Raw genomic sequence first — 132,365 nt, forward strand, 5'->3', positions numbered from 1 at the left:
TGATCAACTGGACTAATAGCCTGGTGAGCTCGGCGAATAATACAGTCAAAGGTGTGGATGCTAGTAAAATTGTTCATCAGTTTGATTATCATACCTCACAGCCGATAGTTTTTCAACATCAAACATCGGCTCAGACAAGCGGTTATCAATATTATGCATCGGCTCCACAGCCGATGGCTTGTCAGCAGCCATGGTTAACAGTTCAACAGCCATAGCCTGTGGTTCAGCAACCGCAGCCGATGGTTTATCGGTTACAACAGCTAGCAAGTTATCTGCCACAGACGTCGGTTTGTCATACGACTTGTCAGTTTCAACAATTAAGTGTGCAACAGCTGATTGCAGAGTCGCCAATTGTACAACATCCGATTGTGCAACAACTTCAACCAGATAGTTGGCAGCTGATTATGCAACGATCGGAGCCAATAATTCATCAGCAGTATATTGCAAACAGGGAGTTTGAATCTGAGGTATTGGCTTCTGGAGTGTCCAGAAAATTAGAAGATGACAATATTGAAGATAAAATCTCAGCCAATATCAAAGATGAAGAGGCTCCCTCTGAATTATTAATCTCTAAAAAGTCTAAAGAGTTGAAATCTATTGATTTTGGGGTGTAATTGTTGGCTAAAGAACCAGGAAGACAGGACCGGCATAAAGAAAGACTAGATTTTGAAAGGTCCTCTGCAGAAGAATTGGCCATTAAACAAAGATTGGTTAGAGTTGAGAATATTGAGAAACCAATGCAGATTGGCGAACACTTATTTCCAACAGACATGACCAACGTCAATGGCCATGATGGAAAATTCAACTCTATAATATTGATCTTTCAAAGGGCAGAAAAGTCTGAAACCATTCTCCCCGAAGTACAGATATCGGCTGCTGGGCTAAATAGTAATAGCTGATATAATAAAGAATGCAAGTGGCATGGGAGTATATATCGGCTGGTTGGAGAAAACTTGGGTAAATATATTATTTCGACTGGGATGGCCAATATAGTGATCCTTACAAGAGTATTGGCTGTCATATTCACTGAGTATAACCGGGAATTCTGCTTAAGTTTATGGGATCTAGGTGGACGGAGCTACGAATGTAGCAGTGATCATCAGCCGATAACTTTGTTTTTATTTCAGTCCATTGACTATCGGCTTGTTACGTATGCTTATTGACTACCTCGCAGTGAGGTCAATGGATTAGCCGCCGGGTCACTGTCGTTGTGTGGATACGTTCTTTTCCTGATGCCTTGCTCGTGGACCTCGCCCGCGATTGCATCACGTTGATCCTCGTCCTCTTCGCTGCCATGCAGGCGAAGTGATCGCAGGATGCAGAATCTTGACCCTGGAAATAAAAGAAAGAGGGGAATCAACAGTTAAAGAAAGGAGGCCAATCGGCTGAGAGCCAATGCATGCCCGTATCGTGCTAACTGTAAAAAGGTGCTCATAGGCACTGACATCTGAGCCATTTGGAATCAGTCGATTGGACATCTGGCTTGGCATTTGGGACTTGCTCACACATCGGTGGACACATTCAGATTCTTGGAATATAGAAAGGGAAATACATCTGTCGAGGATAGTGGTTGACCAGATTTTGGGTGTCATCGGTTTGATTGGTCCGGCTTAGCATGTTCCACCTAGCTGACGTGTTATGTTCAGCATCGGCAACGATCCATCCATCCTGTTTGCACTCATGATTGCCGAAGCGTCGGGAGATCATGACATCAAGCTGTGGTCAGCGTCACCGGAGGCATTGATGGTGAAAGCCGATGTAACATGTCCATCGGCTACATGTTATTTAAGGGGGGACCAGCATGGATCAAAGATGAGCTGAAAGGTAGCAGTCGTATCGAAGATTAGTTGCTGTTAAAATATTTAAGAAATTTGTATGTGAAAACAGCTAGAGAGATGATTTATGGGCCATCCTGTTTGACCATCGGCTGGACTTCATCATCTTGGGCTTTAATGTCGCCAATCAGTGGCTGTTCCGTTCTGGTCTTCTTAACCTGCGATTTGTGGCCAAAGGAATATAACACTCTTCCGACTGGGTTTAACAGCCGATGAATGGGTATGAAAATAACTAGTGAGGGAAATATAGCTGACACGAATTGGAGGCTGACGCCATAGTGAACCCCACGCCCGATGACTCTTTGTTTTTCGGTCCATTGACTATCGGCTCGTTATATGTACCTATCGGCTCCTGCTCTTGGACTGCCGATATAGTTCAATAAGCTATTACAAAGCCGATGGCTCTTGCCGTGATGAAGGAATATTCTAAAAGATGAGATTATACCTGAGGGCAAGACAACAGCGTACCTCCACTGTTAATGCTGGGGAAGCCAATCGGCTCTGGAAAGACAATTGATCTTATCGGCTGATCGCGACCCGATGGGTTCCTAGCCGATAGGGATATGGCACACTAATACGACTTGGTGTACATTGTCAGCCGATAGATGTGTTCATCGGTTACATATATTATTCAGATCGGCAACGTGCGCTTCAATTGTTGGCATATCGGCTGCCACAGAAAACACGGCAAGCCAGTTGTTTGAGTTTGTGCTGCCGATAGCAAGAAAAGCCAATGAAGTTGTTGGACTAATTCATCGGCTGCCCTATTTTCAGCTGTAGGGGATTGGTCGGCAACAAGAGGCATATAATGCTATTCCATGGTCGATGATACGTAGTCGACGGGCATTAGCCAACGCAATCTCTGTAGAGGTTTCACTATGGTCCAGATATTCAGGAAAAAGTGTACCAGTGATTATTACGAGATAGTCGATATATTTGTCGGCTCTATGGTGAGACTGATCGTCAGAAACCAGAAGCCATTACAAGCGGCCGGGTCGTCAGAATCAACGACGTCATCGATACTCGTCGTTACCTTAGTCAGGCGGCCGGCGGGAGCAAAGAAAGACATCCGTCAAAGCATTCACTGTATACAGACGGGATTCTCGTCTCAGTTTATTTCAACAAAAGATGGATGATGAGCAGAAGCTACGTGCATACATACAGTTTGTCTCCGTCGGCTAACAACGAGATATGTACAAGGGCAGAGGGTTTGTACCATGCGGATTTATTTGAGCTGCATGAAGAAATTTGGAAGAACAAATCGGCTACCTGTTGTTCAGGAACCAGCTGACAGAAGGAAATATACAACCGATATACTTCAAGGTTGTTTGTTAAAGCCGGCCAAAATTGTAGGTATATCTCATGTAAAAGACGGAGAACAAAAAAGTTAAAATATAAAAGAAACAAGTGACGCATTGAACGTCTGCACCAATGAACCTTATCTCTTTGGCCTCTTAAACCTTATCTCTCCGATTTACTTCCTGTGCTCGTCCTCGTCTCTCTCTGTGGCTCGTTTCTCTCCACGGTGGGCAGCAGGAAGCGGCGTGCGGCGGCCGGCGCGGCACAAGGCGGAGATGGCGAGCGGCGGTCAGCGGTCGGCGCGGCGCGTGGCGGGAGACGGCGTGCGGCCGGCGCGGCGCGTGGCCGGAGACGGAGTGCGGCGGCCGGCGCGGCGCGGCGCGGTACGGTACGGGAGGCGGAGCGCAGCTTGGCTGGGGATGCTGAGCGCGGTGGCCGGCGATGCCACGCGCGGTCTGGCGGCCGGCGGCCGACGCGTGAGGCGAGTGTGGCGCGAAAGGGAGGATTTGGCGCCAAAGCCTCGCGGGCGCACTGCATCCGTCGACTCCGTCGGTGACTCAAAGCCATCGCATACAACGCATGACGAGCTGTCTGCATCGCGTCGGAGCACGAGCCGATGCCGTCGTCTCGTGAGACGACGGCACCATGCGGTTCGATCCGAAATCACCTCGTTGATCGCAAAAAACCGAATAAAGACGACCTATTAATGACCGTTGTACATGCCCTCAGAGGGCCAGGAGCATCCACACGAAGCAAGCACGATCATGCCGCTGGTGGCCGCCGCCGGGGGCTGTTATATATAACCCGCGCGACTGCGATAGGAGGTGTCGCAGGCAGAAGCTTTTCCTTATACTGTACGTAATCCGATCTTTTTATTTGGGCCGCGCATACGTTTGTTGCAGTAGGCCCACAAGTCTGGTTCCAGCTCTTTCGCGAGCCGTGGGCGCTTTCCCTTTGCCATTTGCGTTCATCTTTCTTTTTTTTTTGCGAAAGTGTTCATCTTATTTCTTTTTTAGACAACTACACACGAGTGCACGTCGATCGCATAAGATGTTCTGGCCGTGGCTATGTGAATATTAAATTACAATAGTATGTGTCATTTACGTTAATTTTTTAAAAAAACTAGACCACACTTAGTATGTTTGGATGATATTTTCCGTGGAACAATTTATTAGTGAAGCTAGAACAATTATTCCACTTTGACTAAATTGTAAATCTGGAACAATTGTTCCACTTTTACAATAAATTTTTTCTACCTTTACAATTTAATTGTTCCAGCAAGAAATGATCTATGTTTATAAAATTTATAACTTTATAAAGAAAAGAAACAAAAGAAAAGGAACATTTTTTTGAGTAATTAACAAGAAAAGGAACATGAGAAGGAGAAAAGGGGCAAACCAGAAACATACAAGAACTAGCATGGATGTCATCACGAAGCTGGAGCCACCGAGGCACGCATGTGCAGCTGATGGCTGATGGCTGATGGCTGATGGCTGATGGCGTTACTGCCATGTGAATCATTGCAGATCGGTTGACGCCGAAGAAAATTTAATCATGGGGCGATATTTGCTTTCTTTTTTCTCAGGCCGCCGCCCACCCGCTCCCCGCCGATCCTACCCTTCTGTCTGTTTCTCTCTCTTTTTCTAATTGTGACACCAAACCAAAATAAATAGATCAACCAAAAACTCATATATTCTCCTAAATGAATTAGTACATGGTAAACAGTCACGACACCAAACCAAAACGTACAGTCTAACCAAACAGAGAGCCTAAAAAAGTATTATTACTCTGGAACAAAAAATATAATTGGAACTGGAACTTTTTGTTTCATCGCATATGAGAAGAAAAGTTTTCCATTGGAACAAATTGTAGAATTTGATATATCCAACTGGACCATTGAAACAAAATGTTTCATTGGAACAAATATTAGAATTTGTTCAATTGGATCCAATTTCACCATTGGAACAAAATGGAACAAATGTTCCATCGGAACAAATATTAGAATTTGTTCAATTATTACCATTGGAACTAAAAATTGTTCCACTGGAACAAATTGTTTTATTGGAACAATATGTGGCCGCTAGATCTGAGAAAACACATGATGTCATCACATTAAGATTTATTAGTGGATTCATAACCACATAGTGACATTAATAAAAAGAACCATTGCATCCACACTGAAAAAAGAGTGACAGAGAGAACAGAGAACGAAATATGGTAACAGAGTGAAACGGGTGAGACTATGGATCGCAAGAGGCGATGACAACGGGAACCATCGCCTAAAGATTAATAAATTAGCGCGGTATTCAATGGGCCGACAACCCATAAATCTATACAGACTGTTTACACGTGCATGATTTGTGGGCCCCCAGGCGTACAAATACCCAGGTTCCGTTGTGCCTTACTGCCTTACTGTACTTGTCCCATGATCAGTCCGCAAGTACGCACAACAACACCGGTATCACAACTGCACTCAAAAATATGTTAGTGATATTATAATTTAATCAGAGCCAATAATTTGCAGCAGAAGCAACAGAAATATAGGACTTCCATCCTATAGTAGTGTGCATCACCATTCCCACAGGCAACTGACTGGACCCGCATCCTTCGGCAATGAACTGAACTGAGACGGCTTTTCTTCGAACTCTGGATTTTAAAATTTTAGCAACAAGGATGAGTACAATTTTGTACTCGCAAGACTTCGAGTGTATCTCAAAAAATCCTATAATATATGCATGGTTAATCAAGGAAGGCTGACAGGTTCACTAGCACTAGGCTGCATTTTATTTGGGTGTATCTTTATACGCATAATTTTGAAAATATTTTATTTTATATAAAATAGACTGACATCACCAATCATGACTCCCCATTTTCCATTTCGCAGTTCTTTGATCCTCTTAATAGGTCCATCATCCTTTGAACCGGTGCAAGTGTTGTCAAACAATTCACATACCAAGTTTTTCAAACCAAAACTTCTAAAACCGGCGACTAGCTCAAGCGCTCTTGACCGTGAGCACGGCTATTCGAATAGTTTTACACTCTGCAGAGGTTGTACACTTTACCCATACGACATGTTTCGCTTTGATGCCAGCGCAGGATCAGCACGCACATACACAATTCCTTAGATGTGTCGGCAAGCTAACATGACAGAGCCATTACATCAGTCGGACCCAAAATATGCTACACGACAGACTGCCCGAGTATCGCGGCTCCGTACATCTGACCGGGTTAGCTACCCCGACACCGACGAGCTCCTCGAGCACTCAGGCGGTAGCATCCTCTTGGGCCGACTGACTTAATAAGCTAAGGCCAATGCCCATTAGCCGTATGGTTGCACTGTAATACTTGACTAGAATAATGCCAATTACCGGTCCTTAATTTGGCACGGGTGATAAATCCCTAAAATGCGCCGGAAACGCATACAGAACCAAGCCATATCCATCATCCATTTTTTCCATCCATTTTACCATCCATATTCTTTTTCTTCATCCTCATACCATCAAAATCGCTAGACCATATATTCACCCGCGTCTACCATAAAGTTTTTATCCTTTAAAAATAACTCTATAAATATATTTTTTCTTTAAAAGACACCAACCCATGTGATGCTAGTTAACTACTGCACAAAATACTAAGCCAACTAAGCATGTGACTCTGAACTACGCGAATAACCCATAACCTTAGGGTAACAAGGTATAAAAAGGGTATAAAATAACAAGGAAGGTAAATGCATTAAAATAGGACGTGTCTACCCGACATAAAATGATATTTGGACTCATAAAATCATCATCGCATGCATATATTTATAGGCTTAGGAATTTAAATAGGAGCAAAAATGATCAAGGGGGTGCTTGCCTTGTTACCGATCGTTCATATTCTCAACTCTCAAGTAACAGCTCAGTGTCTCGCTCGGCGTCTGGCGCAGTCACGAACGTCTCGTCGTCTACGCGAATCGGACGAACGACAATACATGCAAAACAACCAAATAAACAGCAATGAACAACCAAATAAACACCATGAGATGATAGAGCATGATTTTAGAAAATTTCTAAAAAAATAAGTATTTAACTTAAAGTTTATTTGGACAAATTATGCAGGTTTGAAACTTAAAATAGTTTAAAAGGTGTGTGTGTGTATTTTTCCTTTTTATTAATATTTTTTGTGAAGGAAAACGGCAAGAGTGCAAATCACGTGTTGATGTGAGCTCTTAAGGTTAAGTGTAATCCAAACGTATTCTCTCTTTTATTTTTCTAAAGGAAAACGGCCACTTGCATCCTTAATTAGAGCTCTTTGCCTCGGGTGTATGGGCATGTGTAGCCTTGCGCTCTCGGTGTCCAACATCACCTGGTTTGCGGCGACTTGGATTGTGCCCCGGGGTGTGCAAGAACAGCGGCAAGCGCGACGTCCTCTGGCATCGTACACGCACACGGTGCTCGGCATGGCCGGGTCGTGTCGCGTGTCCGCCCGTGACAAGGTCGGGAGGTAGCGGCCGTGATTTCCAGGTGCAGGCTTTTGGTAGCTGGGTGAATTTTACGCGTGCGCGAGTCCCATGGCGTTCCATGGCCACGGCACGGCTGTGTCACGCGCGAAGTTCCGGTAGTCCGGGCTCGCGGCGGTGACACGACTGCTGCATTCTACGACGTATTTGATGTTTGGCTTCGGCGTTGTTCCCCGGTTCGCGGTGTCGGCCTCAATCTCCGGCTCGGCTTCCTCGTGCTCGTGGCCGTCGACGTCATCATTGCTCCCGGTAGCAGCTTCAGCTCAGCGTCGTCGTCTTAACGTCGCGGCAGAACAGCTCGGTTATGTTAGAGCGGCACAGAGGCAGGGCCTTTGGTCGTGGCATAGCGTGCGCAGGCGCGCGATCACCCATCTCCCCTGGGGTCGCGGCGGCCGACAAGGGCAAGGGTGGTGAACGGTTCGTGGCCTGGTTTCAACAAGCAAGACCGTGGCGTGTGGACGTGCTGCATCAGGAACATTGCAGGACCAAAGAAACTAACAAAGGCATCAGGCCAAAGATGAGTCTCGTGGCTTGCTAGTTGCACCACACGTGCTTGACGATTTGTCCAAACGGACTGCGCCATCGGCGGTCCGGAACATCGTGGCGTGCTCCCGTGCATCCTCACGATGCTAGCAGGACTGAATGCAAGGCGGCGGCTTGGCAAGGTGAGGCGACGATGTGGCCGCGCGGGGCATCGGCAACCGTAGCTCACGCCGGCAGCACTAGGACATCGGGAGTGGGACATCGACGCTCACCGTGGGTCGACGGTGAAGGCGTGGCCGGCGTGGTGACGCGGACAGGCTCGCCGATCGCTTGCGGTTCAACGGGTCGGCGCCGGCGGCTTGGGCATCCTCGAGCTCGCGGTGGTCGTCGTCGTCGTGGTTGGCGCAGCGGCGTTGCAGCTTCCGACCCGGCAGCTCCTCCGACTTGTGGCTGGCGTCGGCGTCGGCGGTGCTGTTGGTGCTGCTCGTGGCTTCGGACTGGACGGAGGAGAGCCGAAGAAGCCGGTCCGCGATGCACGACGGCGGAGGTCGGCGGCACGGAAAGGCGTGGCGGCTTCTTGCTGCTGCTAGCAGAGAGCAGGGAGCTCTGCTTTGCTTCCTGCATGGTCTGCCGGAGAGAGAAAGGGCAGCGAAATGGCGACTGGAGTTACAGCTGCTAGTGTTTGCTTGTTGGCCGAGAGAAGCGACTTGTTCTTGCGATCGATGGATGAAGAAAGAACAGAAGAAGATCAGGGAGAGAGAGGATCCATGAGAGCTGCTAGAGAAGAAAGGCAGGAGGGAAAGATCGAGCGAAGAGGGCGGGGAGGCATGCTCCTCGTTGTTGTGCTGCTTTGGTGGAATAGAAGAGCGACTAGAAGAGAACTGAGATGCCGACAGAGAGAGGGAAGCTGAGAGAGAGGAGGTGAGCGGCGTGCTCGGCGTGCGGAGGAAGAGCAGGAGAGAAGTGCATGCATACATGTGCAGGGATCAGGGAGTGAAAGAGACGTGAGAGAGAGAGAGAGAGAGAGAGAGAGAGAGAGAGAGGAGGGAGTTAAAACTACTCTTACGTGTAAGAGCTCGTGTAAAAGCTAAAGCATACATGTGTGTGCTTGCTGTGTGTTTGCTGTGTCCACCGACGGAGAGAGAAAGAGTTAAATGTGTGCATGCATGTGTACTAGTGTGGAGTGAGTGAGTGAGTGAGAGAAGAGAGCAGATGCAGCGCTCGCTGCCGGCTGCTCCACTTGTTGACTAGCTTGCTTGTTCAGTGCATGTCAATGGGAGATGGGAAGAGCAGGCAAACTTAAATTTTTGTGGCTGTGCTTGAGCGAAGGAGGAGAGACGGATGTGCAGGCAACTGCTGCTAGCTTGCCTACCGACAGAGAGAGAGAGAAAGGGATGGTGCAGCTTGCAGCCTTGAATGCTCTCATGTCCAGCGTGCGTCCTTGGTCCAGGCGGCGCTGCTGGACGGGAGGGAATCGGGCGCGTCCCGCCGCGCACAGGAAGGGAGAGGTCCGAGACGGTGCCGCGGTGGAGGTGCTGTGCTGCGCTGTGCCCGGGGTGACGAGCCGTGGAGGAACAGCTCCGGGCGCTGGCGCACGCGGGCGGCGCGGAGAGGAGGAAGACGACGCCGCTGACGTGCGGGGCCGGTGCGTCAGCGACTCGGGGGAGGAGGAGGCGGCCGGGCTGCTGGGCTGAGGTGGGCCGCGGCGGCTGTCGGGCCGGCCCAGCGCGGGGAAAAGAAAAGAGGGAGGCGGAAGGGGGAAGCCGGGCCGGCTGGGCTGACCTCGGCCCAAGCTGAGGTGAGCTCTTTTGTTTCTTTTCACTTTCAAACCAAGAGTTCAAACTCAAATTTAAATTATTCCCAAAAACCTTGAGGAGCTCACCAAAAATTAGTTTAGTGCTTTAAGATATTATGTAAAAGTTTGAGAATTTATTTTATCACTCATCTTTTAGCAACATTTTTAAACATGTTCAAGGAGGGTTATTAATGCATAAAGTATGAGAAGAGCCAAATAAAAACCAAATCAAACATTGATTTATTTATTTATCTTAATTTTATTTATATTTGAAATTTGGGCTGTTACATGATTGCCAGTAAAAGGAGAAGATAGATTCTACATATACATGCATGTAAAAAAGATAGCAATGATGATGTCGTCACCCATATGCACACTACAAATTTGAAACTAAAAAAGTGATATCTATCAAACCGAGCATCCAAATCAAATTTGGATTGCACCATTATCTTTCTTATAATAAGGTCTTCAAAACAAGACCACACTTGTCTATGTTTATACGATATTTTTTATAATCATATTTTTTAATACTAAATAATTACTTTCAGCTCATACGAACAAATATTTTAACTACACGAACAAAGAATTATTTTCTACATATAAAAAAATAAACATAATGAACAAATAATAAAAACTATTTTGACAACACAAACAACTGATTATTTTACACGAACATTTGTTTGTATAGAATAAATAATAAAAATTGAATATCACAAACAAATGAGTCAGCATCACGGAACAATTTAATCCACTAAGCAAACATATAATTTGACCTTGCGAACAAATTAGTTATACATAGATAAATAATTTTACATGACAACAAATGCATCTACATTGTAAAAAATATTTTTATAAACACATATACACATGCTAAACAAGTTAGCGTATAATAAATAAATTATTTCACACACCAAATTTTCAGTAAATTTTTGTTGCTTGAATTTTTATGTACCGAAAAGAAATATCCTCAAAATATAAGGATAAGAATAAGGAAAGGAAGAGATATAAGAAAAAGAATAGAGAGAAAAATAAACCAAGATGAGTAGATAATGGAAGATTTATCTACGTTTAGATTAGAAATAAAGTAATATAAAGAGGGAAAAAAGAAATAAGAAAGAGAAAACATAGAAAAAAAGAAAAAATGTAAAGAGAAAAAAACTAAACCAGCATGCATGCAGCATGCGTAGTGCAGTGGGGCTACAGCTACCTACGAGCATGTAAATGTAAAGAGAAAAAAACTAAAGCAGCATGCATGCAGCATGCGTAGTGCAGCGGTGCTATAGCTACCTCTACGAGCATGTATAGCGCAGGATCCAAAGCTGGGCGGTTCCAAATTTATGTTTTGCTATGGTGGCCTATCTAATCTCTTCAGCCGATGGCTGCTAATTTTGCAGCGCGCGCGACATATAGTCGCAGCGGAGTGAAACGGTGATCTTATATGTGAACAAAATGTGTCTGCTGCATCCATCATTTTTCCTTTACAAATAGCACCAACCACAGTAGCTCGTAGGTCTTAAACCATATGTATTAGGAAGAAGATAAGGACGCATTTTTGCAATAATAGAATAAGTCCGTATTAATAAGCATACTTGTAAAATATTAGAAAAGAAGAATTTTAGAGTGCATGACTATGGTAAATCTTAATATAAAAGCAACCAGGAGTGAAAAGAAAAAAATAAGCAAGAATAATTTTTAACTTTAGAAAAAAGAAACAAAAGAAAAGGAAAATTAGAAAGAGCGAAAAAACAAATCAGCATGCACTGCAGTTAGGCAGGTAGCGCCCACCGAGTCTCACGAGTCAAGAAGCCCGAGCGGCCAGAACACGCACATGCAGGCGGTGTAGCTGACAGTAAATTGTTAAGAAATCAGCTTGCAGTACTCACAAAAACACAGAATGAACACACGATAGCACAGTGAGGAGAGGAGTTGCTATCTGTATTCCACTTTTCACATCACATTACAAAGGGTGAGAGTGACCTCCTATTTATAGGAGAGGAGATCAAGTTACAGCAATGTGAATTCAAAGACTTTCTCCTCCTCTTCATAAATTGGCCATCTTCAAAGTTCAGTTTTCACATACTGTTCTTTGACTTTGATTTACAACACTCCCCTTTGGCCAATTTTATGCCATGTGTATGGCTCGTTAACCCCCCCCCCCCCCCCCAAAATCCAGTGGAAAGAAAAGTGGGAGAAAAGAGTACATCACAGGCTCTGCTTATGTTGCACCTGTTGCCTCGTTAAAAACCTTGCATGAGAAAACCCGGTGGGAAAAACTCATCAAGGGAAAAAGAGTACAACAGTTGATGTTGCGTCGGTTCTTCGGGACTGACCCGTGATCTTCAGAATCACGATTATGGGCTGTAATTTCAAGGTTTGTCTCCCCCTGAATCCTGCAACTCTCTAAGTCGTCTCATGCCAATTCCACGAAAACACTTATGGAAACTAGAAGCAGGCAGAGACTTTGTGAACAAGTCTGCCAGATTGTCACATGACTTAGCTTGCAGGACCTTTATCTCCCCGCTCATCTGGAGCTCATGGGGATAGAAAAATTTAGGAGCAATATGCTTCGTGAGGTTGCTCTTAACATAGCCCATGTACATCTGCGCAACACAAGCCGCATTATCTTCGTAGATAAGTGTCAACAGCATTCATACCACATGACTTCTGGATGTGGTCAATCATTCGACGGAGCCAAACACACTCACGTGCGGCCTCATACAGGGCAATTATCTCTGAGTGATTGGTTGATGTGGCAACCAGGGTCTGCTTCACAGACCGCCAGGAGATGGCTGCACCACCACAGAGAAACACAAAACCAGTCTGTGATCTGGCATTATGCGGGTCAGACATATAGCCAGCATCAATGTAACCCACCATAGAGAAAACACCCTTTCTTGAATACCATAATCCAAGGTCTTGAGTACCTTGTAGGTACCTAAGGACGGTTTTCACGCCAACCCAATGTCTTCTAGTGGGAGCGGCACTGTACCTTGCCAACAAGTTCACTACGAATGCAATGTCTGGCCTTGTGCAATTTGCAAGGTACATTAGTGCACCGATGGCACTTAGGTATGGGACTTCGGGTCCCAAAATCTCCTCATCCTCTTCCTTGGGTCGGAATGGATCTTTATCCGCTTCCAAGGATCGAACGACTATAGGGGTTTTCAGAGGGTGGCACTTATCTATATTAAACTTTTCAAGTACCCTCTTTGTATAGGTGGACTGGTGTACAAACACTCCTTCAGGGAGGTGTTCGAGCTACAGGCCCAAACAGAACTTGGTTTTACCCAAGTCTTTCATCTCAAACTCCGTCTTGAGGTAAGCCGACGCTTCCTCAATGTCCCTTGTGGTCTCGATGATATTCAAATCATAGACATAAGCTGAGATGATGCAAAATCCATCAGCGGATTTCTTGATGAACACACAGGGACAATCATCATTGTTTGTGTAACCTCTCTTCAGGAGAAAGTTACTCAAACGGTTGAACCACATCCTTCCGGACTATTTCAACCCATACAACGACCGCTGCAGGCGGACGCTGAACATGTTGCGGTTTTGATTCGGTCCAGGGATCTTTAGTCCTTCAAGGACTCATATAAATTTCCGAATCAAGTGACCCATACAAATATGCGGTCACCACATCCATCAATTGCATTTTTAAATTCAAATTGGTTGTCATAGATATGAGATATCGGAACGTTATGCCACTCATAACAGGAGAGTAAGTCTCATCATAATCGATGCCGGGTCTCTGCGTGAACCCTTGTGCCACAAGTCTCACTTTGTATCTTACCACCACACCATGTTCATTCCTCTTCCGGAGGAAGACCCATTTGCATCCTACAGGGATGACTTTTGGAGGTGTTCGGACTGCAGGTCCAAAAAACTCTCTTTGGCAAAGCGAGCGCAATTCTGCCTCAATTGCTGCTTTCCATTTGTCCCAATCAGAGCGCTTCCGGCACTCTATTATGGACTTTAGTTCTGGATCCGGATCCATTGAGTCAGCAATTTTTAAGGCGATATTTATGTCGCCAACAGTGGTCTTTCTATCAAATGACTCTCTTGATTCCACATAATTAGTGGCGATCTCCTCATGATCATCCTCTCGCTCATCATGATTTCCCATAACGATTGAGCTGGGATGTTCTGATCCACCAATGCGATATTGAGCGTGCGACGCATGGTGGTTTCCATCTTCAGGATGGGGTCCTTCAGGGACCAACTCGACTCCAGGTCGAGCCGCCGCTTTAGGGGCGTTCTCAACTTCAGGTTGAGCTTCTTCCACTGATTCCTTAAGTGATGCAAGTGGCTCAGATACTCATCTCTGCGGACATCTCCGCGGGACCCTATCCTGAGCGCCTGGAGGTCTCCCCCTCTTCCTAGGATTAGGGGTAGAGACTGTAGAGTTGGTAGCCTTCAGGGGTACCTGAACTCTCTCCGGCGCATTTACTGCAGGTATAGGCGACCTTGTCACCTTTTTGTGATCAGTGAAGGCATCTGCCAGCTCATTTGCAAGATTTTGCAAATGTATGATCCTCTGAACTTCCAGTTCAGACTCACTGGTGCGTGGATCTAAGGATTGCAACCCCGTTGCATTCCATTCAATTTCCCGGCATTCTTCTGGATGCTTTTCTCCCCCTAATGATGGGAAATGGTCTTCGTCGTAGACACAATCAGCGTGCCGAGCCGTATGAAGATCCCCAGTCACAGGCTCTAAATATTTGATTATGGACGGAGTCTCATAAACAACATAGATCCCCAGCTTCCGGTGGGGTCCCATTGATGTACGCTGAGGTGGTGGTATTAGCACGTACAGAACCGGCAGCTCGGTCTATATGAACCGGCCTGAAATAAATATTTTTAAGCGTGGCCTGAAGTCCACCGAAATAATCAAATATCCGGCCTAAAGTCCGTAAAACTCCAGTGGCCTGAAGTCCACTGCATTTCCTTTATTGCATATTATTATTTACTGCAATTTATTCTCACACTTATTTAAATACTATAAATTTATTTTATTACAATTTATATATTTACTTAATTGCAAAGCAATCCTGAATATTGCAACTAGGAAATCTTTGTATAGTCCTGAACACTATACTTAGTCGTAATTGTTGACACTCCTTAGAGCCCCAATTTACGTACCGCAAGCGCACGGATCGTGGTAGCTTTTCCCTTATAGTACTCCCCAATGTTTATCAAAACGTGGATCGGAAGCGAACCGACTAGAGTTTACCATCTAATCTATTGAACCTATCCTAAACATGAAGCGAAGATTGAATATAAACTGAACACTTGATAGATATGAATGAAACATAAGTGTTCATCACACCCACAACCGTAGATGAGATAACACAACCAAGGAGCTAGGGCCTATCGTCTCTAGGTACAGTTCTAGTAAAAAAGGTGATCAAAACATAGATTGCATCTCAACTAAAGGTACACGAAATCATCTCTCAGAAAGACGGCTCGCAAGCGGCCTACTTTCTCAAGGTCGCCGGTGCGAGGTGCGTGTCGACTCCCAAGGTTTCCCAAAGCTTTACCCCAAACGCCCACCAAGTGCCCTTACTCGAAGCTCCTCCTCTTGGTGGCTGCGCCACGACTCCCATGATACTCGCCATCGATCCTATTCCACATCATGTCGTCGCTAGAATTTTTCCCTCCGCCATGCTGTCACCACACCGGGGTAATCAACCAACTAGCTAAAACACGCTACCTCAATGTATCCGCAAGATATAGACTAATCACCACGAATAGATCTAATCTTACTATGAACATATGGATGCATCACATATGAGAAAGAAAGCATGCATTGAAGTAGACCAAAGTCGAGACAACAAGAATAAAGAGTAGATTGATATCACCATCGTGTGTGTACATACCCCGACGAATGTTGGGGATGACTCCCGAACTCCACCATGGCACAACCTCGTAGGGAGGCCATGGCGGCTAGGGGTGGCCTAAGCCATCTCCTAGGTACCCTCGAAGACTTGCGGCGGCCGTTCGCCTCCCTCTGGTCTTGGCCCTAGGTTTTCGTCGAGTTCTGGGTGGATTGATTCCCCGAGTTGAATAAGGTGCGAGCTATTTATAAGCCGAGGAAGCCACCGGTCAAAGGAGAGGCTGAACCGCCTCGGAAACGGGCTAGGCCGGCCGGCCTACCCTCTTTCGGGACCGCCTCGGTCTCCTCTTTCGCGTGTAGACTCCTCGCATCTTCTAGAGTTATGTCCTTCACGATTGCACCCCTTTGGACGTCGTTATCTTGGAGATATCTTCGAGGAAAGGATAGGATAGAGAATCCTTCCTTAAATCTTTATTTGCTTTACTTAATCCCGAAGTATCTTGATCTCATCTTCGTGGGCTTGGTCCTTTGGGCTCTCTTGGAGGATGGATGTGCATGAATGGGCTTCGAATCAACATGGGCTTTGGTCCTTCCTTTGGGCTTTGGCCTTCGTCTTTCTCCGTGTTAGCGCTCGATCATAGGCCTCGTCATTTCATGTTCCAAAATAGGCCAAAAATCTGCAAAAACGAAGTTCCTCCAAAATATATGTGCAAATGTAAAAATGACCAATAATTAGGCCGGGTTAGGACGGTTAGTAATTTTGATATTAAATTCATGCCATTATCAAGGATAAACAAGAGATAAAATGGGTACTTAAGGAGCGCCAACCTTCCCCCCATGCTTAAATCTTGCTCGCCGTCGAGTAAGTCCAGGAGCTTTGCTTATAAAGAAATCAGCGTGCCCCTCAATGTCCTCTCTGCACTTAGTCATACATAACAAGACATATTGCTCTCTCAAGTATTTAGCATTTAAGTTCATGTTGTGACCGGCTACTTTTTTCATTATGGAAGATAGACTAGCAATTAAAGAACAAGCCACAATAATAAATAAATGCAATACTCTCAAACTTAAGCGAACTTTAAACCTTTGCCTTATTTCATCGTGAAGAGTTTTCAAAAGAATGCATATCAAACATAAGTGAGGTTCTCTTCCAAATGATCATGGAAATACTCATCTCATCAAGTCGCTCAAGCCTACATTAGATTGTCTTCAACCTATTCTACTCATATATAAAAGTGGAAGGCTTATGTGGAGCTTGGTAGGTAAAAACAATCCTAGCAAAACATTATATTTGAAATATTATCAAACTAAGAGAGAGATCTAATGGAATTACCGAGACTAGTCAAAAAGGCCATTGGAAAATAATATTGGAGAGGGAGAAAGATGAAACACACACATTTAGATAGGTGGACATGTGCAAGTGGCAAATGGATGATCCCAAGACACAAATGAAGTTCTTATTATCGGATTGCACATGGTTGGAAGATTTGAGTATGGAATAGTTCTTCAAAGTAACTTGGAAAATTAATGAAGCCAAAAAGAACTAAGGAGCATTTTATTCTTCTCTTTTTTTCTTTCATTTTTCTTTTCTCCTCTTTGTTTCTTTTTTTCTTTCTTTTTGCTCCTTAGAACATTTGATAACATAGAATACTTACCCAGCCATCCCCCCATGCTTGAACGAATGCTCGTCCTCGAGTATGAATAGTGGGAGAACCAACTAGCTAGGGTAAGTATCTCAAATTCACCTTCTTCTTCGTAGAACCTCTGGAATCTCTGGGGATCCTTGTCTCTCAAAACTTTTCTTTTATATGGTGCCCTTGATTCTTTTGATTATGTCGAAATAATAATCCATACTCAAATTGGGTTGTGGTCAAGGAGGTAATCACAAAAAGATTTTTTTTTTGGTTTAGGGTGGATATCCAGCGAGGTTTGTAAAATTCCCGAAGTAGAAACTCACAATGCATAGATAACTAGGCTTGCAAAAGGAAGGTTACACAAAAAAACGGAATGACCAGCTTCTTAGTCTCATACCAAAGAAATCAATCTTAATCCAACTCATCAAAATATAAGTTTGCAATCTAAAGGTTTCATCATGAAAGAATATGTATGTATAGGCTTTGGTAGGTAGAACTTTACAAGAGATTCACAAATGTAGATAGCATAGGAATTAAGTTTTCAAATTAAACAACACAAGGTGTAAGGTCATCGGTAGACTTAAACAAAGAGCAACATAGAATATGTGGGTCTAGAATTTAGTCATTTAACCTCCACAAATAAAAGAGCCAGTATTTAATCATTTAAATTCCATTTAATTGAGAGCAAATGGTCAAGTCATATACAACATAGCGTAGGTAAAACAAAGCAGCAACTTTTATCACTTTTCCATAAGAAAGAGCATATAAGAATATCATCGTGGTGAGCTCAAAGTGATGGTGGTTATCATTCATTGAAAACAAAAACAAATCTAGGTTGTACTCCTAGTAGCCATGTTATTATAGGGAGAGATAAACAAATGTTGCATCTATGGTTGAAGGCATATATGTACAAGCATTTAGAAAAAGAGAGAGTTGAAGAAGAATTAATGTCCTTCTCGATGCTCGTAATGAAGTGTAGCGCGGCCTCCACCATACTTAAGCATTGTGCTAAGCATGGAAAAAGAATCATGAGCACCTTGTGGCAACCGTGATTATCTTACTCCATGAGATCTTTCTTCCATGTCCACGAAATCCTCCCCCATGCTTAGCATGATGCTAGGCGTGGAAGGAGAAGATGTACCATCTTGCATTTCTTGAAGTCCTTCCCTCATGGGTATGAACATCATCTTCAATGTGTCTTCACCTTTGTTTCCTCAATTTTCTTCAACTTCTTCTTATACTACGTCATGGTCCCAATCATTGCTTCACATCGTCGTCGCCTCCTTCAATTCCTCGTTGTCCCATTGCTACCTCATCTTCACGAATTTTTTCTTTCACTTTCCAGAACAGAACATGTACTGAAACATTACTCCATTGCGAAGTGCATGAATTTTCCTTTTCAACGAGTCCTCATTCGTCCAAAATTGATTCCGAAAAAGAGAGTTATGTCCATTTCATCCCAGCGCTGCAATCTGTCCCGACGAATTTCAGAACGCGCAATGTCCAATGTTCTTGCCATATCTCCTTGTACGGGTCTTCAAATTCATTGATCTTGAATGCGTTGAACGGGAATTTCATGGAGCTTCTGAATATCAACTTTTTCTTCCTTGTACGTCTCTGTCCATGTGCAAAATTTGATGAAAATAGCGGGGCTTGCTCTCGAACTTTGGAGGTGTTGACGAATTTGATTTCTTCTTTGATCACGAATTCATGGGAATGCTTTGTCATGCCTGCAAAATAATTCAAGTACATAATCTACTCCCAAGGTGACAGTTGGGAGTAGAAACAATTGCCAACAAACCAAAAACATCCCCTAAGATACTTAACTTGTGGCATAGTTAGTCTAGTGAAAATTAAACCTAATGGGTGTATGTGAATGCAAGTGGGAGGTGTATGTATGCGAATGAGAGGAAAATGGATTGCTATCTTGGTCAAAAGAGCTTAAAGGTGGAGGTCCGCAAACAAGTTTAAACACCACGTTTACACAAAATTACAAAAGGTAAATGCTATCATGATAAGCATTACATGGATAGGAAACCATACATAAATAAGATTGAGACCAAGCTAGCAAAATGAGGGCATGAACAATGGAATGGATGCAAAGTGCAAATGTAAAGTTAGCAAAAACAAGTGTTAGCAAGGTTGAAAGGACCTTTCGATGTCGTTCCTCAACTAGCTTATTCAAAAACAATTGCTAAGAGTGACAAAAAGCCTTCGCGACACTTCATAAGAAGTGAGGCTTTTGTCAATGAAAAGGTTATTTATCGAAAAGGACCAAGCAACCGAGCTAACAAGGTTTTAGAAGTAGGTTTATGTGTTTCCTATATTTTTGGCTTAAAACAAAAATTTTGAAGAGAGAGTGTTGGGTATAGAAATTCTATCTAAGGTGGTTTTTTTAAAAAAACTAGAGAGAAACAAAAGTTAGATTTTTTTTAAAGAAAAACATAACCTATGGTTTTAGGATTGCTCTATGAGTGGTTTTCCTAAGGGTTTTAGGATCTCAAAAGTGAGGCTAGTCAATGTTTTTTTAAAAAAAGATTTTTTTAAAATACAACATGCAATGCAATGCGAGGGTGAGACGAACAATATGGTATGCAATGCAACACGAGGTGGGTGAACAAAATGATATGACATGATGAGGTGGTCTAAAACAAAACAAAAGTTAGCCTAAGTTAACTAGCCACAAGTTTAGAATCAAAGGGTGGTGCAATGCTTCATAAATCTCTCTAAAAAGACACAAAGAAAAAGACTCAAAACACTAATAGGCACACAAAAAGGTCTACAAGTTTTCCAAGATCAAATAACAAAGTGCTCCCTCAATAACATTTAGAATGAACAACATGAAGTTGTGGTTTTTGTTAGAGCAATGGTACAATGTTACTTGATATTCCGATTAAAGAGTGCAATGTAGACGGTCATATTAATATATATAAATAGATAAATAAAATGAACGGGTTGCCTCCCCCAAAGCGCTTCATTTAAAGTCATAGAGCTTGACTTTCTCACATACCTTCTCATTGATGTGAAGCCATGGTCCTTCGTGCGAGAATTCGAATTGTCCATGCAGCTTGTATTGATGTCGCCTTTCGTAATCCATCGTGGTTCGCTCTTAACATCTTCATGCGTTGAATGTTGTCACTCGTGTCTTCCTTTGCCAGTGTCCTTAAGGATCTTATTTTGTCCTGAGTTTCTGAATTCGATCATGTATGCTTGATGAAATCACAGCCCAACCTCCTCTTCATTGTTGTCATCCTTATCTCCTTCACCTTGTTCTCGTCATGTTGCTCTTCGCCTCTCCTTCGTAGATTTTCCCCTGTGTCCAGAATAGAACATATACCAAAATATAGCTCTATTGAAAAGTTTATGAAATTACCTTTCCAACAAGTGGTCATTCGCTTTAAACAGAGTCCAAACGAGAGAGTTATGACCGTTTTACTTTAGCGCTGCGTGCTGTCCAGAAAATTTCAGAGTGCACGACCTTCGATGTTTTAGCCATAACTTCTTGTGGGAAACTTCGATTGACTTCATTCTTGATTCGTTGGAACCAGAACTTCACGGGGCTTTTGAATATACAAAAATATACTGCAATTTTTTTTTGAGTTCGAGCAGAATATTGATGATAACAATGACTTTTTACGAATCGATCCGAATATGTCGATGATCTTCATCTTGTGGTATTCGGAGCGTCTTGTTGTGCATCTTTGGCTTCAACGTCATCACCAGCGAGTAGCATGGCTCCAATGGTCTGTCTCCATGGTTCTTGCTTTTGCCTAAGGTGTCGGGATCGAAGGAGGCTCCCGTGCTTTGTGTCGATGATCAGAGTGGTCTCTTTCTTTGATTGTACTCGACTAGAAGCTTCTTGAGCATCCCATGGAGAAGATGGGTGGCATCATGGTTCCTCTAATCTTGTTGCCTCTAGCGTTGGTCAACTTCAAATTATCAACTTTTGTGCACAAGGTCCTCCAAACATCTTGCGACATCGTCATCACACGACTAAAAAACGGGCCATCGGTCCAGGCCAAAGGTACCAGCTGCTATTGCAGCCGGTACCGATGGTACCCATTGGTACCGGCTGCAACACTAGCTGGTACCTTTGGCCTTGGACCAACCAAGTGGAGGACAATTGGCACCAAGTGGTGGTTCCAACCGGTTCCAATGCGTCAGCATAGGCACCGGTTTGAACCACCACCCGGTACCAAATGAAGGCGGCGCTATAGGCATCGATTGATGGTAATAACCGGTTCCTATGGTGATGAAACGTGGCAGCTGCCAGGAGCTCGGGCCTAAGGCACCAGTTGGTGCCTTGACCCGGTGCTATTGAACAAAATTTAGCACCGGGTCATTGAAACCAATCGGTGCCTTTGTCCCGAGCCTATAAATACCCCAGCCCCTCCCCCCCTCAAGCTACCGTGAACTCACTGTTCATGGCAGCTGAGTGAGGTGAGGGGAGGGGAAGTTTTGCTTTTTTTTTGAAAAAATAGGTTAGTTATTTTTCTTTATAACTTAGCAATTAATTTTTAGAAACAGTTATTACTTGATTTAGTTTATACATGTGATAATTATTTTTATTTGTAGCATCTTATTGTAGTTATATGCGTTATCAATTTATTTGATATTTGAATACTATCAAATTATTGTATTTATATGTTTTATCCATTTATTTGATAAGTGAATAGTATCTATTTATTATAATTATATGCATTATCAATTATATAAATGTATTGTTATAAATTTGTAGTATGAATGAACTATTTGTACAGTATAATGATGTATATAAATGTATTGTGGACCCAGATGAGTCGGCAATGGATGTACATGGCCGACCGGCGTTCAAAGGAGTTCATGGATTGCGTGCATGAATTCATAGAAGCGGCCGAGAAACACAAGTATGGCGGTTTCATTCGTTGTCCATGCAAATTCTGTAAGAATGAGAAGGATTACTCATCATTAAGAACCATCCATAGTCACTTGTTCAATAGTGGTTTCATGTCGAACTACTATGTTTGGACCAAGCATGGCGAAAGAGGAATTGTGCTGGATAATAATGTAGAAGAAGAGGACAGGATTCCTGACTTTGCAGCCAATTATAATTCCTTTTTCAATGACACTGCAATGGGTGAGCCTGAAGAAGATACTGAAGGATACATTGTAGAAGATGATCTTGGTCAGATGCTGCGCGAAGCTGAGGAAGGTTGCGAAACAGAAAAGGAATCGAGAGATCTGAAGCGTATGTTGGAGGACTACAGAACATTGTTCTACCCTGATTGCAAACAAGACCAAAAGAAGTTGGGTACCACATTGGAATTATTGCAATGGAAGGCATCAAATGGTTTGTCTGACAAGGGATTCGAGGAGTTGCTGAAACTTATAAAAAACTTACTCCCTGAGGGTAACACCTTGCCGGAGACAACATACGAGGCAAAAAAAGTTGTTTGTCCTTTAGGATTAGAGGCACAGAAGATACATGCTTGTCCTAATGACTGCATCCTATATCGAGGTGAGTATGAAAATTTGGATTCATGCCCTATATGCAACGCATGCCGGTATAAGATCCCTCGAGATGATCCAGGCGACGTTGAGGGGATGCGTGTCAAGAAGAGGGTGCCTGCCAAGGTGATGTGGTATTTTCCTCTAATACCACGTCTGAAATGTTTGTTCATGAACAAAACGAATGCTAAATTGATGCGATGGCACAAAGAAGAATGTAAGCAAGACAATATATTGAGGCACCCCGCTGATGGGTCGCAGTGGAGAAAAGTGGACAGAATATTCCCAACAGTTGCAAAGGATGTGAGGAATATAAGATTCGGCTTAAGTACGGATGGCATGAATCCTTTCGGTGAGCAGAGCAGTGGCCATAGTACCTGGCATGTGACACTTTGTATATACAACCTTCCTCCCTGGTTGTGTATGAAGCGGAAATTCATTATGATGCCGGTGCTTATCCCCGGCCCGAAGCAACCCGGTAACGATATAGATATGTATCTGAAACCACTGATTGAGGATCTTCTATTGTTGTGGAAAGAGGAGGGTGTTCGTATGTGGGATGCGCACGCAGAGGATCATTTTAACCTTCGTGCATTGCTTTTCGTAACCACCAACGATTGGCCAGCACTAAGTAACCTCTCTGGACAATCCAATAAGGGTTATAGGGCATGCACCCATTGTTTAGAAGAAACCGACAGCATGTACCTCAAGCACTGTAGGAAGATCGTGTATATGGGTCATCGTCGATTTCTTCCGATCAAGCACCCATTAAGGAGGAGGCATGCTCACTACGATGGAAAGGCAGATCATCGTACCAAGCCTAGGCACCGTTGTGGGAAAATGGTGTTTGAAATGGTCAAAGATATAAAAGTAGTATTCGGAAAAGGACCTAGCAGCAAATCTAGTAGTGTCACTTTCTCCATTGTTTGTTGCTGCCTCTTATTCGTTGAATTCCTTGATTATCCTGCACAGAACATGTACCAAAATTCTACTCCATGGAAAGCCTTATGAAATTACATTTTCAACGAGTGGTCATTGATCCCAAACGGACTCCGGATGAAGAACTTATGGTCGTTTTACTCCAGCACTACGCTCTGTCCCGAGACAATTCAAAACGCGCAGCGTTGAAAGATTTTACCATAACTCTTCACACCGATCTCCAAAATTCATGATTCTTGATGCGTTGGAAAGAAGACTTGATGGATCTTTACAATATACAATTCTCTCGTGGTACTTCTCTGATCATGGATGAAAATCTCATCACAACAGCAGCACTTTGGAGATGATGATGATCCAATCGCACGATTTTCTTCGCGGGCATGCTTCATCACCTATGGCTTGGACAAAGAAATCTCCAAGAGACATTAGCCAAAGTTGACACGGTGGCATACCTTTTTCATCTTTACTTGTTTTGAGTGTGGGCTCGATAGCAGATGCTGGGCCACTAACAAAAGTTAGCACCTACTACTAAAGAGCGGGTCTTCACATAGCCATCAACTTGCTTGAGTGAGATTGGACTTGTCAAAGTACGGACGTTGAGAACTTCTCAATCGCATTATGTCTAGGGTTTTACCTGCATTCATGGACACAAACAAGAAACACAGGATATATGCAATAATGAAATTAGGGTTAGTCCAAAAAGATAGATAGATCTCCCTAGGGTTCGAGTTGCCGATCCCTGGCAACGGCGCCAGAAAAGCTTGTTGACACTCCTTAGAGCCCCAAATTACGTACCGCAAGCGCACGGATCGTGGTAGCTTTTCCCTTAGAGTACTCCCCCAAGGTTTATCAATCCGTGGATCGGAAGCGAACCGACTAGAGTTTACCATCTAATCTATCGAACCTATCCTAAACATGAAGTGAAGATTGCATATAAACTGAACACTTGATAGATATGAATGAAGCATAAGTGTTCATCACACCCACAACCGTAAATGAGATAACACAACCAGGGAGCTAGGGCCTATCGTCTCTAGGTACAGTTCTAGTCAAAAAGGTGATCAAAACATAGATTGCATCTCAACTAAAGGTACACGAAATCATCTCTTAGAAAGGCGGCTCGCAAGCGGCCTACTTTCCCAAGGTCGCCGGTGCGAGGTGCGTGTCGATGCCTAAGGTTTCCCAAAGCTTTACCCCAAACGCCCACCAAGAGCTCTTACTCGAAGCTCCTCCTCTTGGTGGCTGCGCCACGACTCCCATGATACTCGCCATCGATCCTATTCCACATCATGTCGTCGCTAGAATCCCCCCCCCCCCCCCGCCATGCTGTCACCACACCGGGGTAATCAACCAACTAGCTAAAACACGCTACCTCAATGTATCCGCAAGATATAGACTAATCACCACGAATAGATCTAATCTTACTATGAACATATGGATGAATCACATATTAGAAATAAAGCATGCATTGAAGTAGACCAAAGTCGAAACAACAAGAATAAAGAGTAGATTGATATCACCATCGTGTGTGTACATACCCCGACGAATGTTGGGGATGACTCCCGAACTCCACCATGGCACAACCTCGCAGGGAGGACATGGTGGCTAGGGGTGGCCTAAGCCATCTCCTAGGTACCCACGAAGACTTGCGGCGGCCGTTCGCCTCCCTCCGGTCTTGGCCCTAGGTTGTTGTCGAGTTCTGGGTGGATTGATTCCCCGAGTTGAATAAGGTGCGAGCTATTTATAAGCCGAGGAAGCCACCGGTCGAAGGAGAGGCCGAACCGCCTCGGAAACGGGCTAGGCCAGCCGGCCTACCCTCTTTCGGGACCGCCTCGGTCTCCTCTTTCGCGTGTAGACTCCTCGCATCTTCTAGATTTTATGTCCTTCACGATTGCACCCCTTTGGACGTCGTTATCTTGGAGATATCTTCGAGGAAATGATAGGATAGGGAATCCTTCCTTAAATCTTCATTTGCTTTGCTTAATCCCGAAGTATCTTGATCTCATCTTCGTGGGCTTTGTCCATTGGGCTCTCTTGGAGGATGGATGTGCATGAATGGGCTTCGAATCAACATGGACTTTGGTCCTTCCTTTGGGCTTTGGCCTTCGTCTTTCTCTGTGTTAGCGCTCGATCACGGGCCTCGTCATTTCATGTTCCAAAATAGGCCAAAAACCTGCAAAAACGAAGTTCCTCCAAAATATATGTGCAAATGTGAAAATGACCAATAATTAGGCCGGGGTTAGGACGGTTAGTGATTTTAATATTAAATTCATACCATTATCAAGGATAAACAAGGGATAAAATGGGTACGTAAGGAGCGCCAACAGTAATCCTGAAGATTACGCACCGACATTAATCCTGTGCATTAACTGTGCAGGCATGTCGGACATTGCAAAGAGGGAGTTCGATGCGCTTGCCGTGGATGGCAGCAACTACCTCACTTGGACTACCGATGTCGAGATCAAACTCGACAGCATGGGTCTCGATCATACCATTGTCCAGCCTGAAGGTGGCAAGGATGAACGCACAAAACCTGATAAAGCAAAGGCGTTGCACTTTTTGCGACACCATCTCCACCCAGACCTGAAGTCTGAGTACATGACAGAGAGGGATCCACTGGTTTTATGGCAGTCCCTGAAGGAGCGCTTCAGCCAGCAGCGGTCGATTGTGCTCCTGAGGGCACAACAGGACTGGATCACCCTGCGCTTCCAGGACTTTAAGTCTGTGGCAGCGTATAACTCTGCTTTACACAGGATTGTGACAAAGATGCGTCTATGTGGCCAGAAGATCACAGACGCTGATATGATCGAGAAAACTCTATCCACCTTCCACCCCGGGAATATTGTACTGCAACAGCAATACAGGAACTCAAAGTACACTAAGTACTCTGAGCTGAGCGAGGTATTGTCTGTCGCTGAACAACAGAATGAGGTTCTTATGAACAACCATTCTGTCCGGCCCACTGGTTCCATGGCTGTGCCTGAAGCACATGCCAATGTTGCTGAGAGCTCTCGCAACAACAAAAGGGGCCGTGGAAAGGGAAAGTGGAAATGGAAAAGAGGTGCCATTTTCGAAGGCAACGGAAAGGGAAAGCCCAAGGGTAGAACCGAACCCAAGAAGGAAAAAGGTGACCATAGCAGGGAGGAGCAAGGTGAATGCTACAGATGCGGGGCAAAGGGACATTGGTTCCGTAAATGTCGCACCCCCAGGCACCTGGTTGACCTTTACCAGCAGAGCAAGAAAGGAAAAGGTCAACATGAGTCCCACTTCACCACTGAGCCAGAAGCTCAGGAGCGCGATGACATGAATGTTGATGGAAGCGGTGAAGACGTCCGAATGGACGAAAATGAGAACAACCTTCTTGATGACATCGACGTATTTGGGGACCTACAGTAATCTCCAAAGTACCATTTCACGATAAATGTGATGTCCACATGTATTAGTGTTTGGCCATGCATGCTCATAAAGAGCATTTGAAACATATGGTCCAAACCTTCGTAATGCTTTCCCAGGAACTATGTAATGTTTCTCGTATAATATATGTTTTATGTTAAATTTCTATTTTTGTTTTATGGCATTTAACAGAATTTGTGGGGGCCCTATGGCTGAAGCGGAGATCTATCTTGTAGACAGTGGCACCACTAATACGATACTAAGGGAAACCAGATATTTCCAGACTTTAACAAAGAAAAATGAAAATATTATGACCATTGCCGGAAGCAATGCTCATATCGTGGGCACCAGAAGTACCACAATGGTTCTTCCCATGGGTACGCAGATTTTTGTGAAGGATGTGTTATTGTATCCTGACTCAAAGCGCACCCTTTTGAGTTTCAAAAGATATCCGTTCGAATGGTTTCCATATAGAAACCGAGATTGAGCAAGTTACTGAATATCTGCTCATCACTAAATTCGACGGATACCGAAAGCAAATAGTGGAAAGACTCCCTTCATCGCCATCGGGTTTGTACTATACGCACTGAAGGATATGTTGCGATGAAAACCATATTCCGAAATGATGAATCATTTCGAATATGGCATGATCGATTGGGTCATCCTGGGTTGAGCATGATGAGAAGAATCATCAATAATTCTGCTGGCCATGATATTAATGGTTTCCCTAATTCTGAAGATTTTATTTGCACTGCATGTGCAAAGAGGAAACTAATCACTAGACCATCCCTCCTGAAGATTAGGGATGAGTCTCCTGTGTTTCTGCAAAGGATACAAGGTGACATTTGTGGACCTATTCAGCCCCTGTCGGGCCCGTTTAGGTATTTTATGGTACTGATTAATGCATCTACCAGATGGTGCTACGTGGACCTGTTGTCCACTAGAAACCATGCTTTCTCAAAGCTTATTGCCCAAATAATCAGGCTAAAGGCGAGTTTTCCTGATAACCGCATTCAATCCGTTCAGATGGATAATGCTGGTGAGTTCAGGTCAAAAGCCTTTGATGATTATTGTTTAGCCATGGGCATCAAGGTATAACATCCGTTGTTGCAGAATTGTAAGCTGCCAATTAGTTGTTGGGGCTATACAGTGTTGCATGCTGCGGTACTAATTTAACTCAGACCAACTACATACTATGAAATATTTCCTTACCGTTGGTGCGTGGGAAATAACCAAGTATATTTGGGAGCGCGGTATCGTCCGCAAGCATTAATGAGCTGCCCGCCTCCCAGCGCCCACACGTTCTCACACTCAGGAGAGAAACTCATTTTTTTTTTCAAAGAAAGAGAGGCCCGTCCTTATCTTCTCTCGGAAACAAGAAATGGCCATCCTCTTCCCTTTCTCTCCCCTTTATCTCCTCAGCTTCGCAGGAAGGAAACGTAGGGAGGAGGAGCTCCTGGCGTGCGTGTGGGCAGCTCCGCCTGCCCCCGGCGCACGCCGGCAGCCAGGGCGCGCAAGCCTATGCGCCGGAGGCCAGGGCCTGGGCTGCGCCTGCCCGTGGCTGGCAGCCAGAAGCCGAGCCGATGGACAGGGCAGGCGGCCGGGGGTGCCGCTCCGCGCGCCCGCTCCTGGGCCGGCGGCCGGGAGGCCAAGCCGGCGGTTGGGACCGGCGGCCGGTGACGGGCGAGGCCACAGCCAGCGACGGGGCCTGCGCCCGCGTCCGCAGCTTGCAGGCCCGGCGGTGCGGGGGGCCTGCGCAGCTCGCGGCGGCCTTCGGGGCCGGCGAGGTGGCAGTTCGAGCGCCCGGCCAGATCCGGTGGGCGGCGGCGGTGCCCGCCTGCACCTGGTGGCAGCGCCCTAGGGGCCGCGCTCTGCTTGCCTTGCGGGTCGTGGTCTGCTGGACCACCTCTCCACACGCGTCTTCGGGACGGTAGGGATTCGGCGAGCGGAGGCAGAGCCATCCTAGCATCGTCGGTACTGGGCGAGCGGAGGAAGAGCTATCCTAGCATCGCCGATACTGGTGATAGATAGCAATAGATTTATTGCAAAAAAACTGATTTCTCAGTTTCTTACCCTTAGCTCGGTAGAACTCGTGCTGATAACGTATTAAGAAATCAGCTTGCAGTACTCACAAAAACACAGAATGAACACACGAGAGCACAGTGAGGAGAGGAGTTGCTATCTGTATTCCACTTTTCACTTGACATTACAAAAGGTGAGAGTGACCTCCTATTTATAGGAGAGGAGATCAAGTTACAGCAATGTGAATTCAAAAACTTTTCCCTCCTCTTTATAAATTGGCCACCTTCAAAGTTCAATTTTCACATACTGTTCTTTAACTTTGATTTACAACATAAATAAGCCAGAAACATATCGCAGCACAAAGAAGCGAGTGGGCCGCCAGCCCAAAAACGCTTCTGCGATAGATTGGATCGCGCGAGCTACCCTTAACATTACCGCCGTCGGGCTGCCGCTACGAGTCGCCACCACTGTCGTTGGCCGTTGCTACGAGTAAGGATGGATCCGGATGCATGAACATCCGAATTATCCGTATTTGTATCCGTTTAAAATGTAAATATGGATATCCGTATCCGTATTCGAATTTAATATGGATGTCATATGGATGCATCCGAATTCGATTTTAAGAACTTTTCTATATCCGATTCCATATGCGTATTCGAAGATTATCCGATCAGATCCGTATCCGTCCGTATCCGCAAAGAAAAAATGACTAGTGAGACAATCTTAAACTTATCTTTATACCTATTACTTAATGATGTACACTATTTAAATTATTTAGAAAGCCAGATAACTAATAATACATTTATTAAAATTAGTAATGATATAAAAATTAACTTTAACTATTTAATATATTTATTTCATGATTAAAATTATTTAATACGAGTCAAATTTATTTATTTAATGATAAAATCTTTTTTATATATCTTAATTATTAAGTATTTAAATATTTATTTATTTTACATTTATAATTAGTATTATATAATTAATATAAAAGCTATGCATAGATAATTATATTTTTTTTATTAGCTATCTCCTAATCCTTTACTCCCTACTTGTATAATGATTTTGATCTACTATAAAATTGTTGACAAAATAAACTGATACTCATGATAGCTCTATGTTTCAAATCGAGAAGGTATCCGGATTCGTATCCGGATTCGAACTATTCGTTTTGTATTCGTATCCGATGATATCCGCATTCGGATATCCGGATTAAAATGTGGTAAAAGGTGACATCCGGATCCGATTTCATCCGTATCCGATTCGAATCCATCCTTAGCTACGAGTCGCCACTGCCGGCGGCCGCCGCTCCTCCGATCTCGTCGCTCCGGACGACAGCAACGCAGGCTCACACCATGTTAGGAGGATCTCAGACAACCATCAAATTTACGGTGCCCTCATCTCTTCCAATGCCGTTGTTGGTCCCTGTTTGGAACATGTACCTCATTTATATTGTTTGATGTGGATTACATCACACAATATTCTTATTGAGAGAAACAATATCATTCTTTTGTCAAAAAGATATGAGGCAATGAATTTATCTACTCCATGTGGACGTGCGCGCATTTGGCGACAATAAAATCTATAGTCACTGCTAGAAAACAGGCCAAAGATCTAGGCAAAAAATACCGGTTGCAAGTACTGATGTGACGGCTGTGCCGAACCAGCACGGGACATTCGGTACCGGCTCGTGGCATGACCCTGTTCCAATGCTGCAAATTAGGCACTGGGTCATGCCACAAACCGGTACCAAATGGACACGGGGACAAAAGCACCGGTTTGTGCCATTCACTGGTGCCCATTTTGCAAGCAAAGGCACCGGGTTATGCCGATAACCGGTGCCGACTAGTGCCCATGGAAAAGGCACCGGTTGGTGCGATGACCCGGTGTCGATGCACAATATTTAGCACCGGGTCACTGGCACCAACCGGTACCTTTGGCATGTCCCTATTAATACCCCATCCCCTCCTCCTACCTCCAAGCTGTTGTGAACTCACTGTTCATGGCAGCCGACTGAGGGGAGGGGAGGGGAGACGAATTTTTCCAATTTTTTCTCAGAAGGTTAGTATTTTTTTCTGCATGCTTGAGCAAATTAATTTTATAGATGTAGTTAGCACTTGATTTAGTTTATACATGTGATAATTATTATTAAATGTAGTTAGCACCTGATTTAGTTTAAAGTTGTTATATTAATTGTTATACATGTGATAATTATTTTTAGATGTAGTTAGCACCTAATTTAATTGATATTGTTATATAAATTATTAGGTATAAGATAATTATTTATTTTGATGTAGTTAGCATTTTGGTTAGTAAATGATAAATTACTAGCTATGATGTATGTAAATTAATTATTTACATGTGATAAATTATTATTTGACACTCAGTTATGTATTGCAATGAAATGTGAACTCAGATGAGTCGGCAATGGATGTACAATGTCGACTGGCATTCAATGGAGTTCATTAATGATGTGCATGAATTCATAGAAGCAGCCAATAAACACAATTATGGTGGTTTCGTTCGTTGCTCATGCAAATTCTGTCAAAATGAGAAGGATTACTCATCAGCAAGAACCACCTCGAGCTCAATTTTATTCGAGGGCATGGAGAAAAGACATTGGGAGACGCACTCCACGGGATCATTCTATGGCGCAAGGCCGACATCAAACTTAATGGAAACAGAGCGGCTCCCGTGGATCCCCGTTCTCTACCTGTTTGTGATAATGGTGATCGCGATTCTTCTCTGGAACCTCCCTCAGCACCGTCTCCGCCTGGGCAAAGGGCCAGGAGTACTCCAACTCCTCCGGCACAAGAAAAAGAAAAGGACATCATCCCTCCCACCGCCTTGACCCACAAACAAGAAGCAGAAAATGGTCAAAAAGAAAATAGGCCCTAAAAAGAAATTGGCTTACGAGATGACCCAGGAGGAAATGAGGGAGGCAGTACAAAAGGATGTGACAGATCATTTCAAACCTAAAGTCCCAGAGAAGAGGGTACCAGTAGATCCACAAATAGCAGCAAAGGTTTATGCATACCTGAACAACCCACCACCACAAAAAAAATACCCTCGGACTATGACCCGACGCTCATAAAGGCCCACCAGCAGAGGAATAAGAAATATGAAAAGACTGTTTCTCAGCTAGGCACACAACAAAAGGAACTCCAGCCCCTCATGGTGCCGAAGTTGCCAGACCAATACACGGTGGAATTTCTTCAAGAAACAGGACTAACACTTGAGCAGGCACAGGGGATAACGGAGGATATCCCAATGCCTGAAGTCGTTGCTGTTCCATACGAGCATGGAAAACCTTTCGTCACTTACGAGGAGGAGATCAGTCTAGGAACACAGATGTACAATTTGCATAAATAGTACATGCAGATGTGGAGGAAAGAAATGAATATATTTGGAGTCAAGTATTGCGACCAAGATTTCTTCCGCAGGAGGACGACTTCTAGGTGGACTTTGAACTTCTACATCACATATAACATCGACAAGCCCTGGACGTCTCTATCATCACCATTTTTATTCTGTAAGTATCACTTACCTCTAGATTAATACTTCTAGTTAGCCGGCGCTAAAAGTATCTTTGTGCACTATATAATTTGTATTTTATCATTTAGCATGGAGACTCAAAGATGCCGAAAAGAAGGATGGAACCATCAGGTGGGCTTCATCATGCCGTAGCTAGTCAACCAGAAAGTTTTTAATGAAAAATACAGCGAGACGTGTCAAAACATATACTATTTCCTGATGCGCCAACACTACAACCTATATAATGATACCCTACAACTTTGGGTAAGTCTTGGTCGACTCGTACCTCTTTTATATTTGTAAATAAATTCTAAGTCTAATGCATGTATATATGCTTGTGTATCTATATCTGCAGTTATCATTTGAATTTTACTCGTACTTAACATGAAGACCGGCAATCTTGTAGTGTTCGACTCTATGAGGTGCCCAAAGGAGACAATCCAACACTTCTTAGACCCATTGAACATGTAAGTTCAATTTGCACAATCAATTCCTTTTTATGTTTAAAATTATTATTCAATATCAAACTTAATTCTAAGCGCAGGGTGTGAAAAAAATTTGTGAAAAAGAACAAAGGAGCCGGTCAATGGAGGCAGGAACTGAATGTTATAATGGATTATCCGGTATGTTGGGTCGCGAACCTTTTTCTAAGTATTCTCAGTTGTTCTATATTCGCATACACAAATATTGAATAATTAGTTTATTTCTCCTAAAGTGTGCGAGACAAAGACAAGGGACTTATTGGTGCAGGTACTACTGTTGACGTCATTTTTTGACACGCGTCAAGATAAACGATGAAGTGGAGAAGGATTGCCGATTTGGGTGGAGCTAGCATTGTATGATATGGAAGCCGGCCCGTGAAGCCGTTACCGATGGGCCAGGAGGAGTTGCCGATTTGGAAAGTGCCAGCGCGTATAGTATGGGGTCGGCCGATGGAGCAGTTGCCGATGGACTAAAGGAATATTCTAGATTCGATCAGATTCCGGCGATCTGGTTTTGATTCAGTTTATCTTGTTTAGGAAATCTTTTTTTATATCAAGATATGTGTTTGCCGTAATCGGCCAAGACTTGTTAGTGGTAGGGTATAAATAGTAGTTGTACGGGACCTACAAAGGTGGATACACATCCAATAAACAAACTTTACAATTTCTCTGCAATTTACTTTATTGTCGGCGACTTCGCTATTTTCTTTTCTGCGAGTTCTTTCAAGCCGATCAAGGATGTCTCAGACTCGAGCGACTTGATTTGCTGGTAAGTGTTCGTTTTACCAAGTAAATCTGAGCTTTAGCTTCTGGGCGCATCGCTGTTGCTTCGTTTAGATCTATTCAATATTTATCGAATATTATCTAGGCTTTGATTCCTGGCGCATCGCTGTTTTCTCGTCCAGATTTATTCACAATTTGCTGAAATCTGCTAGATTTATAGGTTTTTCCTATTGTTTTAGCTTTTATCAGATCTATCTGCTTTAAAACCCGTATAATCGGCTGAAGAATTTTGTGATATCATCATAATATTATAAAGCCGATTTAAATCTGCTTCAAGTGTTGTCGAGTAGCTTTATTTAAGCTACAAAATCGTAGCTTTTATATTGTTACGTGCGTGTAATCGACTGTTCGAGCTGATTCGTCGTTTTCTGTATCGGCTAGATCTGCCGACACGCCTGCCTATCTTACATTTATACCGATAGCTTTAATTATTTCTTGTCGTTTTCTGCATCGGCAAAGCCTACCGATACGTTGTGTGAGAGTTGTTCGGAAAACCAGTCGATACGCTCTCAGATCTAACGTTTGTCGATTCCTTGTCAATTTACAGATCAAATTGACCGGCACGCTTGGTTTCGAAGGAAATTGTAGTCTGGGCTTGGCGAACGGTGCCCTCAGGCTTGGTGTGTAGATTTTGCGTCAATAACTACGTATGCGAGTTCCTGCACATTCTAACTCCATGCGGGAGGTATGATGACGAGAGGCTAAGTGTATGTACAAACTGTTCACAAGTTCGTTTTTCAAATTATACTAACGCGATGAATTAATATATCGATCTTTTTTTCCTCAAAAAATGATAGATGAGTCAAATCAGGGAAAAAGCATACAGTGTTGATCGGATTAACGCCGTGTGCGAGCAGCTCGCAGGGTTCATTTTGAGAGAGATCCTGGATCTTAGAGACGAGTTCTATCATGACAGTCACATCAATAGAGTGTCTGCTTCGACGTCATGAGGGGCCTAGTACTTGCACAATAAACATGACTTTGTATATTTATAAATATTTCTAAACGTGATGTCGTGTTGTTTGTATATTTGTAAATATATTATTATTGCTAAATAACTTAATTATATGTTTGCCTTTGACTTTTAGTTAATTTCAAATATTCTTTGACCCGCGGCGTCGGGGAAGGCCCCCAGAATGTCCTCGACAACGCGGCTGTGGCCCATCCGCGCCGCAACGTGGAGAGCCGTGAGGCCGCCCGTGTCTTCTTGTACACCGTTCCCGGTGGCCCCGCGCGCAGGATCGCGCGCACGACGCCGCGGTCGCCGTCGGACGACGCGAAATGGAGCGGGGTACCGCCGTCGCTGTCGACCTCGCCGGCAAGACTCGGCCGCCATTCCAGTAGCACGTCAACCATCTCTGCAGCCAACGGCAATTACAATTTTTGCGTGCAACGTTGCACATGAAATCACCTCCATTAAGCTAAATATATTGTAAAGAAGCAGGCGAGAACTATATAACCTGAGCTCTGGAAGACGGCCGCGTGCAGGGCATTCTGCGAGATCGAGCTCGGCCCGGCTGACGACGCGTCCCTGCACGTGGAAGTAATCGCTCTGACGGCTTGGATGGATCCGCTCATTACGGCCAAGTACAGGGCCGACACGCCGGCGTTGTTCAACTCGGTCGCCGCCGCCTCCGAGACCAGGACCTCCACCGCCGCGCCATGCCCGCACCTCGCCGCCAGGTGCAGGGCCGTGTCCCCGGCCTCGTTCTTGCATCCCAGGATGCTCTGGGCCAGCTGGACGAGGGCCGCGACGGCCCTGGCGTGCCCCGCCCTCGCCGCGCAGTGCAGCGGCGTGTCCAGCGCCGAGTTCCGGCGAAAGAGGAGGCCCTCCTCCCTGAACCTGATGTAGAGCTCTCGGATCAGCTCGTCGTGCCCTTGCTCGGCAGCCACGTGAAGAATGGTGTTCCTCTCCGCAGTCACCTCAAGTAGGTCGCACTGTCCATGCTGAATAATACCTGAAACAGATACTAGGGAATTATTATTTTGGAGTGTGTTTCAATCTGTAGTGACTTCGGATTTGCAAATCTCCAAGTGAGCATCCAGAAATTTGGGTCTAGTTCAACGATCTAGCTAGGATCACACCCTGATCCCGCCATTCTCGTTTTATGATGATCTCAATTTTGCTTTTGTCTAAGTAACATCCTATGGAGTATATATACTAATTGAGAACCATGAACAGTGACCTATGCATAACCAAAACCTAATACAATTTAAGAGAGCTGATGTTATATCGGCAACTGAAACAAGCTTTTTAATTAACAGTCGACGGCATCGATCTCAACCTGAAAACCACAGCACCGTTATCTTCCACAGTATGTAGGCGGTTATGACGAGCATATATGCGACTGGAATCATGACTAGGGAAAAGAAATCGGTTCGGAGGTTGAAGATGACAGGTGATCCATTTGATGACAATCCGACGACTCTGGGACGGTCCACCGAAAATTTAGAAAAATAAAAACAGGCATATGAATGAAGTACATGCATGATCTCCCTAATTTTATGGTCCTCATCAGCAGACAGCAGGTGATGTCGTCATGTCTGTTTGTTACTTAATTACTTTGCCTGGTTATCATCCTATAACGACTTACTAGTACAGATGTTCCAATAAAATGTCCCGTCGAGACAGTGCAGGGACGATACACAGAGTCCCCATGAAGTTACACATTGCTGTCACTTTGTACAGCTGTTAATTTTGTTTGGAGGACTCAGGATTGTGTGCACCTCTCAAACAGTTAATGTCATAGTCCCGTATTGGAAAATGTATCTGTATCTAGGAATATTCATACTGAAAGGAGAAAGATCAAAATATCCTTGGCACGCGTGTATGGTGCACAACTGCATGTTCATCAGCTACATATCTTTGAGTTATATATAAGAAAATATAACCAAGGTAATCTGAAGATGATCGAAGCAGATATTTCGGAAGCAAAAGAAAAAGGCTTGGAGATGACGCAAGTTAACAGTTACCAGTGGCTTGATAGCGTCCTGCCGTCCCAGCGCCATGCTGCTGTAGAAGCAGCGCCATGACCTCCTCCAGCCGCCCTCTGTAGGTGGCGAGGTAGAGCGAAGGGCACATCTGGACCGAGCGCGCGCCATCATTCAGCGGGCCACGCGGAGGGCACGCGAGCTGGATGTGCTGCTGCTGCTGACGATCCATCCGATCGAGATCAAGTTGTGGCACCGATAAGTGATGGTGCGTGCATGCGTGTGCGCGGCTCCTATAATAAATAAAGAAAAGAAAAATGTGACTTGCTTTGTGCGAAGACTACGGGATTGTGACATATTTGAGGGGGGCAACGTAAACTTTAACCATACTTGAGGGAAGTAATTTAGACTTCGATTTTTTTTTTTTGAGATTACACAGTACAACTCAGATACTCACAGCATGCACATTCACCTCTAAGAATACACACACAAATTCTACCCCTATGAGCATCTTCAAAGACTGAGCCGGTAAATTCTCGAGATTGACGAAGTCACTATAGACGCCTTGCTGTCGACAGGAACATCGCCTACCACTGAAAACACAACGCCGTTAAATCCTAGAAAATTCACCTCCACGGTCAAACCCAGGACCTAAGGTGCTACCGAGGCTGTTGTAACCACTAGGCTACCAAATTACCATATTTAACGGGAGCAATTTGAAATCTAAACATATTTAAAGGGAGTAATTTGAACCTTTTTCCTATTTTTTATGCTACAAATCTTTTTATATAAAATCTGATAGCTAACGTATGAAATTGTCACACCTCTTACTTCCATTGCCAATATAGAAAATATTAATTTGAAGTATACATGTATGATGTATATGCCACCATATAGTAGACCGTGTATGCATATATGGAAGAAACGATGAGAGCACTGATTTTGTTAAACATATAGCTTAAACTAATGGTATAATTCAACACATATCTAATACATATATAGATGTGATGAAAAGTTGAAAGAAAAGCTCTTTGAACGGGAATGAGCTAGAAAGCGTACTCTGTATCTATCGCTACAAGTAGATAAAGATAAGAGTATTATGTTTGAATATTCAATAAATGATAGGGAGAGATGGAGGGCGCAGGGTAAGAAAAAATGACTATTAATTATGGACCATATTAGGGCAGTCTAAGTGGGACTGTGGGAGTGTTATTGCACACTTATCAAGACTGGGAGCTTGGTAATTTTGTCGGAAGAATATTATGGTAATGACACTCCTCATCCCTTGAAACTCATCTCTCCTCATAAATGATTCGGTCATATCGGCAAATTTGCTGATATAGCATTACATTTAATGCTTATGACACTTCTATTTACATTCCAAGCTTTAAAAATTTCTAATATTTATGTTTCTCAAACATACTCTATTGGCCAGTCCAGAAGCATTGGTAGACTGATGCGCGCAATTAAGTCAACCGACACGCTAATACAAAGCTCTCGCTCGCCCACCGCGCGCTTTGCGTGCAGGATGCAACATTATTATATTCCATTCCATGCTCACGTGCTTGCAATGACGGTTCTGTTCTTTTAAAAAAACGATGGTTCTGTTCCTTGCTTTGATTTATTTTCTCTGGTGATTAAAGGCAGTTATTCCCACTCCCGGTCCCGACGACTCTTGTTCCCCAATCTTCACAGCACTTTTTGCTGATGTCACGAAATCACAGTCATTGGATCCATGCTAACAGAGCGCAACAGGCCTGCTGGCCACATAGAACATCACTTATGAGGAGAGAGGATACATGCAGTAAAAATCAAAAGAACATCAGCGAGGGGTTTAGACCCTGTTTAGTTTCCAAAAAAATTTGCACAATACCTGTCATATGCATAAAGTATTAAATACAGTTGAAAAAATAACTAATTACACAGTCTAACTGATTAGTATAAAAAGAATCTAAGTCTAATTTGTTTATAATTAGATATTATCTGTCAAGTAATAATGAAATGGGCTACGGTACCAAAACTCAAACCTTTTTACCAACTAAACACAGCCTTACTTTATTCGTTCCCGCTCCATCATCACATGCATGAGCAGCACCACTTTGTCTTTATTTAGTGACGTGCCTTTTTCTTTCCTTCTCTTCTTGTCTCATGTTTAGCTTTTTTCTGTCCAAGATGCTAACTGATTATCGAGGTTTAGGGCAGCCACAGCGTCGTCATATGCTCTGAAAAATTGAGCCCCACCGTACGTGCAAGCATCTGATGTAGTAAGACCCACTAGCTGAGACACACGTACGTTCCTTTCCTGGGTCCCCTAGCTGGCCTAGCGCACAAGGAAGCAAAGCAGCATTGATTCATTTTTTTTTAGGACCCTAGTTTTTAAGACAGAAAAAAAAATAGTGTGCTGAGACTCAAGAAGAGTCCCGCCTGGAACGTAATGACCCTCGTCTCAGACATAAAAAAAAGCTAAGCACAATCATATAGTGTGCTGAATGATCGTTGTAATCATATAATCAATATAGATGGTTGCTTACCACGGTTACCTCGTGGTGAATCAGCTAGTATGGGGGCTTGCTTATGTCCACGTAAATCTTTTGACAGCCAAAATTGGCAAAGACCGTGGCCGACCGGTCTGGCCAGTTGTAATCCGAGTAGGTTTGATTTATAGATAGGATCTTACTCCTCATCAGATGACTTAGATATTGCATTCATATAAGTCACATATTTGACTTACAAAAACAAATATTTTAACAATATGAATAAATAGTTATTTTCTATGAACAAAAAGTTAAACATGAAAAAAAAACAAATCCTCGATCTAGAGACTTCCACGGGGAGGGAGCGGCCTGCGGAGATAGGAGAGGAGAGGATTAGAGCCGTCGCAACCACCAGGAGATTGCGAGCAGGTGCGCCTCGCGCCCGCCTATGGTGGTTTGTGGGGGCATCGCTGTAACACCCCGGATGTTCCGAAGGAGAGCCGGATCATTCGGGCCCCTGTTGGAACGCAGCCTTATATTTTCCTCGGGGCTCTTTTCTCTCTCTCACTCTCTCCCCGTTAACTCTCTCTCTCTCTCTCTCCCTCACGAGCTCTCTCTCTCCCTCATCCCTAGACTCCAAATCCTCCACCCAAACTCGATCTCAAGGCCAAGGACGCTTCGAATCGGCGTGGGGAACCTTCTTCTCCACGTGCTCCTCCCCGGGGTGCCCTCGATTTCAAGTTCTTCGTGCATGAAAAGCTCGTTCTAGGTACTTCAAACTTGTGCCGCCCCGATCTATCTTTTTAGGAGGTTCTAAGTGATTTCCTTTGATCAATCGTCTCTATAGGCATCCCTCCACCTTCCCCAAACCCCAGCCGAGATCATCCCTGGCCGAATCAACAGGAATCGACCCTCCTCCGGCCGTTCACCATTGGAGCCGCTCAAAGCTTAGGGCCCCATCGATCTGTTTCCCCCGTCCGTTTCTCCTCGCCCGGGACCACAAGAATCGATTCCCGGTGAGCCCTCAACCTCCCCCATCTTTTTTTCCATAGTTTCCTCGCCGGAGCACTGCCACACGCCACCCGCGCGCCCAGGTCCGGATCATCCGGCCTAGGGTCGAATCATCCGGCACCTTCCAGTGGCAAAAAGTACGGTTTGGCCAGATCATCCGGCCTAGGGCAGAATCATTCGGCTAAGGGGACTTAACGGCAATCCGAAGCCAAAACTTTCTGGTGATGGCCGGATCATCCGGCCTTACTTTGGATCATCCGATCAGCACAGACCTTCAGTGCTTGTAAAATGCGTAGAAAATTATAGAAAAAGGGAAAAATGCAAAATTAGTTTTGTTAACTTCTTATTTTTATGCTCTATAGGATAGAGCCATGGGTGGTATTATTTGACAACTTTTTCCATGCAATTTTGTTTATGCTAAGTAAAGGCCGTTATAGCTTGATAAATGCATAAATAGGGAGTTAGAATCATGCGTGCATTTCTCATATCATATGCATACGTGTAGCAACCGCAGCGGAGGAGGTTGTCTACGAGGTGGTTGCGGAGCCACAGGAGCCGCCAGAGCAAGCCCAGCAGGAGGAGAGGCGTGAGAACCCGGCCCAAGGCCCAGTTCACCCTAATACCGAGCAGCAGTCCGAAGGCAAGCCCCGGTGCATGTCCTATTATTTCAACTTATGAATCAATATATGTATTTTCTTACGTGTGCATTACGTTTCAGGAGTTGCTTGAAATCTTAGTTGCATGATCCCTAGGTTTTCCTGGGCCTGCTACTAGTATGGATAGGACGATAGAAATGATATGCTTAATAGTTCTCGGTACAAGTCGAGTGATTTCTTGTCGCTCACGAGATATAAGAGGTTTAGAAGTCGAGTAATTTCCGGTTACTCGCGAGATATATGATATATTATATTCCGGTACATGAGTTATTGAATTTGATATAGAATGTCTGGAAATTTGAGACCGGACGAAGAATGATGTTGGGATGTATGTATGACAGCAGGACAGGGTTCCTGGGTGCCTTAGCCCCGTCTGTGTTAGTTAAGGACCGTACCGTTGTTGGCCCTGCTGATCATGTTTGAATTGTACTAACCGGTAAACTGAGTATTGCCTCGCTTCGAGAGTACAGAACTTCTACCCACCCCTTAGGGCGAGTCGAGTGGCCGCTGAGAATTGGGATGCATGAGTTTACTTTTGGTGGTATCTTGTAGGGCTCGGCTAACTATATGCAGGTGGGGCGGTTCTGTAGTTTGAGGCGGGGAGGAGAATGGTTGGCATGTATAGTCCGACAGAGCAAATGCGTGCCGTGTTAGTTAGGTCTACCTTGCAAGGTTAAATCGGATCGATTCACCGTCAGTCACTCACGGATATGAACACCTTGATCACTGCGTCGCATCGTAGTATTATGATAGAAGGATAATTATATGTGATGGTGAATACATTGAATTATTATTTGTTGCTCCACCATGTTTGCTATAGTTAGTTTATGCAAATATTAGATTATTGTTATTTTATATAGAATCTAGGGCTAAAATAATGAAAGTAAGGAATTACTTTAGTCGCTTTTTCTGCAAAATAACCACCAACCAAATGCCGTGCATGTCTAGATATGTGGGCTAAGTATACCCAATAGTTGGGTAAGTCTTGCTGAGTATTAGTTGCTCAGGTTTTGTTACCACCAATTTTTATTACAGGACACCCAGACATTGACTTCTGTCCCTGCTGCGCCAAGTTCATCCGTCGGGACGCAGAGGGATGGGAGGTCATGGGACCGGATAGTTAGATTAGGAGGCCGCGGGGTTGTGCATGTGTGGGCTGCATGTGCAACCTGTCTGTTTTGTTAGACCGGTCTAACCGGTCCGTGGACCGGTCTGACCGCTAGTTCAAGTGGATTTCCTTGCAGGCCGGTGGTGTAGAGGCAGAACCTTAGTATAGTTCTAGGTTCTTTTTCCATTTGAAATTTGGCTACTTTATTGTAAAGTTTGTAAATTATTTAAGTTACGTAAATTATGTAAGTCTTATGTGTATTTAAACTTGGTTTGTAAAACTTCATATCTCTATCGTGTGTTACTCTTGTATTTTCAAGTAATTGTCGTGATTGTATCATCTGTGTCCACCTTCACGGGGGACTACGGTATTGTTTCGATTGGGCCATGGGTTGAGAAAGAACCGTCAAATTAAATCATTAAGTTAATGTGCCCGATGTGTTTAAATGGCAATCATTATGCTTAATTTAGAGTTTTAATTTGGCGGTTCCGTCACAATCGCGGTCTTAAAGGATTTGGAATTTCGGATGGGAGCTTCCCAGAGAAGGAGGCGCTGGGCTCGGATGAGGATGAGACCCGGGATCTAGTGCAGGGATATGCGGGAAAAAATCAGAGCGGGAGCGGGGCTGCGGGGCAGAGTCGCCGGGGTCGGAGTTCGAGCAGAGTCGCCGGAGAAGAAGGGGAAAGTGACTTGGCTTCGTGGGTAATTTGGCCTAACCTGCAGGGGCTCTCACATATACATAAAAGAGTTGCTGACTCAAGCAACTGGGAGGGTGTTAATTGCAATATGACACTCCTCAAGGTGTTTTGTGCATATGGTACATAGCTTTCCGAAGCGTTTTGTGAAATCGCCTCATAAGTGGCGTGACCTTCCTATGGTACATAGCATTCCGAAGCGTTTTGTGAAATCGCCTCATAAGTGGCGTAGCCTTCCTCCAAGTCACCTCTTATCAACTGGATTTTGAGGCATTTTTCTCGTAACGCCTCATTTTTATAGGACGGAAGGCGTTTCCATAAAACGCCGCTGCGAAAATGCCTTCTAACGGCTGCCGTGGTGTAGTGCGAGGTGCTGTGCTACCGGGCTATAGATCAGGGGGGTCGCAGGACCCGTGGTGCGGCCACGCGAGACGGTGGCGAGGCGGTGCAGTGGGGGCGCTGTCCGTCGGGGCGGTGAGAGATAGCGGCCGGATAGGATGGCGGCAGGGGAAGTCGGTTGGAATTTGAGAAGAAGTGAGCTTGCATTCACTATTACAAAAAAATAATTTGTAGGAACACTTTGATTTTTTTCAGGAACGGACCAAAATTTCACCTGTTGCTACTGTAGCATCCAATCCGCCCCTAACAAAATATTTTTAGGGGCCGGTCACCCCCCCCCCCCCACCTCGCCCCTAAAAATTAGTGTCATTTTCAGGGGCGGTTCATGGCGTCACCGCCCCTAAAAAACATTTCTAGGGGCGGGTGACGCCATGAACCGCCCCTAAAAATGGTGCTATTTATAGGGGCGGGTCATGGCCTCACCCGTTCCTACAAATGCATTTTTAGGGACAGCTGATGATATGGCCCACCCCTACAAATAGTTCCACATAAAAAAATCATAACTTTTTATATGATTTCGGATGAAGTCAAATTTTATATCAAAATTGTAGAGAATGATGAGATCTAAAACTTTGTAGTTGATAACTTTTTCATTTAAGGTCATTTAATGGTCCAAAAAAATAGAATTAGTTCTCTAATATCTATAACTATATAGTATCTCATATAACTCAAGTCATACTTTGAGGTTTCCACAATCTTAATCTTTATATACACTGAAATATACTTCACATATTTTTTTTGTTTCTATAGTTCACAATAACCATAGTGTAGAAGTTTCACATTTTTTAATTTATTTTGCTATATGTAAACAATTAAATGAATTTTCAAATAAAATAGAAAAATATTTTTAGGGGCAGGTGATGGCGTCACCCGCCCCTACAAATCAATTTCCGAGTTAATATAAAAAAATAACATACCTCATAGAGTCACATGTTTTTGTGTAGTGTAGTGGTAAGGAAGGTTCGCGCGAGGCTGGAGGTAGGCGGTTCGAATCCCAGGTGATGCAAGTGTGTATATTTCGTCAAAAAATCGTAGCTTGACACTACAGGGCTAGTGGCTGGTTGGCTAAGATAATTTTTTTCTTTTTTCTTTTGCTATTTTCAATTTGTTGAACATTTTTTATTTTATGGACAAGGATTTGTAGGGGCGGGCCATAGCATGACCCGCCCCTAGAAATCAATTTTTAGGGACGGGTCATGCCGTGACCCGCCCCTAAAAATCATTTTTAGGGGCGGGTGTGATTTTTAGGGGCGGGTGCATTATCCGCCCCTGAAAATTGCATTTTTAGCTGCGAGAACTAGGAGCGGATACCGCATCTGTCACTAAAAATATATTTTTACCCGCCCCTAAAAATCTTTTTTGCAGTAGTGGATGCTGGCAAGGGGGTGGCCGTGGAGGCGCCAGGGTGGCGCCAGAGCCTGTGGGCAACCGTGGGGTAGGGAAGCTCGGTTGGTGTTGAGAATGAGGATTGGGTTCACGGCGGCGGAGGCACCGAGCCAGGCGGAAGGTGGGGGAGCAGCTTCGGCCTAGAACGGCCCATGGTTGTGGAGCCTGTGATGCTACCATTCCCAGTTGCACCTGCGATTTGGAATAGCCCTCTAGGTTGTTTTTTGTTTTTTTAAGAGGAGGTGCCCTAGTTTGTTTGTGGTGTGCATTGAAGATATGATTAATTCATTCAAGAACAATGAACAGGAGGACAGTAAATTGGCACTCATTTGCCATTTGGTACTGAAAGTAACAAATAGCACCGATTTATGTTTACAAAAAAACAAATATCCTTTACAAACAAATTTATATGGGAGCCAAGATCATTCAGTAGATTTCACAACACGATTGCTATACAATATATCACCAAACTACAGACCAATTCATGCTCAATTCGTACTGGTTCTTGGTTTTACAGGTTGACACTACTACATAAATGGTTTGTAGGGGCAGTAAAAAGGCATTTTTAAAGGCGGATGCTACAGCCGCCCCTACTTCTCGCAGCTCCAAATAGTTGTTTGCAGGGGCGGGTAACGTACCCGCCCCTAAAAATGCATTTCCAGGGGCGGGTCACCTCTTCATCAGCCCTTGGAAACCAATCCGCAGGGGCGGACTACGGGACGACCCTCCCCTACAGATGGATCTTCAGGGCGGGCGACGGGACAACCTGCACCTACAAATCAATTAAAAATTTTTAAAAAAAATGACCCCACGCCGGTGCCGCCGTGGGCCGGCCGCTGCGGGCTCCACCGCTGCCCAGATCTGCGGGCGCTCCGGCGAGGAGGCGGCGGGGGAGGCCCAGATCCCCCATGGCCCCCGTCGCGGGCTCCGCCGCCGCCCAGATCTGCGGGCGCTCCGGAGAGGAGGCGGCGAGGGAGGCCTAGATCCACCATGCCGCACGCGCTCCCGCCGGTGCTCCCAGATCCACCATGCCGCACGCGCTCCACCATGCCCAGATCCACCATGCTCCGTGGGGTACCTGCTACACGCACTCCCGCCAGTGCCGCGCCGAGACCCCGGCCGCCACCGCGCGCCCCGGTCCTCCGGCTTCCGCACCGAGGCCCCGGCCGGCCGCCGCGTGCCCAGGTTCGCTGGTTGCACCGTGACCCGACCGGCCGCTGCGCTGAGGCCCGGCCTGCCGCCGCGCGCTGAGGCACCTGGAGAGGAGGAGGAGGGGAAGCGAAGGGGAGGGAAAGAGAGGTTGCTGCAGAGAGGGAGAGAGGAAGAGGGCGAGAGAGAGGTGGTTGCCGTGAGAGGATAGGAAGGATAGAAATAAATAGAAAATTTGTGGTCGCCCGCACCCCTGCTACCACCTCGATTTTTACCCGCTCGCTGTGTTCAAACTTTGTAGGGGCGGGTGAGGGGGTGATCCGCCCCTACAAAAGGCATTTTTAGGGGCGGATCACCCCCCCCCCCCCACACCCGCCCCTAAAAATGGGTCCATTTGTAGGGGCGGGTGAAGGGGTGATCTGCCCCTAAAAATATAATTTTTGGGGCTTGTCGGTTGCTACAGTAACTCTGCTCCATTTATAGCAACGAGTCAAATTTTGACCCGCCCCTAGAAAAAAATCGAGACGTTGCTACAAATTATTTTTGTAGTAGCGTGAGTTTGTGTGCTCTTCACCATTGGCCTCTTACATAAGGATGGATACGGATGAAATTGGATCCGGATGTCACCTTTTATCACATTTTAATCCGGATACGAATACGAATGCGGATCTCATCGGATACGAATATAAAACGGATAGTTCGAATCCGAATACGAATCCGGATACCTTCTCGATTTGAAACATAGAGCTATCATGAGTATCAGTTTATTTTGTCAATATTTTTATAGTAGATCAAAATCATTATACAAGTAGGGAGTAAAGGATTAGGAGATAGCTAATAAAAAAGAATATAATTATCTATGCATAGCTTTTATATTAAATATATAATACTAATTATAAATGTAAAATAAATAATTATTTAAATACTTAATAATTAAGATATATAAAAACAGATTTTATCATTAAATAAATAATTAATTTGACTCGTATTAAATAATTTTTATCATGAAATAAATATATTAAATAGTTAAAGTTAATTTTTATATCATTACTAATTTTAATAAATATATTATTAGTTATCTAGCTTTCTAAATAATTTAAATAGTGTACATCATTAAGTAATAGGTATAAAGATAAGTTTAAGATTGTCTCACTAGTCACTTTTTTTTTGCGGATACGGACGGATACGGATGTGATCGGATATTCTTCGAATACGAATATGGAATCGGATAGAGAAAAATTCTTAAAATCGAATTCGGATGCATCCATATGACATTCATATTAAATTCAAATATGGATACGGATATCCATATTTACATTTTAAACTGATACGAATAGGGATAATTCGGATGTTCAGGCATCCGGATCCATCCTTACTCTTACATGCATGGGGAAAAAACAAAAAAGCTTTAACCACAGCGTGTAGTGTGCCAGCAAACAGCTATAGGATTTCCAATCCAATTCTCAATCATATGATGATTGCTTACCACGGTTACCTCGTGGTGACAAGACCATCCGGGCGACAGCATATGAACATGCGAGTCCCATCTTTCAGAAGCGATATGGTATAACTTGGAAGTTTAAAATGAATGAGAGGCGAATGCACGGTCCCATTGGGCCCAATCCAATAGCAGGCCTTGTTTTGATCAGGACTAACGGTCCACGTTTCTGGGTCTCGGGGGCCTCGAAATTTTGCAACAAATTTCTGATCACAACGACACAGCACATATCCTTTTGAACGGGAATTTTTGAAATAAAATTTATGCAATTTAATGAACTGCATTCTAAAACCAATGATTATGTGATCGACTCTACATGAGTATACCTGCTTGTTTTTACATTCTTTGTCCGATAAACCATCATTATGTTTGAAAACTATCACCGAAGACAAACCAGGGAGACAACTCAATTTTGCACAAATCTAAACACCAGCAAACTTGGCAACACCCGCCGCCCGTGCCAGCTAGAATATGATGCTCAAAGTAGGTTCAGCAGCAGTAGTTTAACAGGCCATTTATCATAAACCGAAGACACCTTCTGTTTTCTATTCATAGAACTATAGAATAAACATTCTTCTCTTTTAAAAAAGGAAATTAACATTCTTTTCTACAACCACTTATCATAAACTGACTACAAACAGTTTTTTTTCTACAATCATATATGTCCAACTCTTGACCCACAGACATTAGCCCTCCTGATTCAGGCATCTTAAGAGCAACAGTACATCAACCTATGTTTCAGCTTTTCAAGCTATTCTTACAGTTACATAATACATGACACACCATATTATTCAGAGAGCGTACAGGTTACAACTTACAAACGTGGGCTACCAGACAACTAGGTCACATCTAGAATGCAGTTTTATGACTTTTTCGGGCGAAACTTCAAGACCCTAATGTAGTTTTCGCCATGGGTGGTCACGATTTTCTTCATGCCAACTGATAGGCTGGTAATCTGAGGGCGCAAGCGTGTGGAGATGTTGTCCACTTGGGCATCCGGGGCAACCTCACGAACACGCTTCTTCTCAATTTGATGCCTGGATCTCGATGCGGATTCTGCTGGGGGATTTGTATCCACGATAATGCTTCGAATGGTATCACCGGTTCTTTGGCATATCAACCGAAGCACACCGTCAATGCCACCGACTGCCAGTGTTGCTGTGTCACCTGGCAAGTGATGTACACTGTATATGACGTTTGGGCTGACTCTTGGTTCCCAAAGAGGTTTCAGAGTCCTGAAGCAACAACAGAGAATAAAAAGAACCATGATGAGATCACAATTATGATTTGCTTAACTCTGGCATTAGCAGTTCACCACAGGGATGTGTTACAAACACTCTTGTTGGTGGCAGCATTTGAACTCTCTAACTATTATCTCAAATACTTGTGAAAGTAATAAGAAATAGCAAAGCACCATGAAAATGCGGTTGATCAAATGAATCTTAGAATGAGCAGATTGCTAACATGAATTGCGGTTGTCCAATAAAAGTTCGCATCTAGATAGTAATTCACAAGACTTAATAAGTTGGGGAAAAGCTTTAGAGGTATAAACTTAGTAACACACCATGCTAAAGCAATCTGAGTTCCCAACTAGCTCATTTGATAAAATATGACATGCAAAATCCTCAAAATTTATAGGTTCAAATGAAAAAAGTTTCATAATGACTTTTCATATAACACAAAAGTACAACACAACAAATTATTTACTTTATATTAAATGCTGCAATAACAATTCACTTCGCAACTATTTATCCATCTATTCAAACATCGAAGGAAGAAGTGATTCCTAATTTCATCAGATAATGAGATAAACATATATGCAATTCCTTTCTTTCAGGATATCTGCAGAAACCATGTTAAAATTCTCATGATTTGTCAAATTGTGATTGATACAGCCTCAGATATTTAGCAAACCAGACAGCTGTGCAGTATTGTTTACTGACCTTAAGTCCCAGCAATGTGCATAACCAGCAGACGAGCCAGCGAATATCATGTGTGAATTTGTGTTGAAAGATAAGGATCTTATTGCTGAAATGGAGAAAAATATTTGAGTAATTACACCACAATGTTTCAAACGAGATTTGATTAATTACATTACCTTAAATATCCAATAAGTACAAACTTAATACAGCTCGATATAGCAACCAAGGATACATTATCCAAATTGTTGCAGGTAATTAACAATTAACAATAATATTAGTAATAGAAGAAATTGCTAACCTTGTATAAAACATCAGATAAAAAAGAACATTTATATAAGCACACATCACTTCTGGAAGTTGACCATGCTTATCATTGGCAATTAGTCGAATGCTCACCTAATGGTGCATAAGCTGATTTCAGAACACCTAACTTCTGCCCTGAGGTTTGATCCACAATAGCTATATTTCCAAATGTAGAACCACCAAGAATCAGCTGATCATCTGTTATTGTCAAGCATGTCACAGGAGAAGAATGAAGCCTGTATTGCAAATTTTAAACAGGGATCAATTCCAGAACACATTAAGTTACAATAAGAACAACAAATTAACCTCACGAAAAAATATCTTCCTATATGCATGACTATCATAATTCCTTTTGTTTTCACTACTCTTACAAATATTTTTCTACTTCAATGATGTTGCAAATAAAGTTCGCAGCTTAAAGTTGTGAAATTGATCAAGCAATTCCAGTGAACAGAGCTTGTAGCTGCAAAAGGTGCCAACATATTAAAATGAAGAAAAATCTGGTAAGGCACTTACCGATAAATACTTGAACAACTCCTACTGTACATATCATATACAAAGGCTCGCCCATCCTCACAGCCAATTACAACCTCCGGGTCAGCAAAACTGCACAAGCAAATGAACATTAGGTAAAAATTCCTAATCAAAATAAAAATAACACTTTCTAAGCAAGTCATAATGGTGGGACATTCACAAACTTATTCATGACCCCTCCACTGCAATTTCATGCTCGAACACAACTTCAAAATATTAGTAATAGGTGGCTAGCAGCTAACATTAATATTGTAATTAGCCTGAAAAAAGGCATGGAAGATCAGGAAATGAAACCCAGCCTCCTCACCTCATGCATAACCCATGATTGAACAAGGCTCCACCAGATTGAAATATGCTTTTTGGTTCACTCCGTCTCCATATGCAAATTTGGGAGCTAGTCAAACCTACAATCTTCACAGAGCACTGGAATAAATTTTCTGGTAGGAAAAAAGTCCACCTTGTGTCAAGAGACATGCTGTGGTATAAAATTGTGAAACAAAGCTATTTCAACTATAACAACTCAATTTCGGTTCAGTACATGTACATATTCCATGAATAAAACAAACTAGTTTGGATGATGACCCTGGAAACAAACTAGTTTCCTCGACGGCTTCTCATCCCGAATACAAGGCAATACAGATCCACCCCCAACAGGATGTAGGGTATTATGCTCTTTGCGGCCCAAACCTATCTAAATCGTTGTCTTTGTGTTACCACCATGTTCTTGGTTCTGCGATCTCCCTCACCTCAAATCTACCGTCTGGGCATACCTCTGGTGGACTTGCCGGAGTACAAATCCGACAGTCAGTATGTTATAATATTGATGCGCTGGAACGACAGCTTAAGTTTATGTCATATAAAGAGGTGATACATGCCCTCTACACTACAACCTGCAACAAAGAAGCATGTGCGAACAAGAAAGCATATTTTAAACTTCTGTGCGCCTTAACTCAAGTAATGTTAGCTCTATCAGTCAAGCACAAAGACCACAGCAAGTGATACCCAAATAAGAAATTGGACGTGCACCGATATTGATTACCTTATTTTCATCAAAATCAAAGTCAACCAATGTTTTAGCATTCGGCACATTGTACTCATTCATGAATTTGCAGGTTTCAGCAGACCAAAGTCGGAGAAACTGCCAAAGAAAGAAAAATAATGTCAAAACTATGAGCTATTTGTAGATGAGCATCATATTAGGGAAAATAGTCAGAAAAACAGATATCAATCACTAGAAATAACAGCATAGTCATGTTAAGTCATTCAACAATCAGGAACTATGGATGATTGATCAATGAGACAAGCAAACCATCTGAAACAACAACATAATCATGTTATGTCACGTTCTATGTCATTATGGTATTGTCTCAACAATAGTCTCTTTGTACACCATTATTTCCAAAATAAACCTGCCAGGCATACTACATGTAAGGGTTCAAAATTGAGATGGTGTTTTGCAACATCTATACCATATAGCTCAATAATACAAATAGAACAGCGACTATGGTTAATTTAACGTAACTCCAAATTAAGTTTGATATTTATGCTGATTAAACATATTAAGAACATTATACGATGCAACCCCTACCTTATCTCCAACTCCAGTTAAAATCGAACCACCCTTCATACGGCACAAAGTAGCCCTGGAAAAAAAATTAAGAAACTTAAAGGGGAAAAAATATGAATATTGATTATTCAGCTACTACTTATACAATGTACAGTAGCTCAAAAATAAGCATGATTTGTAAAAGCAGAAAATATAAAGTATACAATCTTTTGTGACTGAACAAACAAGAACCCCTGTCATTATACACAATATATAGGAGCCTAGGAGGTATAACATGAGTTCTTACCTCATTGGGTGGCCAATCCACTGATAGGCATCAGCTGGCCCACTAGACAACGAAGATGCATGCTCATCCATTGCAAGCGCCTCAAAGTAACTTTTCACTGAAATGTTAGAGCTTGAACCTCTTACTGGTGGATTCCTCTTGTAATACAGGTCCCTCATGAGATGGGCTGTTACAATTATCCTATTCCTATAAACCAAGGAGGAAATCATACTGCACATGTTAATCAACACTGGTACATAGCTCCAGAGTTTCAGATATGTCACAAGGAAAAAAGTCACCCAACGAAACAAACTGGAGTGAAAAAAAAATGTCAAACAAAAAAGCATCATCTATTGCGGGAGTTTATGGCACAACAATTCGTCTGGAACCTTTTTTTTTAGCAACAATTCGTCTGGAACCATTAATAACACTAGCTTAAAAGGGTTGTAGACGTGCACAGTCATTGTCAATACATAAAATTAATTATTAGGATCCTAAAGGTATCATGGTTCATACAAAGATCCAGATAAACGGTGAGAACAAAATGCATCTCAGATAGCCACAAGTCCATGGCTTCACCTACTCCCATCAGTGATCCAGTGCCTCAAAATCAGGCACTCCTGGTTGCCGGATCTACTTCCTAGTGAAACAGACCCAATCTAATGTTTCAGGTGTTCTCTCGCAGCCAATATGGTGCACTGTAATATAACAGAACACGCAGCAAACATCTAACCTGCAGAGGCCTAGTTCTCATAAGACGAAAATTTCCGTTTATGAGGAGCAGCCTCTATGAGTACCCAGGATCCTGATGAAATCAATACCTCCCTACCACCAAAAGCTAAGTTTTTCCCGTCTCCCAAGAAGAACGAGCTAGCACAGAAAACCACTGGACGCCGGTTCCTACTGTTCGGTCCTGAACTTATTAAACCGAACCCATCATGGGTGAACGGGAAAGCAACGCAAGATGCACAAATTGGCTGTCCGCGAAATCATGGATTGACTAGATAAGCCACGAAAGCGAAAGATGGTACCATAAAACTTAGGGAGCGGGTGCTGATTCGAGCAAGAGCAACCAGGCGGATAACTGGAAGGGGGAAGGGGAGCGGCGGCGTACCAGGAGCTGCAGACGGCGGAGCATCGAGCGAGGTCGAAGTGGTCGTCCAGGCGGGAGAAGACGGAGCGGAGGATGTCGTCGTTCAGCGACTGCGCCGTCGACCCGGAGCTGGAGCCGGCGCCGGCGCCTCTGCGGCGCTTGAGAACCGCGCTCCCGCTCCGGCCCCGGCTGCTGCTCGCCTCCATGCTGGCGTGCTGCTCCCCCACCTGACCTCCCGGCCGGTTCGAGACCGGAGCCGAGAGAGAGAGACAGGGGGGGGGGGGGGGGGGGGGGGGGGGGGGGGGCTTGTGGACGACGCGAGGCGACGGCGGTGGCCAGAGCCGCCGCTTAACTCCCCAACTGTTTTGCTCAAAAAAAAAACTCCACAACTGTTGATCTCAAAAAAAATCCACAACTGTTTATCCTGGGCCGCAACTGGGCTTACAACAAATTTCTTTTTTTGAAAAAATGGAACAAAAATAACAGAGTCCGTTTGGGATGGTTCCACTCCACGAATTCCAGGCTCCCAGCTCCGTTCCACAGCTGTCTGTCTAACTCCAACATGAAGCAGATCTACCTCGAAGCTCCAGTAAACATGTGGTGCTAACACATCTGTTTGGCTGATAACGTAGCTTCAACTTCCAGAATTATAGGATATGTCGGAAATAATCTCTTTTGCTCATGGTGGATGGATAGTTGGTGTTTGATATAGCATTTTAGGGTGTTTTTTTTTCTGATGCTTCAATACCCCGAGTAGCGCTACTATTCGCGAGCACAACAAAATCATGCTAACATATTGAGTAACTTATCAGAAATATTTTGGCAATATTATGTTGTCCAAAGCGCAGTGCCGTATGATTTTATCTTCCACCTCACAAAACTTGAACTTAAATTCACAACAGATGAGAAAAAGGATAAATTTCGTTAGGACAAATTTCAAACCGCAATTAAGTGAACAAACTGAATAGTTGGGGGTAACAACATTAAACTCCAGATTGTAAGGGCTTGATATTTTGCTTCAACTCAGTCGTCAGCTTTCGAGTGTGTATGGTTGATCCATGGCTTTTGAAAAAGTAGTTGTGGGCTGTGACTGTGAAAAAAACTATAGTGAGCTATAGACCGTGAGAAAGCCGAAAATTGTTTGGTTGTACAACTATGGCTTTTGAAAAAACTGCTAAGCAAACCCCACATGTCATCCATAACCCTCCTTACTTATCTCTCGCTGACGAATAGGCCCCGCTCGTCAGCCCCCTTCTTCTCCCTCTCAACGCGAAGGAATGGCAGCCGGGCCTCAGACCAGAGGAGCCCGCAGCCTGGGCGCGGCGCCCGCGGCCGGCCTCACACCAGAGCTCGCCCCCACAGCAGCGCCCGCCCCCTACAGCAGAGCTCGCGGCCCTCGTAGGAGGTGGAGCTCGCGCCGGAGGCGGCGGAGGACCTCGCATCGGCGGAGCTCATGGTGGATGACCTCGCGCTAGCCGCTCATGATGGCAACGGATAAAATCCACGCGGATACTAACTTCACAGACCCGCACCCACAAGCCCAAACCCGCGCCTGCAACCCGCCGTGGATATAAAATGATACCCGTACCCGCTATCCGCGGATACCCGTATACCCGCGAGCACGCCCGTGTACCCACAAGTTTAGAAAATCAAACATATAATTCAATTTTGACATCATGCAAAAATTAATAAATAGCAAACAAGTAAATTTAAACCCGGAAATAAGTAGTCTAATACATCCAAGCGAACAAATAAATAGTCTTGATACATGATACACTCATTATCTTTTGTTGTATCAGCCGCACTGCCGCAGCCACTACAGCAACTGATGCTTGGGATCCTGGAACTTGGGAGCTACTAGGAGTAGAAGTACTAGTCATTGCAACTGCAGAACAATTAACATGTTCAGATCATGCAAATACAAGTAGATCAAGCATATACAAGAGCAGATCTAGCATATACGAGTATATCAGTGAGTACATACGTGAGGAGTGAGGATGAAAAGCACCGTACCTGTGGACGTGCATAAGTTAGACGCTGGCGTCGGGGGCCTAGGCGCGTAGCCTGGCCTGTTGAGGAGGCTGGACCTACAGATGAAGAGCTGAGGAGGCTGACTCTGCAGGAGGCCGGCGGGGAGCGCCGCGCGATGAGGAGCGGCGGCCAGTCGGGGAGCACCGCCCGGCGGGGAGCGGCGGTCGGCCGAGAAGCGCGGCCCTGCAGGGGAGCAACGGCCGGTAAAATCGTAAAAGAGCGATCGAGCGGGTGGGGATGCGGCACTGCGCCGCCGCCCGCCGGTGCGGAAGAGGGGCTCAAGGTCGAGGAGGGCCGAGGAGGGTTCGAGTGCTCGGCCAGGGGGGGACGAGGGAAATGCGCTGGTGGGGGTGGCGGCCGGGAGTGAGGGGAGGGGGTTGAGAATGGGGAGAGTGAAACTGAAACCCTAGATCTTTTATATACAGGGGTGTTTGGGCCCATTTATCATCGGGTTTGCGGGTTCGGATAGCAATTTTTCAAATCCGTTACAAGATATTCGTTGGGTTTAGAGTTGTACACGCGTCCGCGCCCACGGGTACAAACCCAGACCCGAATCCGCACTCACCGGGTTTGGTATCCGCGGATTTGCGGTTTTTCTGTACCCGTTGCCATCCTTACTAGCCGCGGCTCGCCCTTAGAGTTGCAGGGAAGAGAGGCGGCGCTAACACGGGGTCGCAAACCGGCGGTGGTGGCTGGGGCCGGCGGTGGGTGGATTGCCAGAGAGGGGCGCGGACGCTTGGGTCGGGGAAGGGATCGAAAAAATGAAAAGAGAGAACGAATCGGTGCGCACATAACGAGTGGCAGTGGATAATTTTTTCAAACTTTTCACGGCCACGGCAAGGGAAAGCAGGGGGGCCTGCTTTTGGATTTGCACTAAAATAGCAGGCTTTGGAGAAAAGTAGGTATAGGTTTTGAATTCTTTGGTTGGCTTTTTGGCTTTCTTCAAAAGCCACAACCGAAAAAAGCTCAACCAAACACACCCTTCTTCGTGCCATACTTTTTCAAGCCATCCATGCGGACAATAAAGAAGGCTTCAGAGTTCAGGAACATAATGATGAGAGCCAACATATCGAGTTTGTATGCTTTTTATGTGATAACTACCTCTCTTTAATATACTAACGGCTAATGAATTCCTAAAACATATCAGAACATTGTCATCTCTAAAACACGAAAGCGCGTCCGTGCCCGGGCGATTCTCTACCACGTCGCCTAGAAAAATTTATGCTGTCGGATCATGAGATCGAAGGCCAATCTGAACGGGCAGCCTCCCGAGCGTCGCGCCGCCGCCGGAGCTCACCACCGAGCTCCTCCCTCCACCTCTCCCCCGCCCAAACCGCTCCCCTTTGCTCCCTGGTCCTCGCCGACCCAAGCCCCATCGCCTAGGTCAGTCGGAGCGTCCCCGAATCACCGCCTATCACCACAACACTTGCTGCTCCGCCGAGCTCACATCTACAGTCGTCCCCAACCCCAAATCAACCCACCGAGATGTTGCTCGCAACCCCCCCCCCCCCAACACACACACACCGGTGCTCCTCCACCCCTCCTCCGCTGCTGGCGAGCCTCCCAACGCTGAGAATTGAAGCCCCTCTGCTGCAGCCCCACCTAGGATGACATTGCAAAGATTGAGGTCTTTCTAGGGTCCTGAATAGAAAAGGCCGATGGCTTATATGTGAAAGCTAAGTTTTAGTTTTTTAGTTAAACCTGCGAACTTGTAAAATTCATATAAAATTGTAGAAACATAAAAAAATGCAAACTAAAATGTTTGGGGTTTCTTGCAACTAGATCTACATCTTTCTGTACATGACCATGTTAACTTTCTACATATTTTTAGCTCTAGGATAAAAGATAAGTTTATTAGCACTTAATTGTATCTCAAGTTCTGGGCATTCACTAATAGTGATTTTTGGACTGTGGTTTAGATTCTAGGAGTTTGGCTCGGTGAAAAAAAATGTCAGGACCAAAGGAAATCTCTAGCTATAGATTTTATTAGATCTTGTTCTATGCCATGTTTAAGTAAATCTATTCTAGGTTTTATATTGAGATTCATGAAGTGGAATTTTTACAGTGATGTTATATTTATGCCTACATGCTGTTGATAAAGTCTAGGACTTTTTATTTTAGTGGAACTTGCTCAAGTAATTTTTTCCATGTAGAAAATTTTGATATTTTTTACAAGTGGATATGTAAGCAAGTAATTTTGACATTTTACTCAAGTATTTCCTGTTTCATCACTTTATTGTAGCACTTCTACTTATTGATAGTAGTACAATTTCAAATTCAAAGCACTTCTACAATTCATCCGCATAGATATTTGCGTAGGATGCACTCTACCTACGATTCAGACACCAAAACATCTTTACGTCAAAAATTTTTGAATACAAAAGTAAAGCCTGTCTCAACTACAATCCTACAACACGAATTACGGCCTACAGGACCTATACTTCTATCCTTTTGTTGTCAAGTTTTTTGTGGTACTGTTCAACTGTGAACCCCCATGTCACAAGAACTCTTACATAGAAAATTCAAAAATATAAACTAAAAAATTAATGTGCAATAACTATTCTTCTTTTGGTAGGCAATCTTTCATATCAACATTTCATATATAAAGCTCGAGCAAGGGGCCTCCAGCGCGGCAATGCCTCGCCATCTCTCTAGTTTTTTACGATGAGGGCATACTGTGCAGGAAAATGGTCATGATCTCAGCAACCCTGGAAACTGAAGGCATGCTTGTGGTGCCTAGGAACAATTTGGACAGCTTATGAAGGATTTTTCATCTCACTCATTTTCATAAACTATTTGGCTGGCAGGCTAATTTGCTTTTTTAGAAGAAGGAACCATATCGGAATAATCAAGGTTACGGCCTATCACAAACACTCTAAACATTAGATACAGCAATGTTCCTATTGTTTTTTTACAAAACACAATACAGACTCAAATGATCACTCACCCATATACACGCACGCAACACTACCTCTACCAGCATATTTTGAAGATTAACTGTTGTAGATACAAGTTTCCTAGAACCAAATTTTTTCGAGCATAACTCGTATGAGGAATTGAAGAGCATATTTATAGCAGTGACTAACCAATCAGAGCTGCTACATTTTTTTTCTCTCTAGAGAGGAGAGGGGGCTTGCGCAGGTGAGGTGCCCGTTTTACCTTTCCATTCAAGGAAGAATCCAAAAATGATAAACGCTACGAAAGTTATAACTTGATACGCATAGAAGCTGAGCACGGAAGCGCCGGCGAGAGGAAACTGCCGCTTGACGGCACGTCTTCCCTTGGATCGCCGGAGCTGATGAACCAGGAAAAACCTCCAGACCGTGCAGGACGACGACGACGGGCCAACCCAGTTTTCGATGCACAACTGCAGGACAGATACGCCGACGTATATCACGATGAGCCCGACGCGGTAGACCGCCCTCGTGTTCGTCACGGAGCTCAGCGCCATGTAGTAGCCCAGCAGCAGGCTGATCAGCGCCACCCACATGCACAGCAGCGCCGCCGCGAAGCTCTTCCACGACCCGGTGGAGCGCGACCCCTTCCCGTAGACGAGCAGGATCACCGCGGTCACGGACGCCGCCACGGCGACGGTGTCCAGGACCAGGAAGATCTTGAAGACGGGGCTGCCCGAGAGGTTCGCCTTGCCGTTGTTGTCGCCGTACCCGCCTGGCAGGTTGAACCCGGCGGCGAACGCCGCGGTGGCGATGAGCACGGCCACCACCGAGAGGGAGTCGGACATCTTGTCTATCCACTTCCCGACGTCGCCGCCGCTCCACGGTTTCGCGTGGTCCTGCCTATGCGGCCGGAGCTTTGCCCGGAACGCGGCGAGCGTCACCACCAGGCTCACCTGATGAGCAACATCGACCACCAAGTTAATTGGAAGAGTAAAATATATGGACGGTTCTGATCTTGTCTAGCATATCAGGTGTAAACCAATCGATTCGTGCAAACCGTACAAAATTCAATCTGAACGCCACCGGATCAACATCCAAAGGGCATGGGAGATTGAATAATTTTACAATTAATCATCCTCCTCTAATCATAATTTTGCAAATCCTCCCTCCCATTCCTCACGCACACCCTCTTAGATGTTGATCCGGTGGACCAGATTGAAGTCTGCACGGTTTGCACGAAGGGGTCGATTTGTACATGATATGTTCCCTATCATCTAGGTCTATAAACTTTTAAAATGTATTTTTAGATTTTTAAACCTGTCCGAAGGTGTCAGTCGGGACCCTAACACTCAAGATGAATCTCCAGATTCCAAAATTTACCTCAATGTATCATTTTGGTCCCTAAACGCGCAAAGTGAATTTTTATATTCTTGAACATTAGCATTAATTAATTGTATTCAAAACGGATTATTAAACTATTTTATCAGCCGATTCATTTTGAAATCATACTATCAAGACTATTTTAATTCTGAAGTACTTGCTTATTAACCATACATCATGGATTAATCTAGATCATTTGATATCAATAGTGGACATTATAGTTTTCTCGTTAACATAGCAATATCAATGCTAATTCTGAATATTTCCTACTAACTATTTATATTTTGCATACACTTTGTAAAAATTTATTAAGATAATTTGTTCCCATTTCTCAATAAAAATGAAATAGCATTTTTATCAAATTTAAAGTAGCAAAAGAATTTTCCATTAGCTTAAAGTAGCAAAGCAATATTTCTATTAAATTAAAAATAGCATCTTGAGAGTTTATAGACGTGTAGGACACCGTATCGCGAGAAGTTTATGAACTTAAAAATTCATTTTGAGAGATTAGGGACCTACTAGAAAAAATGTCGCGCCGTTGGCGCCCTGAGAGGCCTGCCCTGGACATATATATCAGTGCTTATAAAGTTTTATTTGCGGGCTCGGTCAAATTTGATTTGGGTTGTGAAATGTATGTGTGTGAGGTGTGGAACGTTAAAATATGTCTATGAATCGTCCCCATGCGTTCGTAGTGAGAAAACATGTGTGTGGCAGTCATCATAGGTGTCGATGCTGTGATATATGCAACGTGTAAGTGTGGGAGGCGATTAACCCGTCAATGATACATATTAAGGGGTTGGTTTCACAAAAATTCTTGGGAGTTTCTGGGAAATTGATGCTCGTGCAGTGCAGATTGATTATACCAAAGTTCAGGGGGTTTTACATAAAAGAGACGTAGGCAGAGTGTTGATTTTACCCAGATTCAGGTATTTTTCGTAAAATTCCTATCAATAGAGTGCGTGTTGATTTCGTCAAAGTTCAGGGAGTCTTTTGTAAAATTATCATTCAGAAAGTTCGAGAGCTCTTTTGCAAAATTATCATGGATGGACTGCGAGTTGATTTCACTAAAGTTGGGGGGACTTTTTGCAAAATTTACATTCCCGACTATTCCAAGCCATTGGATCGGCCCATCCGATGGCCGAGGTAATTTGGGTGACGTGGCCGCCCTCCAATGCAAGGAAATGCACCAGAATTAGTTAGGAATTATTAGTAGGAAATTAATATTCACAAAGTTCAGGGGCTCTTTTGCAAAATTGCCATGGATGGACTGCGAGTTAATTTCACCAAAGTTGGGGTTTTTTTGCAAAATTTACATTCCCAACTGTTCGTAGCCGTTGGATTGGCCTATCTGACGGCTGAGGTGATTTAGGTGACGTGGCCCCCTCTGGTGCAAGGGAATGCACCAGAATTAGTAGGAACCAGAATTACTAGGAAAAATGTGACACCTTGGAATAAATTCAAAGATCGATAACTCAAAAAAAAAGTTTAAAGATTAAAAAATGTATTTTAAAAGTTTAGGAACCGCCGGTACTCAAATTGGAATTTGCATTAGAAAACAATCGTGCCTATGATGAAGAAGCTGCTCACCATGGTGAAGAAGCTTGTCGATCCCGTGGCGAGATCCAACGGCGGGCGCCCGTCGTTGTTGAGGACATCCGTCCGGACCTTGCCCTTCCGCAGCAGGGCCTCGACGACGGCGGGAGCGCCTGCGGCCACCGCGAGGTGGAGCGGCGTGTTCCCGTCCCGGTCCTGCGCGTCCAAGAGCCCCCGCAGCTTGGTTTTCCCGATGGCGAGGGACACCACCTTGGACCGCTTCTCCCTCGCCGCGGCGTGCATGAAGGTCCCGCCGTCGCCGCCCCGGAGCTCGGCGGCGTCGGGGTAGGCCTCCAGCATGTCCTCGACGACGCGGCGGTGGCCCATCCGCGCCGCGACGTGGAGAGCCGAGAGGCCGCCCAAGTAATCCTTCTTGTACACCATTCCCGGTGGCCCCGCGCGCAGGATCGCGCGCACGACGGCGCGGTCGCCATCTGACGACGCGAAATGGAGCGGGGTGCCGCCGTCGCTGTCGACCTCGCCGGCGAGAGCCGGCCGCCATTCCAGCAGCAGGTCAACCATCTCTGCAGGCAACGCCAATTACAAATTTTGAGAGAGATTTTGCACATGAAATTACCTCGATTGCGAAGTTGTAAGTTGTAACTAGCTAATCCTCCTCACTCCTCAGTCCTGAGCTCTGGAAGCAAGCAAGAACTAACTTGAGCTCTGGAAGACAGCAGCGTGCAGGGCATTCTGCATGCTCGGCCCCGCAGACGACGCGTCCGGCACGTGGTAGTAATCGCTCTGACGGCTTGGATGGATCCGCTCATTACGGCCAAGTAAAGCGGCGACACGCCGGCGTTGTTCAGCTGGGCCGCTACCGGCTCCGCCGCCACCGTGACCAGGACCTCCACCGCCGAGCCATGCGCATGCCTCCCCGCCAGGTGCACGGCCGTGTCCCCGGCCTCGTTCTTGCATCCCAGGATGCGCTCCCCGCAGTCCTGGGCCAGCTGGACGAGGGCCGCGACGGCCCTGGCGTGCCCCGCCCTCGCCGCGCAGTGCAGCGGCGTGTCCAGCGCCGAGTTCCGGCGAAAGAGGAGGCTGATCTCCTCCCTGAACCTGATGTAGAACTCCCGGATCAGGTCGTCGTGACCTTGCTCGGCAGCCACGTGAAGAACGGTGTTCCTCTCCGCAGTCACCTCAAGTATGTCACACTGTCCATGCTGAATAATGCCTAAAACAGATACGATGGAAGAATTGTTTTGGAGTGGGTTTCAATCTATAGCAACCGGCACGGTACCCGCTCCAACAAATACTTTTCGTAGTAGTGTTTGTTGACGCTTTTCTGGTCAACACACGAGCGCTAGAACGCATGGATCGCAAATGATCACAACACCAGCGAAGAACACCGGCGACCGGTCAGACCGGTCACGCCAACCGGTTAGACCGGTTGGACACAGAGAGCCTCGCGAAACCTAGAACCTTGAGCTCGGGAGGGATTCCGTCGGAGCTTGAAAAACTAGGGTTGTCTTGAGATCGGCAGGCCACTCGAGACGCCCTTGAACGCCGTAGAGACGAGCAAAAAACAACAAAGAGGTTGGAAAAGATTAGGGTTTGAGAAAAAGGGTAAAAGAGATTGTATTGATTCGATTGTGATTAGAAACCCTCAATCGGCCGCAGCCTTTATATTTATAGGTCGGAAAGGACGTACTCCTTCCAAATCGGATTACAATAGGACTCTACACAAAAAATCCTAACCCTACTCAGATTACAAGCCCAAACCGGTCTGACCGGTCGGCCTCGGTTATTGCCAATTCATGAGTAGATCAAACCCCGATCTTGCCATTCTCATTCTATGGCAACGTCCAGTGGTGGTGGCGGCGCGTCGATCTGGCTGGGAGGAGGCCGGATCTCGGTTCGATCTGGTTTTCTGCTGGATCAGGGGACCGGGCTCCATGGCTGCGTGCTGCAGAGGCAATATCGCCAGGCTTCACGGCACGGGCCGTCGGTCTCCTGTTTGCTAGGCGTGCCTATGATGTTGCGACTGCGACATGGTGGCTCCTTCCACTCGGCTCCTTCCACTCCACATCGTCTTGCTGATGTTGGCACCGGCGCTTGGTGGCGCAAGGTGTTATGGCAGAGTCTGGTGGTTGTCTGGTTGCATGGGTTCTCAGGCGAAAGCCATAACCGGTTTCGACTAGTATCGGCGACGACGGTACAATGTTGCATCGTGCTCCTTGTTGAAGGCGTTGCAGTGAGGATCGCGACCTCTAGAAATTCTTCAGGTGAAAACCGAAGAACCGACTTGATGTGGACATCCCTGCAATAGATACAACCACACCTAATGGACAGCAAGCTTACATAACCAGAGACCAAGCTTACATGCTTAATTCTCAGTGCAAACGGAGCTGCTCGTTCCGTTTCCGACCTTCCGTGCAGCAACAATGAAGGAGCGGCGGATGGAGCTCTTCATTCCGTTTTGGACCTTTCGCACAGCAGAAATAGAGGACAAGCGGACGGAGCTGTTCGTCCTGTTTCGGACCTCCCACACAGCAGAAGTTTCCCTCAAGTGCAACTCTTTACTCTTTACTCCGGAGAAAAGCTCTTGAAGTCTATTTTCAGATGGATCAAACCTCATCATCAGATTCATCCAGAGCTAAGATTAATCGCCAAAATTACGGTCGGACTTCCAGACATGGGCTGAGTCATTAGTACCTCGTCCAGCCCACTAGGGGCCCATTTTGAGTTAGGGTTTCGACCTCAGCACCCTCCTGGCAGCTCTCCCACCTATATAAACAAGTAGCAGCCACCAGAAAGCACTTGGGTTTTGTTTTATTGTAAGTTTAGTTGCTGCTACTTCCTTGTAAACGCGTGTGTCGGTTAGACCATCCGATTTGCTTGATTCAGAACCCCAACTTCGTGTGTATCAGATTTATCCTTTGGGCAAGGTCTGTGTGTTGTTTGCTTGTTCACTTGTTCTTACTTATTCTTCGATCTGCTTGCAGGTTCAAGGTTGTTCTTGGCACAGCAAGAACAACACAAATTGAAGGCGGTATAACTGTCGCTAAGACGCAGCGCAGCCCTTGTGGTGTTGTAGTCGGGCAGTACAACGTCGATCCTTCTCAAATTGAGTTATCCCCTACTCTTATCGAAAGATCGGGAACAAACCCCAGCGGGTTCCATCACGACTTGCAGGTTCGGGTGGCGGCGGCGTCTTTGTGTCGCTTTCCTCTTGAGGTGTCGCTTTCCTCTTGAGGTGCCGTTTTAGAGTTCTTAGAATGATGATATCAGATTTGGAGGGTTGGAGGTGCAAGGGAGCACAAAAAGCAGCTGGTAGAATGGTCCTGACCTCTAAAGTTTCTAAGAAAATGGAAGGGGTGAAGGACTAGTTGTAGCACAAGACTGATTGCAAGGTTGAAGTTAGCGTAGAAGAAGTTTGAAGCTTAGCCTTTCTAGCTTTTTTTCTTAGTCTCTTTCTTTCTTGTTTCTTAGAGGTGTGGAGTCTAAGTGCTCATGTATCTTCTTACTATGTGGTCGGATTTGTTTCGCTGTGGTCGTAGACATTTACCTATGAATGTTCAAGACCAGATAATTTGCTTAATCTAAAAAAAATTGCTTTATTTTTTTGTCTAAGTCACATGCTACGGAATATACTAATTAAGAATCCATGAACAGTGTTACTTATGCACAACCAAAACCTAACACTACAATTAAAGGAGAGCTGCTATATATTATATACTAGGCAACTAATAATATAATAGTGGACGAACTTTGGTTGTATATATATCCACCATTTCTATAAATATAGTAGGTTGGAACCATGATTCTATACTATAAGGATTCAGTCCGTCGGCCTAGCTAGGCTGTGGCTGCATACCCTCCGCAAGCTTCAGTCGTATGTAGCCATCCATACCATAACCTGAAAAAAAAGGAAAGGGTGAGATACATAAGACCATAACCTGAAAACATGGCAGCTAAAAGATCGATTACACTTAATGACAAGGAGAGCACAAGCAAGCAGAATCTCCAAACTCAAATGGCCCAAATTAACACCATACCGCCAACCCCAGCCTATATCCTCGCCGACAACTCAAATGGGAGCGTATGCTGACCCTAAAGAACTCATACACATGGTATTCGGATACTGTGTAATTCCAAGAATAACGATCAGCAATGAATTTGTTAACTGCTGCAAGAAAGCTTCCAAGAACTGCAACAAGATACAGCAAACAAGATAGTAAGGAAAGATCAATTATAAGAAAAAAAAATACAAGTGGCGTTACTTCCTTGACCTGTACAAGTTAGGCATGAGGGGACAATATTATGATATTGTAAATTGTGGTCACGACTACATGTATTTTTGGGGCAGTGTCAGTTGTTCAGTTCATAATTTGGTTCTAGCTATGCACCACAAGGGTAGCAACTCAAACAGGAAATAGCAAGAATAGTCAGCTACCCAAAACTGAGATTTCAGAGATGAGCACAGCAACCACCATCTTAGCCGCCATAGCCTGCTTGGTGAGCACCCGCTGCCGCAGCTTGGAAGAGAAGGACGACGGGATAAATAAAGAGGAAAACGCCCGAAACTTGACCAAATCAAAAGGAATCGCTCCCAAACTTTGCATAGGTGATCTCCATGGAGTTGGTAAGCTATCCCAAAAGAGTCATGTCTCAATTCGAACTCAAACTCCGGGAATTTCAGATCACGAGCAAGAATGTAGTTTTTCTCACCAAAACGAAATTGGTTCGTTTCTTCGTGCTCGTGTTGATTCAATCAAATTCACTCATGGAGTAGCATCAACACATGTCTTTGCACGAATCAAACAAACCAAAAGCTCCCTAAATGCTCGGATTTGAGAAATCGAGCCAAGAACGAGAAAAACTGCACGTGCCTTGTTGGTGGTCGTCGCCTCCTCGTCCGGGATCTGCCGTGCCAGCGGCAGCCGAGTCGCCGGCACCGGCCCAACGTCGGCGGCCCGCGGGTCCCTGGGGTCGTCGCGCGGTGTGGTTGTGGCCTCGAGCCCCTCGACGAAAGTGGCGTCGCTGGGGGCGCGGAAAGGGCCACAGCCTAGCGTCGCTCGGCGGCGACTCCACGCGGCCACGCGAAGCAGCAACGGCGGCCTTGGCCGCCTGGCTTCGCACCCCACCCGCCGTGGCCTTACCCAGCGGCGACGGCGGAACGCTGTGCGGGTTTGCCAGTTCAAGGCTGGCGCGCGGGAGTCCGGCGTCTAGAAGAGCAAGCAACACCAATTTTGGGAAGAAAATGAGTGCGGAGTGGGGGGAGATTCGAACGCGGGGCGCGGCAGAGGGACGGCCGCGCGCGGGCGATGGGGTGGCCGCTTCAACGCGTTGAAGCAGATGTTCCAGGGCCGTTGGATGGAGTTGTCGATCTGTTAGGTGTATTTTGAGCCCTCGATTTTTACAGAGTGGAGATTTGGGGTACAAATCAGTTGGTGCACTGCTTCCTGAGCGTCTCAGCAGGGGGCGCGAGAGTGGGTGGACATAGAAGAATTTAATCGTTCCCTTTAGGGATGGATGGATTGGCAATATACAGTAATAATCTTTACTTGAAACACACACAGTTATCAGGGGACTAGCAAAAACAAATAGATTCAAATGCCTGGAACAAAGCTGAAGAATTTTTTTAATTTTAATACAAATTTTTAACGTAATTACAGAATAATATTTCAGATCACAGAAATTTCAAAAATATATCACTATCGTCTATCCAGTGGACGAAATTTAAATTTCGTCTACCCATTGGACAAAATCTAGTAATTTCGTCTGTTTGGTAGACGAAATCTAATTTTCGTCTACCAGATAGACGAAATATATATTTGCATGACGAAATTTATATATTTCTGGACGAAATATAGATTTCGTCCGAGCGGACGAAATTTAGCCGACAAAGATGGGGCGTATGATTCGCTTGTTTTTGCTTCCATGCAATGATTTCACTGCTGGTCTACTAGGCACTTAGCTCGCTGCATGCCTTCTGTGGTGCTGTTCCCGGCCTCTATGACTCATCGTTAAGAGATGAGTAGCTGTGCACGTGTTCAGATAAAGGATCAGGCAGCAGCGCTTAAGGGCCGTGTTTGGTTTGGCGTGAAAATGTTTTCATGAAAAAAATTTATGCTTTGACCACTAATTAGAGGTATTAAATAAAGTCTAATTATAAAATTACCTCCACAACTATAGTATTGTAGCAGTTACTCTAACTAATGAGGCCTTTGACCGTACGATTAGGGGATGATTGAGCGTGGTCACTGTAGCATCACTGTAGCCAATCATAATGAAACTTGGCTCATTAGATTCGTCTCGAAAAGTTACACTCATTTCTGAAAAGGTTTTGCAAATAGACTTTATTTAGTACTCCATGCGAAAATTCGTCTTTTTGTGAAATTTTGATGTGACACCTAACCAAACATGGCCAAGAGATAGTAGTTGTGCACGTGTTGAGACCCCGTTTGGTTTGGCCCGTAGCACACGTAGTATAAACTTTGACCAATAATTAGGGGTACTAAATAAAAATAATTTATAAAACTAACTTCACAACTTCTACGCTATTTCGCGAGACGAATCTAATAAGGCCTTTAACCGCACGATTAGAGGTTGGTTACTATAACATTATTGTAGCCAATAATCAATTAATTACGTCATTAGATTCGTCGCGAAAAATTACACCCATCCGTGAAAAAATTTTGCAAATAAATTTCATTTAGTACTCCATGCATGTAAAAAAAATTAGCGCGAGTAGCGCAACGGAACCAAACGGGGCCACAGCCTATGAGTCATCGATGAGTAGCTGTGCACGTGTTCAGATAAAGGAACAGGCAGCCTAATCATAGATGAGTAGCTGAGTAGCTGTGCACGTGTTCAGATAAAGAGCAAGTACAGTAATGCCAACTAGGCAGGCTGGGAAGGTCACATGTCGGAAAAAAATCCTCGTTGGCAGAAAGAGAATCAAAGAGAGAATGAGATGGGCGATTCACAAATCGCCGGCTCAAAGCGGGCGTATAGCATCGTGTTGTGGTTATGTGGGGTCACCATCACTGCTTCTGTGATTTCTATTGGCTTCACATCGCTGTTCGATCAAAGTGAGCATTGAATATTGGTGTAGGCCCTACCACTACTGCTAATTTTTTACTGCCCAGCTGGATGACGTGGTGCTTGTTTACGCCGGCAGCCGGCTGATCCATTAGCCCTGCTCTAAAGGAACAGGCAGACTATGAGTCATGTTAAGAGATGAGTAGTTGTGCACGTGAGAACAGGCGCTCTACTTTGTCGGCTAAATTTCGTCTGGTCATGAGCGGACGAAATCTATATTTCGTCCAAAAATATATAGATTTCATCATATAAATATATATTTCGTCTATCTGGTAGACGAAAATTAGATTTCGTCTACCGAACAGAAGAAATTACTAGATTTTGTCCAGTGGGTAGACGAAATTTAAATTTCGTCCACTGGATAGACGATAGTGATATATTTTTGAAATTTCTGTGATTTGAAGTATTATTCTGTAATTATGTTAAAAATTTGTAATAAAATTAAAAAATTCCAAAGCTGAACAGAAACGTCTGAAAGGTATTTTGTATTTGTTTTATGTATTATCTTTTGAGGGGTTCCATTCTCATAGAGTATTTTGTCAGTATTTTCTAGACGTGTATATGGACTTTAAACTTAATACATGCTAATATAAGCAGGAATTGAGTTCAAATCGTTTGGAGGAAATTAGGAGACTGCACAAAGAGAGAATCGAAACTTTGAACAAGTCAGCTACATTTCAGGTTCACAGTATTACCCAACACATTGTGTGATTGAAGGTTAGGCCTTGTAATGTTGAATTCTACATGACGTTTTTGCTTTTTTTTTTGGTTGATTCCAGAATATACTGACGTTCACAGAATTCTACATGACGTTTTGGTCGTGCCGAGATGGTGTCAGCCGAGGATGGCGGCGACGCGGCTTGCAGTAACCTCATCTGCGTGACTGGAGGCAACGGCTTCATCGGCTCGTGGCCTGTCCGCTTCCTCGGTCGCATCATGCAGAACCTGGTGATGCTGGCGCTATACCCTGTATGTGAGTAAGGCTGTCCAACGTGTGCAAAGAAATATGGAATGGCTTCTCCAGGGAGGCACTTAAGGACCTATGCTGGTTCACTAGAATGCCTTGCCGTCTGCAATCATAATTTGGTGTGGATTGGAATACTTAAATTTCAACAATATCCCCCTTTACAGCATTATAATACATTATGAGTATTTTGCTTTTGGAGAGGTTTCACATATGTTGGTCATTCAAATCTTGATGCAACAAATCTTTGCTACTTATTAGTGACATTTTTTATAGTAGTTCTATACATTCCAATTATTTTAAAACAATTTAATTTTAAACACATGCCTGTGGCATGTACATTCCTTATAGTATAGATGTGTGGATGAAAATAATTATGGTATGGATTATGATTTAAGCTAAATTGTTGGTTAATTAATCTAAATATCCTGTTTCTTAGGTTGTTTATATAATTGTCACATATCAATCACTGTTTTAAATATAAAGTGGTTATCTTCTGAAATTTTTAAAATATGTACATACTGCATGTGGACCTATGCTAGAAATCTCTTGATTTTAAAACATGTGCGGACTACTAGTAGGGAAAAGAAATCGTTTCATAGGTTGAAGATGACAGATGATCCATTGGACGATGGTCCGACGACTCCGGGGCGGTCTACGGGGAATTTAGAAAAATAAAAACAGGCATATGAAGTACATGATCTCCCTAAATTTTTATGGTCCTCATCAACAGACAGCAGGTGCCGTCATGTCTATCTGTTACTTTGTTTGTGGTTATCATCCTATAACGACTTAGTACAGATGTTCCAACAAAATGTCCCGTTGAGACAGGGACTACACACATGTACGTACAGTCCCCTTGAAGTTACACACTGCTGTCACTTTGTACAGCTGTTAATTTTGTTTGGAGGAGTAAGAGGACTCAGGAGTGCATGCGCACCTCTCAAACAGTCAACGATGTCACAGTCCCGAATTGGAACCACATGTATCTGTATCTAGGAATATTCATGCTGAAACGAGAAAGATCAAACTATATATCCATGGCAAGTGTACGGTGCAGAAATGCAGAATTATATTTTCATCAGCAACATATCTTTGAGTTATATATATCTATAAGAAGATATAACTTATAAGGTAATCATGCATGAAGACTAAAGCAGAGATATTTCGGAAGCAAAAGAAAAGGGCTTGGAGATGACGCAAGTTAACACACAGTTATTACCAGTGGCTTGATAGCGTCCTGCCCTCCCAGCGCCGTGCTGCTGCAGAAGCAGCGCCATGACCTCCTCCGGCCGCCCTCTGCAGGCGGCGAGGTAGAGAGAAGGGCACATCTGGACCAAGCGCGCGCCATCATTCAGCGAGCCGCGCGAAGGGCACGCCAGCTCGATGTGCTGCTGCTGCTGACGATCCATCTGATTTGATCGAGATGGAGTCGTTGTTGCAGCACGGCCGAGTTACGATAGTGTGCGCGCGCGTGTGTGAGCGTCTCTTCTATGAAGTGAAAAAGAAATTCTCATTAGTTCATATGAGAGACATGGGACTATGGGGCTGCGCGCGGCGTGTATATATATATATATAGATGAAACGGCCGCTCCTGGCCATTCAGACAGATTTGGCGTGATGATCCAGCTCTGCGAAGAGTCGTTTTATCGAGAAAGGGACTCAGACTCGCTCCCATTCACCGTGTTCGGCTGCTGGTCATTGGGCTGCTCGCGGCTGCTGCTGGCTGCTCCTGCCGTTCGGCTACTGGGCTTGCTGCCGGCTGCCTCGCTGCTGCTGGCTTGCTGCCGGCTGCCTCGCTGCTGCTGGCTTGCTGCTGCAGCAGCCGCGAGCAGCCCAGCAGACAGCTGCCGAACACGGTGATTGAGGATGTGAACACAACACAGGTGAGTAGTAATGCATGCCGCGCCAAATTAAAGATCGTACGTGAACAGTCACGCACCAATAGCATCGATATATGTAGCGTATACTTCCATGTCCTGCTAGCTACAACAACGTGTATGGTGGTCATCGCCTATGGACAAGACACTCAAACTTCCTGGATGCATGATGCCCAGGTTACGATGGGTCACCAAGTCATCACACCGTGTCAGCCAAGTCACTGCGTGGTCAAGCCTTAGTCTATCTGGCTATGCAGCCAGGTTAGTGCTTGTCACCGTGCATCTCACGTTCAGACACGCCCATGCGAGCAACGCAGTGGCAAATGCGTGACTACAAGTTGCAGTTGAGCCTCAAGTCCACAATAATGCAAAACCGCAGCCCATGCGGGGGAGAGGTCATCATAGATCCGTACATGTTTTGTGAACTACGCATATGCATGTGAGATGATGTCATCAATCTTGGAGCTTCATCGTATCTCATGACGTGTGTCGAGCTGGAGCCACTAGACAGTTTTCGAAAGAGGAAATTAAAGAGGGTAGGTGCAAACCATGCAAACTTCAATCTGAACCACCGGATCAACATCCAAGTGTTGTCCAAAAATTCTTGCCCAAATTTTGGCAAAAAAAGAAAAAATTGGCACGGCAAGATAAATTTTGGAGCTGAACCAAGCAGGCTCCTCGCATTATAATCTCCATCCCGTATTTACCTCTTCATAGCAAGACAAATCAATAAAATCGCTATTTACCTCTTAGATAAATCATGGTCTGAAAAATAATGATTCTGTTGTGTATAACTCATGATGTAGAGGCTGCAATATGTACAGGTAATAGCTAGGTGTAATTCTTCCTTTAAAAAAGGGCGTAGTTATTTACATAATATATATGCATCACAGCCAAACGTTTATACAAAATGTTTTGACAAACACTTAACGAAATGAACCGACAATCTTCTAACATATGCACCAAAGACAGGTTCCAATATACCTTTGCTCACATTTCACCTCTTAATTAACTTTGGTTCAAAGTTGGAAGTTCCAGTCTTTTTTGCTTGCAGAAGCCAAAATAATCGTAGTCACTCATTTTTGAAATAGAAATCTAAAGGCAATATACACCTCGAAAATAATTGGGCCAGTTCTAAACCAGTCAAGCCCACTGGGCCGCACAACCAGTGGCGCCGAGGCGATGGTTCCCTCGGCGTAGCGTGCCACGCACGTGCTTCCCTTTCCTTCCCCGACGAGACGACCCGACCGAGTCTTCACTCCCCATCACTCTCGCCCCACCTCCTCGTCCTCCGACGCCGCCGCCGTCGCCGCCGCTGACGATGCCGCGGAAGATCTCGTCGACATCAGGTCCGTGCTTCCAGCCCTCTTTCGGAGCCTCTCAATTCCCCGTCTCCCGAACTAACCCTTGCCTACCCGCCTCCTAACCCTAACTCCCAGATTCGCGCCGCAAGCGGAAGCGCAACCCCAACGCGTCCCCGTCCAGGCCCTCCACCTCCGCCGCAGCGGCCGAACACTCCGACAAGTCCGACTCCGCCGCCGCGAACGGCGACGACGATGCCGCCGCCCACGCCGCCGCGGGGGGCGGGGCCGACGACAACGAGGGCCCCGCGGCGTCCGAGGACCCCGTGCTCGACCTCCGCGAGGCGGAGGTGCTGCCCTCGGCCGAGGCCATCTCCGCCTTCCCCGCCGCCAAGCGCCGCGTGGTCAACCGGCCGCACCCGTCCGTCCTCGCCCTGATCGCGGCGGAGCGATCTGCTTATTCCGGCGACACCTCTGCTACAGCACCGGCGCCGGCGCTAGAGAACATCTCGCACGGGCAGCTGCAGGTGCTCTCTGGGGTGCTGCCGGACCACCCTTCCCTTGCCACAGACCCCGACAAACCGTCCCTGTATGTGTGCACCCCGCCGCCCCTAATGGAGGGGCGGGGCGTGCCCAAACAGTTCCATGGTCGCCTCCATGTCGTGCCAAAGCACTCAGGTCTGCACTTTCCGTTCAAACGTAAACATGGATTGCTGAGCTGTACTAGGAAACATCTGTAAATTTAAGTACCTATGAATGGGTTTGTCGTTTGTAGATTGGTTCTCCCCCGGGGCAGTGCATAGGCTTGAAAGACAGGTGGTTCCGCACTTCTTTACAGGGAAGTCTCCAGGGCACACCCCGGAGAAGTATGTCATGCTAAGGAATAAAGTTATTGCCAAATACTTGGAGAACCCAGGCAAGAGGCTTGCTTTTGCTGAGTGCCAGGGGCTTGTTGGGAGCACAGGCGAACTGTATGATTTGAGTAGGATTGTTAGGTTCTTGGACACTTGGGGGATCATTAATTACCTTGCGGCTGGATCAGTGCACCGCGGCCTGAGGATGGCAGCGTCTCTTCTAAGGGAGGAACCATCAGGGGAATTGCAATTGGTTACAGCACCATTGAAATCAATCGATGGTCTGGTTTTGTTTGATCGGCCAAAATGTAGCATCCAAGCGGAGGACATTTCTTCGATGGCATCATCCTCTTTGAATTCGGAGGTGGTGGATTTTGATGCTGCATTTGCAGAACTGGATGGGAAGATTAGGGAGCGTTTGTCTGAAAGCTCTTGCAGTTACTGCTTACAGCCTTTGCCAAGTTTGCATTACCGATCGCAGAAGGAGGTGTGCTTCTTTTTACCTTGTGTAGAAAACCCGTATCTGTATCTTTGAAGTGCTACTTACATTTGCATTCTGCACAAATGCTAAAAAATTGTAACCTTCATAGATTCTAAATTTCTGATACGTGTCGTAGTAAGCTGAGGTAGTCAGGCTTCGTAATGTAGGATGTTATTGACTGTTTCTTTGTTCAGTGTGGAAAGAAAGACTGCGATTTGCTGCTAAATTTTAAACCTCAATTGTTTATTGTTTTGTTCTGTTCTTGTTTATTAGTGATTTCTTAACATATAGGGTTTTCAATCTTTGGATTCCCAAAATGTGCTGAAAAGCCTGTATTACTAGTCTTACCATTTGACAACTCTATTTTGGAAAGGACATTTAGGTACTGAATAACTTAAAACGTCTGATATTTGTAATGTGAGGTTATCTGCTTTAGGTTTATGGTATATTTCTTGAACTGTTTGAGTTTTGTACTGATTTGAATGTATCATTATGCTTCCTCTGTTTGTTTTACTTTGTGAGACAGAAAAGTAGGTTCATATTTGACAATAAGAGACCCATCTTATCTTCTTGGCAGAAAGGATTTACTGATGATGTTTTACTTAAAGCCCATATAGAATAAAGGAACTGACTAGATGCCAATTCCTGACATGACTTGAATCTTTCTTAATCATTTCTCTTTGTATAGCTCTCCCAACCCCTTGTTTTGGCCTTTAAACCTTTGTACAATTGGCTTAGTTTTTCTATATATATGTGTACCACAGAATGGTTCGCCCCTACTGCTTATGCTTAAAAACAATAGCAATGACATGTGCTTTTGACTGGCTGGGCAGGCAGATATTGCTCTGTGCTCTTATTGCTTCCATGATGCGAGATATATTACTGGGCATTCTAGCATAGATTTCCAGAAAGTGGATGGGGATAATGATGGATTGGAAAATGATAGTGATAAATGGACTGATGAAGAAACATTGTTGCTGTTGGAGGGCATTGAAAAGTACAATGACAACTGGGATGACATTGCAGGGCATGTTGGAACAAAATCAAAGGCGCAATGTATTTACCATTTTATTCGGCTTCCAGTAGAAGATGGTTTGCTAGAGAATGTTAAGGTACCAAATGGATCCGTACCACAAAGCAATGGTTATCAACATTCAGATTCCAATGGCAGCACTTCAGGTGTAACATCATTATCTTTATCTATCAACTAAATTCAGATTTTATTTAATCTCTAGCTTATGTGAATTTCCTCCTGTTGTAAATTATGTCTTGTTCCTTCCATTTTGTAATGTGGATGTGTTTTTCTGTCCTTAGGGATACCAGTTCAAAGTTTTCAACCTGGAAACGAGCTTCCATTCATTAATTCTTCTAATCCAGTCATGTCGCTGGTGAGTCCCCACATTTCTTTCTTTTTGGTTATAGAAATGGTGCTAGTAGCTGTATAATGTGCTCGAACATTTATGGTTGGCTGACCTTTGAAATTGTCTTTCTTCTAAGTAAACTTATCTGCATCTGTATTTTTTTTAACAACAGAAAATATTAGAAACAAAAGCCTAAATTGCTACTTGGAATATATGCTCTTTGGATTTGGAACTGTAGTGTAGGGGTTACTGTAAGACCACAATGCAGCATATCCTGATATATGAAATTCTTGAACTAGTTTCTTAGGAATCCCCACCACCAATGTTTTACAGTCGTCTAGTCGGACCTAGTTGCCATGGCACCGATAAGGTGATTAGTCGAGATTAGTCGTCGATCAGGCCGATTAGTCGAGCCTAGTCGTCTGTATAGTCGTCCTATCATGCTAGGACCGATATAATATGTATACTATACATTACATAGTGTATATCAAGCATGAACACCGCAATGATGGTCAGTTGGTCACTCACTTGTGAGATTTGGGTGACAACGGGTCTGAGGCACATGCATTTGTGCATATATATACCTTTTTCGACGCGGGCACCACCCATTTCCATTACTAGAACGGAAATACAGAGTTTAAGTTCGCAGAGAGCGGTGGGGGAAGAGGAGAAAAGAAGGGGGGGGGGGGGGGAGACAAGCATCTAGCCTGCTTCTGACTAGAGCTCGAAAGTAGCCGAATCCAGGATTCCCAGGTTACAACCCAGCAGCCCAACCACAGTTGACGCGGCCCATTACTGCAAATTTGAACGTTTTCCTACCTAGTCGAGCGACTAATCGACGACTAATCGGACGACTAGAATTCTAGTCACTCATACCTAGTCGTTGCTCCTTATCGGTGCCAAGGGAACGATAAGCCTAACTAATCGCGACTAATCGCGATTAGTCGGACGACTGTAAAACATTGCCCACCACTCTGCCCTATGTACTTCCTTCATGATAACGAGAAATAAAATCGGGCTTTTCTCTTCTTTTTTGTATCTACTCAAGTCTTACTTTTTAGAAATGTTGTGTAGGTTGCATTTTTGGCTTCTGCAATAGGACCAAGAGTTGCGGCATCATGCGCGCATGCAGCATTATCCTTTTTGACAAGAGATGATGATCCCAGGTTAGCCATCTTTACTGAATGCGTTAAGTTTAATTTTAATACATTAGTGAACACTAAAGCCATATCACTTTAGATATGCGACATTGTCCTCATGCATGAGGTAGAAACTTCTCCATCATGTATAGCCAGACCTTGAATATGTTTCTAGTTCCTTTGGCTGTGTCCTAGTTAAGTTTTGACTTATCTTTTGCTATATTGAAGGCTCAGTTCTGAAGGAATGCATGCTGATGGCAGGGGCAACGGTGCAAATCCTAATTTTCCCAACCATAGTGGTGACTGTTTTTGTATTTAATTCTTGTTACAGTCAGTGTTGCCAACAAAATTCCTCTAATCTGTTCACTCAAGTTTTAGAAAATATTTATTTTTTAAACAGGTGCAACACCAGCCGTTTCTCCTGAAAATGTGAAACATGCCGCCATGTATGGTCTATCAGCAGCAGCGATGAAGTCTAAACTCTTTGCGGACCAAGAGGAACGTGAAGTCCAAAGACTAGCTGCTACCGTAATAAATCATCAGGTTAGTTCATGCATTGTCATCTAATTTGCATGCAGAGCTTCTTCTCCATCTGTGGTGAGTCAGCGCTGTTGATTTCCACTGAACTAAAGTTCTTTGGTGCATGGCCAGGTGTTGACTTGTTGGGTTCATTTGCTGCAGTTAGGTTTAAAAGTCAGTCTAAGACCTGTTGGATCCTTTGATGTCCATATTTCTTTCTATAGAAACTTGACACAATCACACAAGTCAGAAAAGGCAATATGACGCCCCTAGGGTTAAGTTTCGTTTCCTAGCCTAATTTGATAGAAGAAACTAGAAAGTAATAGTGAGCTTTTTGCGAAGCCAAGTCAGGTTAGCATTCTAAAAGAACCCAGCCATGGTAACCCCTGGCTTATCCTAACATGGTCTTCGATGATAGTGATGTGGCAAAATGAAAGTAGCCAAAGGGTAGAATAACGTCAATGAATTGGAATGATCATTGATATTTGTCGAATCACTGTTTGCATGTACATAACAGTAGAAAGGTCGGTAAGATTGTCAGAACTTTTTGATAGGTCGGATTTACTCACAGCACGGAGGGTCTGAAAATATACTACCATAGAAGGTTTTGTTTACCGAATACAGTTATGCTCTCAATTAAAAAAAAGGATAATTTTGATTTTTTTTTATCATGGAATATAAGCTGCTTGATCATTGGGGTGTCCAAGTGTTTGTGAAGTAAGTGTTAACTTGCACTTTCAAAAAATTCAGATACCAGCATGGAGTGTTGTTTTCCACCATTGTTCACAATTTTACACTAGGAGCCGTTATCCTGAGGATGGCTTTTATTGATATTTACAATGTTACAACACTACTTGATTTGCAGTTAAAGAGGTTGGAGTTGAAATTGAAGCAGTTTGCAGAAGTTGAGACTTTGCTCTTGAAGGAATGTGAGCAAGTGGAGAGGGTGAGACAGCGGATTTCAGCTGACCGTGCCCGGATGAGGTCAGCCCTGTTAGGTTCCACTGGAATGCCTGGAAGCAGTAGTACCATGCCATCCAATCCAGCAAGCATGAGCCCCAGACCAGTGGGTGTGCCGGGCTCCATGCCTCAGACCAGCATGCCAGCTGCAGCTGCATATGCCAATAACATGCAGGGACATGGTCAAGCCCAGATGCCTCAGATGCCGTTCATGCATCAGCGGCCGCAGATGCTTTCGTTCGGTCCTCGCCTTCCACTCTCGGCAATCCAGACTCAACCATCACCACAGGCATCGAACATCATGTTCAACTCTGGGATGCCCAGTTCGGTTGCATCTAACCACCATCAGTTGCTGAGATCGTCTTCTGGAAACAATTTTAGTGCAGGATAGGGGTCTTCATAAGAATCTTACTTAGTTTTGTCAGATGTAGCATTATATGATTTATAAACACATCATTGTAATCCATTCAGACGGTGTCCTGTGTTGATCATACATGTGTTTATTTGTTAGGTCCTATGTCTCCATCTGGCTGCTCAATATATTTGACCTTCACAATGTTCATGATCTGGAGGTGTGCACAATTTAGTGACATGGTCAATACCTCGGCCTTTGGTTTGGCCCTAGAAGAGACTAAAAGATACTTTGACCATCGGAGTGTCAAATAAAGTCAGTTTACAAAACCAACTTTAGAACCCTAGTGCTAGCAACTTTGGTAAATCTAATAAAGCCTTTGAGGATGGTCACTGTAGCCAATCATCGATTAATTACTGTCATCACGAAAAGTTACACCCATCTCTGAAGAGATTTTGCAAATAGATTTTATTTAGTACTTCATGCGGAACCTAGAAGAGACCTAAAATGGTTGCTGTAGTGACCAAACAAGGCCCTGCCAAATATACCACTTCAGTGTTCTGCTAATATTTTCTATTACAATATATATTTAAAAATCAACAGTTTTATGAGATTATAAAGTATCCAAACTATACATGAAATTTTACTCTACCTATTCTGAAGGATGCAGAATGCGCTATGTGAAACGATACACTAACAGACGAACGAACACTTTTCATGCTCATTGCTCAGCTTCCTGCACAGAATCAGCAATCTTCACTGCTCTGAAGCCAGAAATTGCACAATTCAATATTCAAGATTATCATTACGCTCCCCACGTAAATGCTACGATGTTAGTCATCCATCGCACAATAACAATACAAAACTGCAAATGGAAGAACAAAAACCCAAGCTGGTAACATTTTGGTTCAGGTTTTCTCCTCCACCTTACAAAAACAGTTCCTAAAAGCTCTCTGCCTTGCCACATGTCCACTCTCTTCTTTCAAACTCTACTTGCGTCAAACAGGTGGTGTACGATTCAAAGCGGGCAGGGAGGGACGTCAAGTGTAGTGCCGGCTTGGATTGTGCCCCAGCCAATGAGACGCCAGTGCTTCTCGATGCGCCGGCTAAGGGCCAACTTCTCACCCTTGCTGGTGCACACCGGTGCGGTCAGCTGCAGCTTTGCGAGATCATTCTTGACGGCTTGAACACGGGCTCCAGTGGACATTGACCCAATGTTAAGCATCAGGATCTCACCCTTGGCGAGCTTTGAGACTCTGCTTGCCCTTTCTGTTCCACTTGTCCTCACCCCCAGCAGCCTCCTTAGGAGGAAGAAGTTTACCTGCAAATTAGAGTAAGTATCAGAAATAGCAGCATTTGCATAAACCATGGTGATTCTAATAATCAAAAAAGACACTGACCTCTAACTCGATGTAAACATCAGGAAGTGACCCAACTTCACCAAGAACTTGACCGACCAGCCTATCAGCACGAGTCAGTGTCGGATCCATGGTGGTTCCAACTCCAATAAGCCCTCCAGGAACGGCAAACTGGAGTTCATTCTGCTCAGCATACAGGGACACAATCCTCGAGTAGATGGGTGTGCATTTGATTTTGCCATTCTCATCCTTCATCACGATGCCTGGGCGAACTTCGATTTTCTGGTTCACCCTCAGGACTCCCTTCACATAGGAATTCAAAAGATCATGTAATCCCACAGAACAAGAATACTGCATCTAACATGCACAAATATGGATTTCAGAAGGATGGCAATATTTTCACATCAAGAATTGCATACCTTGAGAATACTGCCACCTGCTACTCCACCCTTGATATCGTGAACCTCCGAACCAGGTTTGTTCACATCAAAAGAACGAATAACAATCATGTTGGGTGGAGAGGTGAAGTTCCTCTCTGGGATGGGGATCTTTTTCACGATGTATTCACAGATAACATCAATATTGTACTTCAGCTGTGCAGATATTGGCACCACAGGAGCACCTTGAGCTATTGTTCCCTGAGCACAAGAATATAATTGTAACAGACAGAATTTCACAAAATACTGGCTGCTATTGATGAGAGGAGGAGCAGAACTGACCTGTATAAATTTCTGGATTGCTTCATGCTGGTTCATTGCTGCACTTTCCTGGATAAGATCTATCTTGTTCTGCAGAATGATAATATGTTGAAGACGCATAATTTCAACAGCTGCAAGATGCTCTGATGTCTGGGGTTGGGGACAGCTCTCATTGGCTGCAATCAGAAGTAGTGCTCCGTCCATGATAGCTGCTCCATTAAGCATTGTAGCCATGAGAATGTCATGCCCCTGTTCATGAGATGAATAGATAGCTGAGGAAATGTCAAAACAAAATAAGAATCAACATATACTGAAGCTGGTAAGACACTAGTCAAATGTTCAATGGAGAATGAACTTGCAATGTACTTTCATTATTTCTTCTTACTGAAATATATTGATCATCATCATGCCAGTTTGAGGGAGCAGTGGTTATCATCTACATATTGCATCACTTAATGTTGTTGCAGCATGATGGCATTAGCAACACATCAATAGAAGCAAACAGAATCCAAAATATTGTGCACAGATACAAGCATCTAACATAACATAACAAATGATCTGAATCCGTAAATCTGAACCCCATGTAGACATGTGAAAGAGAATTGATAAGAGAAAGGATTCAGCATACCGGGCAATCAACAAATGAAACATGTCTCAGGAGCTTCATCCTACAGTTTTCAAACCCTGGAACATCACAGAGAGGGCTATCTTCTTTGCCACTGCCATAAGCCCTGTTTACAACAATAGACAATATGGTTAGAAAAATCATATGAGCACGATGGCATCCTCCCGTCCCAAAAAAAAAAACAAGTCATCCTAGGAATTTTAGGACAAATTAACAAAAAGGTAAAATGACCATGTTTGGCCCCTGTTTATTACCCATATTTAGCACTAATTGACATGCACATGCACCTTCTAAATAGGGTAAGATGACTTGTTTTTGGGACAAAATTTAAACCCTAGAATGACTTGTTTTTCAGGGACGGAAGGAGTATACATGATGTGTGAATGTGGCCCCAAGAGATTAGCTATGGGTTTGCAACAAAAGCAAGCATCAGGCAAAAGAGACAAGGTTTCTAGAATGTCACCAAATAGCCTTGACATATGGAACTCTAAGACAAATAAACCCATTTGGCAGCAGATACAAGACTTCTAGTTCACTAGACAATGTGGAAAAGCTAACTCATTAAACATTATTACATTTGTTTTTTAAAAAAAAAACTTTCCAAGGTAGTTACAGGAATCAGCACAAGATCAACTCAGGTAAGGTTTCCATCGAACCTCATGTTGTTTCATATCCTAGGATTTCAGGATAAAATAGTGTTTTCTAATTTCCCATTTGCTTATTGAAATTACAGTGTTTTGATACTAGGCAAGGCAAGGCAAGAAGAAAAAAAGAGCTACCAGTACTAGCTAGTCACTAGCCAGCAATTGCCAGTAACCAACCACTTAACCAGCTAGAAAAATTGCAACTATTGGTGGTAGGTACCATTCCTTTAGAGTCATGAACTACCTATATTTTTGCTTAACAACCCTTTTCTGCAATGAACTTCAGCATAGAGCATATTATTGCACAAAGAGAAGAATGAAATGGATGCTTCTGTGATTATTTTATTTATAAACCGTTAACCCACATTCGCACTATAAAAGCAACAATAAAATATTGAAACACTGTCCTCGAAGATTTTCCACAATTATGAGCTGTCGCTAAATCACTTGCATGAGATAGGTAAAAGGCAAAAAAAGTGATAAAATAAACACGCATCTGTATGGCTAACTGACTTACTTGTAGCACATTGGCCGTGGGCATCTATCATCTTCACATTTATAGATTTTTGCATTAGCATAACCAAGCTTTATAGTGATATTGCGCTCCAGTTCATTCTTGAAACGAACAGTCTGGAAATCAGAAGAAATCGATCAGCGAAGTTGAACATAAGATTAAATACCTCTAGAAACAGGATCAAATATGAATTTATTACAGTACTTGTAAAAGGAACAAAGACACAGCATATGATGAATTAGTACAGTACTTGTAAAAGGAACAAAGATACAGCATATGATGAATCGATGGCATCAACATCAATATTACCTGCACGCCTGAGATTGCTTTGACAACAGTAGACTTCCCATGGGCCACGTGTCCAATGGTACCTGCACATTCCAAAAGGAATATCTCCTTAGAACATACAGATAAACATACTTCATTACTGAAGGAGTTTTTTTTCCTAAGTCTGTGAAACCAACAGCAAAGAAATGCAAGGAATATTATCCTTTTTTCTTTATATATAGCTTTCTTCCAGCCGTTCATGGAAGCATGTGGGTTACTCCTAAGCAAGGTGATGTGGTCCATTACGAGTCATCTCGTGACAACAAATTTTGAGACTGAAGGCAGGTTCACACAGGAAGATAACAAGCCCACTTGGAAACAGAAGTAGGCATCCGAAAGAGAACTGCACAGTCACTAGTGGCATACCGATGTTGATCGTCGCCTGGCGCGAAATCACCTCTGGCGACAGAGGGTTCAGCTTGGCAACGTCGAGCTTGCTCAGATCCTGCTCCATCAACCCTCGGCGCGCCGCCATCCTCGGTCCTGCTTGAGTAACGCCGGGGCCTGAAACTGGAACCAAGGGAACTCAGTGCCCACACATCAGTTGGCGTCACCAGCGCCGGATCAGTTCTAACTAAACGCCGCGCCGCCTTAACGGATCCCCGCCACCGCGGCGAGGAAACACTCCCAGTCCCCATATCGAATCGAGACGAAACGAACGAATGAAATCGTAGCCCCGCCGGCGCAACGAGTAACGAGGACCCCAACGCCGTCGCAAGCGAAACCCTAGCCGTCGCAAGCGCAACGAATGAAATCGTAGTTCCGCGGGGTCGCTCACCTGGGGCGGTCGCGCGGACGGGTCGGTTCGACGGCGGCGGAGGTGGCGTGGGCTGGGGGTTTGGATCTACGCGTCGCGTCGCGGCGGCGGCGGCGGCGGGCGTTGGTGTTGGGAGTTTGGAGGTGGGAGCCGAGAGGCCCGAGAGGGGGGGGGGCTCTTATTTACCTTCGCGTCTTTTTTATTTTTACATTTTTCAAAACAAAATACAGAAATTGCAGCAGTGAGCCATTAGATGTGGTTTTAGATATTTTGGATACAAATAAAAATCATTAGTAAAGTACATGAATATGAAAAGTATAAGTTAGCAATTCATACACATACGCAAATGAGAACGAAATAGGTGATGCATGAGAACGAAATAAGTATAACATGACGACATGTCCATAACAAAAATACAGAAACAGCTAGAAGCACCTCCTAACCACCCCGGCCATGTCGACCTCTTTTACGCTGAGCGTGGACGTGGTCTGTAGAGTAGGTGTGTCGCTCTGGAGGCCCTACGTCTCTACCTGGACGTCCGGTGGCCACAGGTATCTGGAAGGTAGGATCGGCCTGCTGGTTAGGTGTAGAAAATAACCGAGTCCAATCTTCGAAGTTCGCCTCAAAGGTATCCTGTGTGGGCCCTATACAGTAGCAATTAAGATATCTTAATCATCGTCTTATAAGTCATATATTTGGGTACATATTCATCATACGTACATGTTGGTGGTGGATACGAAGAATGACCTATATCAGGAAGCTGGTGGTGCGATCCTGTAAACCGTTCAAATTATTTAAAATATCCATAGAAATAAGAAGAACATGATAAATTCGGATTACGGATTAAGTATTTACCTTGCATTCCTTCTGCGGTCGCCGTAGGGTAATACGAAGAAGGTTCCGCATCATATAACTGTTGTGATCCTATATGTAAATACAAAAGGAATTAGACTTCATACCACAATTAATTGAAATTAAGATATGGACTATAAATTTACCAAAAGATGGTAGTGGTGTCTGTGTTGGTTGAAATGACATTCCTGCAGCTGGTGCCATGGTACTAAACTGAGTCCCTCCGTGATGTTGATAAGGTGCGTGTGCATCACCTGTATGGACTGAGAATTAATTGTTGGCTTCAAAGTAGCAAGTCATCTCCCCACAAGGTAGGTGGAAGGTGTGTGTCTCAGGTCTCTATCTATCAACCAGAGCCGTTAGTAGGGACCTGTTCAGTTTTACTGAACCACTCTCAGCAAGACTACATATAGTAAGAAGACCAGCCTCACTCAACCTGAAAAATAGAACGATCAAAGTTAAGTACATTATGTACGAAACGTATACGAAACAAACGTATTCTTAGAAACATAATCCGATGACATATCACCTGGGCACCTATCGTGGGTCAACAGGAATAAACTCCGCTGGTGGACGTGGACGCAGCACGTTAAGTTTCACGTGCTGAACCACTGAAAGGAAGGACCGGTGTGACGAGTCTATGACTCCGTCAAGTAGAGCTGGCGTATCTTCGGCCATACCTAACACAAAAATATATATAAGTTTTCTGTATTTTCTACAATTTATCTGAAATTTTCATATAATTTTTCTAGCATTTTTCATGCATTTCCTACAAATTTTGTATAATTAATTTTTATATATATATATATATATTTCTAACATTTTCTATAATTTTTCAGCATTTTCTACAATTTATCTGAAATTTTCATAAACTTTTCTATTATTTTCTAGAATTTCCTACAATTTTTGTAAATACATTTTTATAAATATATTTTTCTAACATTTTCTAAATTATTTTGTATTTTCTACGATTTATCTGAATGTTTCATATACTTTTCTAGCATTTTCTACAATTTCTGACTACTTTTTGAAATTTTTTCATGTATTAAATAACTAATCAATACCACAAAATTGGTTGGTAAACCTAATTGGTTTTTCTAAAAACTAATCTTAATTCTAGCTAATTTATATTAAAAACATTACTTAAGTCGCTAAAATATCATTACTGCTGCATACATTAATTATAGAATTAAACATACAAAAAATTTAGATTGAAAAAGTTGAGAAATATTTATTACCTGCGGTTCGGATTTAATATCTGGCAGGGCTTCTCCATTGCAACTCCCTCCCTCACCCCTCCTCTCTCCCTCCCCCTCTCTGGATGTCGTGGGAAGCAAATGGGGGAGGGGGGAGAGAAGCCTTTTATACAGTGGAGGGGAGCATGCCGCCCCCTGCCGGGCGGCAGGGGGGGCGGCAGGCTCCCACCAAGAGCCTCCGCGCAAATAAAAATTATTTTTATTTATATGTAAGTCCCTGTCGCCCTCTTGCTGGACGGCAGGCCCCTATCGCCCCCTGTCGGGCGTTAGGGATATAAAACTGTAAATTTTGAAATCGAAAATATATTTCTATAATTTTTTTTGAAAAATGTAAAAATAAAAAAGACGCTTTACCTTCCGGTAGATAATTCGCTTCTCTTTAGTCCAACATCAGCCCGTAAGCCGGCCCACGGCCCACGACTCGGCCCGCACGTCAAGTAAAATACAAAAAGGAAAAAATGCAAGCAGCGGCACCGAATAGCTCAGTTGACAGAGCCAGAGAAGACATCGACTTGTCGTAGCCTTTTTTTCTCTTTCAAATACTTCAATTAATAATTAATATATTAGGTGTATAAATGTGTTCAACAATTTGAAATGATTGGTCAATATGTTTAAAAATTTAATTCAGCATTTCACATAAACTACTATGGAAACATTGGACGTGTTTCTGTTGATACCGTTTTTTGACACGTGTCAAGAAAGCTGATTCTTGTGAAGGGAAGATGGCCGATTTGGAAGAAAACAAAAGATACACAGAGTTGGAATCGGCCGATGGAAGTCCATCTGATGGGTCAGGAGGATATTCTGCGAAGATACTGGTCCGCTAACTCTACTGCTCGGCCGATGAATAGTTGCCGATGAAGTCAAGAAAGGAGGAGAGGATCCGAACTCTACGAGAATCTTGATGATTTGGTTGTAATATTTAAAGTAGTTTATTTTTAAATAGTCTTTTTTTAAGTCAAATAATATTCGCTGTAATCGGCTAGGACTTAATAGCGCTACGCTATACATATGGGTTGTAAGGGACCGAAAAAACTTGATACACATCCAATACAACAAACTTTACAATTCCTTTGCACTTTTTCGGCGACTTCGTCTTTTTTCTTTTTTTTCGACGAGTTCTTTCAAGTTGATCAAAAACGTCTCACATTCGAGCGACTTGATTTGCTGGTGAGTTTTCGTTTTACCGAGTATATTTGAGCTTTAACTACCGGGCGCATCGCTGTAGCTTCGTTCAAATTTATTCAAAAGTTATCTGATTTATCTAGGTTTTGACTTCCGGGCGCATCGCTGTCGTCTCGTCTAGATTTATTCACCAATTATAGATATCGGCTAGATTTGTAGTTTTTTCTATGTTTTTTTAGTCATTATCACATCTAAAAACATACTAGATCGGCTTTAAGTTTTGGAGTAACACTTTTGTTATCTCAAGAGCCGGTTTAGATCTGTTTTTAGCTTCACATCATCTGAGTTACACATTCGTAGCTTAGATCTTGTCATACATACACGATCGGCTGTTCAAAGTCGGTTTTGTCGTTTAGTGTATCGGCTGATCCTGCCGATACGCTCATTTACTACGCGCTTGCATTTAATATCTTTTTGTCGTCTATAGTATCAGCAAAGCTTGCCGATACGCCCATCTGAGAGATATTCGGAATTCCAGCCGATACGCTCTCGAATTTGACTTTGTTTTCTCCCTTTTCAATTTTAGGTCAAATTGACTGGCACGCTTGGTTGACTTTCCGTGACTTGGCGAGCACTTGCCCTCGGATTCCAGTGTGTTGATTTTTGCGTCAACACATCTTTTGGCACGTCCGGTGGGACTGAAAGCTTCAACATGGTGGACATTACTGATAAATCTGCGGTCAGTGAAGAGAACCAGATTCCTGTTACTGAAGATAAGCTCAAAGAAGAACAAAAGAAAGAATATGAAGAGCTGGTGGAGAAATTCAAACGTGAATGCCTCAAGTCGTACAGCGTCAACAGATCTGGTGAGGTGATCAAGAAGTTTAATCTTCCATCTTTCCAGCCATTGGCAGAGGCTCAATGTGAAAGCAAGATGATAGACGCAGTTGGCCAAACTGTGGCACAAGTCTTCGTAAAGAGTGCAACAGTCATGGGCAACACAGTGCACAATGCAGTGGTCAAGACTTTTGCTGAAGGCACATTTTCAGGGTGCATAGGTCCTTACTATATACAACCAGATCGGATGCAATATACTCCCTTGGAGGTGTCTATGGCAGCAGCCCTGTCGGCTCAAGATAGCTAGGCAGGAACAAGCAATAGTCAAATTCCGCCCCAGATGACTACTGCAGCATCGGCGGGTACATCAGATCCTATCTACTTAACCACGCCGCCGATTGCTACAACTGTGCAAAATGAATCTGAGTCCGTATTTTCTAAAGGATGGGATCCTGCTACTGGGTATGGTATGCATCCAGATTTCTTTTCTACGCCACCCAAGATGCAGTTTAATGCATCGGCTTCTCAGCCGATAGCCTCTCAACCTGATCCATCGGCCGTTCAGCCGATGAGTGCACAACAGGATGCATCGACAACACAACTGAATGCACAAGACGCATGGAGTCCATAACAGATGGCACAAGCTAATACATCGGCGCCATCACCGATGACCCCACAGCAGCGTCTTGCTATCCTACTCCAACCCTAGTCTCCTTCAGAAGTGTTGTTGTCGCAATCTCCGCATCAGAAGGGAGTCAACTGGGTATTCCACAATCAAGCAACCGGACAGATACGGTGTGTTAGTGTACCATACATGGAGGCTACTGGGCAATAGTCGGCTAGTCTATCAGCTCCACAGCCGACGATGATTTAGCAGACACCCAATCGGATAGCTCAGCAAGCACAACATATGCAATCGGCTCAACAGCCGATGAATCATGTAGCTCAGCAACTTGCAATGATGACCAATGCAGCGAGCGTGGCTTCTCCCCAACAGATGCCAAATGTTGAAACACAAATTGATTGGAGCACGAAGATAGCTGAAGTGATGAGGGAGCTGTTTAGCTTAAGACCAAAGCAACAATCTATTATGTACAAGGCTCCCTATTCTCCGTCTTACAATCAGATTCCTCTCCCCCATAAGTACAAGATGGCTGACTTCACGAAGATCTCAGGGCAGGGAGAAGCGGGCAACTATGATGCACTCGGAGTTCGTTTGTTCTCCTTGACTTTGTCTGGATCGGCCTTTGCTTGGTTCACTACTTTGCCAGCAAATTCCATATTACATTGGGCCGATCTGAAGAGATAATTTCATCAATTTTTCTACTTTGGGGTTACTGAATTGAAGTTGACCGATTTGACTGATTTAAGACAAAGAAACGATGAATCGGTTACTGCTTTTACCCAAAGATTCAGAGATGTCAAGAATCGATGTTACAGTTTGGTTCTGTCCGATCAGCAGTTGGCCGATGCAGCATTCAATGGGCTCTTACCGCACATTAAAGATAAGTATGCATCGCAGGGGTTTGAAAGTATTAGCCAGATCGCGAGTCGGATGACAGGAGAGACTCGATCCTACGAGTCCAAGAAGCCTTTTCAGAAGAAGATCAATTATGTGGAATATTTTACCAATGATGAGTTTGAAGATGAGCAAGAAATGGTTGCATCGGCTGAATAGATATAGAACAGCAAAAAAACCGGTGATGTGTCTGTTTGGAAAGAAAGAGCCTGAGTCGTATGGATTTGACATCACCAAAGCCGACAAAATCTTTGACTTGTTATTGTCGGAAGGGTTGAGGAAGTTGAAGCCATATTACAATATTCCATCGGAGGACGAGCTCAAGAATATAAAGTACTGCAAGTGGCACAACGCCACATCGCATGATACAAATGAGTGCAAGGTCTTCCAGTAGCAGATTCAGATGGCTTTTGAACAAGGGAGATTGAAATTTGAGGTTCCCAAGAAGACGATGAAGATCGACGGACATCCTTTCGCCACGAACATAGTTGATGTGGCCAGAAATGAAGGTTCTTCTCAAGATAAGATTCTGACGTCATCATCGGCCAAGAAATCTGGAGCCGTTGATCCTAAAGCGCAGATAGCGGCCGATGAGGTCAAAGGAAAAGATCCGATGAAGGATGTTGAACGTTCATCGGCAACACGTAGACGTATAACGTCTCAAATGCTGTTGAACAAGTTTCAGCGTGATCGTGAAAGGCGGCAGCGCAGAGAAGAAGAGGAGCGACACGAGCAAGATAATTTTAGGTGTCCTTTCTTTATCTACTGCTGGGAAGAAGGGTTGACATTGCCATCGGCAAATGATTATGCCGAATGCAATGGTCAAGGTAGCCGATCATATGAAAGGTCACGTCATGAGCCCTATTGGCGTGAACGCACTACTGTGCATGATCAGCTAGGAAAAAGGGTATCGGTGCATGATCGACTGGGGGACAAGACAATACTACTTGATCTTGCTTGGAGAAGAGTGCCTGCACACGATCGGATAGAGCAGATGGCCGATGAAAGAGTGCAAGATGATCAGCCGATGCAGAGAGATCTAGAACATGAGCCTGATCACACGGATCAATTTCAGTGGTGTCTAGGAGGTTTGACCAGGTCTTAGAAGCGACGTGTTCAGGGGCTACACCAGCTGGAGATCATTGAAGAAGAGCGAGTACAAATTCTGCGCAAGAAAGTGATCAAGTTATAAGTTTGGCGTGCTAAGTCCAGGGCTGATAGTGGTCAAGATTCTAGATCCTCAGCTGCGCCGATTAATATGGTTTTCATAATGCTGAAAGAGTTTATGGTGCTAGGCAACGAAGATCATGAACCAGAATTAGAAGAAGCCATGGCACAGTTGAATTTGGAGCCATTGCCAGCAACATTTGAGAAGCCAGAAGATGATAAGAGGCAGCATTTTAAGGCACTGTTCCTGAAGGGATTCGTTGATGGCAAGCCTGTTACGAAGATGTTGGTTGATGGAGGTGCAGCTGTGAATATAATGCCCTATGTTATGCTACGCAAGCTTGGGAAGAATCAAGATGATCTGACGAAGACTGATATGATGCTCAAGGATTTCGAAGGAGTCGTGTCTCCTGCTTTGGGGGCATTATGGGTCGATCTCACAATTGGCAGTAAGATCCTTCCCACTACTTTCTTCGTTATTAATGGCAAATTTTCATACAGTTTACTGTTGGGTCAGGATTGGATACATGCCAATTGTTGCATTCCATCTACTATGCATCAATGTTTGATTCAATGGATTGACGATACTGTTGAAATAGTATCGGCCGATTCGTCATTCAATGTGGCATCGGCTGAAGCACATATAGTGAGTTATGATCGGATGAATTGTCTTTCTGGTTAAGCATGGGAGAAGGATTTCTTTTGGATGGCTGATTATGAAGTTACGTCAAAAAAGTCAGAAGATTCTTCGGAAGAATCTTGATCAATGAGGGATATGGTCAATTGTAGTAGCGGCCTGATTTTGTAAGTTATCGCCAATACTAGGAAGTATTGCCTTTAGTGCAAAAAAATATGTAAAAGCCGATTTGCAAGTCAGATGCATCGGTTGTAACATGGCCGACACGATATGAGTTGCCCTTATAGCAATAAATTATAAAAACAAATTTCTAGATTAAGATCAAGTTGTCTGGCAATTTTGGAGGTTATAGTACATGAATGATTTTACAGTAATCCTAGAGCTTCCCGGATTACTTTTATCGCTCGCATGCGGATTTGATCAATGTTTTCAATTACTTGATTGTTGTCTGCTGATGAGCTAGAAATCGCCCGCAGACTCTTGTGGAGTTGGTATGCTTGGCGAGCATATTTCTTCTTGTCTTCCTCAAGTCTGGTGATGGCCGGTGGAATCTGAGAGAGATCGTGATCTGTAGTATCTATTGCTCGATTTACTTGACTGAGTTTCTGCAAAAGACGATCACGTTTAGCTTCCAATGCAGCCTTGTTTCTCAGAATGCTGGCTCGGGTGTCATTTAGGGATTTGATCTCGCCGATGGCTGATTCTGCCAAAGCTTTGAAGTCGTCCCTCTGTTTGATGAGTTCTTCCTGCTGACGACGATCGGCGAGTTGTTTGTGAGCCTTGTTGAATTGTGCGCGGTGGCTCTCGATGAAGGCTGCAAGAGTTAGTGCATCTTTGATTGTTTCTGGGAGTTTACCCTCCAGTTCTTCCAAGACGGCGCGGATCGGCTGTGCATTCTTGATCAGTTGGCCGATGTCTTGATTCAGAAATTGGAGAGATTCTTGGAGTCTGGCCTTGATTTCATCTGATAGTACAGCTGAATCGGCTGATGTTGTTTCTTCTCCTTCTTCCTGAGAAGTAGCTCCGATTTGGAAGGAGAATAGACTGTTGTCCGGGGACTTCTGTGCCTGAAAGGAAGATAAAGTTAAGATGGCCGATGAAAACAAAAGAGTAATAGGATCGGCCAGCAGAAAGAAAGGTCGTTTACCTGCTTCAAGCGTATTTCTTCCAGATTGGAGCCAGCAGGGACGAGGGGTTGCGATGAAGAGCTCGGAATTGCAGTGTTTGGCTGGCCAAATAATTCAGATAGTGCATGGTCGGCAAGCTGAAGGATGATTGTCAGAAATATACAGAATATATTCATGAGCAAATTCTGAAATTGTACCTGTATCAATGGAGAGTCCGCCCTGGATTTCCTGGGAGTTGGAGGTGAATGTTGTATCTGATGAAACCAAAAGGAAATAATACCAGATTCAGAATCATGGAAAGATTTAGATACTTACCGAGTAAACAGAATCATGCATGAATGATGGGTGATGAAGGAGGAGGTATGTTCTGAAGATTTTCTTCTTCTTCGGATTGGTGTTCAGGGGTATCTTGATTGTGAGGCGAAAATATGATCAGCATTCAGATAAAGTAAAGTCATAAAGGATTCGAGTTTTGTTACCTTCTGAAGAGGGAGAAGGAAGATTGACTGGAACATCTATTTGAAGTGTTGTTGCTGCTGAAGATTGGCCTGGAGATTTCTTTTTCTTACGAGTTGTCACCTTGGTGTAAGATACTTTGCGTTTTCTCCCAGTGGCCACATCTATCAGAGTTGGAGCACCATAGCCGATATTTGGTTTATCGGCTGGCAAGGCGTAGTTGATCAGCTGCCCACTCCTGCTGATTGTTGGAGGATTCCGATCATCATCCTGTGAAGAGTAAAAGTCAAAGGCTGCAAAGTGAAAAATTTTAAGAAATGTTGCGGGAGGAAATTTGACTTGTACCTCATTCTCGCCTAATTGGTAATTATTGTTCAGAGCCATGCAATATAGATTGGCCGATTTGCAGAAGATATGCTCTTGCCATTTAGACCACCATTGGATGAAAGAAGTAGTGGCAAAAGGTGCAATCTGCCAATCGGCTAGAAGTGTCATATTGACATCAGACTCCAAATCTTTTAATCGACCATAAGAGAGAGCGCTGTCAAGAGCTCCTCTGAACTGAATTTTGCCAACAAAGAAAAGAAAAGGGGGCACTTGGCGAAATCCCAGTTGTCTGGCCGCCACTGATGGATTATAAAACTCATAGCTGGGGACATCTTTGCCAGATGTGAAGTTGACCGGCAGAATTCTTGGAGAGATTATCTCTTTTATAATCTTGGTGGCCTCTTTATCAGTTTTTCACGAGTCAAGCAGGAATTTGAAAGGATTTTCATATATGACTTTTTCATCCTGGTATGCAAACCAAGTAGTGGAGATCTCTAGGAAACAATTGTAGAAGGACTTGAAAAAATCAATAATGCCAAGGATCTTGGGATCATTGGCAATCATGATAGCTGCTTCACCGAATGATGTGCATCGGCGAGTAACGGTTTCTTCTTCTTCAGAGAAGTTTTTTTTTATGGGAATTCCATCTCCGATAATTCAACTGTCATAGTTTTGAGCATGTACATGTGCAGCCACAACTGAATGAACTATCAGGGGCCTCCCAAGTTGGTGATCGGCTGGTTCTTTCTGAGTCTGGATGATACTTGATGAAGCAAGTGGTAAACTGACCCCAGAAGATGTTTGCCGAGAGGGACAGGATTGCCAGTAGCCAGATTTTCTGCCAACTTGAGATTATTGCTTGTTGGACCAACTGCTTTGCCACAGAAGGTGAATTTCTCAGGCCACATGTTGAGAAAGGCAGTGTGTTCTCTGATAGATACTGATCCGGTCTTCATATTCTTGCCGATATATTCTTTCCATCCGCCAATGCTTTTAGTTTCAATCTTGAAAGATGATTTTTCTAGCAAACGGAAAGGTCTATCGGCAGCATTAATATTCAGGCCAGTGAGCATCACAACATCCATCAGGGTAGGTGTCATTGGCCCATGATTGAACATAAACACATTGATGGCGTCAGACCAAAAGTGAGAAGCCGATATTTGCATCGGCTCATTTCTGATCATCTCCGATAAAGATAAGTTCAGACATTGGCTGATATCGTATTGTTCCCAATTGGTTCTCTGAGAATTGGCTATCCTACGGAACCAATTCCTCCATCCGAGAGTGACGCTCGGCCAAGATCTAAAGGCCTGAGAACAATCTAGGTTCATATCAGAGGATTTAAGGGGTATTCTATTGGTCTCCACATTGATGATACTGGTGTGGTCTGGATTACCCATGGGCCTTAAATAGATCATGCTGGGTTGATTCTTTAGCAGAATAATCATATTACCCCTAAGATTCTGAAAATAAAGGTGGAAATGAGAAACACAAAAGAATGAAATGCAAATGCTGCGGGTGAAGAAGGAAGACGTACCTTTGGAATCTCGGAGATGGACGCCATTGCCAGGAGAGTGGTTCTTGAGTAAGGGAGAAGGCAGAGATGCTACAAAAAATGTGCCAGTGGAAGAGAAGACGGAGATATTTATAACCTTTGCTCGAGGACAAAATGGGAATTCGATACACCGTCCGATTGAGAGATGAGGATAAATTTAAACATTGACAATAATGATTAACATTAATTTCGGAGCAGCAGATCTATTACTCCGAAACTGGGGAGCATGTGTTGACACTGTTTTTTGACACGTGTCAAGGAAGCTAATTCTTGTGAAGAGAAGATGGCCGATTTGGAAGAAACCAAAAGATACACAGGGTTGGAATCGGCCGATGGAAGTCCGTCCGATGGGTCAGGAGGATATTCTGCGAAGATGCTGATCCGCTAGTTCTGGTGCTCGGGCGATGGATAGTTGCCGATGAAGTCAAGGAAGGAGGAGAGAATCCGGACTCTACGAGAATCTTGATGATTCGGTTGTAATATTTTAAAGTAGTTTATTTTTAGATAGTCTTTTCTTTTAAGTCAAGTAATATTCGTCGTAATCGGTTAGGACTTGATAGCGCTAGACTATAAATATGGGTTGTAAAGGACCGGAAAAACTTGATACACATCTAATACAACAAATTTTACAATTCCTTTGCATTTTTTTCGGCGACTTCGCATTTTCTCTTTTTTTCGACGAGTTCTTTCAAGTTGATCGAGGACGCCTCACATTTGAGCGACTTTTGCTGGTCAGTTTTCGTTTTACCGAGTATATTTGAGCTTTAGCTACCGGGCGCATCGTTGTAACTTCGTTCAAATCTATTCAAAAGTTATCGAAATTATCTAGGCTTTGACTTCCGGGCGCATCGCTGTCGTCTCGTCTAGATTTATTCACCAATTATTGATATCGGCTAAATTTGTAGGTTTTTCTATGCTTTTTGGCCATTATCACATCTAAAAACATACTAGATCGGCTTTAGGTTTTGAAGTAACATTTTTGTTATATCAAGAACCGGTTTAGATCTGTTTTTAGCTTCACATCATCTGAGTTACACATTCGTAGCTTAGATCTTGTCATACATACACGATCGGCTGTTCAAAGCTAGTTTTGTCGTTTAGTGTATCGGCTGATGCTGCCGATACTCTCGTTTACTACGCGTTTGCATTTAATATCTTTTTGTCGTCTATAGTATCGGCAAAGCTTGCCGATATGCCCATCTGAGAGATATTCGGAATCCCAATCAATACGCTCTCGAATTTGATTTTGTTTTCTCCCTTATCAATTTTAGGTTAAATTGACTGGCACGATTGGTTGACTTTCCGTGACTCGACAAACACTTGCACTCGGATTCCAATGTGTTAATTTTTGCGTCAACAGTTTCATTCGTTCATTGGCTCATGCTTTTTGGCCAATTGGCCTGGCTAGCATGAGACCGCCAAATTTTGGTCGTTGATTTGGCCGCCTAGGATTGGCACGGTGCGGGCAGGGAAATGAACTGAACAATACGCATAGGATTTGAAACGAGCTAATTCTTAGCCATTTGTGAGTTATACTGTGTAATAATCTATATAAAAAAAATACTCGGCCACTGTCCAGACAGCATACCCGTGATCACGGCCAAAAATTGATTCGCTTCCAACGGCCAGCATCCAAACGACCCAATATATCTTAAATGTTGAAACAGTTCATATAAAATGCTAAATTTTTAAAATAAAAAATATTTGTTTGGATCTCATTAAGTTGGATTAGTTCTATAGAACACAGTGATTTAAACAGATTTAAAGATGAGTTCATCGTTTAAGAAAAATCCGCATTTTAAGTTCACAACCCAAAAACCACCTGCACCTACCAGGGTACGGTGCAACAAGTGTCTAGCTGATTTTCCTTTTTGAGATTATAACTCGGACACTCACAACGCACGCACACTCACATCTTCTATGAACACACGTACATAAACTCTACTCATATGAGCATCTTTAAAGACTGAGCCGGCAAATCCTTAAGATTGACGAAATCACCACATGTGTGCCTCGTGTCGACGGGAACATTGCCTACCACTGAATACACAACGCCGTTAAATCTCAGAATAATCGCTCTCATGGAAAATCAAACCCATAACTTCATATGCTACCGAGGCTCTTATAACCCTAAAGGCCACAGATCTCTATGCGGTGTGCAAGCCGCTGCGCTCTAACCCTTTGTCTGTATGGTACAAGCGTTTGGATCCGGTGATGGTAAATACGTACATCAATGGCTGTCAGCAGCCCCCTGCCTAAATTTACCTATGTAAACCAAACACCTTGACAATCCTATTAGTACGTAAGCACCTACAAGGTCACTTTGTTAGTTCATGCAACTAATAACCAAACACTTTTTGTTTCCGTATTGTTGTAACCACGCCTCCATGATATAGAATGCAACTTTATAATGGCAACAAGAAACACCATCCGATTTGTATTGCTCACACGAACCATCTACTAGTATTTCCATGCGCTGTGCAATAGTGCAAATCAGCCCGAGTATTTCGGGGGCTCCTATATATCTTCCGCAAGATGAATAAGTTATCTATCTATAAAGCCCACTTAGCCTAAATTAGATTCAACATTTCTACAAACTATCTTCAACATTTTTTATGAACTATTTCAACATATCAAAAGAACAGATTCAACATTTGGCAAAAATTAGATCAACATTTTTTTTTCAATTGTCTTCTCCGACGCCGGTGTAGGGGTGGCACGGCCCGCCCCGCGGCGCGGCGGAGCAAGGGACCGGGTCTAGCAGCCCCCGCGCGGCAGCAAAGCAGCGGCAACAGCGCGAGCCCAGCAGAGCAGCACGCAGCAGCTGCGCAGCGGCACGCGGCACGCGGCAGCAGCGCGCGCCAGCAGAGCAGCACGCAGCAGCTGCGCAGCGGCGCGCGGCAGCAGCGATGGGCGGGGCAGCAAGCAGAGGGATCAAGGCGGCGGCAGGTGATGAAGGAGGTAGGAGGAGGAAGAATGTTAGATTTAAGAAGATCCAACAGCCTAGATAGTTTGCGCGAATCTCAAATACTAGAAGGTAGGGAAGAAAAAAATCTTGTGGAAGATGTATAGGATTCCTAGAGTATTTCCCCCATGCACAGGATCAATTTACCTTGAACCAGCCCGGCCTGGCCGGCTGGCAGTGCTGCGGCGGTATTTCGGCCGCGGCTTGCATTTTGCATTTTACTTGACGCGGGACCTAATTGTGGGCCGTGGGCTGGTCGACGGGCTGCTGTTGGACAAACTACGCCACCGCCGCGACGCGACGCGTAGATATAAGGAAAAAGTCGTTTTTACAACCTTCAACTATCGCGCTGGTTCGATTTTCAACCTCGATGTACAAAACCAGAAATCTTGCAACCTCCAACTATCAAAACCGTTAGGATTTCACCCTTATCACTGTTTCAGGGTGGTTTGCGCTGACGTCAGAGCGGGTTTTCTTTTTTTCTCTCTCTCCAACTTTAATAGAAAGGGAAAAATAGTTAAATAGGTCTAAAAATTATGAAATTTTTTAGAGAGGTAGAGTAGGTGATAGGTAACCTATTTAACTATTGTTTTTAGTTGAAACTCAAAAAATTTTGAAATATAAATATTTTAATATGGGTAAAATTTAAAATTTATTGAATTTTTAGGGCATCATAAAGTGCTCCAAAATTTATCAAATTTTAAACCTAAGGTTCAATTTAAATTTAGTTTACCTTGTTAATTTTATTTGACTAATTTTCTATACCAATATTGTAAGTTTGCTCATAAAGGCCAAATTTGCGCCAAACTTGATTATTTTAATAGATTTTGAAAAATTTCCACAAAACATGAGTGAAATAAAATTAACACAATAAACTATGTTCAAAATGAATCATATGATTCGAATTTGGTAAATTTTTGAGCATGTTTTGATGCCCTAAAAATTCACTGAAATTTAAAATCTATCCATATTCAAATATTTATATTTTAAAATTTTTAAGTTCCAACTAAAAATAATAGTTAAAATATTTTTCCTATCACCTACTCTACCTCTCTAAAAATTTTCATAATTTTTAGACCCATCTAACTATTTTTTCCTTGCTATTAAAGTTGGAAAGAGAGAGGAAAAAAAAAGAAAAACCGCTCTGACGTCAGCGCAAACCACCCTGGAACAATGATAAGAGTGAAATCCAAACGGTTTTGATAGTTGGAGGTTGCAAGATTTTTGGTTTTGTACATCGAGATTGAAAATCGAACCAGTGCGGTAGTTGAAGGTCGTAAAAATGACTTTTTCCTAGATATAAACCTCCAAGCCCACGCCACCTACGTCGCCGTCGAACCGACCCGTCCACGCGGCCGTCCCAGGTGAGCAACCCTGCGGAACCCACCCTCACCCTCCCTCCCACGGAGCCCGCGCCCGCGACGGCTAGGGTTTCGCCTGCAACGGCGTGGGCTCCTCGTTACTCGTTGCGCGCTCTGTCCTGAACTGGGGTTTCATTCGTTCGTTTCGTCTCGATTCGGTATGGGGATCAAGATTGTTTCCTTGCCGCAGTGGCGGGATCCGTGAGGGCGGCGCGGCGTTTAGAACAGGTCAAGCATCGGTGATACTGATGCTTTCCTTGGTTCCAGTACTTTCAGGCCCCGGCGTTACTCAAGCAGGAGTGCAGGACCGAAGATGGCGCGCCGAGGGTTGATGGAGCAGGATCTGAGCAAGTTCGAGCTCGAAGTCGGCAAGCTGCACCCTCTGACGCCAGAGGTGATTTCGCGCCAGGCGACGATCAACATCGGTATGCATGCCACTAGTGTTGCCTATGCGACTATGCAGTTCTCTTAGGGATGCCTACTTCTGTTTCGAAGTTTGCTTGTGTTGACATCAGCGCTGCAGTACTGTTATCTTCCCGTGTGAACTTGCCTGCTTTAGCCTCGAAATTTGGTGCCATGAGATGACTTATAATGGACCACATCACCTTGCTTGCATTTCTTTGCTGTTGGTTCCACAGAATTAAGTGTGCTAGCCTTCATGGAGTTTGTAAGGTGCTGCAAGTTTAGGGGGGGGGGGGGGGGGAGCTTCTCCAGTAATGAAGTATGTTTATGTGTATGTTCTAAGGAAACATCCCTTTTGTTCTACTCAAAAAAAAAAGGAAACATCCCTTTTGGAATGTGCAGGTACCATTGGGCACGTTGCCCATCGGAAGTGTACTGTTGTCAAAGCAATCTCTGGTGTACCGGTAATAATATTGATAGTGATCATGCCATCGATTCATCATATGTTGTATCTTTGTTCCTTTTACAAGTAGTGTAATAAATTCATTTTTGATCCTGTTTATTTCTAGAGATATTTGATATTATGTTCAGCTTCGCTGCTCGTTTTCTTCTGATTTCCAGACTGTTCGTTTCAAGAATGAACTGGAGCGCAATATCACCATAAAGCCGGGTCCTGTGGATGTCGATGGAGAGCAGCATGTTGGAGCGCTACCCCCTCGTGGTATAATCGCCTGCCCTGCATCTGTCGAGGATCAATCCCACCGCTGTTCTGCCTTTGATCGAGACTCGAGAGCACGGATTGATCAGTTGATTGATGCAGGTGTGGTGGGCTCTGATCACGGCGGCGGCGTGCTGGATGGTTGCGGACCTGGTGGAGTCTGCGAGGTGGAGCAGCACGGTGCGGTGGCGGGTGCTGCTGTTCTTCGCCCCCATGGCCGTGCTCTGCCAGGTGGCCGCGACGGGACTACAAGCCGCTCCGGCTGGACCAGGGCGGCAGCATCAGCGGCTTCGACAAGATGATCTTCAGGGCCTAAGTCCGGGATCACAAGATAGATGCTAAGTAAATTCTTCCCATCAATGCGAGCGAGCCTAGTTATTATTCTAGTCGATTCCTCTAGCTAGCTCTTAGCGTTCTCAGGTGGCTTCGGTTTGAACTGATACCGGGAGGGGTTTGGTCTTGTTTGGCTGCGCTAGAAAACTAGCGCGCACGCATCCCGAAAAAAGAATCTCACATGCATGAAGTACTAAATGAAGTCTATTTGCAAAATTTTTTTAGGGATGGGTGTAACTTTTCGCGACGAATCTAATGACGGTAATTAATCGATGATTTGCTACAGTAATGCTACAGTAACCATCATCTAATCACGCGGTCAAAGGCCTCATTAGATTATTCAGGGTCACTAGCGCAGGGGTTCTGAAGTTGGTTTTGTAAACTGACTTTGTTTAACACCATAATTAGTGGTCAAAGATGTTTACTATTCACTTGCGCTAGAATTCTAGCCCAACCAAACAAAGCCATGTTGTCTTTTCTCATTTTCTACCAATAAAGTAGTCGAGGGGAGGTTATACCGTACTGCACCATCACTACCCCATATGGGTTTTTCTGTGACGGACGAAACCGTCACGGAAAATAGCAGATACCGTCAGGGAAACTTCGTTGAAATTTCGCCGGGCCGCGCACGCTCTTTGTTTTGCGCTTTTTCGGTCGCTTCCCCGTCAGTCCGCTTGGGGTGTGTTTAGATTCCTCAAAAAACCCCCCAAAATCCAAACTTTCCATCACATCTCCATCACATCGAAACATTAAATATAGCAAATGACCCATGCATGGAGTACTAAATGTAGGTAAATAAAAAAACTAATTGCATAGTTTTGATGTACGTTGCGAGACGAATCTTTTGAGCCTAGTTAGGTTATGGTAGGACAATATTTACCACAAACAAACGAAAAGTACTACAGTATACTACAGCGTCCGATGTGACTTTTCGCATCCCTTTTCCCTCCATTCTAAACACAGCCTTGGTTTCTGGGTCGGTGGGGAGGGAAGGAACGTCAGGCAAGGATTGACGTTTCCTGACGTTGGCCAGAGGTTTACACCGTCACGAGAAAACTGGTCTGGGGTAGTGCATGAAAAGAACACCCTAAACGTATACGAAAAATTAAACCAAAAATACGTGTACACAATTTTGGTTTAATTTCCTTTCTGACGAATTATCTCAAGTGGCATGTATCAGAATCATATTCCATTATTCTAAGATGCGTTGCTTAAATTGAATTTTTTTAAAGTACGAATATGATACTTTGTTGAAATGAGTTATATGTATTACAAAGTTTTTTGATTTAATCTATGAATTAACGGTGTAGCAACGTGGTTGTAGATAGTGATGCAGCTACGATGAATTATCAATCTCAAAGATCCACTGCTCTACTCTTAGATGTGCATCACACGCTAATAGAGGTGCTCTAGTTAGACGTGCATCACGCGCTAATAGAGGTAGGATGGGATGTGCATGCCGTGTTTTGAAAAAAAATCTTATGGCCTTGTTTCCTAACAAACAATGCAAGCAAATGTCGCGTCGAGTTGAGAAGCAGATAGGCGTTTTTTATGTTTTCCGTTAAAAAAAACGGTGTCGAGTTGTGCAAAGAGGCTATCTAGCTGGTAGACCCGACAACAGTCTACGACAAGTAGACAAAGGCAGTAGGCCTATAGGAGTACGTTCACTGACAGCACTGGCCCACGCGGGGCCAATGCTTTTACGAGCACGTGGGGGAAAGCAAATCGCATCCCCCACCCAACATTCGCCCCCGATCGCACATGCCTCGCGCACAGACGGACAGACCGTAACCAGAGCAAACAGCCATTGAATACCCGAGATCAGGCACTGGCAGGAGGGCCCCACGCCAACGGCTCGATGGTGGGCCCCACGCGTCAGTCGGCGACCCGTTGGGACGTCACTCTTGGTGGCCAGAAGGTGGAGCCGTGGAGGGGGCCGCCAGCACCGGGGCGTTTTCTCTGCCTGACGCGTTTTACAGAACCGTCCTTGGGTTAGCTGATATTTGTGTTCGTTGTCTGAGCGAAGAGACGGAGACGCCGGGGGGCGTGCTAATCACACGAAGAACCGGGCTGCCAACCACCACCTCTCGTTTTCTACTTGCCACAACTTGAGTCATTTTCTTTTGTCGTATTGAACAAAGCTCAAACGAATCCGTTTGGCTGTTGGATCGGAGTTGATCGTGAACAGAATCTATGTAACCTATATATAGATGCACCTCACTAAAAATCATTAACTCTATTTGTCTCAACATGCAAGCTATCCACGTCATATAGGAATCCACTGCATATGCCACATCACCATCCACTAAGACCATCTATTTATTTCTTACATCGATTTTCTGTGACTAATAGCATCCATGTGTGCAACTTATTAGTGTTTACGAGTACCACACTGTAAAATTTCTACACGGAGGATCAATTATTTAAGAGCCGTTCTCAACAAAATGAATATGTTTTCATATATAATGTCATTAGCAAAAGAATGTTGCCATTCAATCACATTAGTATTTCTATTTTCAAATTTCAACTTAAAATTCTGTTTAAAAAAATTCCGCAGCAACAGCTGCTAACAAATTCAGCTATTCATTCGATCATTTGGTGATAGGTAAAGACTAAAGAGCGACCCCTCACCTTTAGTTGTTTGTCAGGCATGACAAGTCGTGTTTTGGTTCTAAGTAGATGAGACCACAGTCATCAACTACGCCACGGTCTCTCCTACTTGCCGAGTCCGTCCGAGCCCATAATGGCTATCACATGAGCTAGTGATCTTAAAATGATCATAGCTAATATCGAGTCCATCCCCTGCTTATGTTCTTATAAAATTTGATCATATTTCACCAAACGAAAAATTGGCTGTTTTTCTACCTCACGGTCCTACTCTCATCCATGTTTATTCCGACTTGTCTGCTTTCGACTTATTCCTGCTTATTTTCTCTCACAGGACACTATTGAATCAGCCGAAATCAGACGATTTTTTTACCAGCCGAATAGAGGTTGGCGAAATACGAGATATTTGGTACTCCTTCCGTTCCAAATTATAGATCGTTCGATTTTTTTTAACTCCAAGTTGATCACTCGTCTTATTAATAAAACTATGCAATGAACCACTTTTTTTGTGATGGCTTGTTCAATACAAGTTATTCAAAAAATAATTTAAATTTGATTATATTTATATAATTTTTTTGAATAAGATGAGTGACCAAATTTAGTGTTACAAAAATCAAATGACAAATAATTTGAAACGCAGGAGTACATTTTACGTGACCATCCGGCTTCCACGCGGGTAGTGCAGGGCCAAAGTGGGAGGAGGTAATTAATTTGCCCATAAACGCCCAGGTGGCTGTCCATTTCCGAAATAACGCGACAACGACAGGAGTGACCCGCAAAAGAAACGCATCTCTCTCTCTCGCCAAAAGCTCCCTCTCACATCCCCCTCTCCCTCTCTGTAACGGGCGCACGCGCACACACCCCCACACTGGCGCCAGCGCAGTGGGCGAGCGAGTGGAGCGAGCCGAGCCGCCGCCGCCTCCTCCTCCTGCTCCGCCGCCGCGCGCCAGCATCCGGTGAGTCCTCAGCTCCCCTTCCCGATCTCCAGCCAGCCGATCTCGCGCGGGGCGCCCCGCCCAATTGTGGCGGCAGCAGCAGCTCGGCGTGGGGCCACCGGGGGGGGGGGGGGGGGTTCCGTTACCTTTTCAGCCGAGTGCGGGCGCGGCGGCCGAGATCTCGCGCCCGGGGGCTCTGTCGGCGGGGGCTGCAGTTTCCGGCCGCTCCTGTGATCCTGACGGGCTCGGTTCGGTGGGTGCGGCCGTCGCTGGCACTGTGCCGCAGTTGGGTGGGGCGATCTGCGGGGAGGAGATGGTTGGATGGGGCGCTCGGGAAGGGGGGAGGGCGCAATTCTGCACGAATTGAATTTTGTTCGCTAGCCGAGTCATGTTTCGTTTCGTGAAGGTGTCGGTGCCCTGATCTAAGCAAGTGCACGTTTCCCTCGTTGGTTATAATGCTGTAGTTGTAATCTTTAATCTGTGAAACGGAATGAAAGAATGCATGCTTGCTGCAGCTTGGGGTTGGGGGGTTACTCTCAGCTCAGGAATTGAGGGGATTGGCTCCCTCGATTTGGTGAGCTGTGGAATGGCAGCACTTTTTTGTGCAATAGGGGAAATGGATTTCGGTTGTGTATGAATTTGCTCTGTGAAGGCAAGTGCCCTTGCAGGCGTCTAACAACTGATAGTAAAATAAGGGGCACATGTATCTTCTGTCTGTTTACCATGATGATTCTAACAATGTACACCGAAAAACTGTTGGAGCAAGTGTGGGGGGGCTTGTGCTTGAAGTTTTGGTTGTCTCCTTTACAGTTGGTGACTTGTTGGCTGTAATACAACCCACATGATAGAAGCTTCGATGGAGTGTTTCCATGTGTCGAGCTCCTTTTCATGCCACCGCTATGCATAATTTGCAGTTATTGTCTTTGTTCTCAACTTCTCATGTTTGTGCCAACCGCTTCCCCAATTAACTCTTCCAATAAAAGAACCGCAGACCCACAGTCATTGTTAGAGATGGTGCTGTGCAATATTTTGCGAGAATTAATGAGTAGTTGAGAAAAATAACCCTTTTATTCATCTTGTAATCTGAACAAAATTAATACATGCTGTATAAGATTGAAATCTTGAAGAGGATTTCGATTGAAATAATTAGCTCCAGAGAGCTAGCTCATTCAATCTTGAATTTTATAATTTTTCCTCACAGTATGTTTAAGCTATGGTAGCCTACCATATGTAACCGGAAGGTCCCGGGTTCGAGCCCAGCCTCTGCACATTTGTGTGGGTAAGGCTTGTGGCTTAAAAATAACCCTTCCCCAGACCCCGCACAGTGCGGGAAGCCTACGGCACTGGGTACGCCCTTTTATGTTTAAGCTATGGGTACTATCTCTTTCTCTTTTGCTGTTGGAACTGGATCTTCTGGCTGTGATATGATGCATCTTGTAATTTTTTGCTTTATGCCTTTAAACTGAGAAGAATATATTATTTTCTTCGTAATGACACAATTAAGTAGCGCCATCTCTTTTTCTTTTGCTTTCTTTGTTTCTCCTGTCCGTTGAATACAAACACAGACTGACACTGGATGCACTATTATTTATTATGCTAATTACTTTAATTTTTTACGCTGCAGGACTTATAAATTACTTCAAGGTGTAAAGCTGTCAATTTAATCATGGCAAGTTCCAACATGTCTGAACCTCGTGACTCTCGGGAACCTACTTCACCCTCACCATCCACATCATCTTCTATATCGAGGTATAGCACATCCCAGTTTTTCCCTCTTGCTCATTTACCATGTTTCTGAATTGGTTCTAAGGTTCTAAGCTGCTATATCAGCAAAAAAGAATATTTTATCCTGTATTTGCTCACAGAATCAATTGCTTTCCAAAGCTGTTTCATTTTCATCTCACACCCTGTTGATTTTTTTTAAATTCTTTCTGTTTGACATTTTTCTGTATTTGTTTGTGCACTTGAATTCTTCTTTGTTAGAGGTACAAGAAGCAGCAGCTAGCAAACACCTATCCTATATAACTTGTTACTTGTTCGCTGTTCTACAGGGAAAAAGGTGACCTGGCAGAGGTTGATGATCCTGAAAGTGCAATGTCCACTGTTGCCCGATTGTTGGAAGACCTCCATGCTAGTATGGTATCTCCATCAGAGAAGGAAGCTACAACCAGAAGGTTACTTGAACTGGCCAAAACAAAAAAGGAGGCAAGGATTTTGATAGGTAGCCATTCTCAGGCAATGCCACTGATTATATCTACCCTTAGAATTGGATCATCTGCAGCAAAAGTAAATGCTGCAGCCCTACTTAGCGCTCTCTGTAAGGAAGAGGACTTGCGTGTGAGAGTCCTCCTAGGAGGTTGTATACCACCCTTGATCTCTCTTTTGAAGTCCGAATCCTCTGAAGCCAAGAAGGCTGCTGCTGATGCTATATATGAAGTGTCTTCTGGTGGACTTTCGGATGATCACATAGGTAGGAAAATATTTGTGACTGAAGGTGTTGTGCCAACTCTGTGGGACTTGCTTAATCCTAGGTCCCGCCAAGATAGAGTGGTTGAGGGATTTGTGACTGGGGCTTTAAGGAATCTCTGTGGGGACAAAGACGGTTATTGGAAGGCCACACTTGAAGCTGGTGGTGTTGAAATTATTACTGGTCTTCTTTCATCTAAGAATACTGCTTCTCAATCAAATGCTGCCTCCCTTTTGGCACGGTTTATCTCCGCTTTTGGTGATAGCATTCCCAAAATTATAGATGCTGGGGCTGTTAAGGCCCTTCTTCACCTTCTAAATCGAGATAATGTCATTTCTGTTCGTGAAAGTGCTGCTGATGCTTTGGAGGCCCTGTCTTCCAAATCTAGTATCGCAAAGAAAGCTGTAGTGGATGCAGGAGGCCTCCCTATTCTGATTGGAGCTGTTGTAGCTCCTTCAAAAGAATGCATGCAGGGTGAGACATGTCATTCTCTACAAAGCCATGCTGTCCATGCTTTATCAAATATTTGTGGCGGAACAACATCTCTGTTGCTTTACCTTGGTGAGCTCTGCCAAGCACCCCGGTCACCTGTTCCCCTTGCCGACATTCTTGGAGCACTTGCATATTCTTTGATGGTTTTTGATGGCACTGATGGTAAATCCTTTGATCCAGTTGAGATTGAAAATACTTTGGTTGTGCTCCTAAAATCTCATGACAGTAAGCTTGACCGTATTCTTGAGGCTTTAGCGAGTCTCTATGGGAATGACTGCCTCTCTGGCAGACTTGATCACTCTAATTCTAAGAAGGTGCTAGTTGGGCTGATTACCATGGCTCCTGCTGATGTTCAAGAACATCTTGTCCGTGCCTTAACTAGCTTGTGTGGTGATGGTGTTGGAATATGGGAGGCTCTTGGAAAGAGAGAAGGGGTTCAGTTGCTTATATCATTACTTGGGCTTTCCAGTGAGCAGCAGCAGGAATATGCAGTTTCATTGTTGGCTATCTTGAGTGATAAAGTAGATGACAGTAAGTGGGCAATAACAGCTGCTGGCGGTATCCCTCCACTTGTCCAGCTACTGGAAACAGGATCTCAAAAGGCAAAGGAGGATGCAGCTTACATCATGTGGAACATGTGCTCTGACAGCAATGATATTAGGGCATGTATTGAGAGTGCTGGGGCTGTTCTGGCACTAATTTGGCTTCTAAAGAGCGGCAGCCCTCGTGGGCAGGAGTCATCAGTCAAAGCACTCAAGAAGCTGATACGATCAGCTGATTCTGCTACAATCAATCAGTTATTAGCATTACTGTTCAGTGACTCATTGAACTCGAAGGCTCATGTCATTACAGTTCTTGGACATATTCTTGCGCTGGCACCTCAGAGAGATCTAATCCAGAATGGAACTCCAGCTAATAAAGGCCTTAAGTCACTTGTTCTTGTTCTTGAATCATCAAATGAAGAAACACAGGAGATTGCTGCTACTGTGATGGCTGATATTTTCACTATGCGTCAGGATATTTGTGACATCTTGGCAATTGATGAAATTGTTCAGCCATGCATGAAGCACTTGACAAGTGGAAATCAAGTTATTGCAACACAGTCTGCCCGAGCTTTAGGAGCGCTATCATGTTCAGCTAGTGCCACATCAAAAAACAAGATGTCATGCTTAACTGAAGGTGATGTGCGACCTCTTATAGAGATGGCAAAGACATCATCAATTGATGTTGCTGAAACAGCATTTGCTGCATTAGCAAATCTCCTATCAGATGCACAGATTGCTAAAGAAGCATTAGATGACAATATTGTCATGGCTTTGACTAGAGTGCTCAAGGAAGGGAGTTTAGAAGGTAAGATTAGTGCTTCACGATCACTTCGCCAGTTGCTCAACCAGTTCCCCCTCAGTGAAGTTCTTCCAGATTACTCACAGTGCTGTTTTATTATTCATGCACTGCTGGTGTGTTTATCTGGCATCAGTTTGGACAATGTTACAAGTCTGGAACCCCTTGATGTACTTGCATTGATGGCTAGAACAAAGGAAGATTCACATTTTAGCCCCCCTCTGTGTACTGCCTTTCTTGAAGTTCCAGAAAGCTTAGAACCTTTAGTTCGCTGTGTTAGTATTGGGCCTCCACCTATTCAAGATAAGTCCATTCAAATCCTTGCAAATCTCTGTCAGGGTCGACATTCTCTATTAGGTGAATATTTAAACAGAAGTCAAGGATGCATTGCTTCTCTTGCCAGTAGAGTTATGGAGTCAAAAGACATGGAAATAAGAATTAGCAGTGCAGTCATCCTCATATCTGCAATGAGGGACAGGAGAGAACAGTCGATTGATATTCTTGAAGCATCAAAGCTTCTGAAGGATCTGATATCAGCACTTGTCGATATGCTGAAGCAACATTCCTCTTTAACGTCACTAGACATTGAAATTTGGAAACCTTACACGGAGAAAAGTCCACTTAATTATGAGCAGGATGTTTTGAGTGTACCAGAATTAGGGAAGGTTTCAGAAGAAACTGTTGCACTATGGTTGCTTTCACTGATTTGTTCTTATCATGCACGGAGTAAATATACTGTTATGGAGCTCGGTGGTGTTGATGCAGTATCTGATAGACTTGCTAGCTGTACTGCTAATCGACAGGTGTGTTTCACAACTAAATATTCTGTTTTCCTGTAACTTGTGCTTTAACTGTAATAATTTAAATTGTTGCTGGTTAAGATCTTTTCTTCTTACAACTGATGTAGTGTTAAGGGGCATGTAAGGATAGATAGACTGCTGTAGTGTTAAGGGGCACGTAAGGATAGATAGATAGCATGCAAACATTGATAAGTCAAAGCATTCCTGTATTTTTGAATCCTGCTGGATACAATTTTTTTTCTCTCAAACGCACAGGAGAGCTGCGCATCAATATGTTAAGAAGAAGGGGTAGAGAACCCGAAAAAGTTACAGATATCAGGGCCTGTAAACCCGCCCTTTTTACAAACAAGAGTACTAACTTACTCTTAGAAAAACAACTCAGGAACACTAGACCACACACCTAAGTGGCTGTAGATGCTTGGGCAAGGAGGAAAGAAACTCCTCGAGCCCCAGCAAAGGACCACTGCAACAACTCATCATTATTGACTGAAACGATGGTGGATAAACTAGGATTGGCTCCTTCAAAGACACAGCGGTTCCGATGGTTTCACAGGGTCCAAGCTCCTAAGATGATAATGGAGTTTAAACCTTTCTTTCCTTGACCTGAGACCCTCTTGCTTATGTTATCCCACCATTCTTCAAAGGATGATCCTGTGAGCTGAAACCTTGCAAGATAGTGAACCAGACTTGCTGGGAAAAAACACAGGAAACCAACAAGTGGTCAATTGTCTCATCTGATTGGTCACAAGTGGATACAAAAAATATAGGTCACTTCAAATATTTGTCTACTTTCTCTTTTTTTATTCATTCTTGAAGGAATTTTTACTTTGAACCGACTTCTGTAAAAGAATGAGATTGTTGACTAATTTTAGGTGTTCTACTTGCACAATAAACCAGTAAAACATCAGTACATATAATACCATTAGTTTTCGTGTTAAGTATTTAAAAGAAAGCCAATGTGATTTTGGAGTATGGTTACATTTTTTTGGACTATTGGTTATCAAACATTTAATGGACATATTCTAGGAAGATTCGTTATGATTTGCCATGTTTTTTTTTTGAGGGCAAGTCACAAGTGCTTATATTGATATAGCAGCAGGGTTACAGTCTTTGGCGAATGCGTCCATTAGGAAGCTTGGAACGCAATTCGACCAAAGTTACTGCTTACAGAAAGAAAACATTATTCTAAGTTCCTACCTAGAAAGAGAAGTCCACTCATACACCCCACAGATAAACTGTGTAGAAATATTTGGTTGGCCTCTTTAATCTTTTATTCCAACTTGCTTAGTAAATTGATGGAGACGCTAGACTCTAGATTCACCTTTAATTCTTGATAACTCCATTGCTTGGGTACAAGATACAGAAGTGTACAAACATTATATTATTATTACACAATTAGTTCCTACTATTCAATTGTTGTTGAGAACATAACAAGCAAAACTTTGAATCGTGATGGTCCACTTACTAGAGATCGGATATTTTATAGCCATGTTTACATTCGTTGTTGCATTACTCATCTTTTCCATATTGTACTGTTTGTTCCCCTATGTTTATTTCCAGGCCTTACTAGCTGCTCCATGTTACAGGAACAGTATGAAGACTCAGAAAATATTTGGACTTGTGCCCTTCTGTTGGCTACATTGTTTCAGGATTCAGTGATTGTTCAGTCTTCAGAAATAATGCGAACAGTACCTTCTTTAGCATCCTTGCTAAAATCCGATGATATCATCAATAAATACTTTGCTGCTCAAGCACTGGCCAGCCTTGTTTCCACTGGAAGTAGAGGTATACAGCTTGCTATTGCAAATTCTGGTGCAGTTTTGTGTGCCGTAGCCTTGATCGGACAGGTAGAATCTGATATGCCAAATCTTGTTACAATGGCGGAAGAATTCAAGTTGGCAGAGAATCCAAGTCAAATAATATTGAGAACCCTTTTTGAGCTTGAAGATGTTTGCACTGGTGCTATTGCTCGAAGGTCCATACCCTTGCTAGTGGATCTACTTAAACCAATGCCAGACAGACCAGGTGCACCTCTGATCGCTTTGCACCTTCTGACTCAGCTAGCAGAAGGTAGTGAGACAAATAAAGTTGCTATGGCAGAGGCTGGAGCTTTAGATGCTTTGACTAAGTATCTATCTTTAAGCCCTCAGGACTCAACTGAAACTACTATAACCAATTTGCTAGGGATCTTATACAGTAATCCTGATCTACTTTACCATGAATCATCACGTAGCACTTCAAATCAGCTGGTAGCTGTCTTACGTTTGGGCTCAAGAAGTTCTAGGCTTAGTGCAGTAAGGACGTTGCAGAAGCTCTTTGATTCAGAGAATATAAGGGACACCGAAGTGGCTTGGCAAGCTATTCAACCATTACTTGCCATGCTTGAGTCAGGAACTGAAATAGAACAGCAGGCAGCACTTGTTGCGCTTATCAAGCTTTCCGCTGGGAATATCTCGAAGGGTTCTGCGATGTTTGATGTGGAAGGCAACACACTTGAAAATCTTTACAAAATTTTATCCTTCAGTTCGTCATTGGAGCTTAAGAAAGATGCTGCTCGACTCTGCTGTATTTTATTTGAGAATTCAACGATACGCGCATCACCAATTGCAGCAGAATGTCTTCAACCCCTGATATCTTTAATGACATCTGGATCTAGTATGGCTGTTGAACCAGCTGTTTGTGCTCTGAATAGACTACTTGAGGAGGAGTACAATGCAGAGGTTGCTGCAACTGGTGAAGTTATTGATCTTCTTGTTAGTTTTGTTCCTGGCACAAACTACCAGTTGTCTGAAGCGTGTATTGGTGCTCTCATAAAGTTGGGCAAGGACCGTCCAAACTGCAAGCTTGACATGGTTAAAGCTGGTATCATTGAGCATGCACTTGATATGATTCTTGATGTTCCTGTATCTGTTAGTTCATCCATTGCTGAATTGCTTCGCATTTTGACAAACAACAGTGGCATTGCTAAAAGTTCTGCTGCTGCAAAGATGGTGGAGCCACTTTTCTTACTTTTACGTCGCCCAGATGTTACCATGTGGGACCAGCACAGCGCATTGCAAGCACTCGTAAATATTTTGGAGAAACCTCAGAGCCTAGCAGCGTTGAAGTTGACTCCCAGTCAAATAATTGAGCCTTTAATATCATTTCTTGAGTCTCCCTCCCAAGCAATTCAGCAACTTGGCACTGAGGTGCTCTCACATCTTCTAGAACAGGAGCATTTTCAACAGGATATCACTACAAAAAATGCAGTTGTTCCCCTTGTGCAGCTTGCTGGTATTGGAATCTTGAGCTTACAACAAACTGCAGTTAAAGCACTTGAAAGCATATCACAGAGTTGGCCCAAGGCTGTAGCAGATGCAGGTGGTATTTTTGAACTTTCAAAGGTAATTGTCCAAGATGATCCTCAGCCAAGTCAAGCACTATGGGAATCTGCAGCACTTGTGTTATGTAATGTTTTGCGTTATAATTCTGACAACTATGTTAAAGTCTCAATGGCTGTACTTGTAAGATTGCTGAACTCCACCATGGAGAGTACTGTCACAATAGCTCTCAGCGCTCTACTTGTTCAAGAAAAAGGTAGTTCACGCTGTGCTGTGGCCATGGCTGAGGCTGGGGCAGTACGTGCACTCTTGGAGCTCCTCAAGAGCCATCAGTGTGAGGAATCTGCAGCAAGATTGCTTGAAGCGCTGATAAACAATTCAAGGGTCCGTGAAACAAAAGTTGCCAAGTATGCTATTGCTCCTCTCTCACAGTATCTGTTAGATCCTCAGTCTAAGAACCAGTCAGCAAAGTTTCTGGTGACTCTTGCACTAGGTGACATTTTCCAGCATGAGTCACTTGCAAGAGCAAGTGACTCTGTGTCTGCCTGCCGTGCTCTTGTAAGCCTACTTGAGGACCAGCCTACGGATGACATGACAATGGTTGCTATTTGTGCACTGCAAAGCTTAGTGATGCACAGTAGGACAAACCGACGAGCTGTTGCGGAGGCTGGGGGCATTTTGGTTGTACAAGAATTGCTACTTTCTCCAAATGTGGATATCTCAGGACAGGCTGCTCTTCTAATCAAGTACCTATTTTCAAATCATACATTGCAAGAATACGTGTCGAATGAGCTCATTCGGTCTCTCACTGGTAAGATGGCAATCTTTACGCTGAAGTCTGTCATTATATTTTATCTCAGATGACTGTTTCTTCATGTTCATGTGTGAAGTCCAGTGCCCTTTTATTGTGAAAATTAAATGGTTATTCATTTTCCAGTTTGTACTTGATAAAACATGAATATCTAATCAAAAGCAGATGTGTTAAGTGACAAAATAATTGAATTGCAAGTGTTTGATGGTTTTATCCTGCTTAGTGATGGATGGGTTTGATTGTTTCTCTAATGTCAATTGTAATTTATTGCAGCTGCCTTGGAGAGAGAGCTGCTCTCTACATCATCTATTAATGAAGTTATTTTGAGGACCATATATGTGATGTTCAGCAACTTCAAAAAGGTACGGTTTTCAGAGGCAGCAACCTTGTGCATACCCCATCTGGTTTGTGCCCTGAAGGATGGAAATGAGGCTGCCCAAGAGAGTGTACTCGACACCCTTTGCTTGCTGAAGGAATCTTGGCCCCAAATGAATGAAGACATCGCTAAAGCCCAGTCCCTGATTTCAGCTGAAGCCATACCTGTACTACAAATGCTTATGAAGACCTGTCCTCCCAGCTTTCATGAGAGAGCTGATAGTTTGCTGCATTGCTTGCCTGGTTGCTTGACAGTGACCATCATTCGTGGGAATAATTTGAAACAGACCATGGGAGGTACAAATGCATTTTGTTGCCTGCAAATAGGAAATGGTCCTCCAAGGCAAACTAAGGTAACTTTTTTTGTAGATGGTTCTGCTCAATAATTCATTCGTGATGCACTTGGCTCCGAAAGCCAGCAATGAGCCTTGCAAGACTGGGAACATTGTTTAGCATGTGATATTCGTAGTGGACATCATAATTGATATTTTCTGTTCTCTGTGGCTGCTGATTGTTTTGCTGAATGTCAGGTGGTTAACCACAGCATCTGCCCAGCATGGAACGAGGGATTCACTTGGTTATTCGACGTCGCTCCAAAAGGGCAGAAGCTCTACATCATATGCAAAAGCAAAAATACATTCGGAAAGGTATGGTCATATGGGTGGCATTTGTTCACATGTTTCGTTTTCTTGGTTCATTGTCTGTAATTCCTTTGTTACTTCTCAAATGTTGCTATTTTCGTTGCAGTCGACCCTTGGGAGAGTAACCATCCAGATCGACAAGGTTGTCACCGAGGGTGTATACAGCGGGTTCTTCAGCCTCAGCCACGATGGCGGTAAGGACGGCTCGAGAACCCTTGAGATAGAGATTGTATGGTCTAACAGGCCATCCAACGACAGTATGTAGCATATGGCTGATTTGACTGACGCCAATCTTATACTCCTGGCCTCCATGTAAATCAGCCCCCATGATCATCCAAATTCATTTATATGTAGAAAGGCGGGACACTTAGATAACCCGCACTATCATCATTCAATTATTTTTAGGTCCTCCCTGGATTGTAGCCTTACAGCCGTAACAGATTTTGGACCGGGTAATTTTTTTTGTACAGGCGAATATGCTTCCTGTAATTATATTTTTAGTGTAGAATGGTGTGAGACGTTGAAACGCAACTGACACGAACATTTATTTATGTGATGTGTGGCGACATCATGGGTGTGTGCTGTTCATTGTACTCATCTGTTGCTCCGTTTGAGACTACCGTTTTCAGTGATGCCTGCTCTTATAGAAAGCAAATACTTGGATTCTTTTTTACCCTAGTGATAGATCTTGTGCACATGGTTGCAAACTTGCAATTGTAATTCTTGGCCCCGTCGTGTTTAGGGGCTCATGTCATGTGCCATCGTACGTGTTGTCATGTGTCTACTGATCAACCATCGATTGGTTTTCTCGTCTGGTGCTACCTACTTGACCCGAAATGACAGTGAATGCTGAAGCCGCTGTGTGCTACCTCACACCCCGGAGTGTGCCGTCCGTCTGCAGGCCATTGGCAGCAACTGTCAGGGTGTACGGAATCGATAGGGTTTTGAACGGTCAAGGTCAACACCCGGATATCTAAGAAGATTCTGGAGATTTTAAAGAGGAGAGAGAGAGAGAGAGAGAGAGAGTGATTCAGGAAGGAGGTTTGCTATCCTAATTCCTCACATAAAAAGCAAGTTGAGAGTTCAACCGGACACCAATTGGCTCAGCTGTTGATTTTTTGCGCGGGCCATGACCTGTTTCGGGAATCCTAATTCCTATTAGGATTTTGTATAAATTTTATTTGGGTCAATCCCCCTTTCAAGTTGACTAATATTTTGTTAAGCTTTTGGTCATATCTTTTGGACTGTTAGACCTACATACATTGAACAATCCAAATCCATATTCAAAACATTTTCCTTAAACCTAGAACATTTTTTTTCAAACACTTCTTTTTCTTGAGGGAAACATTTTCCTTCAAACTTGAGCACGGTGTATTGCTTTTGCGCCATCCCCATGTGGTTCAATTATTTCGCATTGGCCCTTGTTTCTTCAGTTTCTTGGAGGCCAAATATTTTTTATTTTAATTTCAATACCCAACAAAACAAACAAAATCACATAAAAATGACCATGAGGAATTCTTAAAATATTTTTCTAACGTAGGATATTGCATACTCCCTCCATACCCAAAAAACCTGACGTTTAGGACAAGGTTTGAGTCAAACCTTGAGAATATAAATCATGAATAACTCTCAAGTTGTTGAGTTTGAAAATGTAAAAATTATATGAATAGATTTGTCTTAAAAAATATTTTTATGAAAGTATACATATATCACTTTTTGATAAATATTTTTAGAGGAATAAGAAGTCAAAGTTGTGTTTTGGAGACCGTGTCACTGTCCTAAACGTCAGGTTTTTTGGGTACGGAGGGAGTACTCACCATACTAAAGTTGACATGTTCAGAGTTGTGAATGGAACTTTTATTTGATGGGGGTCTATTAGTATTTGGAAAAGTCAAACTGCATAAATTTGGACCAATAATTAGTTAAGTTATGTGTATATTTAATATAAAAAGTTATACTAACATATTAATGTTTCCTGAAACTTTAAGCATGGTATTGATCACTTTTGTAATAAATGATAGTATATTTGAAGAAGTTAGGCCGGCTATTCCAAGTGCAGGGTTCATAGAAGTTTCGTGCACATTAAATATACTGTCACATCAGCATCAATGATGACAAGGCAGGGTAATTATTAGGGGGGAGAGAGAGAGTTTCATTAGGATGCACTATGAAAACCAAATGAAACTTGCATTAAGGGCTAGAGATTTTCATTTCATATAACTGCGCCAGTTCCTTGTCTCACAATTAAATTCTACAGTTAGCCTATGAAACCGTGAATTAAATTGCTCATTGGAGTTCTTATTTCATTCATCAACTCAAAACTCTTTCGATAACATGACACTCTCCTTGTCTGCCAGAGCTGGCTAGGCGAGGCAAGCCCAGGCAAGCTCGTTGAGGAACCGACCTTAATATTCAAAGTGCAATTTGAAAAGCTCTTCAAATTCCAATGTGCATTGTAAAAGGAATAATGGATGTGCAGAATACAATGAGAAGTCACGCTTGGATCGTAAAGTTCTTGACTCAGAAAAAACCGATGCGAATGATATAGACAAAAAGAAGAACATCCTCCATCAGTACTTGCTGCATAAACACCGGCAATGAAAGTTGACAATGACATCCTGCTTGTACAATAGCTTCCCCTCAATATAATGAACGTTATCTGCCGATCAAAGGACTGTCATGGCGAATATAAAATATTCTCCTGAAGAATTCTGCTCGATGCACAAGTGGGTGTTAGCGTTGTTAGCAATGCAATCTTGTCTGATGCACTGATTATTGATCGATCGTATAGTAAATTAGTAATCGTCCACATGTACTGACCACTGAGATATTGGCCACTTAGTGGACGCTGATTTCGAAGCTCCCGTTGCTTAACGCGCTCCACTGATTAGATTTTATAGTAGATTATTATTCTATACACTGTCATATTGGCAAGAGCTAGCACACGATGTTGACATGACTCTTGATCCTACATGTTAGCTCAAAGTCTTCAGTGTTCATTCTTCTCTGGAGCAGGTGCATGCTAAAATAACGTGTTGATCCACACGCGGTCTGCCAGTCGCCGTCAGTCTAACACGAGTTCGATCGATAACGTGTTGGCAGTCATGGGCGCAAGCTGCTTAGGAGTTAGGACTATAGACTTGGATTCAAAAGAGCCTTGCATTGGAGACAGATTTTTTTTTAGATAAAGGAAACATCTCCGGCCTCTGCAGCCGCACACAGCCAAATTTTTACAAAAATCTCAGCACACAAGCTGATAAAATAAAATTAAGAGTACACAAACGACTTAAAGGAATTAAAAGCAAAGTCTATTATTGCTTCTCCATCCATTCTTGACAAAGATATCCAAGGCGACGACCTCCAATGCCTTGCTCGCCAAACAGATAGTCTTCCTTTTATTCTCACGCTGTAGCAGGGACCAAAATCGGAGCCAGTATGCTCTCCTATCTCCCACATAAATGAGGTAAATATTTTTTTTCTAAAAAATTAAATCGTTAGGTGTACACCATATCGCCCACATAAGAGCTGCAGCTCCAATAAACATTAAACTTTTTTCTTTCTTGCTTATGCTTGTTAACCAATTTCTAAGCATATGCGTTATTGATTTTGGTGGAGTTAACCTAGTAGCTGCATTGGATACAGAGGTGGCATCGTTTTGAATAGCTGCAATTTTTGTTCCGGTCAATTAATCTGTCGTGAGCCTTGGGGGCTCGTGTCATGTGCTACCTCGTGTGTCGTCACACGTCTGGTGTCTAGTTTGTCATGATATGAATTCTGTTCCTCGTCTGTAAAGTGCCAACCCTATCTGACGCCTCTAGTAGTTGCCAACAAGTTGGTTTTCTTTGTCGTTTCATGCCAACGTTCAATGTTGCATTGGAGGCCGAACAATTTACTACTAATAAGCATGTGCAGTCTGGGATGTATGGTCATGCAATCCAAGTATCTAACATCGACACATATTTTTGTGATAAAGTAAGTGTACGTCTCGGGCATCTGTAAGGCACCCAGCCCGTGTTTATTACAAAGTTTTTCAGCTCTACGGCTGATCAAAGGGGAACAAAAAACCATTAAATAAAAGAAAAAGTTCGAATTACACCTTGGAACTATTATAGAAATTTCGATTTTCAACCTTCAACTACAAAATTGAATAACATAGGTCATCCAACTGTCAAAGGCAGACAAATTTAGCCCTTAGAGCGGTTTCCAAGGTGATTTTGTATTTTTAAAAAATTAAAGAAATTCTAACTAGATCTAAAAAATCAAAACTAATTCATTTTAGATCAGAAAAATTTGAAACTAGTACCAATTTTTTTTAAAATGTAACCTATCTATTATCGCTCTATTTAAATCTTTGTTATTAAAAAATAATAGATATAACTACGAGAAACCAAATATTATGAAAATAAAAAATGAATCAGAACATCTAAAAAGTATCGTGCCAATAGATAGGTTACATTTAACTACAAGCAACCAAATATTATGAAAATAAAAAATGAATTTGAATAACTGAATAGTATCGTGCCAATAGATAGGTTACATTTTTAGAAAACTTTCGATACACATTTCGTATCTTTTATTTAAAATGAATTACTTATGATTTTTTAGTTTAAAATTGAATATTTTTAATTATTACAAAATGGAAAAACCACCTTCAAAACCACCTAAGGGGTTAAATTTTCCCCATTTGAACAATTGGATGGCCTGTGTTATCCGGTTTTGTAGTTGAAGGATGAAAATCAGACTTTTGTGATAGTTCAAAGATGTAAACCGAACTTTCCCTTAAATAAATGATGCAGAAATAAAGGATAGAAATGTCTATTATTGTTTCTCCGTCCGTTCATCGCTGTTGTTGGCAAAAAAAAAAAAGCTTCATAGCAACGACCTCCAATTCGTAAGTACACGGAATGGTCTGCCAATATCAACACATTGATGGCCTAGGTAAGTTAGAAAAACTCTGTGACTGATTAAAACCCAATATCTAAGAATCAGAGAGACTATACGTTATAGGCTTAGAGCTATGGCCTATGGCTATCTAAGTTGGGGCACCCATTTTTTGTTTGCTTAGACTGAGGCCAACAGCGTGAGCCAAAAGCATTTTTTGCCTCGCGCTTGCCACTATGCGTGTTCGGTTCCTCCTCCAACAGACGGAGCATCGCGGGAGGCAAATTGCTTACGGAGGAGAGAGGGGATGCAAAATTGCATCGCCTCTCCTTAAAGGCATTCGAGCCGCGGGAGGGGAGCAGAGCTCCGGCGGCGGCGCCGTGCGGCTGCCGTTCCACCGCGCCGCCCTGCCCCTTCGCTGTCGCTGCTCCCATGCACGCGCGCCGCCGCTTCGCCTCGCCGCAGCTCTGCCGGGCGCGGGCTGCGACGCCGCGCGCGGGCCTCGCCACCGCACGCCGGCTGCCCCAGCTCGCCTTGACGGCCGGATCCAGGGGCAAGGAGCAGGGCGGAGGCCGCCGGGCCGCTGGAGCTCGCGGAGACAGGTGCTCGCCGTGGGGGCCGCCGCCGCCGCACCGTAGCCGCGCCGCTCGCCGTGGAGGAGGCTGGGGAGGGAAGGAGGTCGTGCCCACCGCCGCTTGGAGGTTGCGAGGGAGGCGCCGCCGGCCTGGCCGCCATGGAGAGGGATGGCCTGGCCGCCATGGATCCGCGAAGAGAGAAGGGGAGAGCGCGGAGCGGCGGCGAGCGCTGTGCACGCCGTGCCTCCTCGGCGCGCTGCGGCGGGTGCTGCTGCTCCGGTGAGTGCTCGGCCCGATTCGCTGGCTCCGCGCCTTGGCCGCCGCCGTGCGAGCTCGCCGCAGACTGGCCGCCGCGCGCCTCCCGCGGCGGCTTGGCGGCGTCGGACGGCGTCGGACTCCTTCCTCTGCTTCTTTCTCTCCATGGCCAGCTTCTTCTTCTTCGCCGGCGCCTCCGCGACGGCGGCATCATCACGGGAGGCGTCCGAGGCAGAAATAGCCTCGGGCACCGCGAGGTCAGTCTGGGGCCTTTTTTTATCGGCCATCCGAGCTCACTCGCCGCGATTCTGAGCACGGCGTCGATGTGGCGGAGGAGTAGGGAGCGGCGGAGGCTCCGGCCGGAGATGAAGGGGAGGGGGCGGCGCGGACCGGAGGAGAGCGAGGACGACTTCTTTTTCCTTCCTGCTGTTGGAGACGAAACTTTTTGCCTGCCCGAGCCGGCCTCCGTGCACAATGCATATCTACGAATGCCTATTCCATTTTGCAATCGCTTGTTGGAGTCAGTCTTACAAGCTAAGCGAGCTTGGCAGATTCCCGGCCGTAGAACTGGCTTTACGATGGAATGAAACGAAACACACCACGTGCCAGCAGTACTATAGTAGCACTAGTAGATAGTCTGAAGTCTGAACCAATGTTTGAAGCTGTACTTGCATTTGTTTCCACAGCATCTTGTTGCTACTATACTTAGCTTGGATGGCAAAAATAACGAAGGCGGCAGAGTGAACTCGATGAGCAACAGTGAGAGTGCAGATCGTATACAGTTGCAAGTCCAGGTCGACTTGTTTCCTCACACAGGCACCAAATTAATTAAATGTTCAGGACGTGCCAAATCAAACCCGGTAGGATTTGAACGTTGAACGGTCATGGCCAGCACACGGAATTCTAAGATGATTTTGCAGGCTGCTGGCTAGCTAGAGGTTTGAAGAGCAGCAGCGAGAAGCCGCCATCCCGTCCCATTGTCGGCACGCGACGAGGGAGCTGGAATCAGAGCACGTGAGTACGTTAGATACGTACGATACGTAGTATCACAACTGGCTCACCAACCATCAACCAAAACAAGAAGAGAGAAAGCCGTTGCATTTTATTTCTTGATGGTTTTGCAGACGCCTTCATCTTGTCCTGCTCGCGAAGAGCTGGTCGACAGGTCGGATTCATGCTCGTTTCGGTCTTGTTGCCTCTTGAGCCCGGCCAGAAATTATTCGAAACAAACCCTAGGAATGAAAAATCCATGGCCTTGGAAACTCACCGTCCAGATAATTAAGCTTGGTGTTCTTCTCGATCTTCTGTTTCTACTGCTTAATTAATTTTGGAGCACGCGCGTGTAGGAAGGACTGATGCCAGGATGATGCCATGTTTCAACAACCACTGGTCGCCAGTTGAACTTGGACTCCACCGTCTCCGCGTACTCATTGCTTGGGTCATCACCCCGTGTGTGTGTGTGGATCAGTACGTTGTTCTCGGTTCTGCAATTCCACTTGGCTGTCCGATCCGATTGTCGTGGTGGTCAAACTTTTCTTTAACACCAACAAGCTCAAGACTAGACTATATAATAATTAATATTCCATCCGTCCTCAAATATAATTCATTCTGGGATTCAAAATTTATCCTCAATATAAGTGATTCTAGGTTGAGAGTGGATCCAACCATATCTTAATTGTGCACCATTTTCAGATCTTTTCCAATAGAAAGATATTTTTTTCGCGACCGTGCATGGGCACGTTTATCATTAAAAAGGGAAGAGAAGTGTTACAAAAGAGTCAGTTACGGAGCAAGAACCGACTCAAAACAAACCGACATACTCGATTACTCGACACCCGTTGCGCAACCCGGAAGCCTACCTAGTTTACAAACCGACATACTCCAATAGAAAGATATGCATGCAACAATGTGGGGGAGGTGCATGGGAAGAGACATGCTAGTTTAATTAGCGCATTCTCAATGCTTAATAATTAGGGGTAGGAGAGTATTTTATACACAACCATAATCTGTCCTAAAACTCTAGAATGACTTACATTCCAGGACGGAGGGAGTATTTAGTAATTCCAGTGTGTTGGCCATGACCGTAAGACACTTACAATGCCTCTTACTAACGTACTTTATTTGTTCTTGAAGATATAACATATAGGACTAGCTAATTCGCTAATAAAAGCTAATTAATTAATAGTTTATCCTAAATATTGTATATTTTAGAATGAAAAAGGGAGTAAACCACAGCATGCATATAGAAATTATATTTTTGCTCAGCCTGTGTTATCATTCCACACGGCAATAACCAGGGACCAGGAGGTGGTGATAGAATAGAGATGACCTTTTCATCCAATCAGACGAAAACAACTTGAGTAATAAACAAGAAACACTGGAGCTGTTGTGAGCCTGACAGCTAGTCCAGCGTCAGTTTATTTGGAACCTTCCATTGCTTAACGCGCTCAAGACTGTATTAATCGTTGACATGGACAGGAGAGATGTTGACCCAACTCTCGATCGTATCACAAAACTCAAGTCTTTATTAGCCTTCTCTGGACTAGAAAAGATAAGGTAGCTATATAAATGTATCCACACGCCGTCCATAGTTGGATTATCCGTGGAAAAATGCGGCTCACCAACCGAGATAATTAATGTAACAAGATGTATATTTTTCACGTGTGAACTAAACATAATGCTAGGTCGAAAAATGTGTTCAGCATGAGAGAAAATTTCACCTCACAGCTCTTTAGGTACTTAGTATATATGCTATACATAATGCAGGCGTTTAGATATGGGCACGGTGATTAAAATGAAACAAATTATGATTTGACAGCGACATCAGACAGATCTGACATATGCTGTCCAAATATCAAAGACCTATGCATGCAACATCATAGAGAAAAAGTTTGCACACAGAAAAATGCAACAAATACTTTGTTGCATGCCTCTGACTTCATAAGAAAAATTCCCACCACAACACTATTTATGGTATGTTTCATGCAACATTTGAAACCAAAGTGCAGCAAATGAAAACTAGATTTTCTATCACTTTTATTTGCAGCAACTAGAAGTGGAACTGTTCACAACTTTGATCGCTAATTAGGGATATTAAATAAAGACAGTTTACAAAACTAATTCCAAAACTGCTGCGCTAGGAACCCTGACGAATCTAATGAGGCCTCTGACCGCATGATTAGAAGATGGTTACTGTAACATCACTGTAGCCAATCATTGATTAGTTGCCGTCATTAGACTTGTCGCGAAAAGTTACACCCACCCGTGAACAGATTTTGCAAATATACTTTTATTAAATCATGCATGCAAGATTCCCTTCTAGAAGTTTCTAGAAGAGGAACAACCAAATGAGACCTAGGATACATACGCACATACACTAAAAACTCTAGAACTTCAGGAGCAAAACAAATCAAGGCTGTAACACTGCAACATCACATTGCAATTCCCTACAGAAGTTAATTCTCGTGGAATCTTGCAATTTAAAATCGGTGGAAATTTTTTTCGGATAAATAAATCGATTTGGAACACAAGAACCAAAAACATAAACATAATAATTCGTGAACAACGCTAAAATACATTTTATTTTGTGAAACAACAAAGAGGTGCCAATGTACTTTAGAGTGCTAGCAGGAGTGCAGGACCACGTTTAGCAGAAATCTGAGTGCTTCACCTAACCCCAAAAAATTCCAAAACCCAGAGCCAAAGCACCAAAGCCAAAACTCTCCCAAAAGAAAACAAAAAAAAAACAGAGAGAAAACAAAAGAAATTGCGGAGCAGTTTCCGAAGCCGCGTGGCCTGCGCGGCGTCCTCCTTCCTCCTCATCTGTCCTCCTGTATAAATACCCCCGCCCCCGCCATTCTTCCTCTGTTCTCCCACCACCACCACCATCCCTCCTCGAGGCAGAGGAAGGGGGAGGAAAACCTCCAAGCCGCCGCGTCGCGGGCGCCCACACCACTCCTCCCTCCTGCCCTCGCCTCGCCATGGCCGCCGCGCTCCTCCTGGCGGTCCTCCTCCCGCTCGTGGCCACCCCGTCCCGCGCCGCCGCGCCGGCAAGTGCGCCCTCCACCGCCGCGTTCCAGCTCCACGGCGACGTCTATCCCACAGGGTACGTGACCTCCTCCTCTCCTCCCGGGCCCTTGATCAAGGATTTTGGGCAAGAATCCGCTGCGGCGAGGGAAGAGGGATTGGCCGCAAGATTTTTTTTTAATTCTTGCCGTCGGATTGATTGGATGCAAAATCTGGAGTCTTTTCGCCCAATCGGGGCTGGTGGCGTGGCGGATTGTTCTGCGCGCGCCTGCTGCGAATGCAGGCCGCCGCCGTCTCGCCTCGTTTCCGTCGCGCCGCGGGCGTTGGGCTTCGTCTGACCGAATCCTCTCTTTTGACTTTGCGCCCCCCTTTTGCCTGCATTTCCTTTTCGCGGTTCGTCGTCAGTGCTAGTTCAGAGCATCACCAATTTAGTATTCACTCCAACCGAATCTTACCGCGATAGTTACCGTTTTACCGCTTGCTCTTCGCTCCAACCGAATCATCTTGGATTCTTGGTCCTTGCTGGCGTGCTACTTTCAGGTTGTTGCGTGTTTCCATGAGCATTGACTTTTACTAGTCTTTAACCCCGGTCGAAATTTCCTAGTGTGCCCCCCCCCCCCCCCCCCCCGACCCCCCCGTCTGTTACTACCTGACTGACTAGCTTGTGGAGTTTCTTGCTCTTAGTTTGTCAGTAACTCCACATTTTTTCTGTTGCACGAAAGGAGAGCATCCTCTGCTTATTTTCTTTGTCCAATTTTCACTTGTTAAAAATATAAGCCTGATTTCCTTTACCATCTAATTCCATCCATGTTTACAAGCTTTTGTACTTGTGTACAGCACTTGACATTCTGTTCCACCTCTGCAGCCACTACTATGTCACTATGAACATTGGGAACCCGGCGAAGCCCTACTTCCTGGACGTTGACACCGGCAGCGACCTCACATGGCTTCAGTGCGACGCACCCTGCCAGAGCTGCAACAAGGTACAGTTGATGATTGTTCAGAACTGCATCATCATAACTCTAGTCTTGGTTACTGGGGTCCACTGTGTTTGCCTGTTTGATCATGGTATTCGTTTCAGAATGAACACTGAAGCTACGTTGCAAAGAAACATGTTGTTCTAAGTCCAAGTCTTTTTTTTTAAAAGCAACACGCTTCTGGTTTAAATTTGACTTGTCTTTGTATTATTCCTACTTTGCCGATAGGTTTGACCCCAGGAATTGGTATCAGTTTTGATTCCAAACATCCCACATGAACTAATTGACTTCTCCAGTTCAACGAAAACTTTATTTTCATTTTTATTTCTAGGTTTGCTTGGAAATGTAGAATTTTGACATGCTCCTTGATCTTGTGTACCTGATGGTTGTTGCAGGTGCCGCACCCATTGTATCGGCCTGCACAGAACAGGCTTATACCGTGTGCAGATTCTCTTTGCACTGCACTCCACAGTGGACTGGGTTCAAACAAGAAGTGCCCTTCACCAAAACAATGTGACTACCAAATCAAGTACACAGACAGCGCATCATCTCAAGGTGTGCTTATCAATGACAACTTCTCGCTGCCCCTCAAGTCCTCCAACATTCGTCCCAGCCTGACCTTTGGGTATAACACTTGAGTGAGTAATATATTTCTTGATAGTGTTGCTGGATTCAGTTGTTCATATGGTTGCTTTTGTTTGCAAAAAAAGCTGTGGGTATGATCAGCAAGTTGGAAAAAATGGTGCGGTGCAAGCAGTGACAGACGGCTTACTTGGGCTTGGGAGGGGATCAGTTAGCCTTCTTTCACAGCTCAAGCAACAAGGGGTCACCAAGAATGTCCTTGGCCATTGCCTCAGCACGAATGGAGGGGGGTTCCTCTTCTTTGGGGATAATATTGTGCCTACGTCACGCGTAACTTGGGTGCCTATGGCTCGGAGCACATCTGGGTACACATCATTATCTCCAGTGCTTCTTTTGCAATTGGCGTTGCTTTATTTCTGATATGACCATATAAAACTGTGTCCATATTTGATTTCTGCAAGTTATTTAACACTCTGTTACAATTTGGTCTGAAGGTCAATTTAACGTTAAAAATTCAGTGCAAGTATTATCCTTTTTGTGCCACTGGATTGGAAGGCTAATTTTTCACATAAAGTCATAAATTCCCTTGACAACTCAGTAATGGTATACTTTATAAATAATTTGCACTCCTGTTTATTATTATCTCCAGGCTATTTCTAGATTTTGATGCCAGCTTACAAAATTAACGACCATTCTTAAAAAAACAAGAAAAACTAGGCGTCCCTTGATTGTTCAGGACAAGTATAACACAGGAAATACTGCACATGAGAATCAGTTTATTTGATTCTTGCAAGTTTGTTAGCACTCTGTCACAATATATTAGTGTAGGGATAATATGCCATTACTGTAATTTTTCACAGAATTTCCAGAATTTTCGATACTTTGATGTTAGTTTATGGAATTAATAGCCATTTTTCAAAAATAAGACGCAGGGTATCTTTTGATTGTTAGAATTTATGAATGTACTCAGGTCAAGTATAACACCTGAATTGCAATACCGAGAGCCTGAGAATCAGGATATACATCATGGCTAATTCCATATATCAGACTTGTATATAGGGGGCTACAGGCATCTACGAACTTTTTTTTTTGTCCCCTTTCTTCATTAGTTTTGACACATTATACAACATTGTTTCTCCAGGAACTACTACTCCCCTGGCTCAGGAACGCTTAACTTTGATAAACGTTCGCTAGGCGTAAAGCCTATGGAGGTCGTATTTGACAGTGGTAGCACCTATACCTACTTCACTGCCCAGCCATACCAAGCTGTTGTCTCTGCGGTATATTTCAGTCATGATGTGTCCCATTTTCCATGATTTTTTTATTTCAGTCATGATGTGTCCCATTTTCCATGATTTTTTTAAGAAAATAAACAGTAAACTAATAGTACTCTGACCTTGCAGCTCAAAGCTGGTCTCAGCAAATCACTTAAACAAGTGTCAGATCCTGAGTTGCCTCTGTGCTGGAAAGGGCAAAAGGCATTGAAATCTGTGTTTGACGTCAAGAAGGAATTCAAGTCACTGTCTCTGAGCTTTGCCAATGGCAAGAATGCTGTCATGGAGATCCCTCCTGAAAACTACCTCGTTGTCACTGTAAACACTCAAGACTTAACTGACTAGCATTAGTGTTTTACAGAATGAAATGATTGCTAAATGCCTTCTTACATTTTGTGCCAGAAAAATGGAAATGCGTGCTTGGGCATCCTTGACGGAACGGCAGCTAAGCTGAGTTTCAACGTAATTGGAGGTAAAGAGTCCAGTCCTACAGTTCCCAGTTTTGAAACTCTGATATACTGCAACTTTATGTAATAACTTCTGTTGAACTTTTGTTTTGTAGACATCACAATGCAAGATCAGATGGTGATATATGATAATGAGAAAGCGCAGATTGGATGGGTGCGTGGACCATGCAGTAGGAGTGCCAAGTCTATTCTGTCTTCCTTTCCATGACCATTTCCCACATTAGAACCATTTGCTCTTGAATCCATTTCCGTGTACTGCTGATGGAGTTTGTGAAAATTACTATAGTCAAAACTCCTCGGAATGGTCAACTTCCCAACTGAAGTGTGCCAGCTTGTTACTGTCGGAATAATGCATGTTACATGTGAGGGGAATGAGATTATAGGAGTGAAGGTTAGAGAGACAATAGGAAGTTATTAACACTGGCTGTATGCTCCCTGTGTTCATAATGAAATGGGAGTCCGTGATTTATAAGGCTGGTCTGAGTTGTTTTTGTATACCATTTACTTGAAGATACTCTAGACTTCAATTTTATAATTAAGGACACAGAGCTGCTTATTCCATTGCAATAGTACAAATAAATTTATGCCCAAAAAAATCACATAAACTGAGTGGCCCACTATTTGGTTAATGAAATGAATAGAGGACAAGTGTGGGTTGCTTTCTGTGATTGCAGAGAGTCCTGATGTATTGCAGTTCATATATAAAGTAACTTTCAAGAGTTAGTAGTACTCTGTAGATTAGGTATAAAACATTTAAACCTGATGGTATTTATTTTGAGAAGGATTTCTCACTAAAATTCAAATCAAATTCGTACCAATTAATTTCTCGTAATTTACTGATAAAGGTAAATAATTTGCACAGAGATGAGTGGTTTCACTGTTTCTAGAAATACATATACATAGGTTTATACTTTATAGTCAATATATTGGCACAGGACACATGAATTGTGTGAGCTTATGTATCCCAAAATCATGACTCCAGAGACAATTTTCTAATCGTATCTCATGACGTGTACAAAAAACATTTTGTCATTTACTCTGATTTTCCACATTCTGCTGTGAGCTGTAATAGGGCAACTCGATATATACCAAGAATATCATTTCAGTGGAGAAATACTTCGCTCCTTCCCTAAACCCTAAACCCTATGTATTTTTTCGCAACCGTGCCTGAGCACGTTTTTCATTAAGAGGGGAACCTAAACCTTATTTGTTATCTGCTATAACATACTACTATCTTAAATAACTTGCAATCTGTGAGGAATTTGTTTATGGGACATCCAAATTGTGTGGTTTGATTCCTAGAGCATCACAGTTACATTTTTTTGCCTATAACACACCGAGAATATGTGTGTGTGTTTTCTCTGGGCGGGTTGGAGATGTCATTAGGTATGTGAAAAATCGGATGCCTAATTTCTCAGAGCAAAGTGGTTGTGATCTATACACATTGTCACTTTCCAGCTGCCTATTGGCCATATGTACGTTATGTGCAATGCAAATAGATACCATATGGACCAATAATATACCCTGGTGCTCTGCTAAGTCAATAGTGCATCCAGTTCAGGAAAACTAAAATTGTGAATTACCAGATCCATCCATTGATACTCTAAATGTAAAAGCCTATTTCTGGAATAACTCCGGAGTCAGTTGTTGTGAGAGATAAAAATATCTTGTTGGAGAGTTCACATTTCTCTCATCTGCCTCAGCAGAAGTCGAAGCTGGACGTGAAGGCACTCGTCGAAACATACCCCACTACAAAGAAAATAAAAAATTTCAAGATCAATACTGTAGGGCCTGTAGCCCAGTGGTTACAAGAGCCTCGATAGCACCTGAGATCTTGGGTTCGACTCTCCATGAGAGCGAATATTTCGGGATTTAACGGCGTTGTGCATTCAGTGGTAGGCAACATTTCCGTCCCGTCGATAGTGAGGCGCCTGTAGTGACTTCGTTAATTTCGAGGATTTGCCGGCTCAGTCTTCGAAGATGCTCATAGGGGTAGGATTTGCGTACGTGTGTTTATAGGGGTGTGAGTGTGTGTGTGTTGTGAGTGTCCGAGTTGTATTGTGAGTGTTCATAGGGGTGTTAGTGTGTGTGCGTTGTGAGTGTCCGAGTTGTATTGGAGTTGGAGGCAGCCTCCAAGCAACAGCTCCTGCAAATACCTCGCGTACTCCTACGTGTACTCCTATATATGGAATCTCTTCTATAATTGGTTGCAAAACAAAGTGACCAGCTGGAGGTTGGAGATGCCCAGGAATGTGAAAATGTGAACGCTAATTTTCAGAGGATGCATGAAAAGAGGTCTGCGATACATACGAATACGAATTATCTGTGCGATTCTGCCCAACTACCCATTGACCATATATCACTAGGGGTGGTAAGGGCCCAATATTTTGAATTAGAAAATCTAAGGGCCGGGTCCTAAAAGGGCCGGGCTCTAATGTTATGCAATTTTGAGCTAAAAAAATTAAGGACCTTGTTGAGCTGTGAAGAGACCACTAGGGCCATGGCCCATTACCACCCCTATATATGATCATATATTTAAGCTAGTTTCTTTTTCTATTGCTATATTTATGCTATTTATCTCTAAATATAGCACATGGTAGATGGTCCAGTATTCCCAGCTGGTGCTGATCAAGTCAATGGTGCATTCAGTTGAACAAAACAAAGCTTCAGTTGCGATAGGTTGGATGCTCTGAAAATGTGAAGCCTATTTCCTTAATTAGCTTCCGAGTGGGTTGTTGAAACTTACTATACATGTAAAGAAAAAAAGAAGTCCCAAAGCCTTCTCACTTGCTCTTGGCATGGCAGCTGACTACTTCAGTGTTACCATCCATAACAGACAGGCCAAGTAAGTATTGTGGGTCTTCAAATTTCTCTCTCTTCTATGTATAATAACAGACGACAGAGTCTAAAGCACGATGTCGCCATTTTTTTTCTTCAGATTATTAGTTTTTTTCTTTGAGGGCTTTCAAATTATCATTTCTACGAGGCCATCTATACTGGCAGTCATGTCAGGCTATTGCTCTAGACAACAACATCAGCCCAGCCCACGTAATCCGCTACAGTACCCAGCCCATCATCGACTCGTAGTTGATGGGCCCGTGCTCGCGCTCCGCAGTTGCAGCTGTACGGAGAGGGGCCATCCACGTCGTCTGATCCGCTAGCTAGAGCCGCCAGAGCCCAGAGGGCCAGGGGAGCGCAGCCATGAGCCCTACCTTCCGCTGAGAGCATAAATAATACATTCGGCAAAGAGCTTCTTTGTTGAGGGCAAAAGTAAAACACTCGGCATCTACTTAAAAAAGTAAAATACTCGGCAAATAACTTCTTTTGCCAAGTGTTTTTTTTAGATTAAATTGCACCTTTTTTAGATAATGGAAAAGGGTACCCGGCCTTGACCTCAAAAGAGGCTATAACAACTTATTACAAAGCTTGCAGCTCTTCCGTCTGCGATCACAATGACAAAAATAAGCAAAAGGCAACAAAGGTAACCCAAAAGTTCAATGAATACGCTTATTGAGGACCAATCCTATTACTAAACCTCCATCCATGATTGGCAAATAACTGCATGATCAATACCTCTAGGGTTTGACATGCTTTCTGTACTGCCTCCTTGTCTTCGTCACGCCTTTGTAGCTGTGCCGAGAATCTGAGCCAATGGGTTCCACGATATAGTACCTATAAATAAGTTTTAGTTGGTGATTTGTCAAAAACCACCTCATTCCTACTAAGCCAAATGGTCCAACACAAAGCAGATGCTCCTACTAACAGCTGTCTTTTTTAACTTGATTCCAACCCCTCTAAGCCAATTACCAAACAGATGAGTAATGCTACGAGGCGAATTTAAATCAAAGGCGAACTGTACGGCTCTCCATAGGAACTTGGCTACATGACAATCAATAAAGAGGTGTTGAATAGTCTTATCACTAGAACAAGAGCAACACTGTTTGTTACCATTCCAATTCCGTCTTGCTAGATTGTCTTTAGCAAGAATAACACCTCTTTTTAAGTACCAAATAAATATTTTAATCTTTAGGGGCATTTTTAGTTTCCATAAATGTTTGTCAAACTGTACATTACCATTGCTAATAAGTGCACTGTACATTGAGCTAACGGTAAACATACCAGATTGATTCAAATTCCATCGGAAGACATCAGCATTATCATTTAAAAGGACATGACTAATGCGAGCAACCAAATCATGCCATAAAGTAAGTATATGACCTGTTAAAGTTCTTCTAAAGGACACATTGAGAGGTACTCTATCAAATACTAATGCTACAGTCGCATGCTTTTTCCATACAATATTGAACAGGACTGGATATTGCTCTCTAAGTGTATGATTACCCAACCAGTTGTCCTCCCAAAATATTATCTGGTTACCATCATTTAAATGAAAAGAGCCATAGCTCAGGAATGTATCTTTAACATTCATGAGACCCGCCAAAAAATGAGAATCCCCCGCTTTCTTTTCCACTTGAGCAATAGTTTGGTTCTTTAAGTACTTGTTCCTTAATAAACTTTGCCAAATACCCTCTTCATTGATTATTTTAAAAAGCCATTTACTTAACAAGCACCTATTTTGTATATCAAGGTTCTTAATGCCTAACCCCCCCAATTCCTTGCGGTTGGCATAGAATACTCCATTTGGCTAAATGATATTTTTTTCTTATGTTCATCCGATTGCCAAAAAAAACTTTGACAGATAGTAGTCCAATTTTTCAAGTACCCCTTTCGGGACTTCAAAAAAAAACGATAACATAAACATGGCTAAGCTAGTCAATACTGAGTTTATTAGAACCAAACCGTCCTCCTACCAACATGTGCTTACCTTTCCAACTACTTAGTTTTTTCTCAAACTTCTCCTCTACGATCCTCTAGTATGCATTGCTAAGCTTTCTGAAGTGAATTGGAATGCCAAGATATCTAAAAGGATACTTCCCAGATTGACAACCAAATAATTGCGAGTATTGTTGTTCCATCTCTTTAACTTGTCCAAAACAAAATATTTCACTCTTATGAAAGTTGATTTTAAGACTTGATAATTGAAAAACACATAATAACATTTTCATGTTAGTAGCTTTTTCAATATCATGGTCCATGAAGAGTAAATTGCACCTAATATACAACAACTTGTCAGGTGAGTGCAAATTAGTCCAACAATTTATAAAATGCTCAATTTATTGCAATAACTTGACAGGTAGGTGCAGATCGGTCCAACAACTTGTAAAATGTCCAATCTAATGCAATAATTTGGCAAATAGGTGCATTCACAGTCCAAACATTACATTACACGACAATGTAACTAAAGCAAGATATCAATAAAGAGTATATTCACATCAGGACAAATTATTAAGTATTATTTGACCATTGATTTACGTTTTGCGCCTGCGTAACAATGTATTTGGCCAAGATAAGAACCCTCGGTGTTCAGAAGTTAATATTATGTATTTACATTAATTATTTTTGTATAGTGATTTAATTTTGATTAAAACTATTTAATTTGATATTCAATATTAAAAATTCACCCTCACTATTTTTGATATGTTTGATTATATGCACTGTTAAGCTAAAAAGTCAATATGTTGATACAAACTATGATACCTTTTAGGAGCTTGGTAGGAAAGAGCCTCCTATATTCATTAGAAAGGAAAATGAGCTAAATAAAGTAATAAACAGAAACAAACATAAGCACTTTTGAATACATGAGGAGAAGCGCAGAAGAAATCTAAGGTTTCAGTATCTCTCTTATCAACTTCAGTGTTTCAGTGATGCTAATAGTGTAATTCTAAAATTTGATTGAATTTGAACTCATAGAAAATTGTACATAGTTGAAAATCAACAACTGGATCACCATCAATAATTTCTATTTATAAAATTTAAGAATTATTGACGTTCATCTACTGTGCTTAATATGTTGCTGTTGTAATGGTGGTTAAATAATATATTATATTTAATAAAACTTTAATTAATTTATTCTGATAATAAAATTATTGGCATCCATTGCGACATGAAAATCTATGGTCAAATAATACGTTCTGATGTGAATATACTCTTTATTGTGACCTGACGTTAGCAAATACATTGTCGTGTAACGTTTGGACTATGAATGCACCAATTTACCAAATTATTGCACTAAATTAAGCATTTTCTAAGTTGTTAGATTAATCTGCACGCAGTTGTCAATTTATTGTACTAAATTGAGCACTTTACAA

The 132,365-nt window shown here is 43.6% G+C and overlaps 9 protein-coding genes and 1 pseudogene across 12 annotated transcripts; 4 read left to right on the plus strand and 6 right to left on the minus strand.

Moving 5' to 3' along the window:
- Positions 1-5,224: 5,224 nt before the first annotated feature.
- On the minus strand, positions 5,225-9,126 carry LOC120643841. 2 transcript variants are annotated; one of them, XR_005663216.1, is made up of 2 exons: positions 8,388-9,126; positions 5,225-7,077 (listed from the first exon to the last, which is right to left on the minus strand). XR_005663216.1 is itself a non-coding variant. In XM_039920320.1 (2 exons), the coding sequence occupies exons 1-2, from the start codon at positions 9,090-9,092 to the stop codon at positions 5,596-5,598; spliced, it is 711 nt and encodes a 236-aa protein (XP_039776254.1). In that variant the 5' UTR covers positions 9,093-9,126; the 3' UTR covers positions 5,239-5,595. The 2 variants fall into 2 exon arrangements, 1 of the variants encoding a protein (XP_039776254.1); XM_039920320.1 differs by having other exon boundaries at positions 5,239-5,601.
- Positions 9,127-26,185: 17,059 nt separating this feature from the next.
- Positions 26,186-27,202, plus strand: LOC120645394. Its single transcript, XM_039922182.1, has one exon. The coding sequence runs from the start codon at positions 26,186-26,188 to the stop codon at positions 27,200-27,202; it is 1,017 nt and encodes a 338-aa protein (XP_039778116.1).
- Positions 27,203-35,026: 7,824 nt separating this feature from the next.
- On the minus strand, positions 35,027-37,252 carry LOC120646137 (ankyrin-1-like). Its single transcript, XM_039922843.1, has 2 exons — positions 36,994-37,252; positions 35,027-35,978 (listed from the first exon to the last, which is right to left on the minus strand). Exons 1-2 carry the CDS (start codon positions 37,181-37,183, stop codon positions 35,437-35,439), a joined length of 732 nt encoding a protein of 243 aa, XP_039778777.1. The 5' UTR covers positions 37,184-37,252; the 3' UTR covers positions 35,027-35,436.
- Positions 37,253-47,887: 10,635 nt separating this feature from the next.
- LOC120643842 (F-box/WD-40 repeat-containing protein At3g52030-like) lies at positions 47,888-53,400 on the minus strand. The gene is made up of 9 exons (XM_039920321.1): positions 53,033-53,400; positions 51,940-52,125; positions 51,675-51,729; positions 51,126-51,224; positions 50,394-50,497; positions 50,069-50,158; positions 49,646-49,788; positions 49,271-49,355; positions 47,888-48,562 (listed from the first exon to the last, which is right to left on the minus strand). Exons 1-9 carry the CDS (start codon positions 53,215-53,217, stop codon positions 48,190-48,192), a joined length of 1,320 nt encoding a protein of 439 aa, XP_039776255.1. The 5' UTR covers positions 53,218-53,400; the 3' UTR covers positions 47,888-48,189.
- Positions 53,401-54,887: 1,487 nt separating this feature from the next.
- On the minus strand, positions 54,888-61,478 carry LOC120645396 (protein ACCELERATED CELL DEATH 6-like). Its single transcript, XM_039922183.1, has 4 exons — positions 60,907-61,478; positions 58,254-58,892; positions 55,103-55,225; positions 54,888-54,896 (listed from the first exon to the last, which is right to left on the minus strand). Exons 1-4 carry the CDS (start codon positions 61,432-61,434, stop codon positions 54,888-54,890), a joined length of 1,299 nt encoding a protein of 432 aa, XP_039778117.1. The 5' UTR covers positions 61,435-61,478.
- Positions 61,479-61,566: 88 nt separating this feature from the next.
- LOC120645397 lies at positions 61,567-70,416 on the minus strand (annotated as a pseudogene).
- Positions 70,417-71,990: 1,574 nt separating this feature from the next.
- LOC120643843 (SWI/SNF complex subunit SWI3C-like) lies at positions 71,991-77,983 on the plus strand. The gene is made up of 9 exons (XM_039920322.1): positions 71,991-72,152; positions 72,243-72,782; positions 72,880-73,445; positions 74,273-74,618; positions 74,754-74,827; positions 75,875-75,966; positions 76,168-76,238; positions 76,340-76,482; positions 77,324-77,983. Exons 1-9 carry the CDS (start codon positions 72,125-72,127, stop codon positions 77,807-77,809), a joined length of 2,346 nt encoding a protein of 781 aa, XP_039776256.1. The 5' UTR covers positions 71,991-72,124; the 3' UTR covers positions 77,810-77,983.
- A 524-nt stretch (positions 77,984-78,507) lies between these two features.
- LOC120643844 (eukaryotic translation initiation factor 2 subunit gamma-like) lies at positions 78,508-82,856 on the minus strand. 3 transcript variants are annotated; one of them, XM_039920323.1, is made up of 9 exons: positions 82,715-82,856; positions 82,303-82,446; positions 81,919-81,980; positions 81,613-81,725; positions 80,455-80,557; positions 79,848-80,075; positions 79,548-79,766; positions 79,171-79,431; positions 78,508-79,091 (listed from the first exon to the last, which is right to left on the minus strand). In XM_039920323.1, the coding sequence occupies exons 2-9, from the start codon at positions 82,409-82,411 to the stop codon at positions 78,789-78,791; spliced, it is 1,398 nt and encodes a 465-aa protein (XP_039776257.1). In that variant the 5' UTR covers positions 82,412-82,446; positions 82,715-82,856; the 3' UTR covers positions 78,508-78,788. The 3 variants fall into 3 exon arrangements, with proteins under 3 accessions (XP_039776257.1, XP_039776258.1, XP_039776259.1); XM_039920324.1 differs by having other exon boundaries at positions 78,536-79,091; positions 82,303-82,440; positions 82,715-82,853; XM_039920325.1 differs by lacking the exon at positions 82,715-82,856 and having other exon boundaries at positions 78,536-78,728; positions 78,764-79,091; positions 82,303-82,411.
- Positions 82,857-102,707: 19,851 nt separating this feature from the next.
- On the plus strand, positions 102,708-113,751 carry LOC120643845 (protein CELLULOSE SYNTHASE INTERACTIVE 3-like). The gene is made up of 7 exons (XM_039920326.1): positions 102,708-102,893; positions 104,497-104,621; positions 104,924-107,975; positions 109,559-112,103; positions 112,377-112,831; positions 113,009-113,125; positions 113,226-113,751. The coding sequence occupies exons 2-7, from the start codon at positions 104,539-104,541 to the stop codon at positions 113,382-113,384; spliced, it is 6,411 nt and encodes a 2,136-aa protein (XP_039776260.1). The 5' UTR covers positions 102,708-102,893; positions 104,497-104,538; the 3' UTR covers positions 113,385-113,751.
- Positions 113,752-122,693: 8,942 nt separating this feature from the next.
- On the plus strand, positions 122,694-126,695 carry LOC120643846 (aspartic proteinase Asp1-like). Its single transcript, XM_039920327.1, has 8 exons — positions 122,694-122,935; positions 123,722-123,839; positions 124,229-124,458; positions 124,544-124,780; positions 125,557-125,695; positions 125,819-126,007; positions 126,092-126,161; positions 126,252-126,695. The coding sequence occupies exons 1-8, from the start codon at positions 122,811-122,813 to the stop codon at positions 126,362-126,364; spliced, it is 1,221 nt and encodes a 406-aa protein (XP_039776261.1). The 5' UTR covers positions 122,694-122,810; the 3' UTR covers positions 126,365-126,695.
- Positions 126,696-132,365: the final 5,670 nt, after the last annotated feature.

This window comes from Panicum virgatum, chromosome 8K, assembly GCF_016808335.1.
Source record: "Panicum virgatum strain AP13 chromosome 8K, P.virgatum_v5, whole genome shotgun sequence".
Taxonomy (NCBI): domain Eukaryota; kingdom Viridiplantae; phylum Streptophyta; class Magnoliopsida; order Poales; family Poaceae; genus Panicum; species Panicum virgatum.

Coding starts and splice junctions, on each gene's coding strand:
- LOC120643841 (XM_039920320.1), bottom strand. CDS start 9,092: ATGTATGCATGCACTTCTCTCCTGCTCTTCCTCCGCACGCCGAGCACG.
- LOC120645394 (XM_039922182.1), top strand. CDS start 26,186: ATGTCGGACATTGCAAAGAGGGAGTTCGATGCGCTTGCCGTGGATGGC.
- LOC120646137 (XM_039922843.1), bottom strand. CDS start 37,183: ATGGATCGTCAGCAGCAGCAGCACATCCAGCTCGCGTGCCCTCCGCGT. Junction 35,979..36,993: donor AGGACGCTATCAAGCCACTG/GTAACTGTTAAC, acceptor TATCTGTTTCAG/GTATTATTCAGCATGGACAG.
- LOC120643842 (XM_039920321.1), bottom strand. CDS start 53,217: ATGGAGGCGAGCAGCAGCCGGGGCCGGAGCGGGAGCGCGGTTCTCAAG. Junction 51,225..51,674: donor TAACTGGAGTTGGAGATAAG/GTAGGGGTTGCA, acceptor TTTCTTTGGCAG/TTTCTCCGACTTTGGTCTGC. Junction 49,789..50,068: donor AGTTGTTCAAGTATTTATCG/GTAAGTGCCTTA, acceptor TTTGCAATACAG/GCTTCATTCTTCTCCTGTGA.
- LOC120645396 (XM_039922183.1), bottom strand. CDS start 61,434: ATGGTTGACCTGCTGCTGGAATGGCGGCCGGCTCTCGCCGGCGAGGTC. Junction 58,893..60,906: donor CGACAAGCTTCTTCACCATG/GTGAGCAGCTTC, acceptor GTTGCTCATCAG/GTGAGCCTGGTGGTGACGCT. Junction 55,226..58,253: donor TCAGCTTCTATGCGTATCAA/GTTATAACTTTC, acceptor GCTCCCCTGCAG/GGCCGCGCTTCTCGGCCGAC.
- LOC120643843 (XM_039920322.1), top strand. CDS start 72,125: ATGCCGCGGAAGATCTCGTCGACATCAG. Junction 72,783..72,879: donor TGTCGTGCCAAAGCACTCAG/GTCTGCACTTTC, acceptor TGTCGTTTGTAG/ATTGGTTCTCCCCCGGGGCA. Junction 73,446..74,272: donor ATTACCGATCGCAGAAGGAG/GTGTGCTTCTTT, acceptor CTGGCTGGGCAG/GCAGATATTGCTCTGTGCTC.
- LOC120643844 (XM_039920323.1), bottom strand. CDS start 82,411: ATGGCGGCGCGCCGAGGGTTGATGGAGCAGGATCTGAGCAAGCTCGAC. Junction 80,558..81,612: donor CCACGGCCAATGTGCTACAA/GTAAGTCAGTTA, acceptor TGTTGTAAACAG/GGCTTATGGCAGTGGCAAAG. Junction 79,767..79,847: donor CAATCCAGAAATTTATACAG/GTCAGTTCTGCT, acceptor TCTTGTGCTCAG/GGAACAATAGCTCAAGGTGC.
- LOC120643845 (XM_039920326.1), top strand. CDS start 104,539: ATGGCAAGTTCCAACATGTCTGAACCTCGTGACTCTCGGGAACCTACT. Junction 107,976..109,558: donor GCTGTACTGCTAATCGACAG/GTGTGTTTCACA, acceptor TCCATGTTACAG/GAACAGTATGAAGACTCAGA. Junction 112,832..113,008: donor GTCCTCCAAGGCAAACTAAG/GTAACTTTTTTT, acceptor GCTGAATGTCAG/GTGGTTAACCACAGCATCTG.
- LOC120643846 (XM_039920327.1), top strand. CDS start 122,811: ATGGCCGCCGCGCTCCTCCTGGCGGTCCTCCTCCCGCTCGTGGCCACC. Junction 123,840..124,228: donor CCTGCCAGAGCTGCAACAAG/GTACAGTTGATG, acceptor TGGTTGTTGCAG/GTGCCGCACCCATTGTATCG. Junction 124,459..124,543: donor CGTCCCAGCCTGACCTTTGG/GTATAACACTTG, acceptor TTGCAAAAAAAG/CTGTGGGTATGATCAGCAAG.